Source organism: Ostrea edulis, chromosome 4, assembly GCF_947568905.1.
Source record: "Ostrea edulis chromosome 4, xbOstEdul1.1, whole genome shotgun sequence".
In the NCBI taxonomy this organism is placed as follows: domain Eukaryota; kingdom Metazoa; phylum Mollusca; class Bivalvia; order Ostreida; family Ostreidae; genus Ostrea; species Ostrea edulis.
In genome coordinates, this window is record NC_079167.1 from 75040336 (window position 1) to 75162231 (window position 121896).

Below are 121896 nucleotides of genomic sequence, written 5' to 3' on the forward strand. Positions count from 1 at the left end.
TTTTATCGTTTACATTTTTCTAAGCAAGAAACCAAGATTTACTTTCTTTCACAAATAACTGGCTTAAGGAAAATGCAGCGCTACCCTGTAGTGAAATTTTTAAAATTCATTTTACTTTCATACATCTCAAACTTACTTTTACAAATTTCTTTAAATCGATTTATTTTAGCTCTCCACAAAATACCTTCTACAAAATTCTCGATCGGCTTACGCACATCACGCCTCAGCTAAAAATAACCACGAACATTCGGGAATCATCGGGATTATGATGTGTTAACATACCTTTACCTGGATGAACACAGAACCAAGCATCTCGCATTATCTAGAATTTTCCATAATAGAATATATATCAGCAGCTCTGAATCTACAATGTCAGACAAACGCAGAAATCAACGACAGCTATCAAAGACAATAAAGCGTACCAAGGAGGATTCACAAGAAACAGTGAGTGATTATATATATCCGACAGCTACTTTCACTTTCGTGTTTACAAACAATCATGGCTAGTAAAACTCCAGCGATCGGCATTGATCTCGGAACAACGTTTTCCTGTGTCGGTGTTTTTCAACATGGGAAAGTGGAAATCATTGCTAACGATCAGGGAAACAGAACAACGCCCAGTTATGTGGCATTCACGGACACCGAGAGACTCATCGGAGATCCAGCTAAAAACCAGGTAGCAATGAACGCCACCAATACAATATTTGACGCTAAAAGGCTGATTGGACGCAAATTCACCGACGAAAATGTGCAGTCCGACATGAAGCACTGGCCTTTTACTGTCTTCAACGATGGAGGAAAACCTAAACTTCAAGTGGAACACAAAGGTGAGAGAAAGAGATTTACACCTGAGGAAATCAGTTCTATGGTACTGACAAAAATGAAGGAGACAGCAGAAGCCTACCTAGGGCAGTCTATTCGGGACGCCGTCATTACAGTTCCCGCCTATTTCAATAACGCTCAGAGAGAGGCCACCAAGGATGCCGGAGTGATAGCCGGTCTCAATGTTCTCCGAATCGTGAATGAGCCCACGGCCGCCGCTTTGGCTTATGGACTAGATAAAAACATTTCTGGTGAGAAAAATGTCCTCATCTTTGACCTAGGCGGTGGGACTTTTGATGTGTCTATCCTCACAATAGACGAGGGATCCATATTTGAGGTTCTTTCAACCGCAGGGGACACTCATCTGGGAGGTGAAGATTTTGACAATCGAATGGTGAATCACTTCGTTCAAGAATTTAAACGCAAGTACAGTAAAGACATTTCCAAGAACAACCGTTCCCTGAGACGACTCAGAACGGCCTGTGAACGTGCCAAGAGAACTCTGTCCAGCAGCTCTGAAGCCAACATAGAGATCGACTCTCTCTTCGAGGGAATTGATTTTTACAGTAAAATTACTCGAGCCCGATTCGAGGAATTATGCTCAGATTTGTTCCGTGCCACCCTGGAGCCGGTAGAAAAAGCTCTGAGAGATGCCAAGTTGGACAAATCCAAAATTCATGAAGTAGTTCTGGTAGGAGGATCCACAAGAATTCCCAAGATCCAAAAACTGCTACAAGATTTCATGGGTGGCAAAGAATTGAACAAGTCCATTAATCCAGACGAAGCCGTGGCATACGGTGCTGCTGTTCAGGCCGCCATTTTAAAGGGAGACAGAAGTGATGCCATTAAAGATGTTCTCCTGGTGGATGTCACTCCCCTATCTCTGGGTATTGAAACTGCCGGAGGTGTCATGACCAAAATCATCGAACGAAATGCTAAAATTCCAACCAAGGCATCCCAGACGTTTACCACCTATTCTGATAACCAGCCTGGAGTGTCCATTCAGGTATTTGAGGGTGAACGAGCAATGACCAAAGACAATAACAAACTGGGTACATTTGAACTGAACGGAATTCCTCCAGCACCTCGAGGTGTCCCACAGATCGAAGTGGAATTTGACATTGATGCCAACGGAATCCTGAATGTCTCAGCCAAAGACAAGAGCACTGGCAAATCCAACCAAATCACTATCACCAACGACAAAGGTCGCCTTAGTAAGGCTGACATCGAGAGAATGGTGAGCGATGCCGAGAGGTACAAAGAGGAGGATGATAAACAACGACAGAGGATAGGAGGACGGAATCAGCTGGAGTCCTACGTCTTCTCCGTCAAGCAAGCAACAGAGGAAAATGGCGACAAACTCCAGTCTGAAGACAAAGAGACCATTTCCAGTGTGTGCAGTGAAACTCTGTCCTGGCTCGACAACAACGCCTTAGCAGAAATCGACGAGTACGAATTCAAACTGAAGGAGGTTCAGAAAGTGTGTTCTCCCATCATGGCCAAACTCCATCAAAATGGTTCCTCTGAAAATCCGGGTCATTCAGGCTCAGGTCAAGGACCCACGGTAGAGGAGGTGGACTAATCCAGAAATTTTAGACTGATTCTTTAGTATTCGATATGTATTTAACGTTGATACAGTACTTTCCATGAAAGACTATATACGTATATGTCCATGTAAATCATTGTCTCAAAACATTCAATTTGTTGGAAGATATGTTGTGATCGAGAATTAAATTGAAGGAATGCGTATGTAATTTATAATTTACATGTATACACATGTTTAACTTTATATTTGTTCTAATAAATCTATTTAAATAGAATTTTGTCTCTTTCTTCGAAAAAAAAGAAGAGTTTGATAATTGATTACATTTCTTATTTGGGTGGGGGTATACCGGGCATGGGGCTTGTTTGTTCACTAAATATGAAATGAAAACACAGCGCCATTGAGTCCTGTGTTACACGGCTACTATAGATGTCTTGTCTGTGAGAAAATAAAGTACGAAGATTGACACAATATAATTTATTTTTGAGAAACCATGGATCCTCAACATTCATTAATGAACCATAATTATTATTGCAAGTTGAGATGATATGAAATCGTATTCAAGATTCACCGTACTGCCAATCGTAAATTATATTTGAAGGTTGTAAAACGCAGCTCCACAGAAATGTATAGAATTCGGAGACTATGAGTTGGGCGTTTTTGTGACGTCAAGAGGTGTATTATACCACCAGAAACTGAAACAAATGATAAATTATTAAACAATGTCAATATCAGACTATTTAGTACATGGCAACAGAATGAATATATCGAAAAAAAATATATATCGCAACGGAGAAAAAAAGAAAGACAATTATGTTGTTAATTAAACAAGTAAAAAAAAATCAACCGATTTAACTGCAAGTATTCAAGAACTGATCAGGGCGTATAAAGTATACAGGAAAGATATTTTGCTATTCATCCATTCACATTTACATGCATGAAGAGGATACCGCAATATCCTTCATTCGCGTTACAAACCACCCCTCCTCCGCCACAGGTCCGTGGTCCTCGTGGGTGGGGATCATTTTACCTGCATTAATTCATTTTCGGGTTCATTTTAACAATCGTCAACATTTCTCGACTTCATCCATGAAAATAGCCAACATCACGAGAGAGAGAGAGAGAGAGAGAGAGAGAGAGCATTAAACGATTAAAAAAAATTTGTAATATTTTTTATGAAATAAACATATTTACTCCACTAATACAAAATTGAATGATGAAACAGAATAAATAAATTGAAACATAGTCTGTTTGAAACGTATTGGAGTGGACAAGCAGTTTGTTCATTTTCCAGGGGTAAACATTTCGAAGGTTTTGGGACTTCCTATATATCAGGGAGCCAAATCAGGCTGGCTCTCTCTCTCTCTCTCTCATGTTATATCAAATGATCTCTTTTCATCCGTTAAAATATCAACTTTGAATTTGATTTTTGATTTTCAAACTCAAGGCATCAGTTCAGATTGTGTTATCCTAGATCCACCACTCCATGTTGAGGCAGATCCAGGCCAGGATTGTGTTATCCTAGATCCACCACTCCATGTTGAGGCAGATCCAGAAAAGGCGGAAATACTACATCTTTGATTACGCTTTTTGTGCTCCAGAAATCACTGTCATGATCGTGTGCAGGATCGGACAAAACAAGATGGCAGACGGTATTTCCAAACAAAGGTAGGTTCTTAAAACTCTTCATTTTACCGACTTATTAGACGACGAATTTATTAATTTAAAACACTGCTTGGCCAGGGATGCATCATTAAGTTGATTGGTTGTTGGAATTCTTACTCATGTACACGTACAACTCTAAATTCATTGATCGAAGTTGATGATGCTTTCTCGATAGAACTCGAAGCGGGCGAAGATGTTTCTAATCATGTTTTCATGCATTTTAAGAAAGATACTTTCGGTAAAATAGACTCTGCACATATCTTTTGACGAAAACTTGAACCAGTGTATGCGATTTGTCCCTTAAATTGCCTTGGTTAGATAGATATCTTGACTTGAACATTTGCTAATGTGCAGGATTGGACTATGGTCGTTTCCACGATAATCGTGCCGGATTGGACCTCAATTTTGGTTCAGGATTGGACCCTCTTTTTATTTTTATTTTCAAAATCCTTTATATTTTCGAATCTCGACTTCACTTTATCATATTTTAGTTTGAATAATGTAGCTTATTAGATTCTCAGACATTTCCAACATGACCATGGTGTATTTTGAATTTTGTTTTTACTGTTATCAAATTACATCGTCATTTAAGTTCCCAACGATGACAATTGCTACTGTAAAAATATCCATTCGCTATCTCCTTCAAATTGAACCAATATAGCAGATCTATACATGAATCATCAATCTGCTTACGACAGATGTAACGTTGACTGTTCGTATCCAGGATATATAAGATCATTTTGACCTATAAAACACGTGAGAAATTATCATCATTTTATAATCCTTTGTAACAATATAAATTCGTCGTTTCCTGAACAATTAACCCGATTACATATTCCCTAATTCCAAACTCTGTTATATAGATTTTCTCCTTTGTTTCAGGTATCAAGCCTTAGAACTTCATTCCATGAGATGGGTACACTTTGAATGTGCGAAATTTGTGGTAAGGAATTCAAGACCAATTCTGAATTGCGTAGGCATGTAAAAAGGAAACATCAACAGAGAAATTGTCTTCGTTTGTGACCAGTGCAACACACGCTTTTGCACATTATAAAAGAAACATGAAGTAAAAAAAAATTACATTGTTTTCTGAATGCACAAGGTGCATATATATACCATGGCAGCCGTTTTATATATCCGTTTATGTACATTATGAAACGATTATTTTTACGGTATTATGCTTTGTTTTAAAGAGATACTACTAATCTTTTACATTGCATTTTACACATGTTGATTTGTTATTTCATTGAACCAGAAGTGTTCTTAATTTTTACTTGTTATTAAATATATTTCAATGTCATTGCGTTTGTATTGAACTGATAACAACTACATTGTAGTGAAAAAATTGTATTGAAGAGTAACCTCTCATCTGAGCAGCAAATATAGAAGAAGAAAAAACACCATGGACGAAACTGCTTTTCATTTAGGTTCATATTTCAGCTACAGGAGTGATATTGCGAATTTCTGAGAAAATATCCTTTTTATTTTCTTTCATCAGTATATGCACTATAAGGTTGAATTTAATGTAATTACAAGAAACGAAAGGTTTTAAAATACAAAAATGCTGATATTTACTACATTCCAACAAAGACCTTTACCTTAAGTAATTATCCTTGTAAGTGAGTTGGCCTCGATATTTTGCATGACATATGCACTCTAGATTATTAGAATTAAAATGATAGGGAAATTTTTCAAAAGATAATAAATCTCGCTTTAACAATCAAACCTGGTGCATGTGGACAGATGATTTAGTATTGAAAACATGAACATCTCAACATCTTATAGTCTTTATTGTCATTGAACAGCTTTGTAAAATGTAAACCATGGTGCCTAAAGAGATTATTATACGTCAAACCATGCTCAGTTGTAATAATTCCATGCAGATATCACAAATGTTAAGTGGTTGGGAATCGAACATGGTCTACATGTGTATATACAATATAAATGTATTTGCTTCTGCAAAATGAAGACTTTTCAACGTGTTGATCTTCGAGAACAAGGCTCCTTCTAACGTGTGGCAGAACTTTAGATTCATGTGCGCGGTGAAATTCTCAAACACTTGAAGATTTTCGAGCTGGCTCTTCCGGCTTACTGATAGTTCCTTTCTCCACGTGCTCTTTTAGGTTTGTCAAAACCATGGTTTTAGTAGGAGACATAAAATATAACTCACTTCATTCACTTGCAACTTTTAAGCTAAAGGAAGTCCGCTCCTGACTGGATCTGTAAGAAAAAAATGCATGTACAATGTATCCAATCCTGAACCAAAATCGAGGTCCAATCCGGCACGTTTATCGTAGAAACGACCATAGTCCAATCCTGCACATTAGCAAATGTTCAAGTCAAGATATTTATTAAACCAAGGTGATTTTAAAAGGGACAAGTCGCATACACTGGTTCAAATTTTCATCAAAAGATATGTGCAGAGTCTATTTTACCGAAATTATCTTTCTTAAAATGCATGAAAACATGATTAGAAACATCTTCGCCCGCTTCGAATTCTATCTAGGCAACATCGTCAACTTCGATCAATGAATTTAGAGTTGTACGTGTACATGAGTAAGAATTCCAACAACCAATCAACTTAATGACGCCTCCCTGGCCATGCAGTGTTTTAAATTCATAAATTCGTCGTCTAATAAGTCGGTAAAATGAAGAGTTTTAAGAGCCTACCTTTGTTTGGAAATACCGTCTGCCATCTTGTTTTGTCCAATCCTGCACACGATCATGACAGTGGAAATGATTACAGACTAGGTGCACATGATGGCACATGATGGCACTGAAATTTATTTCCTTTGAAATCCTGCTCGAAAAAGTGGATCGGTGCAACACCCGCAGTCATATCAGATCGCACACTGTATTGTGTCTCCTGCATAGTCAAATGGAATTTAAAAGACATGGAATTTTTGATGAGATGATGGTCTTAGAAAACAAATACTAGTCATCCGATCATCCGGATCGCCCCATCCCATGTTTATATCTTTTCCGCCACGAGTGACCAAGATTTTGTATTTAGGAATTTAAACTGCATAAAACAGGCGAATATATGAAATTCTATTTCCCAGCTTGAGGGGGAGATCCGGATTCCCGGTTTCCGTCCGTACCCGCGTCTGGGAGCTCTATCAGTGAACTTGAGAATTTTTTGAGAAACGCGCAGGTGTTTTACAAACTCAGAACCATGCCGCCGTAATATGCGAGAAAGTGAACTACCGCAATAAAAGGAAATCCATTATCTTGAGTGGGTGATGATTAACGAAAATGTGGAGTCTATCTCTTTAGTATAATTGGATAAAAATGGAGTGTTTCAAATTGAATGGTTATGTGACTATAGACCATGGATATGTATTGAAAGTGGCTCACAAATATCCCATAATAATGTAACGTATTTACATTCAATTCTGGGATCGTACCTGGTCAATTCCAGGGTTTGGGGTATTCAACAATAACTAATTTAAACTAATTGGTATGATTTTAGTGGACTGCCAAAATATACAAATATGTCCTAACCTTATCTAGGTTAATTATCATCAAACAGAGAATCACTATATCAATCAGAGGCAAGCAACGATAAACTGGTAGTGCTAACTTAACAAAATGCAGATCTAGAGCCCAGTCGCCCTCGGATTACCCCATATACTGTAGGACGCCTTATTCAGGACGGACAGTATATGTGGTAGCCCTTCAACCACTACACTCACTGTAGGATGCCTTATTCAGGACGGACAATGTGTATAGCGGCCTGGACGACGGTCTGTTCAGCCAATGCGGACGACACAAAAAACGAACTATGGCTAGCCTCTTTACTGGAGGTCAACCTCTTCGTGGCAGGCCAGACTTCTGATGGCCTTCCAAATTCACTCTCTAACTGTAAGAACAGGCGAGGAATTGTTTATCATGAATACTTTATTAGTACACATAATCTCGTCCTCTCAACTTGGCTGGGTCTTCTATCTGAACGATACTGACGACTGGGGAGTCTCGGTATTTATACACAAATGAGATCACGTGATCTAAAGTGACTAATTGAGAACTCCGCATGGTCGTACCTCAAATATCCGGAATCATTACAATAAACTGCTTATACTCAAAATTTCGAACTTGAAATCACAGAATTTTCCCCAAATCAATAGCATTAAAACCTATGACTTTTCAACACTATACACGACCATTCCTCACGATAAATTAAAGACTAGACTTTTTGACATCATAGACAGTTGCTTCTTCAACAAAAACGGAAAACGGAAATATTCATATCTAGTGATCAGTCATTCAAAAACTTACTTTGTTAAACACCACTCTGATTCCACGCACAAGTACTCTGAAGTTGAAATAAAAAATATGCTAGAGTTCCTCATTGACAATATCTTCGTGGTCTTTGGTGATCAGGTCTTCCAACAGTCTGTTGGAATTCCCATGGGCACGAATTGTGCTCCTTTGTTAGCTGACCTGTCTTAATATTCATATGAAGCAGAATTTATTCAAAAACTTCTACGTGAGAAGAAAAAATCTCTCGCTGTGACCTTCAATTCGACTTTTAGATATATCGATGACGTTTTGTCTATTAACAATGATAGCTTTCATTCATATGTCGATTTGATATATCCCTGTGAGCTCGAAATAAAGGACACCACAGAGTCGTCCACTTCTGCTTCATACTTAGATATTTTATTGAAAGTAGACATTAACGGCAAACTGACAACTCAACTGTATGACAAACGGGATGATTTCGGCTTCTCCATCGTCAACTTCCCACATTTATGTAGCAATATTCCATTATCACCTGCATATGGTGTTTATATATCTCAACTGATTCGATATGCAAGAGCTTGTTCTGGGTATAGTCAGTTTTTAAATCGAGGTAAGCTACTGACAAACAAGTTGATGGTACAGGGATTTCAACAGTCTCGATGGAAGTCAGCATTTCGCAAATTCTATGGTCGTTATAACGATCTAGTTCGTCAATACAACCTCGCATTGGGTCAAATGCTGTCTGACGTGTTTCATACCGATTGTTAAGCCGTTCTTGGCACACTGATTTGACTGCGGATAACTCCGTTTACCTGATCAGGATATGGGGCTCACGGCGGGTGTGACCGGTCAACAGGGGATGCTTACTCCTCCTAGGCACCTGATCCCACCTCTGGTGTGTCCAGGGGTCCGCGTTTGCCCAACTATCTATTTTGTATTGCTTGTGGGAGTTATGAGATTGATCACTGTTCGTTATCTTCACCTTGCATTAATCTGTTGACTGTTGTTCTACATTGAATACAGGAAGAATGTTGTCCAGACAGATAGCAGACGTTGAAACATCCTAGAGCACCGTCCCTACATATTTTCTGTTCATCAGCAAAATATCAGTATACTTGTTAACTAACTAATAATAAACAGCTCAGATGTAATGCTCCATAGCTTTCTCAGTGAAAAGGAGGTAATTCAACTTATACATGTTGATGTGGCTTTGAACACGTAATCGCTTTTGAGATGACCACTTGTGAGATACTAATACGTAATCGCTTTTGAGATGACCACTTGTGAGATACTAATATGATATATTTGCATCTCACAAGTGTTTGCAGACAGTAGAAACTGACTATTCAGAACAGCCTCTGACGGTGATTGGCGGACAAATCACGTATTTTGGATAAATCATTGGTTCTATTTTTTTCATTGGGTCTATAGAGTGGAGGGGGGGGGGGGGGGATACAGAAGATCTATGTACACTATCCACACTTCATGTGTCTGTGCTTTTATTTTGTCCTCTTGTACGTTTAACAAATCAAGCTTGTTTTATTTCTGTTATGCCATCAGTGGGACAATGATTGGCAAATGAAAAAAAAAAAAAAATATAGCCGTGCTCTACGAGTACAGAAACAAATTCATAGTGTAATGATCCGCATCAATTGGTGGATGTAAATACAAAGTTACAACTGTCATTCTGAAAGTTTTAGCGTTGAAACTCACCCACCTGAAACCTGCACGATAAATTCCAGTACTGATTTGTACATCCACTTAAGGTACTGTGATGTAAATTGCCTCCGGATCTAACCTACACAGGGAGTCCCATTATTTTAGAACATTATGTTGAAAACGTCATTTCAAGGATTCTTTATAGAAGCCATTGCATAGTTTATGTTTTTTTAAAAACTAGTTTTAAAAGACAAAGTATTACGTTAAAGCGCTGGTACATGGGGTTTTCTGGTCTCAGACCTGTCACTGAGATATTGCGCTGGTACAGACGGGGAGGGGTTTTCTGGTCTCAGATCTGTCACTCAGATATTGCGCTGGTACAGACGGGGAGGAGTTTTCTGATCTCAGACCTGTCACTCAGATAAAGCGCTGGTACAGACGGGGAGGAGTTTTCTGATCTCAGACCTGTCACTCAGATAATGCGCTGGTACAGACGGGGAGGGGTTTTCTGGTCTCAGACCTGTCACTCAGGTAATGCGCTGGTACAGACGGGGAGGGGTTTTCTGGTATCAGACCTGTCACTCAGATATTGCGCTGGTACAGACAGGGAGGGGTTTTCTGGTCTCAGACCTACCTACCTACCTACCTACCTATCCTCTTCGTGCCCGGTGTCACATAAGGCTGAAGGTGGTCTCAGACCTGTCACTCAGATAATACGCTGGTACAGATGGGGAGGGGTTTTCTGGTCTTAGACCTGTCACTCAGATATTGCGCTGGTACAGGCGGGAAGGGGTTTTCTGGTCTCAGACCTGTCACTCAGATAGTGATCAAAATGGCATATTTTGCTTTTTATGTACATGTAGTTTCACTATGCTAGACTCTTCATTTGCTGTTCAAACTATCAATTTAAAGTACTTGAGTGGGTGGTCAAATGAAAACAAAATATACGGGTGTTTCTAAATTGGACTTCGATACATATACAGTAAAACTCTGATATAGCGAATTTCTGGGGACCCTCTATAAAAATTCGCTATAAGTGTAATTCGCTATACGTTTATAGCGAATTCATAATTCAAATATAACGAATTCTTTATAAAACTGATTTGTTCTACATGTATATCAGTTCTATTAGAAAGCACCAATCGATATACTTGCGTTTGTATTGTCTTTAAAAGAAATGAAGTCTATATATTTTCGAGAAGAAATATTTTTATACAAGAAAGTTTTGGAAAAAAATGCAAACATAAATTTTGTAATAAGTGTGGAACCTTTCTGTCAATGGAAAACGATTGTTAAAAATCACAAAGAGTTTAAAATGAAAAAAATAAATTCGTTATAAAAGGTGATTTTTACGTTCATTTTTAATTCAAGGGGAATAGGAATTTATTTCGTTATATCCGTAAATTCGCTATATCCGTGTTCGTTATAGACGCAGATTTTTATATAGAATATATAAAGAATTTGCCGGGGAAATCGTTTTCACTTCGCTATAGCCGTAATTTCGCTATACCCGTGTTCGCTATATTCGAGTTTTACTGTATATATATATATATATATATATATATATATATATATATATATATATATACATGCACTGGTTTGACAATCTTGCTAGGCGGTGGGTGCCGTACGTCGCTGGTTCGACCCCGGGTTGGGGCGAAAATTTTCAGAACCTAGTTGTGATTAATTAGTGCTTTATATATTAATTAATTGATTATCACATGTATCGTTTAGATCCTAGGGGTAAACGTAAGGTTGGGTGTTATAATTGTTTGTTTGTGCTTTATATTAAATATTCTATACAATTGCATCGAGAGATCCACTCTCCTTATAAAATATCTTAAACACTGAATGACACAGCGACTGTGTGAGATTGCATCAGTGTGTATAAGTAGTGCTTTAGGAGCATAACAAAACTTCCTTTTTTAGGGAAGTGGCCGAGTGGACTTACGCACTGGTTTGACAATCTTGCTAGGCGGTGGGTGCCGTACGTCGCTGGTTCGACCCCGGGCTGGGGCGAAAATTTTCAGTACCTAGTTGTGATTATTTAGTGCTTTATACATGTGTGTGTGTGTGTGTATATATATATATATATATATATATATATATATATATATGTGTGTGTGTGTGTGTGTGTGTGTGTGTGCTTTTCACTAAGATCTTGGATGACTATTTTCCTCCAGTATTTTTATGTTAATCATATAGGCCTACTAAGTACATGCTTTATTATGGGACATTGTGAATGTTACAAATTTATTCAACTTAAAAAATGATAGATATGTATGATAGTTATTAAAAAAAAGATGTAGAAATTCACTACATTTTAGATCAAGTCTGCAATCCGGAGCTTTGGTATAGGGTTGGGTCCACCGTAGAACAATTGCCAGGGAAGGACCCTCCCCCCTTCCTGGAAAATTCTAGATCCGCCCATGACATTGACGGACATTTTATTGCGTTTCAAAACGATTGTTGGTTGAAGAGATTTCAGTAAATATTCTTTATAAATGCAGAATAAATAGGAAGAGGTACAACTATGGCAAGCCTTTTTACTATTTATTCGAAAAATAAGATATCTCTTTAGATTTTGCGTTTACTGCATGTGAAGTGTATTACAGGTAACAAAAAACAAAGACAATAAATTGATAAAATATGTGAGCTAGGCTGGATTTAACCTCTCGGTAACTTGACAATGTTATCCAACCACCACTTCAACCTTTCCCGCCATTTTTACACTAGAAGTATTTTGATTGGTTAAAAAATTGGGTTACATCATATTAATGTACCCTGGTTCCCGAGGCCTTCCGATGTGCAAGCAGGCCTCGTGAACCAGGCTACATATTAATGGCGAGGCAACAGGAAGAAGTCATTATGATCACCGGGGGAAAATTTAAAGAGATATCTCTCTAACTTAATTAAAGAGATATCTCTTTTTACATTGATAAAGATATTTCTCTTAACGCTAGAGAGATATATCTTTCTCTTTGAGAGATATCTCTCTAGGTTTAAGAAATATCTCTCAAAAGAGAAAGACATCTCTCTAGTGTAAAGATATATCTCTTTTGTTTAAAGAAGTATCTCTTTAAACAAAAGAGATATCTCTTTAAACAAAAGAGATACCTCCATAGCTTAAAAAGATATAACTCTAACTTTCAGAGATATCTCTACAACCAATAGATATATCTCTCTAGTGTAAAGAGATATCTCTTTTATATAAAGATATATCTTATTTTACGAATAAATAGTAAAAGGGCTTGCCATAGAAATCTCTTAATTTTAAGAGATATCTCTAAAAAAGATATATCTCTTTCATTTAGAGCGATATCTCCTTTAATTTCAGGGATATCTCTTACACTTAGAGAGATATCTCTTTCACTTTGAGAGATATTTCTTTCACTTAGAGAGATATATCTTTCAATTAGAGAGATATCTCTTTCACTTAAAAATATATCTCTTTTACTCTGAGAGATATATCTTTTACTTTGAGAGATATCTCCTTCACTTATTTAAGAGATATATCTCTCTAAGAATTCCTAGAGCGATATCTCTCAAAGTATAAGAGCTATATCTTTAATCGTTGAAAAAGGGATATCTCTCAAACAGAAAGAGATATCTCTTTCCAATATTTTTTATTAGTTTGAATACTTGAGGAATTCTCCCTAAACCGGACGCTCACCAAAGCAAATCTTAGCATGATGGCTGCAATCCCGGGGGGGGGGGGGGGGGGAGGGGGGGGGGAGATTTTGCGTTTACTGCATGTGAAGTGTATACAGGTAACAAAAAAACAAAAAACCAAAGACAATAAATTGATAAAATATGTGAGCTAGGCTGGATTTAACCTCTCGGTAACTTAATAATGTTACCCCAACCACCTCTTTAACCTTTTCCGCAATTTTTACACTAGAAGTATGTTGATTGGTTAAAAAATAGGGTTACATCATATTAATGGCGATGCAACAGGGACAAGTCATTATGAGGTTATGACTAGATGGTATCCCTCAAAAGCAGGTGACCCACGAGTTACTTGCCCCTGATCATAGATAGAAAGATAAGTCGTACGTCGAATAATTTCGTAAAGAAATGTGTTTACGATAAAGAAGGCAAAGAAAATTGTTGGGATTTTTTTTAATAATTAAGATTACTAATTAAACCCTAATTAGCTGAACTATTAAAAATGTAAGAAATAAATAAAGCAATGAACGCAATATGGAGAGAAATACGATTTGATAGAAAGTATACAGAGTATTATTTAATTAACATAATTAATCAAACCCTAATTCTCTCAGATGTTAAAAACAGTAAGAAATTTGATATAAAAAACTGTAAGGGGCGAGATCAACAGATTGATTTCGGATAAAAATCTAAATTCAAATAGTTAGGGGGAGGAGGGGGGGGTGTTAAAACTTCTGTAAGTTTCTCTCATCCGACATCGATTACACATTAGTCGAAAAAGGAGAAAGACAAGTGACTGTTAAAACTACATGACGATATTACATTTTAATGAACATTTGATAGTTTTAATCTACACTTTCATTTGTGAATAAACAGAAGATAGGGTATACAGAGTTATTTATACTCGTTTGTTCTTACTTGTTAATCGATTATAGTTTAAACACTCATCATATCTAGTTTAGGGGGTCGTTGTGGGGGCGGATAGGGGGGGGGGACGTAAAAACTATGTGAATTTAGTTTTTTTGTCAGACATTGAACTTTCGATCTCGCCCCTAGGAAGTAGATAAAACAGCGAATGCAACATGGAAAAAAATAATATTTAATAAGAAGTCTTATTAAAAGCAAAACTGATGATATCTAGCGGTGGTCAAAGTAACATATCTTTAGAAATTATTTTTGAAAGTACAGAAGGGTATTTTTGATCAAAAGTTAATCATAGAAATTATTTTAATTACCCCCCTCCCCCCCTCATTCAGTACACAAAATCAACTCAAAACTTTCATTCAACATTATAACTCACTAAAAAGACCATTCCTCAAAACCTGCTTTTGGATATCGAGTTAATTATTAAGACCAAACTAACTCAAGATCCAGGGCGATATAAACACCTACTTTTGAGGGATATCAGATAAGCTTTGCCACCCAGCGAGGCCTATGCTAGCCCTGCCTTTCAGGGATACCAAGTTACTTAATAAGGCTCAACTAGCCCAGGTTCCCGGGAGATCTAAACACCTACTTTTGAGGGATACCAGATAAGCTTTACCACCCAGCGAGCCCTATGCTAGACCTGCCTTTCAGGGATACCAAGTTAATTATCAAGGCTCAACTAGCCCGGGTAACCGGGCGATCTAAACACCTACTTTTGAGGGATACCAGATAAGCTTTACCACCCAGCGAGCCCTATGCTAGACCTGCCTTTCAGGGATACCAAGTTAATTATCAAGGCTCAACTAGCCCGGGTAACCGGGCGATCTAAACACCTACTTTTGAGGGATACCAGATAAGCTTTACCACCCAGCGAGACCTATGCTAGACCTGCCTTTCAGGGATACCAAGTTAATTATCAAGACTCAACTAGCCCGGGTAACTGGGCGATCTAAACACTTACTTTTGAGGGATACCAGATAAGCTTTACCACCCAGCGAGACCTATGCTAGACCTGCCTTTCAGGGATACTAAGTTATCAAGGCTCAACTAGCCCGGGTTCCTGAGCCCTAAAATCACCTACTTTTGAGGGATACCAGATAAGCTTTACCACCCAGCGAGCCCTATCCCAGACCTGCCTTTCAGGGATACTAAGTTCATTAATAGGGCTCAACTAGCCCGGGTTCCCGGGCGATCTAAACACCTACACCCAGCGAGCCCTATGCTAGACCTGCCTTTCAGGGATACCAAGTTTATTAATAGGGCTCAACTAGCCCGGGTTCCCGGGCGATCTAAACACCTACTTTTGAGGGATACCAGATAAGCTTTACCACCCTGCGAGCCCTATGCTAGACCTGCCTTTCAAGGATACCAAGTTAATTATCAAGGCTCAACTAGCCCGGGTTCCTGGGCCCTAAAATCACCTACTTTTGAGGGATACCAGATAAGCTTTACCACCCAGCGAGCCCTATGCTAGACCTGCCTTTCAGGGATTCCGAGTTAATTATCAAGACTCAACTAGCCCAGGTTCCTGAGCCCTAAAGTCACCTACTTTTGAGGGATACCAGATAAGCTTTACCACTCAGCGAGCCCTATCCCAGACCTGCCTTTCAGGGATACTAAGTTCATTAATAGGGCTCAACTAGCCCGGGTTCCCGGGAGATCTAAACACCTACTTTTGAGGGATACCAGATAAGCTTTACCACCCTGTGAGCCCTATGCTAGACCTGCCTTTCAAGGATACCAAGTTAATTATCAAGGCTCAACTAGCCCGGGTTCCTGGGCCCTAAAATCACCTACTTTTGAGGGATACCAGATAAGCTTTACCATCCAGCGAGCCCTATGCTAGACCTGCCTTTCAGGGATACCAAGTTAATTATCAAGGCTCAACTAGCCCGGTTTCCCGGGCGATCTAAAAACTACTTTTGAGGGATACCAGATAAGTTTTACCACCCAGCGAGCCCTATGCTAGACCTGCCTTTCAGGGATACCAAGTTTATTAATAGGGCTCAACTAGCCCGGGTTCCCGGGCGATCTAATCACCTACTTTTGAGGGATACCAGATAAGCTTTACCACCCAGCGAGCCCTATCCCAGACCTGCCTTTCAGGGATACTAAGTTCATTAATAGGGCTCAACTAGCCCGGGTTCCCGGGCGATCTAAACACCTACACCCAGCGAGCCCTATGCTAGACCTGCCTTTCAGGGATACCAAGTTTATTAATAGGGCTCAACTAGCCCGGGTTCCCGGGCGATCTAAACACCTACTTTTGAGGGATACCAGATAAGCTTTACCACCCAGCGACCCCTATGCTAGACCTGCCTTTCAGGGATACCGAGTTAATTATCAAGGCTCAACTAGCCCAGGTTCCCGGGCCCTAAAGTCACCTACTTTTGAGGGATTCCAAATCAGCTTTACCACCCAGCGAGCCCTATGCTAGACCTGCCTTTCAGGGATACCAAGTTTATTAATAGGGCTCAACTAGCCCGGGTTCCCGGGCGATCTAATCACCTACTTTTGAGGGATACCAGATAAGCTTTACCACCCAGCGAGCCCTATCCCAGACCTGCCTTTCAGGGATACTAAGTTCATTAATAGGGCTCAACTAGCCCGGGTTCCCGGGCGATCTAAACACCTACTTTTGAGGGATAACAGATAAACTTTACCACCCTGCGAGCCCTATGCTAGACCTGCCTTTCAGGGATACTAAGTTCATTAATAGGGCTCAACTAGCCCGGGTTCCCGGGCGATCTAAACACCTACTTTTGAGGGATACCAGATAAGCTTTACCACTCAGCGAGCCCTATCCCAGACCTGCCTTTCAGGGATACTAAGTTCATTAATAGGGCTCAACTAGCCCGGGTTCCCGGGAGATCTAAACACCTACTTTTGAGGGATACAAGATAAGCTTTACCACCCTGCGAGCCCTATGCTAGACCTGCCTTTCAAGGATACCAAGTTAATTATCAAGGCTCAACTAGCCCGGGTTCCTGGGCCCTAAAATCACCTACTTTTGAGGGATACCAGATAAGCTTTACCACCCAGCGAGACCTATGCTAGACCTGCCTTTCAGGGATTCCAAGTTAATTATCAAGACTCAACTAGCCCGGGTTCCTGAGCCCTAAAATCACCTACTTTTGAGGGATACCAGATAAGCTTTACCACCCAGCGAGACCTATGCTAGACCTGCCTTTCAGGGATACCAAGTTAATTATCAAGGCTCAACTAGCCCGGGTAACTGGGCGATCTAAACACTTACTTTTGAGGGATACCAGATAAGCTTTACCACCCAGCGAGACCTATGCTAGACCTGCCTTTCAGGGATACCAAGTTATCAAGGATCAACTAGCCCGGGTTCCTGAGCCCTAAAATCACCTACTTTTGAGGGATACCAGATAAGCTTTACCACCCAGCGAGCCCTATGCTAGACCTGCCTTTCAGGGATACTAAGTTCATTAATAGGGCTCAACTAGCCCGGGTTCCCGGGCGATCTAAACACCTACTTTTGAGGGATAACAGATAAACTTTACCACCCTGCGAGCCCTATGCTAGACCTGCCTTTCAAGGATACCAAGTTAATTATCAAGGCTCAACTAGCCCGGGTTCCTGGGCCCTAAAATCACCTACTTTTGAGGGATACCAGATAAGCTTTACCACCCAGCGAGCCCTATGCTAGACCTGCCTTTCAGGGATACTAAGTTCATTAATAGGGCTCAACTAGCCCGGGTTCCCGGGAGATCTAACCACCTACTTTTGAGGGATACCAGATAAGCTTTACCACCCTGCGAGCCCTATGCTAGACCTGCCTTTCAAGGATACCAAGTTAATTATCAAGGCTCAACTAGCCCGGGTTCCTGGGCCCTAAAATCACCTACTTTTGAGGGATATCAGATAAGCTTTACCACCCAGCGAGCCCTATGCTAGACCTGCCTTTCAGGGATACTAAGTTCATTAATAGGGCTCAACTAGCCCGGGTTCCCGGGAGATCTAACCACCTACTTTTGAGGGATACCAGATAAGCTTTACCACTCAGCGAGCCCTATCCCAGACCTGCCTTTCAGGGATACTAAGTTCATTAATAGGGCTCAACTAGCCCGGGTTCCCGGGCGATCTAAACACCTACTTTTGAGGGATACCAGATAAGCTTTACCACCCAGCGAGCCCTATCCCAGACCTGCCTTTCAGGGATACTAAGTTCATTAATAGGGCTCAACTAGCCCGGGTTCCCGGGAGATCTAAACACCTACTTTTGAGGGATACCAGATAAGCTTTACCACCCTGTGAGCCCTATGCTAGACCTGCCTTTCAAGGATACCAAGTTAATTATCAAGGCTCAACTAGCCCGGGTTCCTGGGCCCTAAAATCACCTACTTTTGAGGGATACCAGATAAGCTTTACCACCCAGCGAGCCCTATGCTAGACCTGCCTTTCAGGGATACCGAGTTAATTATCAAGGCTCAACTAGCCCGGGTTCCCGGGCCCTAAAGTCACCTACTTTTGAGGGATACCAGATAAGCTTTACCACCCAGCGAGCCCTATGCTAGACCTGCCTTTCAGGGATACCGAGTTAATTATCAAGGCTCAACTAGCCCGGTTTCCCGGGCGATCTAAAAACTACTTTTGAGGGATACCAGATAAGCTTTACCCTAATTATGGTGTTCTTAAACCTAACCCTAGTTGCCCGCCTAATTAAAATATCAAGTCCCGTGGGTAGAGTAATTAAGGTGTGGGCACGGCGTGGGTGTTAGATCCTGCGGAAATCGCCAAGTTTTAACGTGCCCCAACCCCCGGGACGCTAGGGGTTTTTTTGGACAAAGTTATGGCAAAATCCCTAAAAAGGCGAAAAATGCCCTTAAACTCTGATTTCCCATAAAGGATTAGATAAAACTAACTAGGGGTTGAATAGGGGGTCAAAATTAAGTGCTAACCCTGTGGGAAGGGATAGCCCAGCACCCCTAGAAATATGGCTCCAAGGGACCCAGGAACAAGGATGGTCTGAGGGGTATAACCAACTTACCCTATAATAATGTCTAAGTACAAAAGTACTTCATTTTTTGGGGTTAATAGTATGTTTTTCTTTTTCCTTGGATTTTTACTTGGATTTTTACCCTGGTCCGAGGGACAATGGTTGAAAACCTACCCTCCCAAAATTGCAGCCCGATCCCCAACTTGGGGGCTGGGGATGGACTTTGAAGTTTTTTTTTTGAAGCCAAGACTGGCCCTAACATCTCATATCGGTGGCCAGTTCGAGCCTTTTTTCAACCCTCACCCCGGGTGCTAAGCGCCCCCTCAGAGATTTTTTCTGGGTGGGGTAATAAAGAGTGGACCCTGCCCTACGGATCTGGCAAGTTTCGCGCCTGAAATCAGCCTGGAAAGGGGATAGGATGATGTTTTACTAAGGTAGCCACTTGGCCTTAAAGTGCAGGGTTCGCTCTAAAAGGGTTTTTTCAGGGTTGTGCCCCTTTAGAAAAGGGGGTTAGACCCCTTCCTTCGACCCCAAAGGACCCCCAACATTTCAGATCGGCTCCTAAAAGGATATTACAGAAGAAGTCAAAGGCGACGGGTGACACTCCAGTTACTTCCCGGAGGCCTTGGGGAGTGGTCTTGGCCCCTAGCCCCTATTTTCAACCATGGGGCAATAGAGTGGGGCCAGGTCATGTTTGGGTGCTAAGGGGTCTTCGGTAGCCCCAAAGACTTGGGCTCAGTGAAGAATCAAAGTCGCCGACTCGCCCCAAAAGGGTGGGGCTAGGGTGGGGGTCAGACAGATCCTTTGCCCTTGACCCAGGCACCTGATTTTTGGGTCCCGAATTGCACAATCCTTTCTATGTTGGCCCTGTAAAGGGCAACAAGATCCCTCAACGGATCTTGGAGATAGCGTCTTTCAAAAATTGCCCATTTTCACCAGTTTGGCCATTGGGGGACTTCAGTCCTGACCCCATATCTCCGCTACCCTGTACGACGCTGTTGTTTTGGGATCTCATAGGGGAGGTTTGGGGTCCCATCTCACGTGAATGTCGATTCCCTAGCACTAAGGCTTCTAGGACTTCCGGCCCTTCAAAAAAGTAGAAAAAAGTGAAAAAATCGACTTGGGCCCCACTTGACCCCTGATTTCAAGGGGCTAAATTTCCCCCGTGGGAGTCGAGGGCTGTCCCTTAAGAGGTTCCTCGCGAAAATTGGAACCCTCCAACCCCCTCGACCTTAGGGCAACGACTCTTAGAAAAAAGGTCGAAAATGGAAACATGGGGTCCATTGGGGAGTTGTTGTCAACAAACCTATTGAGGATAGACAATGCCTCTCTAGGATTGGGTAAAACATAGATGGGGCTCAAACGCACTCAAAAATGACCCAAAATTCGAAGGTTACCATATGGGCCCTTCGACCCCAAGGGGCAACAGACCCCATGAGGGGCGACTACCATCCCTATTAAGGGTCCTCCGGTAATTTGAGCTCTCTAGCCCCATCAGTTCCGGACCCGCGAAAAAATGATTTTGAGGTGATGACCGGGAAGGGACAAAATTCCGACTTTTCAAAAAAAGGGGGCTCACTGGCCCCGGACCTGTTGGGGTCGCGTCCCCGAAGGGCCCTTCAGCTCATACTAGACCCGGAAGCCCAAACACCCCCAAAAAGTTATTCAAAAAGGAATATCACTCGTGCGAACAATGCTTGCATGGGGCAAATTGGCCCCATGGGGTCCGAGAGGCACCCCATGGAAGGGGCCTCGAACCGATTGGGGGCCCATTGCCCCATCCGTTCCAGAGCACCAAACCTTAAAAGAAAAGGAGTACTCCCCATGGGATTCCCGATGACCGGAGGGGCCATGTCACCCCATGAGGATTTCGGATCGCCCCCTTCCGAGGGTCCCTGTGTCGAATTGGGGACCCTTTGCCTCACTTCTGTCAGGTAGCCATTTTGGCCCTAAAACACTTAGACAATTTTCCAGGACCCAGTAGCCATTTCTGCCCTCCAAGTAGCCAAGTAGCCCTATAAAAATCACCCCTCTTTCCAGCAAGCACGGTTACCATACCTCGGGACCTAGGGACCCCATTTTCCGCACAGGAACTCCCAGAAAGGGGCTCTGTTGACCCCTAGAAGGGCAACTCCCAACAAGGGTCGAAAGTGGATTGGGGTCACCCCTTTAGAAGGGTGTGGTCAGGGTGGGTATTTAGCCCTCTAGCCCCAATACGGCCCCATGGGGCCACAGAGTGTGACCCCAACATTTCTCGCACAGAAAGGGGTCTGGTTTGGCCCCATCCAGTAGGTCTCAGTCCTGACTATAAAAATGTTGGCCCCATCCCTGATGGCCCCTGACCCCACTGGGGCTCTGGGACCCCACAGGGATCGAGATCGCCCCCTTCCAAGGACCCTTTTCCAAATTGGGGTATCCTAGCCTCATCGACCCCGGACCTACAGGTCTTGCACTAGAGGGTGATCACTCAGGAAAATCCTGCCCCAGGGGGCAAACTGGACCCATGGGGCATCAAGGGGGCCCCATCCAAGGTCCTTGTCCCAATTTCAGTTCCGTAGCCCCTTCCACTCCGGAGCTACAAAATTTGCAAAAAGGGTCCAAAAGAGAAAAAGGGGCTATTTCGGAGGGTTCATATCTCGGTACCCGAAGTACTTGGAGACCCTATTTTTTGCCCCCCCCCCCCGACCCCTCGAGGGGTTCTCTTACGATCCCTGGAAAGGCAGGTCCCTAAAGGGACCCACAATAGTTTGGGGCCACCCTCTTAAAAGGGTCATGTCAGGTAACATTTATGGCCCTTAGCCCCAAATGGATCCCACGTGGGCACAGAGTTGGGCCCCACTAATCTTCAAAACAAATAGGGTTAGGTCTGACCCAATCATGAGGGGCTTGACCAGTGGTTAAAAAATTCTAGCCCCACCCAGGGGGACTGATGACCCCAAGGGGACCCATTTGCCCCACAGGGACCGAGAACGGACGTCTCTTAAGCCCCATCCTAAATTGGGGCCCGCTAGCCCATCGATCCCAGCGCTACACGTCTACCAGTGAAGGGTGACCCATTTTTCAACCCAGGCCACAAGGGGCAAACTGGCCCCAGAACCCTCGAAGGTGACCCCTCTCAAGGTCTCTCCCGAACTTTGAGTCTTCTGGCCCCACAAGTTTGGCAGTGACCCCTCTTTTAAAAAGGCTGTTATTCAGGTAGCGAAAATGGCCCTAAAAGGTAGTCAAAATGGCACTTAAACAAAAACGTAAACAATCCCAGAAGTTTGAGAGTGAGCCATTTTTTCAGATTGCGGATCTTCCGGTAGCCAAAACGGCTATTAAAAAACGTTTAAAATCCCCAACTTTCGATTGGTCATATCTCAGGACCGAAAGTACCTAGGAACCCCATTTTTTGGCCCTGGATCCCTCGAAGGGTTCTTGGTTGATCCCCGGAAGAATAGATCCCTAAAGGGGCCGGCAATAGTTTGGGGCCACCCTCTTCAAAGGGTCATGCCGGGATAAGGTTTTTAGCTCTTTGCCCAAACTCAACCCCATGGGGCCATACAGTTGGGCCCAATAATATTAGCCCCTTAAAAAATATGGGGCTGACCCCATCAAGTGGGGCTCAGTCAGCAGTCTAAAAATTCTTAACCACCCTTTGGTGACCCCTGACCCCAAGGGGGCAAATTTGCCCCACAAGATTAGGGAACGGACCCCTCTTATCCCCCAGTCCCAAATGGGGTCCTCTAGCCCCATCGACCCAGAGCTACAAGTCCTCGAGTAAAGGGTGTCACCCTGAAACACTTGGGTCCCAAGGGGGCAAATGAGCCCCATGGGGCTCCAAGCCGCTCTCCTTGAATGCCCCTGCCCAAATTTGGATCCCCTAGCTCCACCCACTCTCGAGCCCCATAACTTGCAAAGAGGGTCGAAATCGGCAAAGTGGGGCTCTGTTGGAGGGTTTATATCTCGGGACAGGAAGTAGCTAGGGATCCCATTTTTTGGCCCTGAACCCCATGAAGGGGTTCTGTCGACACCCTGAAGAACAGGTCCTTTGAGGGGCCGGCAAAAGTTTGGAGTCACCCTCTTAAAAGGGTCATGTCGGGCTAGGGTTTTTAGCCCTTTGCCCCAAATCGACCTCATGGGGCAATGCAGTGGGGCCCCATGATATTAGCCACTCAAAAAATTGGGGGCTGACTCCATCAAATGGGGCTCAGTCGGCAGTCTAAAAGTTCTTAACCCCCCTTTGGGGACCCCTGACCCGAAGGGGAAAAATTTGCCCCCACGTGTGCCTAGACCGAACCCCTCTTAGGCCCCATCCCAAATTAGGGTCCCCTAGCCCAATCAACTTTAGAGCTAGAAGTCCTCCAGTAAAGGGTGTCACTAAAAAAAATTGGCCTTAAGGGGGCAAATGAACCCATGGGGGCTCGAAGACGTTCCCTTTGAAGGCCCCTGCCTAAATTTGGGTCCCCTACCCCCATCCAATCTCGAGCCCCAACACTTCGAAATCGGCAAAAGGGGGCAAATTTCTAGTCTCATATCTCGGGACCGGAAGTACCTAGGGACTCAATTTTTTAGCCCTGGACCCCTCGAAGGACTTTCTGTCGACACCCGGAAGGGCAGGACCAAAAGGGGGCTTTACAATAGTTTGAGGTCACCCTCTTCAAAGGGTCATGCTGGGGTAGGGTTTTTAGCCCTTTGCCCCAAATCGACCCCAAGTGGACACAAAGTGGGGCCCCACTAGTTCTGGAAACGAATAGGGTTAGGTCTGGCCCCATCATGAGGGGCTCGACCAGTGGTTAAAAAATTCTGGGAACTGCTGACCCCAAGGGGGCCAATTTACCCAACAGGGGCCGAGAACGGACCCTTCTTACGCCCCATTCCAAATTGGGGTGCTCTAGCCCCATCGACCCCAGAGCTACACGTTTTCCAGTAAAGGGTGACCTTTCTAAAACTTCTGCCTCGTTGGGGCAAACTGGCCCCAGGGGGCTCGAGAGAGACAACACGGAAGCCCCCTCCCTAATCTTGAGTCCTCTGGCCCCACCCATTTGGCAGTGACGGGTCTTTGAATAAAGCCATAATTCCGGTAGCCAAACCTGCCCTTAAAAGTAACCAAAATTGCCCTTAAAATGTAAAATTCTCCATTTCTCCAATGGGCCATAATTCGGTACCGGAAGTACCTAGGGACCCCATCTTCTCAAAAACTGACCCCAAATGGGGCCCTCTGATGACTCAGCGAAGGCCAGGCCTCATGAGGGGGCCAGAGTGGATTGGCATGACAACTTTAGAAAGGTAGGGTCGTGATAGGTGTTTTGCCCCTTAGGACCCCATGGGGCAACAGAGTGGGGCCAGTCCTTTTGCCACTCGGGAAAAGTCCGGTCTGGCCCCATCAACTTCGGCCCAGTCGGAATTCAAAAAATGTTGGCCCCACTTTTAAGGACCCCTGACCCCAAAAGGGCCGATTTGTCCCAAAGCGACCGAGAACGGACCCCTTTTAGGCCCCATCCCAAATTGGGGTCCTCTAGCCCCATCGACCCCAGACCTACAAGTCCTCCAGTAAAGGGTGTCACCCACTTTGGCCCCACTGGGGCAAATAAGTTCCATGGGGCTCCAAGGCGCTCATCACGAAGGCCCCTCCCCAAATTTGGGTCCCCTAGCCCCACCCATTCTCGAGCCCCAAAACTTGCAAAAAGGGTCGAAATCGGCCAAGGGGGCTCTCTTTGAGGGCTCATATCTCGGTACCGGAAATACCTAGGGACCCCAGTTTTTAATCCTGGACCCCACGAAGGGTCTTCGGACGACCCCTATAAGGGCAGGTTCTTAAATGGTCTCACAATAGTTTGGGGTCACCCTCTTAAAAGGGTCATGTCGGAGTAGGGTTTTTCTTATGTATAGCAACCATTGGTGTAGCACCAATCATCGGGGAACCAGTTTAGGTTGAGACCCAATCGGAATTCCTTGAATGTCTCGCGCACTATCATTCTCTCAACAAAGGGGGCGTTACGCAAGCTTCTCTTACCAGAGGTGGCGTTACGCAAGCGTCGCTTATACCTCTGTCAACGTTTGGAATCACGTGATAATATAATCACATGATATAAACAATTATTCTCGTTTCCTTTCCCTTTAAAAGTAGCGCACAGAACACTGGGTAGAGAATGGCGCACTATGTCGAGTGCACGAGACATTCGAGGCGTTCCGATTGGGTTGGGACCTAGGTAAACTGGTACCCTGTTGATCTCGCTTCTCTCGTGTGAAGCACCAATCAGTAGGGAACCAGTTTAGGACCTATGGTAGTCTCGTGCAACCAGACGCTCGGCTGTCTCCAGAAATCTCCGACGAGCAGAGATTTTCGTTGCAGATTTGCCGAGACAGCCGAGTGTCTGGTTGAACGAGACTAGACCTAGGTCGGGTATGACGTAACAATGGAAGCCGGGAGCGGTATGACGTAGGAATGCAAAAGCGTACAAACTCCCCGTCGAGGCCTCACTGCGTCACCTATGTATAGACATCTCCTATGTGACGCAGTACAATATACAGATTTGTATATTGTGAGTCCGCGATTATCACACGGGCAAATAACACTAAAGAAGTAGTTCGTAGTTAAAGCTTGAAAATATTGACATTAAGAGCATATATATAAAAGTATGGATTTTATTTTAAATATAAAATGATCAAAAGATCATTAAAGAGAAGGGAGACTGTTCAAATTATAGTGTAAAGTAATAAACTTGTTGTTTACGTTCTTGATTTGAACTATTTACGTTTGACATTATGGTTCTTTTTTCGTCATTCTACAGTGACGTCACACAGTATACAATCGCTATCCCATAATGCCTAACTGGAAGAATTTGGTTTGTGAGCAAACGAACTCTGGCGGAAGTTTGAAGAGCGATATGACGTTAAGTCGAGCATGACGTAACAATGGGAGTTATTAGCTTTACGTCGGGAAAATAACGTTAAAAAAATTGAAATAGCAGAGAACACAATGACGTAACAATTGCAGTAATATGTGATATAGGTGTAATGGTATTTTGTAGTATGGGTGGTGGTATGTGGAGTATGGGCAGTGTAATAGTATGTGGTGTATAGGTTGTAGTTGATAGTGTATGGGTGGTATACACCACATACCACCACCCATACAATCACCTATATCACCTCCTATACATACATGGTACCACTGGCACACTTATTATTAACACCTTTAAATACTACGCCGACTTGATCGATTTTTCCCTTGTCATTGCTACGTTATAGCGCTCTTGGCTTTCTCAATTTTTTCTGCGTTATCATTACAACATAGCGCTCCCAACTTCTATTGTTACGTCATATCCGACTTGACGTCACAGGTCTCTTGTATTTTTATATCATACCCTAAACTGGTTCCCCGCTGATTTGCAAGAGAAGCGAGGTCAACAGGGTACCATTTCATATCATACCCGACCTAGTTCATCCCAATCGTAACTACTCGGCTATTTCCGCAACCGCAAATGAACCTCATATGTGGATCGACGCCATCATAGTCTATTACAATGTGTACAGAAATGCAACTATGACGTCACGGGCGTACGTTACAATATGAAACGCGAGCTTTCAAATGCATTTAAGATATCATACATGTCTAAGGTATTCTACCACTATTATTTTTTACTTTTATGTTTATGTATTGGAGTGAGTAAGACGTTAATGATACCAAAACTGAATCTCTGGTGAAAATATAAATAATACATTATACAAGGATTCGGTTTTGGCCTTTTAACCTAATCCACAGGCGCGCTTCCGGCGAAGAAATGCATCAATTTGATGCAATTCTTGCGCCGATCCACGTCCGAGTCTTTTTACCGGTTACGGAAAAAGGCGAGCGCGTGATCCGATTGAGTCCATCCTAATCCTACGTCATTGACATTTTACGTTATAGCGCTAATGGCTTATATTGTTACATCATCACTTGACCTTTGACCCACCTATCAATGCTGTTTATACTTACAAGGAATGTGATATTGCAGAAAAGAAGGATCAATTATACGCGTAACTCTCAATTAGATTTTTCACCCAAGATTTATAATAAATCATTTCTTTTTATGGTAATGTTGGTATATCAGTAACAATTCTGATTACATATACATGTAGTTGCAATGTCTCAAGCTCTCTCAATGCAATGATACATGCTTTTGCCCAAAATATGATGATATATCTTGAGTATATATTTGAATACAGATAAAAATATTATTATCTTACCTTCACTCAGTGGACTTATTGATTAAACTGCAAAATCAAAATAAATGAGGAGCCTTTCTTTTATACTGCAGTCGGAGAGAGAGGGGGAGAAAAAGAAAGGGAGAGAGAGAGAGGGATGAATAGAGAGATAAAGAGGTGAGAATGAGAGAGAGAGATAAAGAGGAGAGGGTAGAGAGTGAAGGGAGAGAGGGGAAGGGTGGTACAGAGAGAGGAGGAAGAAGACAGGAGACATGGAGAGAGAGGAGGAGGAAGGGTGGGGAGAGAGAGGGGCAAGAGAGAAAGGGAAAGACAGGCATGGAGGCATTGAGTAGGGAGAGATAGATTAGACCGAGAGTGAGTGAGAGGAAAGGTGGGAGGAGGTAGACAGACAAGAGAGCGAGAGAAAGAAAGACAAGAGAGCGAGAGAAAGAAAAACAGTAACAACTAACACCCAATATAATATGTGCACACATTCATTTACAAACTATCATAGCTGATGAGCTTAATCAGTCTATCAAAAATTAAAATTCCGTACTAAATGTTGTTTTAATTTGATCTAGTCAATGCAACATGGTGATTATTTCATAACGTTTAAGGATGTCCATGGAGATTTTTTTATCATTACAGTGTAGCGTCATTTCCATTACAGTACGAAGTGTTTCTCATTTACTAGTATTATACATCTTAGTTCCATAGTAATAACTATGCTAGGCGCGAAATACGTTATTGTAATAGCTTCATTTGTGCACAATAGTCCCCAAAGGCAGCTTAGCAAAACACCATAGGAATTGGCTTAGCTGTCCAAGGATTACTAACTCCGTATCTCTAAAAGGCAGATCTTATGAATCGATCTTTGTATAGGAAATCAAAAATACTATCCTTAAAAGGCAGATTAGTACCGTAGCCTACAAATCGTACTACACTCGTCGTTATGCGTTGCTGATTAACTCAGTATCCCTGAAAGGCAGGTTTGCCATAGGGCTCGCTGGGTGGCAAAGCTTATCTGGTATCCCTCAAAAGTAGGTGTTTAGATCGCCCGGGAACCCGGGCTAGTTAAGCCCTATTAATAAACTTGGTATCCCTGAAAGGCAGGTCTAGCATAGGGCTCGCTGGGTGGTAAAGCTTATCTGGTATCCCTCAAAAGTAGGTGACTGTAGCGCCTGGGAACTTGGGCTAGTTGAGCGTCGATAATTAACTTGGTATCCCTAAATGGCAGGTCTGATATAGGGCTCGTTGGGCGACAAAGCTTATCTGATATCCCTCAAAAGTAGGTGACTATAGCGCCTGGGAACTTGGGCTAGTTGAGCGTCGATAATTAAATCGGTATCCCTGAAAGGCAGGTCTGATAAAGGGCTCGTTGGGTGGCAAAGCTTATCTGATATCCCTCAAAGGTAGGTAACTTTAGCGCCTGGGAACTTGGGCTAGTTGAGCATCGATAATTTAGTCGGTATCCCTGAAAGGCAAGTCTGATATAGGGCTCGCTGGGTGGTAAAGCTTATCTGGTATCCCTCAAAAGTAGGTAACTTTAGCGCCTGGGAACTTGGGCTAGTTGAGCGTCGATAATTAACTCGGTATCTCTGAAAGGCAGGTCAGATATAGGGCTCGCTGAGTGACAAAGCTTATCTGGTATCCCTCAAAAGTAGGTGACTTTAGCGCCCGGGAAATTGGGCTAGTTGAGCATCGATAATTAAGTCGGTATCCCTGAAAGGCAGGTCTGATATAGGGCTCGCTGGGTGGTAAAGCTTATCTGGTATACCTCAAAAGTAGGTGTTTAGATCGCCCGGTTACCCGGGCTAGTTGAGCCTTGATAATTAACTTGGTATCCCTGAAAGGCAGGTCTAGCATAGGGCTTGCTGGGTGGTAAAGCTTATTTGGTATCCCTCAAAAGTAGGTGACTTTAGGGCCCGGGAACCCGGGCTAGTTGAGCCTTGATAATTAACTCGGTATCCCTGAAAGGCAGGTCTAGCATAGGGCTCGCTGGGTGGTAAAGCTTATCTGGTATCCCTCAAAAGTAGGTGATTTTAGGGCTCAGGAACCAGGGCTAGTTGAGTCTTGATAATTAACTCGGAATCCCTGAAAGGCAGGTCTAGCATAGGGCTCGCAGGGTGGTAAAGCTTATCTGGTATCCCTCAAAAGTAGGTGACTTTAGGGCCCGGGAACCCGGGCTAGTTGAGCCTTGATAATTAACTCGGTATCCCTGAAAGGCAGGTCTAGCATAGGGCTCGCTGGGTGGTAAAGCTTATCTGGTATCCCTCAAAAGTAGGTGACTTTAGGGCCCGGGAACCCGGGCTAGTTGAGCCTTGATAATTAACTCGGTATCCCTGAAAGGCAGGTCTAGCATAGGGCTCGCTGGGTGGTAAAGCTTATCTGGTATCCCTCAAAAGTAGGTGATTTTAGGGCTCAGGAACCAGGGCTAGTTGAGTCTTGATAATTAACTCGGAATCCCTGAAAGGCAGGTCTAGCATAGGGCTCGCAGGGTGGTAAAGCTTATCTGGTATCCCTCAAAAGTAGGTGTTTAGATCGCCCGGGAACCCGGGCTAGTTGAGCCCTATTAATGAACTTAGTATCCCTGAAAGGCAGGTCTGGGATAGGGCTCGCTGGGTGGTAAAGCTTATCTGGTATCCCTCAAAAGTAGGTGTTTAGATCGCCCGGGAACCCGGGCTAGTTGAGCCCTATTAATGAACTTAGTATCCCTGAAAGGCAGGTCTGGGATAGGGCTCGCTGGCTGGTAAAGCTTATCTGGTATCCCTCAAAAGTAGGTGTTTAGATCGCCCGGGAACCCGGGCTAGTTGAGCCCTATTAATAAACTTGGTATCCCTGAAAGGCAGGTCTAGCATAGGGCTCGCTGGGTGTAGGTGTTTAGATCGCCCGGGAACCCGGGCTAGTTGAGCCCTATTAATGAACTTAGTATCCCTGAAAGGCAGGTCTGGGATAGGGCTCGCTGGGTGGTAAAGCTTATCTGGTATCCCTCAAAAGTAGGTGATTAGATCGCCCGGGAACCCGGGCTAGTTGAGCCCTATTAATAAACTTGGTATCCCTGAAAGGCAGGTCTAGCATAGGGCTCGCTGGGTGGTAAAACTTATCTGGTATCCCTCAAAAGTAGTTTTTAGATCGCCCGGGAAACCGGGCTAGTTGAGCCTTGATAATTAACTTGGTATCCCTGAAAGGCAGGTCTAGCATAGGGCTCGCTGGATGGTAAAGCTTATCTGGTATCCCTCAAAAGTAGGTGATTTTAGGGCCCAGGAACCCGGGCTAGTTGAGCCTTGATAATTAACTTGGTATCCTTGAAAGGCAGGTCTAGCATAGGGCTCACAGGGTGGTAAAGCTTATCTGGTATCCCTCAAAAGTAGGTGTTTAGATCGCCCGGGAACCCGGGCTAGTTGAGCCCTATTAATGAACTTAGTATCCCTGAAAGGCAGGTCTGGGATAGGGCTCGCTGAGTGGTAAAGCTTATCTGGTATCCCTCAAAAGTAGGTGGTTAGATCTCCCGGGAACCCGGGCTAGTTGAGCCCTATTAATGAACTTAGTATCCCTGAAAGGCAGGTCTAGCATAGGGCTCGCTGGGTGGTAAAGCTTATCTGGTATCCCTCAAAAGTAGGTGATTTTAGGGCCCAGGAACCCGGGCTAGTTGAGCCTTGATAATTAACTTGGTATCCTTGAAAGGCAGGTCTAGCATAGGGCTCGCAGGGTGGTAAAGCTTATCTGGTATCCCTCAAAAGTAGGTGGTTAGATCTCCCGGGAACCCGGGCTAGTTGAGCCCTATTAATGAACTTAGTATCCCTGAAAGGCAGGTCTAGCATAGGGCTCGCTGGGTGGTAAAGCTTATCTGGTATCCCTCAAAAGTAGGTGATTTTAGGGCCCAGGAACCCGGGCTAGTTGAGCCTTGATAATTAACTTGGTATCCTTGAAAGGCAGGTCTAGCATAGGGCTCGCAGGGTGGTAAAGTTTATCTGTTATCCCTCAAAAGTAGGTGTTTAGATCGCCCGGGAACCCGGGCTAGTTGAGCCCTATTAATGAACTTAGTATCCCTGAAAGGCAGGTCTAGCATAGGGCTCGCTGGGTGGTAAAGCTTATCTGGTATCCCTCAAAAGTAGGTGATTTTAGGGCTCAGGAACCCGGGCTAGTTGAGCCCTATTAATGAACTTAGTATCCCTGAAAGGCAGGTCTGGGATAGGGCTCGCTGAGTGGTAAAGCTTATCTGGTATCCCTCAAAAGTAGGTGACTTTAGGGCTCAGGAACCTGGGCTAGTTGAGTCTTGATAATTAACTCGGTATCCCTGAAAGGCAGGTCTAGCATAGGGCTCGCTGGCTGGTAAAGCTTATCTGGTATCCCTCAAAAGTAGGTGACTTTAGGGCCCGGGAACCCGGGCTAGTTGAGCCTTGATAATTAACTCGGTATCCCTGAAAGGCAGGTCTAGCATAGGGCTCGCTGGGTGGTAAAGCTTATCTGGTATCCCTTAAAAGTAGGTGATTTTAGGGCTCAGGAACCCGGGCTAGTTGAGTCTTGATAATTAACTCGGAATCCCTGAAAGGCAGGTCTAGCATAGGGCTCGCAGGGTGGTAAAGCTTATCTGGTATCCCTCAAAAGTAGGTGTTTAGATCGCCCGGGAACCCGGGCTAGTTGAGCCCTATTAATGAACTTAGTATCCCTGAAAGGCAGGTCTGGGATAGGGCTCGCTGGGTGGTAAAGCTTATCTGGTATCCCTCAAAAGTAGGTGTTTAAATCGCCCGGGAACCCGGGCTAGTTGAGCCCTATTAATGAACTTAGTATCCCTGAAAGGCAGGTCTGGGATAGGGCTCGCTGGGTGGTAAAGCTTATCTGGTGTCCCTCAAAAGTAGGTGTTTAGATCGCCCGGGAACCCGGGCTAGTTGAGCCCTATTAATAAACTTGGTATCCCTGAAAGGCAGGTCTAGCATAGGTCTCGCTGGGTGGTAAAGCTTATCTGGTATCCCTGAAAAGTAGTTTTTAGATCGCCCGGGAACCCGGGCTAGTTGAGCCTTGATAATTAACTTGGTATCCTTGAAAGGCAGGTCTAGCATAGGGCTCACAGGGTGGTAAAGCTTATCTGGTATCCCTCAAAAGTAGGTGTTTAGATCTCCCGGGAACCCGGGCTAGTTGAGCCCTATTAATGAACTTAGTATCCCTGAAAGGCAGGTCTGGGATAGGGCTCGCTGGGTGGTAAAGCTTATCTGGTATCCCTCAAAAGTAGGTGTTTAGATCGCCCGGGAACCCGGGCTAGTTGAGCCCTATTAATGAACTTAGTATCCCTGAAAGGCAGGTCTGGGATAGGGCTCGCTGAGTGGTAAAGCTTATCTGGTATCCCTCAAAAGTAGGTGGTTAGATCTCCCGGGAACCCGGGCTAGTTGAGCCCTATTAATGACCTTAGTATCCCTGAAAGGCAGGTCTAGCATAGGGCTCGCTGGGTGGTAAAGCTTATCTGGTATCCCTCAAAAGTAGGTGATTTTAGGGCCCAGGAACCCGGGCTAGTTGAGCCTTGATAATTAACTTGGTATCCTTGAAAGGCAGGTCTAGCATAGGGCTCGCAGGGTGGTAAAGTTTATCTGTTATCCCTCAAAAGTAGGTGTTTAGATCGCCCGGGAACCCGGGCTAGTTGAGCCCTATTAATGAACTTAGTATCCCTGAAAGGCAGGTCTAGCATAGGGCTCGCTGGGTGGTAAAGCTTATCTGGTATCCCTCAAAAGTAGGTGATTTTAGGGCTCAGGAACCCGGGCTAGTTGATCCTTGATAACTTGGTATCCCTGAAAGGCAGGTCTAGCATAGGTCTCGCTGGGTGGTAAAGCTTATCTGGTATCCCTCAAAAGTAAGTGTTTAGATCGCCCAGTTACCCGGGCTAGTTGAGCCTTGATAATTAACTTGGTATCCCTGAAAGGCAGGTCTAGCATAGGTCTCGCTGGGTGGTAAAGCTTATCTGGTATCCCTCAAAAGTAGGTGATTTTAGGGCTCAGGAACCCGGGCTAGTTGAGTCTTGATAATTAACTTGGAATCCCTGAAAGGCAGGTCTAGCATAGGTCTCGCTGGGTGGTAAAGCTTATCTGGTATCCCTCAAAAGTAGGTGATTTTAGGGCCCAGGAACCCGGGCTAGTTGAGCCTTGATAATTAACTTGGTATCCTTGAAAGGCAGGTCTAGCATAGGGCTCGCAGGGTGGTAAAGCTTATCTGGTATCCCTCAAAAGTAGGTGTTTAGATCTCCCGGGAACCCGGGCTAGTTGAGCCCTATTAATGAACTTAGTATCCCTGAAAGGCAGGTCTGGGATAGCGCTCGCTGAGTGGTAAAGCTTATCTGGTATCCCTCAAAAGTAGGTGACTTTAGGGCTCAGGAACCTGGGCTAGTTGAGTCTTGATAATTAACTCGGAATCCCTGAAAGGCAGGTCTAGCATAGGGCTCGCTGGGTGGTAAAGCTTATCTGGTATCCCTCAAAAGTAGGTGATTTTAGGGCCCAGGAACCCGGGCTAGTTGAGCCTTGATAATTAACTTGGTATCCTTGAAAGGCAGGTCTAGCATAGGGCTCGCAGGGTGGTAAAGCTTATCTGGTATCCCTCAAAAGTAGGTGTTTAGATCGCCCGGGAACCCGGGCTAGTTGAGCCCTATTAATGAACTTAGTATCCCTGAAAGGCAGGTCTGGGATAGGGCTCGCTTGGTGGTAAAGCTTATCTGGTATCCCTCAAAAGTAGGTGATTTTAGGGCTCAGGAACCCGGGCTAGTTGAGCCTTGATAACTTGGTATCCCTGAAAGGCAGGTCTAGCATAGGTCTCGCTGGGTGGTAAAGCTTATCTGGTATCCCTCAAAAGTAAGTGTTTAGATCGCCCAGTTACCCGGGCTAGTTGAGCCTTGATAATTAACTTGGTATCCCTGAAAGGCAGGTCTAGCATAGGTCTCGCTGGGTGGTAAAGCTTATCTGGTATCCCTCAAAAGTAGGTGTTTAGATCGCCCGGTTACCCGGGCTAGTTGAGCCTTGATAATTAACTTGGTATCCCTGAAAGGCAGGTCTAGCATAGGGCTCGCTGGGTGGTAAAGCTTATCTGGTATCCCTCAAAAGTAGGTGTTTAGATCGCCCGGTTACCCGGGCTAGTTGAGCCTTGATAATTAACTTGGTATCCCTGAAAGGCAGGTCTAGCATAGGGCTCGCTGGGTGGTAAAGCTTATCTGGTATCCCTCAAAAGTAGGTGTTTAGATCTCCCGGGAACCTGGGCTAGTTGAGCCTTATTAAGTAACTTGGTATCCCTGAAAGGCAGGGCTAGCATAGGCCTCGCTGGGTGGCAAAGCTTATCTGATATCCCTCAAAAGTAGGTGTTTATATCGCCCTGGATCTTGAGTTAGTGTGGTCTTAATAATTAACTCGATATCCAAAAGCAGGTTTTGAGGAATGGTCTTTTTAGTGAGTTATAATGTTGAATGAAAGTTTTGAGTTGATTTTGTGTACTGAATGAGGGGGGGAGGGGGGTAATTAAAATAATTTCTATGATTAACTTTTGATCAAAAATACCCTTCTGTACTTTCAAAAATAATTTCTAAAGATATGTTACTTTGACCACCGCTAGATATCATCAGTTTTGCTTTTAATAAGACTTCTTATTAAATATTATTTTTTTCCATGTTGCATTCGCTGTTTTATCTACTTCCTAGGGGCGAGATCGAAAGTTCAATGTCTGACAAAAAAACTAAATTCACATAGTTTTTACGTCCCCCCCCCTATCCGCCCCCACAACGACCCCCTAAACTAGATATGATGAGTGTTTAAACTATAATCGATTAACAAGTAAGAACAAACGAGTATAAATAACTCTGTATACCCTATCTTCTGTTTATTCACAAATGAAAGTGTAGATTAAAACTATCAAATGTTCATTAAAATGTAATATCGTCATGTAGTTTTAACAGTCACTTGTCTTTCTCCTTTTTCGACTAATGTGTAATCGATGTCGGATGAGAGAAACTTACAGAAGTTTTAACACCCCCCCTCCTCCCCCTAACTATTTGAATTTAGATTTTTATCCGAAATCAATCTGTTGATCTCGCCCCTTACAGTTTTTTATATCAAATTTCTTACTGTTTTTAACATCTGAGAGAATTAGGGTTTGATTAATTATGTTAATTAAATAATACTCTGTATACTTTCTATCAAATCGTATTTCTCTCCATATTGCGTTCATTGCTTTATTTATTTCTTACATTTTTAATAGTTCAGCTAATTAGGGTTTAATTAGTAATCTTAATTATTAAAAAAAATCCCAACAATTTTCTTTGCCTTCTTTATCGTAAACACATTTCTTTACGAAATTATTCGACGTACGACTTATCTTTCTATCTATGATCAGGGGCAAGTAACTCGTGGGTCACCTGCTTTTGAGGGATACCATCTAGTCATAACCTCATTATGATCACCGGGAGGAGGATTTAAAGAGATATCTCTTTAACTTAAAGAGATATCTCTTTTTGAAAATTGAAAGAGATGTCTAACTTAAATAGATACCTCTTTTTTTTTTCTTTTTACATTGATGAGATATCTCTTTACGCTAGAGATATATCTCTTTTTTCAAGAGAAAGAGATATCTCTCTAGCGTATTGAGATATCTTTTTTGTCGAAAGAGATAAAGTTTTCTCTTTTTTTAAAAGAGATATCTATTTTGGTTAAAGAGATATCTCCCTAACGTAAAAAGATATATCTAACTTTCAGAGATATCTCTACAACCAATAGATATCTCTCTAGAGTAAAGAGATGTCTCTTTTATTTTTAAGAGATATCTTATTTTACGAATAAATAGTAAAATGGCTTGTCAGATACAATTAGTGTATATAATAGCGGCATTAAGATTAATTATATATTTAAATAATATTAATAATAAATTACAAAAAATAAAAGCAACAGAAAAAAACCCATAAAATAAATTTTAAAAAAAGGAAACAAACAGAAAAAAAGCCACCTCCATTTCAAGTTGTACATAGTAACACCTTCAAGATACTTTTTGTTTTCTATTCCGAGATGCAGATATAATAAATAAATTTACCCACTTAGTTAATGATTTAATTATATAGCTTTAAATACTAGCCTATGAGAAGAAAAGAGTAGTTTTTCATTTATCGAAGTAAAAAAAAAAAATTAAAAAAAACAAAAACAAAACAACAAAAAATACAAAAAAAAAACAAAAAAACACCCCCACCAAAAAACCCACTAATATTTAAATATCTTTCTTTCAAAAATTACTTTCTTGAAAGTTCTCGATAGACTAATTCCCCAGCTAAATATACGTTGACTGTAACTCAGAACGTTCGGGAATCATCGGGATAATGACTTGCCCCGTTCAGAGCCAAGAATCTCGTAGTATCCAGAACTTTCCATAACAGTATATATATAAGCAGCTCTGAATCTACCATGTCAAACAAACGCAGAAATCAACGACAGCTATCAAAGAGAAGAAAGCGTACCAAGGAGGATTCACAAGAAACAGTGAGTGATTATATATATCTGACAGCTACTTTCACTTTCGTGTTTACAAACAATCATGGCTAGTAAAGCTCCAGCGATCGGCATTGATCTCGGAACAACGTTTTCCTGTGTCGGTGTTTTTCAACATGGGAAAGTGGAAATCATTGCTAACGATCAGGGAAACAGAACAACGCCCAGTTATGTGGCATTCACGGACACCGAGAGACTCATCGGAGATCCAGCCAAAAACCAGGTTGCTATGAACGCCACCAATACAATATTTGACGCTAAAAGGCTGATTGGACGTAAATTCACCGACGAAAATGTGCAGTCCGACATGAAGCACTGGCCTTTTACTGTCTTCAACGATGGAGGAAAACCTAAACTTCAAGTGGAACACAAAGGTGAGAGAAAGAGATTTACACCTGAGGAAATCAGTTCTATGGTACTGACAAAAATGAAGGAGACAGCAGAAGCCTACCTAGGGCAGTCCATTCGGGACGCCGTCATTACAGTTCCCGCCTATTTCAATAACGCTCAGAGAGAGGCCACCAAGGATGCCGGAGTGATAGCCGGTCTCAATGTTCTCCGAATCGTGAATGAGCCCACGGCCGCCGCTTTGGCTTATGGACTAGATAAAAACATTTCCGGTGAGAAAAATGTCCTCATCTTTGACCTAGGCGGTGGGACTTTTGATGTGTCTATCCTCACAATAGACGAGGGATCCATATTTGAGGTTCTTTCAACCGCAGGGGACACTCATCTGGGAGGTGAAGATTTTGACAATCGAATGGTGAATCACTTCGTTCAAGAATTTAAACGCAAGTACAGTAAAGACATTTCCAAGAACAACCGTTCCCTGAGACGACTCAGAACGGCCTGTGAACGTGCCAAGAGAACTCTGTCCAGCAGCTCAGAAGGCAACATAGAGATCGACTCTCTCTTCGAGGGAATTGATTTTTACAGTAAAATTACTCGAGCCCGATTCGAGGAATTATGTTCAGATTTGTTCCGTGCCACCTTAGAGCCGGTAGAAAAAGCTCTGAGAGATGCCAAGTTGGACAAATCCAAAATTCATGAAGTAGTTCTGGTAGGAGGATCCACAAGAATTCCTAAGATCCAAAAACTGCTACAAGATTTCATGGGTGGCAAAGAATTGAACAAGTCCATTAATCCAGACGAAGCCGTGGCCTACGGTGCTGCTGTTCAGGCTGCCATTTTAAAGGGAGACAGAAGTGATGCCATTAAAGATGTTCTCCTGGTGGATGTCACTCCCCTATCTCTGGGTATTGAAACTGCCGGAGGTGTCATGACCAAAATCATCGAACGAAATGCTAAAATTCCAACCAAGGCATCCCAGACGTTTTCCACCTATTCTGATAACCAGCCTGGAGTGTCCATTCAGGTATTTGAGGGTGAACGAGCAATGACCAAAGACAATAACAAACTGGGTACATTTGAACTGAACGGAATTCCTCCAGCACCTCGAGGTGTCCCACAGATCGAAGTGGAATTTGACATTGATGCCAACGGAATCCTGAATGTCTCAGCCAAAGACAAGAGCACTGGCAAATCCAACCACATCACCATCACCAACGACAAAGGTCGCCTTAGTAAGGCTGACATCGAGAGAATGGTGAGCGATGCCGAGAGGTACAAAGAGGAGGATGATAAACAACGACAGAGGATAGGAGGGCGGAATCAGCTGGAGTCCTACGTCTTCTCTGTCAAGCAAGTAACAGAGGAAAATGGCGACAAACTCCAGTCTGAAGACAAAGAGACCATTTCCAGTGTGTGCAGTGAAACTCTGTCCTGGCTCGACAACAACGCCTTAGCAGAAATTGACGAGTATGAATTCAAACTGAAGGAGGTTCAGAAAGTGTGTTCTCCCATCATGGCCAAACTTCATCAAAATGGTTGCTCAGAAAATCCAAATTTTGGGGACTCTAATCAGGGACCCACTGTAGAGGAAGTGGACTAAACCGAGATTTTATTTAAGTTGATACAGCAGTTTCAATGAAAGACTATTTATGTATGCCCATTATAAATCAGTGTCAACAGCATTGACTTTGTAAGGTTTGTTGTGATTGTGTGATTGAGAATTCGAGGAAATGAACATGTTATTTAAAATGTATTTTTTGTTAAAATAAATTTTATATGAAAATTGAAATTGGTCATTTTTCATATCACACTGATTGTTGTCATTTCATCAATATTAAAGGATTCTGCTTGAAGCAATCTAATTAAAATTAGAATTTGGCTCTTCTCCTCGCATATTTACTGTATAATCAATTTGTTTGATAACAAAGAGACAAAAAGATCTTTTAAGGAAAATATTTTCACAATATGAGCCATCAGAACTCCTGACACAGGGGCCATAAATTTCACATTTTTTGGAGGAAGTATCATTTGTCATCTTGTGTAGTGTAGACTCAAGTTTGTTCAAATCAAGACCAGTAAGTCCCATAGTAGGACTGCATTAGGAAATGAAAAGTTTTGCATATCAATAATTAATATAGCATCTAAACGGTGCAAAACTACACGTTTTGAGGTTCCTGCTTTCTGAGCTAAGGGGCAGGACTAAAACTTTTCATTTTTAAATCATCCTCTAAAAGACAAACTGCGTAACATTATGAGGAACACAAGAGTCTTCTAAAGTTGTGAAATTCATGGCCCCTGGGTCAAGGATTCTTAGTATTTGGACAGGGTTCTATGCATCATAGAAAATGTGTGACTTCTTCTCCGACTCCTGTACATCATACCAAGTGAATAGTAATATCAACCAGAAAAGTGAAATCAATCGCCCTTGTGTCGGGTTCAAGCCACAGGGTGTGTCTGTTTAGTGAAAATGCATAAAATCTTTACACCTGAAGATTTAGCACATGAACAGGCTGCAGAGTTAGATTGAACAGGCTGTACCAAATTTGTAAAAATCATGGCCCTTGGGTCACGAGTTCAGGCTCCCGGGTCATGAGTTCAGGCCTCAGTGTATCTTGACTTTGGATGCCATATTGAGGTCACCGAAGTTTTTTCTGTTAGAAATATCTGATCGAAGCTGCAATGAGAGGATGGTGGTATTTTACATGAAGGATTATGATAACCTGACAACCTATTTAGACTCTGAATAATAATGAAGGATTATGATAACCTGACAACCTATTTAGACTCTGAATAATAATGAAGGATTATGATAACCTGACAACCTATTTAGACTCTGAATAATAATGGATTATGATAACCTGACAACCTATTTAGACTCTGAATAATAATGAAGGATTATGATAACCTGACAACCTATTTAGACTCTGAATAATAATGAAGGATTATGACAATCTAATTGAAATTAGATGTTAGATCCGCTTGCATACTCGCTACACAAACGTCTAACAACATCCCGTAGAGGGTCACGTCAGAGGTCAAATTCGATTGACCAATGAAATCACCGCTGACAAAATCATTGAATGTTTGTTGAAGCGATAAGTCTAGAGTGATACCGAATTTGATCTCTGACGTGACCCTCTATGGGATGTTTTTAGATGTTTGTGTAGCAAGTATGCGAGCGGATCCAACATCTTATTTTAATTAGATTGGGATTACGATAACCTGACAACCTATTTGGACTTTGAACCAGTCATTTGGTTAAGGGAAATTATTGATGAAAAAGATAGTTATCCAGGACATGATTTTGCCTTAGAGAAATTTGAAAGGAATTGAACATCAATTTAAAAAAACAACCAAAATACAAATCTGACAATGTTCAGTAATCAAAGTTATAATAAATAACAATAATCTTGAAACAATTTATTGTAAGCATATTTGCAATGGAACAACAAAAAAATTTAAAATAACAGCAATCCATATATAAAATGAGAGTATAGATATGTGTATTCCGGTTAATGAACACTGAAAAGAAAATGCAAAAATCCGCTGCCATAAAATCACATCTGAATCAATCAATACATATAATTTTATCCTCATCACTCAACAACTGCTTATAGCATTTATAATTTCATTGTCAGCCACTTCTTTGGGTTTTCCTTCAGAATTTTATCAAGGGAGGACTGGGAAACCCCTCTGTTTATCAGGTGAGGAATCACATTAATAAGGATGTGAGAGTAGCCATGGCCTCCGTATTTCATCTGTAAAACATTAGATAAAGAAATTACACAAAGTAAACTAACCCTAACCCTAACCCTGACGTATACCGTAAAAGAACAATTGTTAGTGAGGATTTAATTTTAGCATTATTAGTAAGGGTGTTGAGATTACTTAAATTGAATATTCCATACTGGAGGTAATAATCTTCTTGGAATTATAAAGTTGCTAAAATTAGCTCTAGCTAAATTTGTATACCCATTTTTAGGGAAAATTTGCCAAATTTGTGTCTCACTAAAAATTTCACTTGTATGGTATATTATGACTGATAGTGCCTTGATCTGAAGTATTGGATCATGTCTTGTTTACAGGTGCTGATCATTAGATCCGATTCATGTCTCGTTTAATCTGATGATCCGCACCTGTAATTTCAACTCTTCGGATCAAGTTATTATAGTAAAGGAAGTCATGGTGCACCAATCCAGCTGGAATGCAGACTGAAGTTGCATTCCTCCGAGAGGAGGTTGTGACTAAATTTCAAAGCAAAATCTGTATCTGTAACAAAAACAAGGTTTTTCTACTAAATGATACTCGACCTTTAACCTTGAGAAACCATAGACATCCTCCGCTTTGCATAGGGTGTATGTGTCGGTCCTAGCCCCAATGGTGCAATCTGTATCCTGCTTACAAGGTTTTCCTTCTAAATGCTACTACAACCTTGACCTTTGAGAACAAAATGTGAACTCCACCTGGCATAAGGAGTATATGTACCAAGTTTGACTGTCCTAGCCCTAATAGTTCAGCTTGTATTATGTTTACAAGGTTTTCCTCATAACTGGTACTACGACCTTGACTTTTGACATTGAAAAACAATAATTATAGGTATCTTCATGGTGATCAAATGCACCAAGTTGTAAGATTCTGAGCTTATGGTTCATTTTGCATTTTGCCTACAAGTTCTGGACAGACAGATGATGCCATACCATAATACGTCTCATCTTTGACAGGCTTATAAAAATGATGGGCATAAAATACAAGAGTACATGGGCGACATCACTCACCTGAATCACCTTGGCCCAGATACAAAGATTTTCCCTATATATTTGCATGTAAAACTTTGATCCCTATCGTGGCTTGACCTATCCCAGGGGACTATAATTTTTACAAACTTGAATCTTCACTATGTCAGAAAGCTTTCGTGCAAATGTAATGTAAAACATTGATCCCCTATTGTGGCCCCACCTGTCTCCCCAAAGGAGGGGGGGGGGGGGGCATGATTTTGACAAACTTGAATATGCTTTATGTAGGGAAGCTTTCATGTAAATGTAAACTTTTCTGGCCAAGTGGGCTTGAGAAGAGTTTTGAAGATTTTCCCTGTATATTTGTACATATAATTAAAACTTTCATTCCCATTGTGGCCCCATCCTACCGCCTGGGGCCATGCTTTTAACAAATTTGAATATGCACTATGTTAGAAAGCTTTCATGTAAATTTGTACTTTCCTGGCCCAGTGGTTCTTGAGAGGAAGATTTTCCAAGATTTTCCATATATTTGTATGTAAAACTTTGATCTTCTTTTGTGGTCCCATCCTACCCCTGGGGTCATGATTTTAACAAACTTGAATCTGAACTATGTCAGGAAGCTTTCATGTTATTTGCACTTTCCTGGCCCAGTGGTTCTGGAGAGAAAGATTTTTAAAATTCGTTAATGTATTTTCACTATTTTGCTCTTATCTCCGCTTGGAGAAGGGCTTAGCCCTGCATTGGTACACACTTGAATCCCCTTCACCCATAGATGCTTTGTGCCAAGTTTGATTGAAAATGGCCCAGTGGTTCTGGAGAAGAAGATGAAAATGTGAAAAGTTTACGACGGACAACGGACAAGTTTCGATCAAAAAAGCTCACTTGAGCCTTCTGCTCAGGTGAGCTAAAAAGCTTGAATCTACATAATATTTTGCTATATATATATCTCTAAAACTGTTTAACCTGACCCCCATGTAATCTGTTTCACTGAGAATGACAACCCAAATAAGCTGACAACACAACATTTGTCTCCTAAGTCTGTCATATTAGACAAGTTTTCCTGGATTCAATCTTCATGTACATAAACTAGGAAGTTAGTGAAGGTTCAAGGTTGTTCCTTGTGGAAGAACTGTCATTCTTTGATAAAATTTGAGGTCAGGAATAAATGTACTGGTTTAACTATTGCTGCAGATTTATTACTAGCAAGTATTTGCAGCATTAAAACTGCCCTAAAAACAGATGCTTGAGATCAAATTTAAGAGCAATATCTGCATTTGTAACAAAAAAAGTCTGGGAAATTTTTGGACCTACTTTTAGGCCTAAAGTAGGTCACAGTTCATCAATCCAGCTTAAATACAAACTCACTCATGCTTTTTGAAGAAGAAATTGTGACCAAATTTCAACACTGTAGATGCACCCGTTATGGAAAAAAGTCAGTAAAACATGACCTTGAACTGACACACAGATGGACCAATCCAGCTGAAATGCAAACTGCACTTGTATACCTCTTAGAGGAAGCTTGTGACTAAATTTCAGGGCAATATCTGTATCCATGCTGAAAAAAAGTCCAGAAAACTGTTTGACCAACTTTTAGCTCTAAGTAGGTCACCAACAGACAGATTAATCCAGCTGAAATGCATACTGAACTTGTCTTCCTCCGAGAGGAAGTTTGTGACTAAATTTCAGGGCAATATCTGTAAGAGTAACGAAAACAGTTTGGAAACAGTTTGACCTACTATTAGCCAAAAAGTATGTCAAGGGCCAGCTGAAAAGCAAACTCCCTTTTGCGCTTCTTGAAGGAGATATTATGACCAAATTTAAAAGTTGTACATCCCTTGTTACGGAAAAAAGTCCAGAAAACATTACTTTGAACAACTAGCCAGACAGATGAACACACACATGTACAGTGCCACAACATACTGTAAACGTATTATATTTGGCGTGTACGATATTTGGCGGAAATCGTTTTTTCAACAAGTAGCGTAGATTTGATTTAGCGCATTCCTGAATTACTTTAAACATCTAGATTTACGGATGGCATTTAGCGATGTACTTGATTTAGCGGAAGCTGCGTTCCGCCAAAGGCGCTAAATAGAATACACAGCCAAATGTAATACATTTACAGTAATACGTCCCATCTCATGACGGGTGTATAAAAAAAACCATGAAAAACGTGTGTGTCAAGCAACATGGGTACATCTCTTACAGCTACTGAGTTCTAGAGTGTGACAGACAGACAGACAGATGACCAACGCTATGCTTCATAGCTGACACATAAACTTACCAGCCTGTGTTTGGTGTGTATATCATGAGCGATAAGAATTTTGTCCTCGTAGCCTTGTTCTATCAGGAACTTAATCCTCTGAATTCTTTGAGCATCGCTTGGCATGTCCACTTTCAGATTTTGGGTATACATAGAGGTCTCGATGCCAAACAAATCATATTCACAGTAACTGCCAAGTGCAGCGAATTCTGCCAGCTCCTCCTCATCATGAAATGTTCCTATTGATAGAAGCTTCTGATTAAGATCATTTGTTATACTATAAAATGTCCCAGAACAAAAATTCATGGATACTGTTATGACTCATAAATATCACAAGAGTAAAGAAAGTAACACAGTCGATTCCTTATTTTACGTGAAAACTCACTGGGGCGAAATGTTTCGAGTCAAATTGCGTGAATGTGAATTCGGTTGTGGTCTGTTGATTAGGAGTTCTTAAATGTATTTTAACAGAAAAATAAAAGCAAATAATTTTATTTCACGAGTGATGCCTCTTACGAAATAACATGATAACAAGCAAAGCTCGTGTCGCTTTGTGACACGACAAGCTCGCTCCAATGATTACACAATTGAATCCCGTAATTTGCTCTTCATCAGCTGAAAATTGATGGGGACTACCCATAATGCTTCCGAAAAATTTTTGCCGTCACTGCGGAATACTTCATTGCCAACCCCATGATAGATAAAACAAATAAAAATAGTTTGTAAAGTACCATAAATGTTTTAAATTCAAGACAAGCTTTCCAATACCTTTGTACATTTTGTTGTGGATAACATTGCTTGGTTTGAAAGAAAAACAATTGCAGCTAATAATGACCTCACAATGAACTGTTACATCAACAGTGTTATATTTCCCGCATTAAATGAATAGACACATTTTAGAAATGCCCGAAGTCGTGTTGCAAGATCTTATTGGTCTTTGCTCGTCTCAACGGTCACACCGTAAAACACATTAAATTCCTTGTGTATATTTCGGAATCTACAGTAAAAGAGGACAAGGTTTGCATGTTTCATGAACTTACGATTTATTTATTTATCATCCCACAATACAATATAACTGTACGGTCATTTAATCTACATTACATGAGAATACCGACATATTAACATTTTTGATATGTTGTACTCATGTGGTTCTTGGGAAGAAGAACTAAAACAAATTTCATATACAATCCTGTGTGAAACTTTTAACCCCTAACATATTCATTCGATGTGTGAACATATAAACTAAAACTTTAACCCCTAACTTATTCATTTCATGTGTGGACATATAAACTAAAACTTTTAACCCCTAATTTATTCATTTCATGTGTGGACATATAGACTAGCTTGAATCTTATCATACAATGTGTTTCCCTCTAAGAATCTTGCCCTATTTATTACTTATTTTGCCTTAAAAATGGGCATGACCCTTCAATTGAATCCCCTTTACCCAAAGATTCTTTGTGACAAGTTTGATCAAAATTGACTTCGTGATTTTTGAGATGTTGAAAAAGTAAAAAAAATGTGAAAACTTAACAGACAGAATATCAAGATTCATATGCGTTGTTTACAACTGCATTGCATTCATGAGGAAATGGCTATCATTGTAAATGGTACAGATATTGAAGAGAAAAACATTGGAAATGTAGATATTTTCCATTAGGGCTGTTCCATTAAAACATATGAGGTACCCGGGGACGGCAATTAAAAAAAAATCTATGGGTGCTTGTCATTGGTAGAAAATTTCATCTATGGTGGGTACCTACTGCCAGAAAACTGCATCTGTGGGTGGTTGTTTTGATAAAATCTTTTATTTTTTTTTTACTGAAACTGAGAGGAATGCAACAAGAGAAGGGAAGGGTTGAAAGTAGAATGTGAAACAAACGCCGTTTTTTGTCTTCGTTTTATCTCGGTCGATGAGGTTCCGCGATCCGGTTATCGTTTCCGGTTTGACTCTAAAATTATAGCGACCGGAAATTAGGATTATCTCCCTTGTCCAAAATGGAAAACGAAACCTGCTTGTGGTCCATTGAAACGGTTTTTGATTTTTTTCTAGCTGCAATAATGTAGCCCTATCCAATTTTTTTTATTCTGACGTTTTTGGAATGAGGCTACAATTCCATAGGATCTCCGTAATGGTGCAAAATAATTTTATGAATAACCGATAATAAACTCTGTGTATTAGATCTCGTCCCAAATGTTGTTTACACCAAAAGGAGTACCAACTTTGTGCTCGGGCATGTCTAATAAAGGTGTTTTTCATTAATTATAATGCACAGTATGCAAAATTCTTCGTCTGCTCCGCCATGCTTGTTATCACGAAATCTCGTAGGTGGATCTAATGAAAAAGCTAAACATTGACAATCGGCGCGAAAATGTAGTTACTTGAGCCACTTCGACAAAGAAAGGAAAATCATATTGTTGCAGTCTGCTGTTCGGTTTTTAACTTGATATTAAATTCAAACCTTTTCAATACCGACGAAATAGCTTTCGCCTCCATACTTGTCCATTGATGTAAATACTACTTTATATGGCATATGCAAATGACTTGACAATCGGAAGTTGAAAGTATTTGATGGAGAGTGACCCAGATATATTGTCAAGCTCAGATCTTGCACCTATCAGTAATGTTATAGGAGTAAAAGAAGACAGAATAGTGAAGATGTCAAAGAAAAGGAACGAAATAAACTAGAGCAGAAGAAATTGTTAGATAATATTGTTACTAACAATTGCTGAGTTAAAGGTATTGCACACACACTTTCAAAAGCCAACACACACTGGAAGAAAATCTAAGGCAGACTTTTTAGTTGCTGTGGACAAGGAAATCAAAAGTAGAAATATATCTGATACTTCTTTATATGAGACACTGGAAAAACTTTTCCCTCAAAAGTATAGGAAGTCAAAATCGTGACATTGAATTTCAGAGATTTGCAGCTAGTTTTACCTATTATTTTATAGACATGGTTTTGAATTCTAGGCATTTGTTACCGATGTATACACAAGTCAGTGACTTTTTTAAAGCAATATGCAATGGCCTTTCTTGAACAGTCATATTACAATTAAATTTGACAAATGCTTTATCCAATTTTTGAATAGCCATTTTTATAGAATTTGTCTTTGTCAAATTGGCAACTTATTTGGATTGGCATTATCATTTTCAATTTTGTGTCCACCCTGGGTGATTTGGTATGTAAAAAAGTCGGTGATTGTTGTGTAGCATGCCAATTCAAATAATTGACTTAATGTTGGAGTATAAAGTGCCAAAGTTAGAGTTTGGACAATCTATATAGTTTTGGTTGTGCACTGTTTTTTGTATAAAGATTAGAACTGTATTTTGTGTTGATATTTGTTATATATTTTGTGTTGAAGTTTAAAGAATATTTTTCCAATCATTAAAACTTGTTCTACCTGTTCATATTAGTATTTGTCATCTTATGTTGAACTATGACTACAGAATTATAGATTTTAATGGGGTTAGTTACCCAACACCATTACTAGCATAAATTTCACTCATTTAATTTTCTTTAAATTTTGTTTTATACTCATCTACTTTGACCAATGAAGGAAAATTTATATTAATTTCAAGAAATTTCAACCACACATTTTCATTTGAATAATTTCAATAGATATATATTCTATGTTATTTGAATGGTGATGAGACCCAAGATACTCTTCTCTTTACTATCATGCTTGGGAACATCTGAAAATAGACCTCTATTCAGGGGTTATAAATAGTCATTCATACATGTTGAATTTAAAGAAAAAGTGTATTTCATATTTATTTCACTTCTATGGGTGGTGCCGCACTATCTAAAATTGCTTCTGTGAGTGGTCCCTCATTACATTTTTATGCTTCTATGGGTGGTTACCCAAATTTTAAAATGCCTTCCCTGGGTACCTCATATGTTTTAATGGAACAGCCCTTATTTCCAACTATAACGGTATTCTATTTCTGTATTGGGAGAACAGGGAGAAAAGTAAGTACACTATGTTTTTGTAATGGAATGGGCAGATATTTTATTGATGGTTAATAACTGTCTAAATGAGCCATGACAGACATTTTATAGCTGGTTACTAACTGTCTAAATGAAACATGACAGATATTTTATAGTTTGTTACTGACTGTCTAAATGAGACATGACAGATATTTTATAGTTTGTTACTAACTGTCTAAATGAGCCATGACAAGTTTGTCGACATCTCCCCCGGCTTCCTGGTAAATCCGGACAATTTCAAACGGAGCCTTGGAGTTCCTGCCTGGGTGTATCATGACTGGACACTGAAGTTCACTCTGAACACTGGCTGAGGCTTGGATGGCTATCTTCTCACTTTCTGGATCATAAAAAAACACCCCAAAACAGTCAGTTTACAGAATCAATGTAGAACTATATAACAGCTACATGTCAGTGTACAGAATCAACTGTAGAACTATATAACAGCTACATGTCAGTCAGTTTACAGAATCAACTGTAGAACTATATAACAGCTACATGTCAATCAGTGTACAGAATCAACTGTAGAACTATATAACAGCTACATGTCAATCAGTGTACAGAATCAACTGTAGAACTATATAACAGCTACATGTCAGTCAGTGTACAGAATCAACTGTAGAACTATATAACAGCTACATGTCAGTCTACAGAATCAACTGTAGAACTATATAACAGCTACATGTCAGTGTACAGAATCAACTGTAGAACTATATAACAGCTACATGTCAATCAGTGTACAGAATCAACTGTAGAACTATATAACAGCTACATGTCAGTCAGTGTACAGAATCAACTGTAGAACTATATAACAGCTACATGTCAGTGTACAGAATCAACTGTAGAACTATATAACAGCTACATGTCAGTGTACAGAATCAACTGTAGAACTATTTAACAGCTACATGTCAGTCAGTCTACAGAATCAACTGTAGAACTATATAACAGCTACATGTCAGTTTACAGAATCAACTGTAGAACTATATAACAGCTACATGTCAGTCAGTGTACAGAATCAACTGTAGAACTATATAACAGCTACATGTCAGTCAGTGTACAGAATCAACTGTAGAACTATATAACAGCTACATGTCAGTCAGTTTACAGAATCAACTGTAGAACTATATAACAGCTACATGTCAGTCAGTGTACAGAATCAACTGTAGAACTATATAACAGCTACATGTCAGTCAGTGTACAGAATCAACTGTAGAACTATATAACAGCTACATGTCAGTGTACAGAATCAACTGTAGAACTATATAACAGCTACATGTCAATCAGTGTACAGAATCAACTGTAGAACTATATAACAGTTACATGTCAGTCAGTGTACAGAATCAACTGTAGAACTCTATAACAGCTACATGTCAGTGTACAGAATCAACTGTAGAACTATTTAACAGCTACATGTCAGTCAGTGTACAGAATCAACTGTAGAACTATATAACAGTTACATGTCAGTCAGTGTACAGAATCAACTGTAGAACTATATAACAGCTACATGTCAGTGTACAGAATCAACTGTAGAACTATATAACAGCTACATGTCAATCAGTGTACAGAATCAACTGTAGAACTTTATAACAGCTACATGTCAGTGTACAGAATCAACTGTAGAACTATTTAACAGCTACATGTCAGTCAGTTTACAGAATCAACTGTAGAACTATATAACAGCTACATGTCAGTCAGTGTACAGAATCAACTGTAGAACTATATAACAGCTACATGTCAGTCAGTGTACAGAATCAACTGTAGAACTATATAACAGCTACATGTCAGTGTACAGAATCAACTGTAGAACTATATAACAGCTACATGTCAGTTTACAGAATCAACTGTAGAATTATTTAACAGCTACATGTCAATCAGTGTACAGAATCAACTGTAGAATTATTTAACAGCTACATGTCAGTCAGTGTACAGAATCAACTGTAGAACTATATAACAGCTACATGTCAGTCTACAGAATCAACTGTAGAACTATATAACAGCTACATGTCAGTCAGTGTACAGAATCAACTGTAGAACTATATAACAGTTACATGTCAGTCAGTTTACAGAATCAACTGTAGAATTATTTAACAGCTACATGTCAATCAGTGTACAGAATCAACTGTAGAATTATTTAACAGCTACATGTCAGTCAGTGTACAGAATCAACTGTAGAACAATATAACAGCTACATGTCAGTCTACAGAATCAACTGTAGAACTATATAACAGCCACATGTCAGTTTACAGAATCAACTGTAGAACTATATAACAGCTACATGTCAGTCTACAGAATCAACTGTAGAACTATATAACAGCTACATGTCAATCAGTGTACAGAATCAACTGTAGAATTATTTAACAGCTACATGTCAGTGTACAGAATCAACTGTAGAACTATATAACAGTTACATGTCAGTCAGTCTACAGAATCAACTGTAGAACAATATAACAGCTACATGTCAGTCTACAGAATCAACTGTAGAACTATATAACAGCTACATGTCAGTCAGTGTACAGAATCAACTGTAGAACTCTATAACAGCTACATGTCAGTGTACAGAATCAACTGTAGAACTCTATAACAGCTACATGTCAGTCAGTGTACAGAATCAACTGTAGAACTCTATAACAGCTACATGTCAGTCAGTCTACAGAATCAACTGTAGAACTCTATAACAGCTACATGTCAATGCTTTCGCTCCATTATGATCTCTACACCTAGCAGCTGTGTCTCTGAGACTATAGACACAATTGCTTTGTCTGTGACCAAAATTGCCTCTGACAGAATTTTTATAATACTCATTAAGCATCCTCCTTGAATGTTAAAGTCTGAAATATTGTATGGTGATGCACAGCCAGCATAATCACAGTATCATGCAATCCTCCAAATATTTTGTAAGAAAAAAATTGCCAGGCTACATCACCGGGTGATAGCTTACTCCCAAGTGGCCAGCTACACCCCTCACCCCCCCAGTGATAACTTACTCCCAAGTGGCCAGCTACCTCCCCCCCACGGCCGGTGATAACTTACTCCCAAGTGGCCAGCTACACCCCCCCTCCCACACGACCGGTGATAACTTACTCCCAAGTGGCCAGCTACATCCCCCCTCCCCCGGTGATAGCTTACTCCCAAGTGGCCAGCTACCCCCCCCCCACGACCGGTGATAACTTACTCCCAAGTGGCCAGCTACATTCACCCCCAGTGATAACTTACTCCCAAGTGGCCAGCTACATTCACCCCCAGTGATAACTTACTCCCAAGTGGCCAGCTACACCCCCCCACACCCCGGTGATAACTTACTCCCAAGTGGCCAGCTATTCCCCCCTTCCCTCCCACGACCGGTGATAACTTCCTCCCAAGTGGCCAGCTACACCCCCCCACCCCCCGGTGATAACTTACTCCCAAGTGGCCAGCTACCTCCCCCCCACGGCCGGTGATAACTTACTCCCAAGTGGCCAGCTACACACACCCCCCCCTGTGATAACTTACTCCCAAGTGGCCAGCTATATCCCCCCAGTGATAACTTACTCCCAAGCTTCCAAGTGGCCAACTACACCCCCCCCCCACCCCCCGGTGATGACTTACTCCCAAGTGGCCAGCTACATCCGACTTCTCCAATGATGCCACATCTGATGCCCCCGCCCTCTGCTCCGTGGAGAAGGTCGGTCTTCATGACCTCCTCCATTTCTTCTGACGTCATTTTCAGTGTCTCTGGTCGAGATGACTCTACATAAAATCCTGTAAAAACAAAATCCTCTCCAACATTACTTTTTCATTGTGTTCTTTTAACAGACTAAGAATGTATTTCAGAAAATTTCAGGTTATTTGCATGTGTTGTAAATCCAGCACTATTTAGTCAATAAATGTGTATGCATTAAATCAGTATTAGATATCATGTTCCGTTTTTAAATATGTATATTATATCTTAAAATTTATAATTCAGTTTCCATTATCATTGAATATTCTTTGATGAAACTGATATTTTTAAAAAATCACTGCAGTAACTTCAAAGATCAAACTAGAAAGAGTCATAGAATGAGCCTGTTTGTTCAGTTTAGTAGTTTTGTTTGACATATCCTCAATCCCATGGGGATCCAGGTTAGAATATGTCCTCAGTACCCATTGCTTGTTGTAAGAAGTGACTAAATGGGACCCCTAAAGGCACTCTAAATCGTCCCATGGGGATCTGGGTTAGAATATGTCCTCAGTACCCATTGCTTGTTGTAAGAGGCGACTAAATGGGGTGGTCCTTTGGATGAGACAAAAACTGAGGCGGTATAGCACGATAAAGATCCCTCCTTCCTCATAGGCCATAAGTGCCGAGCATAGGCATAAATTTTGCAGCCCTTCACCAGCAATGATGACATAGATCTCCATAAGAGTGAAAGATTCTCAAGTGGAATGTTAAACAATATACGACTAACCCACTACATACTTGACAGGAATAGCTTAGCAAGGCGACCTCAAAATATCTGCTGACCCATTCTTGACTATATATGGTATTAAAGATTTGAGTCGGCAAGTACACAAAAGCTATTTTTCTATTCTGAAAATGTTACAGTTTAAATTCTCCCTCCATATGGTCTCTAAATGAAGAACACGACTAGTTTACTTGAGAACAAGGAAACTAGACACAGATATACCAACAAAATATAGAGCTGAAAGTTGAGTAATGACAAAAAATAATTTTAGCCCAACATCCATATTTTTGTAATCCCCGGTACTTATTCTCATTGATGGTTCCTAATCTAAGTTGATGATGAAATTTCAGTTGACTTGTGTAATTTACATGAATTGGGCTTATTCATGCCGTAGATGCATGCAAGTTGAACTGACTTTGGTAAACCTTAAATACTAATGATTGCACATGTGTAGTGACTATATTTACCTGTGTATTAATGACTACACATGTGTATTGACTATATTTACCTGTGTATTAATGACTGCACATGTGTAGTGACTATATTTACCTATGTATTAAAGACTACACATGTGTAGTGACTATATTTACTTGTGTATTAATGACTACACATGTGTATTGACTATATTTACCTGTGTATTAATGACTGCACATGTGTAGTGACTATATTTACCTATGTATTAAAGACTACACATGTGTAGTGACTATATTTACTTGTGTATTAATGACTACACATGTGTAGTGACTATATTTACCTGTGTATTAATGACTGTACATGTGTAGTGACTATATTTACCTGTGTATTAATGACTGCACACGTGTAGTGGCTATATTTACCTGTGTATTAATGACTGCACACATGTAGTGACTATATTTACCTGTGTACTAATGACTACACACGTGTAGTGACTATATTTACCTGTGTATTAATGACTACACATATGTAGTGACTATATTTACCTGTGTACTAATGACTGTACATGCAGTGACTATATTTACCTGTGTACTAATGACTGTACACGTGTAGTGACTATATTTACCTGTGTACTAATGACTATACATGTGTAGAGACTATATTTACCTGTGTACTAATGACTGTACATGTGTAGTGACTATATTTACCTGTGTATTAATGACTGTACATGTGTATTGACTATATTTACCTGTGTACTAATGACTGCACATGTGTAGTGACTATATTTACCTGTGTATTAATGACTGTACATGTGTATTGACTATATTTACCTGTGTATTAATGACTGTACATGTGTATTGACTATATTTACCTGTGTATTAATGACTGTACACGTGTAGTGACGATATTTACCTGTGTACTAATGACTGTACATGTGTATTGACTACAGTCACCTGTGTACTAATGACTGTACATGTGTAGTGACTATATTTACTTGTGTATTAATGACTACACATGTGTAGTGACTATATTTACCTGTATTAATGACTGCACACATGTAGTGACTATATTTACCTGTGTACTAATGACTGTACATGTGTAGTGACTATATTTACCTGTGTATTAAAGACTACACATGTGTAGTGACTATATTTACCTGTGTACTAATGATTGCACATGTGTAGTGACTATATTTACCTGTGTACTAATGACTACACCTGTGTAGTGACTATATTTACCTGTGTATTAATGACTGTACACGTGTAGTGACTACAGTCACCTGTGTACTAATGACTACACATGTGTAGTGACTATATTTACCTGTGTACTAATGACTGTACACGTGTAGTGACTATATTTACCTGTGTATTAATGATTGCACCTGTGTAGTGACTATATTTACCTGTGTATTAATGACTGTACACGTGTAGTGACTATATTTATCTGTGTATTAATGATCGCACCTGTGTAGTGACTATATTTACCTGTGTATTAATGACTGTACACGTGTAGTGACTATATTTATCTGTGTATTAATAACTACACATGTGTAGTGACTATATTTACCTGTGTACTAATGACTGTACATGTGTAGTGACTATATTTACCTGTTCCTGCTATTATATTAACTCCCGTTTCCTTCGCGATATACTGGTAGAATTTGATGTCTCGTTTAATTCCCAATGTTGTGTTCTCCACAACAGTCCCGCCTCCATTTTTCTACAAGTTTAAACAAAGGGACATAACTATTCATATAAATTGAGTAGCCATATACTGCAATCTCCAATTCTCAACATTTTTGCTGTGGATCAAGACCACTAAAATCAAGAGAAGAAAAATAATTTAAGGTATTGGTAATTGTTCACAAATTTACGTACCAACGTTGAACAATAGTATGCTTCGACAAAACCAAAAATTTGATGACCTTGAAAATTTGGAAAACAAAGAAATGCATCATTTTTTGACGAATAATTAATTATTGGTGCAGACAAACCTTGTAAAAATCCATTTCCCCCACAACAGCAGCATTTTCTCCTTCTATGCTCAAGTTGTCCCTGTTTGAGTACCTGGGGAAAATTTGTAAAGCAATAAGATATGCATCATCTGATGCTACAAAACACTGAAAATATTCCAATTACATCATCAAACTTAACATAACTCTAATAAGCCATACTGATACTGAGAATTGTCTTGTGAATGAAGCTGTGATTGATAAATGATCACATTTCTAATGTTTTGAAGCTATGATTGATAAATGATTACATTTCTAATGTTTTGAAGCTATGATTGATAAATGATTACATTTCTAATGTTTTGAAGCTATGATTGTTAAATGATTACATTTCTAATGTTTTGAAGCTATGATTGATAAATGATCACATTTCTAATGTTTTGAAGCTATGATTGATAAATGATTACATTTCTAATGTTTTGAAGCTATGATTGTTAAATGATTACATTTCTAATGTTTTGAAGCTATGATTGATAAATGATCACATTTCTAATGTTTTGAAGCTATGATTGTTAAATGATTACATTTCTAATGTTTTGAAGCTATGATTGATAAATGATCACATTTCTAATGTTTTGAAGCTATGATTGATAAATGATTACATTTCTAATGTTTTGAAGCTATGATTGTTAAATGATTACATTTCTAATGTTTTGAAGCTATGATTGATAAATGATCACATTTCTAATGTTTTGAAGCTATGATTGATGAATGATTACATTTCTAATGTTTTGAAGTTGTGATTGATAAATGATTACATTTCTAATGTTTTTGCCTTTGATATCTTTACCAATTGCAATGAGAGCCAATTCCTCATAAATGTGAACAACTTGCACATGAATCTCGATAAATATAGTACATGTATGTGTATGTATGTAATGCTACTGACACTTACGGATACTGTCGGATGTATCTAATACTACTGACACTTACGGATACTGTCTGATGTATCTAATACTACTGACACTTACGGATCCTGTCGGATGTATGTAATATTACTGATACTTACAGATACTGTCGGATGTATCTAATGTTACTGACACTTATGGATACTGTCGGATGTATCTAATGTTACTGACACTTACAGATACTGTCGGATGTATCTAATGTTACTGACACTTATGGATACTGTCGGATGTATCTAATGTTACTGATACTTACAGATAGTCGGATGTATGTAATATTACTGATACTTACAGATACTGTCGGATGTACCTAATGCTACTGACACTTATGGATACTGTCGGCTGTATCTAATGTTACTGACACAGATACTGTCGGATGTATCTAATGTTACTGACACGTACGGATACTGTCGGATGTATGCAATGTTACTGATACTTACAGATACTGTCGGATGTATCTAATACTACTGACACAGATACTGTCGGATGTATCTAATACTACTGACACTTATGGATACTGTCGGATGTATCTAATACTACTGACACTTACGGATCCTGTCGGATGTATGTAATATTACTGATACTTACAGATACTGTCGGATGTATCTAATACTACTGACACTTACGGATACTGTCGGATGTATCTAATACTACTGACACTTACGGATACTGTCGGATGTATCTAATGTTACTGACACTTATGGATACTGTCGGATGTATCTAATGTTACTGACACTTATGGATACTGTGTATCTAATACTACTGACACTTATGGATACTGTCGGATGTATCTAATACTACTGACACTTATGGATACTGTCGGATGTATGTAATGTTACTGATACTTACAGATACTGTCGGATGTATCTAATGTTACTGACACGGATACTGTCGGATGTATCTAATACTACTGACACGTACGGATACTGTCGGATGTATGCAATGTTACTGATACTTACAGATACTGTCGGATGTATCTAATACTACTGACACAGATACTGTCGGATGTATCTAATACTACTGACACTTATGGATACTGTTGGATGTATCTAATACTACTGACACAGATACTGTCGGATGTACCTAATGCTACTGACACTTACGGATACTGTCGAATGTATGTAATGTTACTGACACTTACGGATACTGTCGGATGTACCACAAGGTGTCTAATGCTACTGGAGCCTCTTCCAGATACTTGTACTTTGGATCAATAGGAACACCAAGTGGACGAGAATCTATAGATAGATGTTCATGGGTCAAGGTCACACCCAAGGTTGCAGGGTCTACAGCACCAAGAACTGTTCAAACAAAAATCAGGAAAGTCAATATTCATTATTCTCCAAATGATCTATATAGAACTTTTCTAATAAAAATGCAATGCAAAGAATTAAATATATCGTGGACTCTATTTGTCAATTGAAATAGACATCTGTGCTGTTCTTTAAAATTTAAAAGTATTTTGTGAAAAAATTATGAAGCAAGGCGTTTGTTATTTAATGATGTAGAAATGGAATTCCAACATCACAAAAATGTTGTAAATTTGCCTCCATTTTTGGTATTTTGACGTAAAATTGCTATCCTCCATAGATTTTTTCCTCAAGAAACCACTGAGTGGATCAAGGTTTGGACAAACTCTATATCTATACCACATATCAATCTTTCCAGTACTCATGATGTGTGATAGTAAAATTTTGTTTGTCCAAAGCTGCACTCCACATTTCCTGAAAGAACAACATTCAATAAAAGAAAGCATTTTTAATAACTTTTGGGTAAATTGAGAAATTGCATGCAATAAACTCCAAATGTTTGTGAATATTATAGACAAATTATGTGAAATTTTGCTTATTGTACTTACTTCATTTGTACTGAATATATATGTACATTATGAAATAAAAGAACGTCAATAGTCTTTCTTTTATGCTTTGAAACTTTCAGTTTCACAATAAAAGTGCAAATACAAAATTTTATGAAACATGGAAAAAATAAAGATACTAGTAAAATTAAAAAAACATAATGAAACAAGCTAAATATTCTGCACAGTGCTCCTATTGTGAATAACATGTTGCAATTATCATCTGATATTTAGGATGGTCCATAATAAAAGCATGTTGTAATCATTATCTGATTATATCGGATTGTCCACAAGCCTTGCTCCCAACATGTCAAATTATGTTATCAATGATAGGTGAAGAATACAAACAGTTATCAATCTCATATCTCCTATAAGGAATACAATACAGAGAGATGGGCAAACACAGACCCCCAATCTAATTAAAATCAGATCCTAAGATACACTCACAATCGATACAATAGGATCTGACATAGCCCCATAGGGAGTCACGTCAGCATGACCTTTTGCTTGGAATATACACGAGACCTATCAGCCAGTCAGATTGTGCCATACAGACAATGATGGCTATTTAGGCGGTTCCTGACAATTTGTAAACAGGCTGCATTTCATAGGTGATGTGCTGATTGGCTAACATAAAGTTCACATGAACATGACCCATAGTCAGGTTATGTCAGATCTTCTTACATAAAGTTTGTGGTGCGGGTCTAAGAAGTTTTATTTTAATTGGATTGCACAGACCCCTGGATATACTCTGGGTGGGATCATGTACCTAGGAGGAGTAAGTATCCCGTCAACTGGTCACACCTGCCGTGAGCCCTATATCTTCATCAGGTAAACGGAGTAATCTGTAGCCAAAATAAGCGTGCCAAGAACTACCTAACAATTGGCATGAAACATGTCAGACAGCATTTCACCTAAAAATAGGTTGTATTGGCAATCTAGATCATTATAACGACCATACAATTTGTGAAGTGCTGACTTTGAATGAGACTGTTGAAACCCCTGTAACATCAACTTGTTTGTCAGTAGCCTGCCTCGATTTAAAAACTGATCTAATGTAGAATAAGCTTTTGCATATCAAATCAGTTGATACACAAAACTGACACAATACAAAACACATTGAATATTAAGTTTTAGATGTATTGTGCACAATAAAAATTGAGAGAAAATGCCAAAAATACAAATTCATTTTCGTAATTTCTAAAGGTATACACTGTATACTGACAAAAAAAAAAGTGAAAAATTTAAACGTATGGGTATCATGTTTTCATGGTCAGGGTCCTTTTATAAAGCAAAACTTCTAGAGGAATACCCCCTGCATCTACCATTTTCAATATTTAATTTGAAGAAATGCACATTTTAGCATTATTCGAGTTCCCCGACCTTGTGTTTGTTTCTTCAATTGCCAGTTATTTAGAAACTCTTGCCTCACTGCTCCATTATTGGATTTTATTAAGTTTTAAATTTATTTCAACTGGATTTGAACAGATTTAATCCACACAACTCAGAATTTTTCCAAAACCACAGTTGAGCTATGATATCTTTAACATTTATATCTTGAATACCATGGACATAATTACATGTCAAAGTGAGTTGGAAGTCCCATGAACTACATTTTCTTTATGTATTTTAACCTCAATATCGCGGACCCTCAGATATCTTGAAGTTTTTTATCTGCCCCCTTCCAGTTTGAGATAACAAGGTTTGACTCTACTTCTATAGATCCCAACTAATAGCTTTTTTTCATGGTGAGAAGTTTGGTTGTTTTTTGGGTTTTTTTTTTAGATGTGGCATGTATATGCTTCCCTACATAGTGTTAAGGTAAAATTTAAATTTTCTGTATCTAGTTGAAACCAGTAATTATAATCATTGCTCTAACAGAATGTTCCCAATACGCAACTTCCGAGATATCAGCTCTTCTGTGATGGAGGTGCATTAAGTGTTCTGTTGAACGCTTGGGTGGGTACAAGATGTATACATATACTATAGACTAGCTATGTAAATACAGATAAAAGTAATGAAAGAGTAAATTTTGTTTATATCAGCCGTTGGTATACATTAAACTGACCATATCAAGATGAATATTTGTTTGAATTAGGCCATTAAATTAAATATGAAATTATTTTTTATTTCCTACTCTGCACGAGTGTAATTTCAATCAAAGAAAAATGGTGCTTATCGATTTTTGTTTGAGCTAATTTATTATTAAATACTAATAAACTTACTAATATTGTGTGTCCCTGCAGATTGGGTGGTTGCACGATGTCTGATAATCGGCCTTAAGGCAATATACGACGGCAGCGATAAGCATTTGTACCCACCGTGCGTGAACGATAGTATGTTTTGCGTCTCACTGTGCGTAAGAGTTCCACAAAGGGAAAGAACTATTGGGCAACTTGGAAATTGTGTATTGAATCAGATACGACTGAAAAATTTGTAACCTTGAACCCTAAGGACTCAATCTAATTAAAATTAGATCCTATGATCTGCTCATCTGCTACACTAGTATCGATAGTAGATGAGCGGATCATTAGGATCTAATTTTAATTAGATTGCCTAAGGACTTTACGGTGTAACAACTAATGTTTCACATGCATGTCGGGAGCAAGACTCAGTATTTAGATTGTAAAAATACTATGTATTTTACCAGTCTGAACTTTTTCCGTCATTACTGAAATCCCTGCAAAATAAAACGAACAATCTACTCTAGTCAAGTGTAGATAATTGTCACCAGAAGCTAAAATGTGAAATAACATTAGTAGAACATTTGTCAAATACGCGTGGATTGGAAATTTGTGATTTGGGTTTTAAATAATAGGCCTATTAGGCTATACTATATAGCTGATTGTGGATAACGCGTAAAACACATATTATGTTTTCTTTAGAATTTGGCTATAAACGTAGACTAGTATTGTCCATTGTGGTGAACAAGTAACACACGTGTCATATGTACGAGACTGAAGCCTAAGAAATCGAATCAGAAACACAATATTGATTATCACCTTTACAAAAAAATCACAATTGTTGTCGCGTTGCAGGATTTCTTCAAGAATGTTTGGGGAGCAGTCTGAAAATGGCTCGCTCTAATTTACGTTCGGGATCTCTTTGATGTTATCAGAAATGGAAAGTAGAGGTTACCATTCGGAACTGTTAACGTTTGATTAGGTAGGTGGGTTTTTTCCCCCCCAGTTATTTTACAAGTGAAAATTGTATGAAGAAAAATAAAGTCGGCATTCAGTAATCAATCCAGCATTACATAAAATTGTGGCGTAAAACTGAGAGACCCTGATTTCCGTCACAGGAGTTCAGGCCGGGTATATAGCCGGGTACTTGACCCCCGCCCCCACCTGATGTCCCTCCGTGAGGTTGTTCGACTTTCGTTTTCTTGAAGACTTGTTAACTATGAACGTTACATTTGCAAAATTACCGTTAGGATATTCACTCTGGGAACAGTCGTTTGCTAGTTTCGTTGTATGTTGATTTGAGTAATTATCTGTAATAGCTATGATCTTTCTGATTTTAATTGTATATGGGCCTAATGGTACATCAGATTTTATAATAAACCATGATTAGGAGTAACAGAGATGTGGAAAACCTTTTTTAAGAGCTATGTATTCAGACTGAGGCAAAGTAAGCCGAAGAACTAAAATACGTCACAAAATACAAATAAAACTATTGTTTGAAATATATAACTCGATTGATCATTCTCCATTTCCATCTCTTTCTCGAATCGTCTCTTTCCGTTGAGAAATTTTATCAGATTCTAGTTTGCATACGCACTATGGGATATATAGTTATTTTCAGAAATTGTAATACGAACTCGGCTAAATGTGGAGAATCAAATTCTCTATAAAGAAGTGCATGGACAGATACATGCATGCATGCAGGCCTGTTCACTTCTTAAAAAAGAGAATGCCTTGACAAAGTTGGATTTTTAACCTTTCATATGTGATACTACTTCTTCCTTCACTGTGTGTGAAATGTGATACTACTTCTTCCTTCACTGTGTGTGAAATTAACTCTAATATTTGTTGTGTATTGTCCCTTGTTTACAATCCCTTTACCTCATTATAAGATATATAGGAACTCCGACAGTAGTAGACACCATCTGAATGATAATAGATTGTTATTAATATGTAATGTTGGTAATACTGTAATTACTAGTCTATTGTTTTAAAAATGTAAATCCCCCCCCCCCCCCTCCCCCAGCCCTTAATTGGTGAATAATTATTCGATATAGAGCTGAGGACAATTCTGTTTAATTAAGGCATGTATGTCTCAAAATTCAGCCTCACCAACGATCGTACTAACAGATTGATTCATTGTTATTATTTATTGGTCATGGACTGCCGGTTTGCTTCAGCATCATTTTTAGTCCCTGCATTTACTCAGTAAGTTTGTACTGTGCAGTAACACTCTGATTTTCCCATCTTCTCATCTATAAGATGATTTCCATGGTAATTAAGTCATATAAATATTTGTAAGTCCAGCTATGGATCCAGATGGCAAACCTGAGGGGTTTTAAAGCCGGAAGGGCAAAAGTAGGAGGGTGCCCACTCCAGATATGGAGTTCATGGGCCCTCCTCCCAGACTTTTATAGATTATTCTGATGATACTTCAGGATTTGTCATACTAAAGGCCTGAATGAAAATTTACATACCAGTAATACATTAAACAGATTTCACATCCTATAGCCTTCTATTTATGTATCGTGAATACGGTACTCGGAAATTTCTGCATACATTAAACATATGACATTCAGTGAGTTCTGTACAAGGTCAGTCAAATTGGATTTTAAAATCTGCCTTTGTTTATTGCACACAATGGGCAATTATCTTTGAAGTATCAGTGAATTTTAACTGCTTTGACATTTCACAGACAAATTGGAGACACATACTATAATTTCAAGACAATAGAACTAAACTTTTTATATAACTTTGATGTTAGAAGAAATTTTTGCAAATATATTTTGCATGTGAAACAGAACTTAAAAAGAAAATAATGTAAAGTATATGTCCATGGTCCTCCACCCTAGGGTTCATTACAAAAGGCCAGAGGTTTGAACTAACTCTCTCTCTCTCTCTCTCTCTCTCTCTCTCTCTCTCATAGATTTAATTCAGGATTGCAAATAAGTTTTTAGCTCTTATGAGCCTAATTCAAAATTCGTCCGTTCTCTGTCGTCGGTGTCGCCGTAAACTTTTCACATTTCCATTGTTCTCCAGAACCACTGCGTTTATTTCAACCAAACTTGCCACAAAGCATCCTTGGTGCAGGGCTTTTCAGTTTGTTCAAATGAAGGCCCATGCCCCTTTCAAAGGGGAGATAATCTCAAAAATAGGATGGAGTGATTTAAAATTCTTCTCTGATTAAAGAACCACTGGGCCAGAAGAGCTGAAATTTACATGAAAGCTTCCTGACATAGTGCAGATTCAAGTTTGTTCAAATCATGGTTCCCAGGAGTAGGTTGGGGCCACAATAGGGAATCAAAGTTTTACATGGGAATAAATAGGGAAAATCTTTTAAAATCTTCTTCTCAAGAACCAATGGGCCAGAAGAGCTGAAATTTACATGAAAGCTTCCTGACATAGTGCAGATTCAAGTTTCTTCAAATCATGGCTCCCAGGGGTAGGTTAGGGCCACAATAGGGGATTAAAGTTTTACATGGGAATAAATAGGGAAAATTTTAAATCTTCTTCTGAAGAACCAATGGGCCAGAAGAGCTGAGATTTACATGAAAGCTTCCTGACATAGTGCAGATTGAAGTTTGTAAAAATCATCACCCCCAGGGGTAGGTTGGGGCCACAATAGGGACCAAGTTTTACATGCAAATATATATGGAAAATCTTTAGATAAGGGCCAAGGTGACACAGGTGAGCGATGTGGCCCATGGGCCTCTAGTTGATTTTGGAATACAAGAACGTGTACATCACAGATCTGTGTGTTACAAGCCAGGTTATGGTGAATGAAGTGTCTGCCTTTTGAAAGTGATTAAATCTGTGTAGTTAAGTAAATAGAAGTGTTAGCAGACTGCAACTTACTAACTAAATCTTATTGAAAGTTGTGTGTCTGGGAAAAGTATGTACATTATCAGATTATGGTTTAAATATGGTTGTAGACCTGTTGTTTTAACCACTAAAATTTATATGAAAGACAAATGACATTTAGAATTTAATAGCAAAAACAGGCAATCAGTGGTAATAAAATTATTAAACAAAGAATTCAATTAGTTAAATGATAAATAAATTATTAAATAAAAAAACTACACACTGCACTGACAGACATCAAACAAGTAACACATCAGGTAGTAATCATTTGTCTGATATATGTGCATTTGGAATATTTGTACTTGTCAGAAGATTTATAGAATCACTTTATCAGATTTTTTTTTTTACAACATAACACTCATTTTACCTAATGAAATCTACTTGTCCTTTGTCACGAATATGTACCTTCTTTATTGGACAGAACAAGCAGGAAGTAATGACAAAAAATTAAGGTGCATCTCTTCATTGGTTAAACAACATATAGAATGATTGAGTCCCAAAAGCATTGAATTTAAGATTTATTGATTTTACTGTGATTTATGCAATTTTCAACACCAAGTAAACACACGTCCAGTCACATGCGAGATAAAGTTGATATATATAGAATACCCAACATTAACATGATACCTAAGTCCTCTGATGAACCTATGGAACGATTTAGAAGATTTTATCTCGCCCATTGCCATTCTTGTGGAAAGTCTAAAGGAACTAGAGTCTCCTGTTGCCTGAGGTTTGCATCTGGAGAGAGAAAGAAAGTTAAGGTTTGCTTCTGGAGTTAATATAGCTTGGAGAGAGAGAAAGAGAGAGAGAGAGAGAGAGAGCGTTAAGGTTGCTTTTGGAATTAATATAGCTTGGATAGAAAGAGAGCTGGAATGTTAAGATATAGCTTAGAGAGAGAGAGATATGGAATGTTGAGATATATCTTGGAGAGATAGAGATGGCCAGCGCTGTGTATGTCACATCCACTACATCAGTCGTGTCTAAGTAGATATATTCTATCAATAGAAGGTGGACAATGCAGTGTGTTTTGTCATGAATCTCATTTTATCTGTAGGCCTAAAACTATTGATATGAAACTTGTGATTTGGAATGTATTAAGCCTCTGTACAGAAATGAGAATGGTCCTCCCAGCTTGGACATCTATTGTTGGTTTTACTGTGACAATGGAACAACCCTGACAGTTTGTGTTATTGGACTAATTTGGAAATATTGATACATGACCAGGTAATTGTTCATTGCTGCATCTCTGGTTTTTTTGCAGAATGAACAAGAAATATGTGCCTTGAAAACTTCCATCTGCACAGATCACCATGGCAGCTGACTTGCTGGAAGAAGAAGGTAAGGAAAGTTTTATGAATTGGTTTTTTTTTTTATATAGTTTTATAAATAAGACAGCCTCTCTAACCTTTTTTTTTTTACTTGAGCAATATGATACGTTTTTGTATGTTCTCAGTATTGAACAGTGTTTATTTGCACCTTGTTTAGAATTGTAAGAGGCCCAGTTAGGAGGGTGAATCCCGAGCTGGTGCATTAGAAGGCAGAGTGTTGCGTTTTTAGATTTCTGACGGGGAGAATTTACTTAGAGCATTATTGTGGTTAATTAAAGTAAATTGTATCATAATAGAATATTATCAAAACTTAAAGGTTAAGTACAGTGATTTTCTAAAACTTGAGTTTTATACATAAAAATGTCTGTTGGTCACTTACGATTTAATTTCCATGGCCATTTTGCCTAAAATCACTGGGTACGATTAAACATTAAATATAGAAATTTCAAAAACTTAATGAGAGCAGTTTTCAAGAAGAACTAAACACTATTGACTGGAGTCCCATATATGAAATGGTGGATATTGATACTATGTGGCAATTCTTTTATTCCAAATTTTTTGAAATGGTGGATAAACACATTCTTCTAAAAGAAAGAAGAATTAACTCGCATTCAGAAAAATGGATAAACGATGACATACTTACAGACTTTTACTTCATGTCACATGTTTTGGTGGTTAATTAATGCAACATGTACTTTAAAAAATAACTATCTATTATAAATTAAAATCTACTCACATACATAGTGTAACATTATGTATGCAAGTATGCGAGCAGGTCTAACATCTAAATTAATTATAAATTGAAAACATAAAACCAATTAAAGGACAGAACTATTACTGAATTAGGAAAGTTAAATAATCACTTTGTAAAATTGCCAAGAGATACGAAGTGTAAGATATATAACATCCGTGATGCTTAACAACCATTAATTACTGCAGAACCCAATGTACAGTTTCAACTGGGATAAGATGTTATGTTTCTCATGCAGTTTACTTACTGATAATCTATGAACATGTTGCCAGGATATAGCAGAAAATTGTGTACTTATATTTGAACGTTTATTTAACATCTGTTACCTTTCTTTGGTTTTTTCTCTGGTTTTTAGCTCAACTGAGCTTTCCTGATCGCCTGTTGTCCGTCGTCTGTCTGTCTGTAAACTTTTTACATTTTTGACTTCTTCTCCAGAACCACTGGGCCAATTTCAACCAAAGTTGGCCAACAGCATCCTTGGATGAAGGGCTTTCAAGTTTGTTCAAATGAAGGGCCATGTCCCTTTCAAAGGGGTGATAATTACAAAAATGCAAAAATAGGGAGGGTTCATTTAAAAATCTTCTTCTCAAGAACCACTGGGCCAGAAAAGCTGAAATTTACATGAAAGCTTCTCGACATATTGCAGATTCAAGTTTGTTAAAATCATGGCCCCCGGGGTTGGATGGGGCCGGGGATCAAAGTTTTACATACAAATATATAGGGAAAATCTTCTTCTCAAGAACCACTGGGCCAGAAAAGCTGAAATTTACATGAAAGCTTCTCGACATATTGCAGATTCAAGTTTGTTAAAATCATGGCCCCCGGGGTTGGATGGGGCCGGGGATCAAAGTTTTACATACAAATATATAGGGAAAATCTTCTTCTCAAGAACCACTGAGCCAGAAAAGCTGATATTCACATGAAAGCTTCCTAACATAGTGCAGATTTAAGTTTGTTCAAATCATGGCCTCCGGGGGTAGGATGGGGCCACAAGGGGGGATCAAAGTTTTGCATACAAATATATAGGGAAAATCTTAAAAATCTTCTCAAAAACTATGCTGGGCCAGGAATATAGGGAAAATCTTTAAAAATCTTCTCAAAAACTACTGGGCCAGGAAAGTGGAAATTTACATGAAAACTTCCTAACACAGTGTAGATTCAAGTTTGTAAAAACCATGGCCCCTGGGGGCAGGATGGGGCCATAAGGGGGGGTCAAAGTTTTACATACAGATATATAGGGAAAATCTTCTTCTCAAAAACTACGGGCCAAGAAAGTTGAAATTTACATGAAAGCTTCCTAACATAGTGCAGATTCAAATTTGTTAAAATCATGGCCCCGGAGGATAGGATGGGGCCACAATAGGGGATAGGAAAAATCTTTTGAAATCTTCTTCTCAAAAACTACTGTCTGAGTCAGAAAAGTTGAAATTTACATGAAAACTTTCCTGACATAGTGCAGATTCAAGTTTGTTAAAATCATGGCCCCCGGGGGTAAGATGAGGCGACAATAGGGGATCAAAGTTTTACATACAAATATATAGGGAAAATCATTAAAAATCACTGGGCCAGAAAAGTTTACATTCACATTAAAGCATCCTGACATAGTCCAGATTCAATTTTGAAAAAATCATTGTCCTCAGGAGTAGGTTGGGGCCACAATAGGGGATCAAAGTTTTACATGGGAATATATAGGAAAAAACTTTAAATATGAACCAAGGTGACTCAGGTGAGCGATGTGGCCCATGGGCCTCTTGTTATTTATAATTCATATGATGTCTTTAATTGACATTTTATCTATTGTTAAGTACTTGATGATATGAACACAAGTCATTTTTACTCTGTAATACGATATCAATTAAAATCAATATAAATTGAATGAAATGTACTTATCGTGGATTATAACACTTGTTACCTTCTGTAGTCTGTAAGTATTGTCCCTTATGATGCGTAATTTACATCAGGTTTTTTCTCTGTATAATTTAGCTACGGTATCGGTTTTCTTGCCTGCTGAACGATTTCATTTATACTTAATTTTAATATTTATTAATTATGGTTATCTAATAATTCTCTGTGGGCGAATAATTTTAGCCGAGTCAGCTTCACAATCTGGTGGATTTGAAACAGGTGCAGGCTCCAACATATAAGGTTGAAGTCTAGCTGTCCGGTATTTCACTATCACTGTTAATGGTGTTGCTAAAATTGGCCATTTGTTACAAAAATGAAAACAAAAATATAATAGTGTAATATATGTGTAAATGCAAAGTACAATTGCTTTAGATGACATAATAAGAAGGGGCAATATATATATATATATATATAATATATATATATATATATATATATACAAAGCACTAAAATGACCAACGACACGAACAACCAGATTGTCAAATTTTCGGGACGACCCGTCCCTTCTTCAGGACAAACGAAAAGAATTACATAATGTGGCAATAATAATTATATATATATATAATTATATATTTATATATATATATATATATATATATATATATATATATATGTAAGATATGTAAGACTCCAAAGTGCGATGGGACTCCAAAGTGCGATGGTCACGCCAAATCCCGATGGTCTGTGCCAAACCCCGATGGTGTGACACGCCAAAGTGCAATGGTCCACACTCATGCGCCAAAGTGCGATGGTCTGACACGCCAAAGTGTGATGGTGTGACACGCCGAAATCCATTGGTTTGTAAACGACACGGTGTTTTTGGTATAGACTGAATCAACCATGTTTTGTTTTACCAAAATATTAGTGCAAAATCCATGCATAAAAAGTAAGAAGATCAACTTATTTCATTACCATGTAGTTGTGTTATTAAACACAAAATTTTCCAACACGAAATCGTGTAGAATGTTTTGCATTATAGCATGTTTCCAGGATTTTATTATATGTACGTCACAAGTAATAAATGATCATGAATGAAAGAATGTTTGGGCAAAGTAGATAGTTCAACAACAAATGTACTTTGCCGTTCTCACTATCCTCAACCTTGTATACCTTGCTGTTGCTGTCGTCCATGTTGCATTTCTTCGGTTTTATTTTGAAAGACGTTAAGCATGATGTCACAAACGTTACTGAACTCCGCACCATCGGACTTTGGCGTGACCATCGCACTTTGGTGTCCGTAACGTTAACAAACCATTACACTTTGACGCAGACCATCACACTTTGGAGCGATCATCGCACATGAAAAGATTTACATAATGTGGCCAATATCAACAGAGAATAATAACAAAAACTGCATATAGATACATCTAGCACTACAACTACACTAATCTACAAACGTATTTACAATGCAGACTACATGTTTTTTTGGTCTTTAGGCTTGCCAATCAATGTTAAAAGTGGAGCGAATTAGGACATGCCTTATTCGTCCAAAGAGCTGATCTAAAATGTACGAAGTGATAAAAATAGACTTAATTAATCTCAAGTGGAACGACTTAACTATGTATTTATATTGAATTGGTATTTTGTGTACCGGGTATTTATCAGGATTTCTAGTAAAGAGAAACACAGCAGTAAACTTTTGAAATGGTTTTTATAACGAGCTGTAAACTTTATTCTCTTTACTTTTGTAACCCTAACCCTGTACTTGACCTTTAATCACGTGTATACTGTGAAACTCGTATATTACAGTAGAATCACTCAGTACTTTCAGTACTTATAAAGTTCCATGGTTTGAGTAGAAGAAATGTATAAATAGTATATTCAAGAACATACAGCATCTACCTTACTAAATAATCATTTGTTATTATGTTCATACCACAAAAAGGATTGATTTTAAATTTGCAGCATTACGTTTTAAACTTACTGGTAAAGAAACACGATCTCTATATTATATTCTTACCTCAGAAAGTGGGAAAGTTAAGGCCCAGTGTACACCACAGGCAATCATATAGCTTGGATGCTAATTTACTATTCATTAATTGTTAATTCAAACCCAGGTGATATAATTACCTGTGGTGTACTCTGATGAATTCCTGTAGTTTTGTAGCAGAGTTAGTACTTTTTACCCATAGTTCAATACATGTATTGAATTTGCATTTTGTCATATTTTGGATGAGAAACCCAAGTAAGTGAATTCGACTAGTATACGAAAACTTGAAATGAAAACGATGTAAATTATTAATGATTTTATTTTCTATCATGATGATAATTCAATATTTATACCCCCCAAAAAATTGATAGTAGAATGTGGTAGGATGAATTCTATTTATTTCTGAAGAGAAAAAAGCCCGTAATAAATAACTTTTGAATTTCTCAATGAAATTAATAATTAGGACTTGAGATGAGTCAATTTAATGAAAAAGGTCAGCTTTGGCTACTTCCAAATTAGCTTGTATCAAGGTGTGACAAAGATCCCAGTCTCTAATGTGTTTGAACAAAGCAGAAGAATTTAATGCAATTTACTACCAACACAGTAAACATAATTCTTTTACTTCAAAAGACTAAATGGTGTTCCCAGGTGCATTATGCATACTAATCGGTAATAAATATCATTACGTCAGTTGTTTAGCTGTTCATAGCAACATAATATATGGTAATGTCAAAATGAATAATAAACTGGTCATGTAATTAGAAAAACTCCTTTAATTCACATACTTGCGTACTGTACACCATAGACATAATTCTCATTTACGTTTCTTTGTACACCTATAGTGCTGTACATGCATGCTAATTCTTTCTATTAGTCGATGTTTGTGAGGTTAGATTTATTCTCTAATTAATGTAGTGTAAAGATTGATTACCAGAAACCTGGCATCTGCTAATGTAAACACAAGTTGATTTTCTTTAAGATGGAAATCAATTTGAAGCAAGAGTATAAACCTGGCCAATACAGTCACTATACTGTAGTAACAGATTTAGAGGGGGGGGGGGGGGGGGGGGGACTTTCACCACAAATTTACAACACGTTGCTGGCATATATAATCATATATAATATATTATCAATATATATATGTAAGATTTAAAACTTTGAAACCATGAGCCATAGAACATATTGAAATCAGAAATAATGTGAGTAAAACTCCAGATTTGGCACCCAAAATGGCAGAGTATTTTGGCTAATATTTGCAAGACTTTTACATGTGCCCACCCCCCCCCCCCCTCTCTCTCTCTCTCTCTCTTTTAAAAAAAAAATTCTGGATCCGCCACTGGAATATGATGAAGAAGCCATTTTAACTTTACCAGAGATTTGTTATAACATCATTCTATTGTACAGCATTGACTAACACTGTGCTGTTTATATCAATGAGAAAATCAAAACCTACAATGTAATTACCAGTGGAAATATGTTTTAATGAAATTTTAACACAGATTAAAGATATTTATATAATGCACTGTATAGTGCATTCATATTGATATCTTTATTCTGTGTTAAAATTTCATTAAAACATATTCCTCCTGGTAATTAGGAAACTCATTTGCCGAGAATTCATTCAGGAAATTCAAAAATTGATGTGTATACAAACCTCATGCAGGAAAATTCAAATTACATGTATCTTAATTATCAGAATTTCATTACTTGGGTTTTTCATGGGGGAATTAAACTTTCCATGATCTTAAAAATGTTATGGTGATTGGTATGGGAATGGTAAGACATTTTCTTTGGTTTTTAATTCTTAAGATGAGAATTTATTTTCTGAGGAAAGAAATGAATTATCATGCAAAATTGTGCAAATTGAGTCACTGTAAAAAAAAAGATAAATGTTTTTTTACTATAATTTTAAATTTTTAATCATACAAAAAGATCTTGTTCTGCTTCCTAATATGACTATAAAACAATATTATACAAAAACTTCTAGATATTTAAGGTATGCAAAGAAAGAGTTTATAAAGGGCATAAATGAGGATCTGGTTAAAATTGAATTAAACATGGTCACTAATAGATTCTAAAAGAAGCAAGTTTTTTTTTTCTTTTTTGAAAATATTCCTATGAAGTAAAATGAAGGTGACCCACATGCAGGTATACTGTTTCAGAGTGCTGATGCTGCCACATCAAAGCTTCTTTTTCTGCATGTTTTAGTTTGTGAACGTGGCCGTTTGCATGTTCATCATAGCTGACTGCACCTGTGACAGTTTTGTGTAAAAAATTGACAAGAAGAAATAAATTTATTAAATTTATGTTTATTTCATGTGAAATGTACTTAGGCATCTGGATATGAAAGTCAAATCTTGTCATTCTAAATCACTTCACCTTTTTTTGCAAATTGGCCACAACTGACATTAATTGAAAGAAAGACAACAAGATTTGTCTGCTAATATTGTTGGAGTCCCATGTATGTTTGTCTCCGATTGTATCCACTTAGAGTCCTGAAGCAATTTGTAGATATATATACCCTGTATTTTGATATTCACGGTTGGATAAAGATCTTGACTTCGACTGTGGTCATTGAAGTATGAAGTGAAATGATAGGAGAAATGTGCTACATCTTTGAAGGGCAACACATCACAAGTAGTTTTCCTTGTTCAACCTGACATTTTGCACACTTAAGTGACCCCTGAAAAGCAGCCAAAATTTAATTACATCAGATGAATTTCAAGCAGACTTTTGAGATGTGGTTAGGAAATATTTGACATTTATACAAGAACTGTACTTAAAGAGGGACATGCTTTTTCTTCACCACGATGTGTGAGACGAGGATTAATTTTCCTGATTTAGTGGATTCTGATAATGAACTTGAATTTTCTAGTGATTCAGGTACAGATATCTATTTTTATGTTGATTATTACTTATAAATTGAATTGTGAAAAGAAACTTGAGGAGTAATACTAAAGTGATACAAATTTGGTTGGGGAGATTTGAGTGCAGACGTGTCGCAGGTATACACGATATTAAATGGACGGTTTTGAAAACTCCCATGGTCAGCTTTTTAAGTGGTGATTGGTTTTACTGTATCAGCTGCCTTTGCTAATATTTTGACAGTGAAATTTAAACATGCGTTTATTAAAGAGCAGCTTGTAACAAATAAGATAATCACATTTTTATTAAAATTCTTTTTTGAATGAACAAAGTATATTTAAGCCAGGAAGTTCAAATAAAAAAAGAGAGAAGAAAATGCTCCACGTCGCCATATAGGGAAGGTGAAGGCATCAGCTGCCATCTAACCTGAGATAAAGTTGTGAGCTTGAGCACTCACTATAGTAATTCATCTATTTGAGTAAAGTATGGGACATTATGTTCATAAGATCAGGAAATCAGATGGAGCACCTTGTTATTTGATGTGTTGGTCCGTTTGTCTGATGTAACATTGAACTACTAGTATTTAACATAAAGACATTGAGAGACCAAAGTGATGTCTCATATATAAAGGTCAAAGGTTATAGACTTGGCCATGGTCAAGAGCATAATGCTCCACATTTTCAGTCACATGGTATAAATGCAATGATTCTAAACCTTTTGGAGACTAATGTGCGGTGAATTTTGTGGTGTTCTGTGTATTATGCAATTTCTCCATTGTTCATAAATTCAAATGAAAAAAAATCTGTTTTGAAATGAAACTCAATAGAAATTTATTTCTTGAAATACGATCAATATAAAAATAATTGCATTTCAGTATCACCTCCCAAGGGCCTGCTAAAGTATTCTCAAAGCTAACAAACTTTACAACCAAGCAACAGCTCTCAAACAAGTTGCTCATCATTAAACATGTAATTGCTTGTTCTTGCAGAAGTTCTTCTTAGCAATGTTTCATTCCCAGTCAACTCTGATTCTGAGGATGACAGTGCCGTAAAGTCCACAAAAATTGAACTACAGGAATGTCATCTTCGTAATGCTCCGGTGGAGGAGGATGGGATACTACACAGGTCAGCATGTGGCTCCATCTATGTGGTGTGCGCCTCCATCATGGCTTCTTTGGGAGGCGTGTTGTTTGGATATGACATAGGTAGGGTGTGTCAATGCATTTTTAAATAGAATTCATTGCATACATTTTAAATACATTACATTCATACATATCATTTTCGATTATGTAGAATTAGTCAGAAATATTAATGTGACCAAAAATTGACATATGATTGACATTTCTCTTAAGCTTGATTGACATTTTGTCTTGAAAAGGTTTACTACTGATCAGAATGATAGAGATTCAAGGTCAAGCAATGCTATCACATTTAATTTCTCTCTCCCTCTCAAGTTTCTATTCATTTGGTCTTAATCCGTGTTTTGATACTGTGGATTTCACAGAGTGTTTTCCGGATCACCACACTGTGATTTTCTGATTCTGTATCAGTATCCTCTGATTCAGAAACTGATGACGTCACCATGCATCAACGCAACGTTTTTTGTGGAAAATGTTGACTGTGTCACAAACAAAACTAATAATATCACTGTATTGTTTGTTTTTAATGATTTGGAAGACATTTACTTATAAACGTGGATTTAAAAAATGCATGAAGTACTAATATATAAAAAAAAATGTACCATTGCTACAGTAACTTGATCCGAAGAGTTGGATCACGTCTTGTTGACAGGCACTTCACGTTGCGTGTGATCTGATGATCCACGCCTGCCAACTCGATGTGATCCGACTCTTCGGATCAAGTTACTGTAGTAATAATATATATTTATGATATCTACTGTACTTTTATCTAACTTTTCCCTCATGGACAGGTATTATATCAGGAGCAGTCCTACAGCTGAGGGATGAATTTTGTCTCTCCTGTTCCTTCCAGGAAATGGTGATCAGTGCCATGCTGATGGGGGCAATAGCAGGATCCCTTATTGGAGGTTAACTCAGAACAGACCATATTTTCTTTTATTAAACATTTCAAGATGTTTGCTAAGATAATGAGCACTATTAATTCTTCATGACCTATGATTGCTTACATTGTATTTGTAGTAAATGCTTGTGATGATGAATGAATTCTAATCGAATAATTTTAGTAAATCTGTTATTGATATAATTTCTATTGTTTTTATGACAAATTTGATCTCCACCTTTCTAGACTTGTCTCACTTTTGGCCAACATTTCTATTTTTAACTATTCAGGATTTTTGATTGACAAGTTTGGCAGACGACTGACCATCATAGTCAATACTGCTGTGTTTCTGGTGGGGGCTCTTGTTTTGGGATTTTCACCTAACTACGCTGCATTGGTAAGCAGGATTTAGCTGAGAATGGAGGTTTTAATCCATCTGAGTAACAGCTGTTCATGTCGGGATTACAGCATAAGAGGTTCAATGTTTTGGTAGATCTACACAAAACCAGCAATACAAAACAATGCATAGCAGTTTTAAACATCAAAATCAATTTATGACAAAATGGAATAGTATAAATTAAAGAAATGTGATTTGGCAGGGTGTGAACAATGAGTATTCCTTTATTCGAATATTTTTTGATGTTACTGAATGAAAACAGCTGATCACCAACACGTCATGAGAATGCATGATAAGTTTATTTCAATGGTTGATCGGTTTCGACCTTAGGGTGGTTGTCATAAGAAAATCATGAGAATGCATGATAAGTTCACTTGGTTGACCGGTTTCGACCTTAGAGTGGTCATCATCAGGACAGGTTCTGATGATAATCACCCTAAAGTTGAAACCGGTCAACCAAACAAATTTATTGTGCATTCTCATGATGTGTTGGTGATTTGTTTTATTTCTTTCTGAATACCCCGACATTTCTTTAAGTTTATACTTTGGATCCAGACCCTATTGAATACCACATGGTATCCAGTCGCGAGAATCTTCCACAATTAAACCTCAGGGTGTTGGTCTCCATCTTTGACTCTGTTGCTACTGATATTGGAATAAAAAAACATATTTGATTTTTCAATGAAATTACAGTTATATAGGATCTCCCACGGTTTGTAGTTTGATATGATTTATATTCAATGAGTTGTGTGTTTTCTATCCCCGAGCCTTGGCGAAGGGATAGAAAACATACGAGTTGGATATAAATCATGTTAAACCACAAATCAAGGGAGATTCTTTATATCACATGTGAACTCCCCTCCTCTGGTTATTCATTTATGTGACTGTATCATTGGAAATTTTACCTGACATTTTGTAAACAAACTATGTAAAATTGACATTTGTTTGTGACGTCACAAATGACATAAGAAAACATAGTGTAATAATTAAAATTTACACAATAGATGATATCCACTAGATGAAAGAGTAAACATGTGATAAAGCAGGGTTATTTTATTCCGTTCTCTTTCAGATGAACCATACTTCAGAACTTTATATGCCAAAAAAAAAACAAAACAAAGCTTTTGTGCGATTTTTCAATAGACTTTGGAGCAGAGAGACAGTAATGCATTGTTCTATATTTTGTAAACGGATCCTTGGTCCGTCTTCTGCTAGAGAGATAGTAATGCATTGTTCTATATTTTATAAACAGATCATTGGTCGTCTTCTGCTAGGCTTCGCAGTTTCCTTGTCGGCAACAGGAGAGTGTATCTACATCTCAGAAATAGCCCCTCCTGTAAGTGAGATCTTAATAATGATCTTCTGTGATTTCATTGATAGTGTATCTATATCTCAGAAATAGCCCCTCCTGTAAGTGAGATCTTAATAATGATGATCTTCTGTGATTTCATTGATAGTGTATCATGGTCCCTCCTGTAATTGAGATCTTAATAATGATCTTCTGTGATTTCATTGATAATATGTTGTAGGTTACCTGTCCCTTCCCCCTCCACAAAAAAAGGCTATTGGAAAATTTTAATTTTATTGATTTCTTTTTTTTAATGCCCCCTCTCCTTCCATTGAAAAGAAGGGGGCATATTGGTTTGCACCTGTTAGTTGGTTAGTCAGGAGACCAAATCAAAACTGTTTGCTTGACAGATGTCAACCTTGTTATACTGGTTTCTCCTAAAGAGTAGGTGACTACAAAGTCAAAGGTCAGGGGTCATACTACTCTGGACAGAGTAATTAAGATATTGTCTGCTCAATATCTTGAAAACATTTTGCTTATCAGACATCAAACTTGATTTTCTCTGGTTCCCTTAAAAAAGTAGATGACCCCTATTGATTTTCAGGTCAGAAGGTCAAAGAAAGGTAAAAGGTCAAACTGGACATGGTAAAACATTGTTTGCTATGTATGTATGTTGAGAATGTTGTGCTTGACAGACATCAAACTTGTATACTTGTTCTACTGAAGGATTAGATGACCCCTGTTGATTTTTTAAAGGTCACAAGATCAAGTGTCAAACTACGAGTGCATAGTCTGCTCAATATTTTGAAAATCCTTTGCTTGACAGACATCAAACTTGGTACAGTGTTTCCCCAAAAGAGTAGCAGATTCACAGACACCAAACTTTTGCTCCCACCTCTCTTTTGTTAATTTGTGAGCTTGTCTTAACATAAATGTTGGGGTGTCATGAATAATTTTGTGTACATACATAATGATTGACAATTTCTTGCTTATAATAATTATAGACATGAACTTTGTCAAAATATAAAAGCAATGATATCTTACACTGATACACACATATCCACAAATTTTTTTATTATTTGGAAATCCTGATATTGATTTTGACACCAATAAAAAACTTTTTGAATTTTTGCATAAATTTATTGCACTTGCCAAAAGATTTAAGTAATCTTCAAATGTATTATTATTAAATTCATACTATATTAAGGATGTATATAACCGGTACCAATACTATATATTTACTCGTATAATACTCTGAATTGTACAATGTGCAAATGTTATACAGTTGTCAATCTTTTTTCTTATATACATGTAAACCCTAAATTAATTACATGTACATATGTTGTACAATTTTATACATGTACATATCCTGTTCGATCATTAAGGACAGGGCTCATATAGACTAAGCCTGCTGCCTAATCTCATCAAATTGAATAAATATTGTTCAAACAAAAACAATTTCTTGCTCATAAAAACTTGTTAAATTAGGCAAGGCAAGATTCTGGAGGAAGTTAAATCTCATGAAATTTATATGATCTACTGCAGTGTGTTAATTGTACAGATATCTAGTAAAGTCAACCTCGCGTGATGTACTTGTAAAAGAAATGCTTTATATGAACATTTTATCTGCTTTCAGAAAAGGCGAGGCCAGCTGGTGTCTCTGAATGAACTTGGGATCACTCTTGGTCTTCTAATGGCGTATCTAGTCAATTATTTATTTATTGATGTCCCAGAAGGATGGTAAGTTCAGCAAAAAGTCTTGTTCTTCTTTGCTCTTAATATTTCTTTTATTTCTATATATATCAAATAAACATGTAAAATACTTCGAGGAATTTATGAGTCAGTATACTCATTTAAGCAAAATGCTGCATGGTATTGTGTGTTGCCTGCATGTTGGATATAAGGGGTAATACTGTAAATGGGGAAATTATTGTAGTGGTTTTAATTTCGTTATGTTCGCGGTCGGGGATTTTTCCGCGAAATTAAAACAACCGCAATCATTTTGCAAGTGTGACACAATATGTTTTGAACAGTTACCAGTAATCAAAATAAAATTTGAATTCCGCGAAAATAGAACCACCGCAATTAGACCAATATGAAAAACCACAAACTTTTAGCACCACGAAATTAAAACCACTTACAGTAATTTAGTATAGCGCCTACTTGTCCATCTGCTTGAAGTTACACCTTTGTGGTACTCTAAGAAAATATGCATAACTGAAAGTTCAGCAACACTGGAATTTAAGGTCACATCCAAGGTCAAGGTCATAATGGGATACATGTCCCTAACTGATATTGCAAACTTTTTGAAATTACAAGTGAAAATGTCTTTCAAAATTTATGTTTATTGAATCTGTACAAGTTATAAAATATCTTTCTATTTATGAAGGCGATACATGTTTAGTCTGTCGGCCATTCCTGCAGCAATACAAGGTGTGGGAATGTTCTTCCTCCCTAAAAGTCCCCGATACCTCGTTCTGATGGGCAGAGATGCAGAGGCAAGACTGTCATAAACTGCATTATTAAGAGCAGAAAGAAATTTTCTGAAATGAAAGATAATTTTATAAGTAAAAGGGTTTTTAATATCCATGTAATTTTCTTTTGACAAGTTTGTGATCATCATTGACAGTAAATTTAATGTAGAAAGAACTTACTGTGAATTATTACAATTCATTCCTGTATTATTTTTTTTTAGATGAATATTTGTTGTTTTTGACAGGCTGAAGATGTGTTATTAAAACTGAGAGATAGAAAGAAGATACAAGCACACCGAGAACTAGAAAAGATAAAATCCTCCATAAGCACGGAAAAGGTATACTACAATGGTGAAAGATTTTTATCACACCTGTACTGATCAATACACGATGTACTGTTAGATTTACCTGTAAAAGTTTCTGATTTAATCTTGTTGTTAAAATTTAATTTGTATATGAGCTACATCAGCATTATGTATCTTGTAAGGATTTTGCACCAACTTACAATTGAAATTGAAAATACGAATGATTTAGATATCTGGTAATTCATGATTGCCCATATACATTCATTATCAGTATTTGAAATTCGAGACCAACAAATGTTTACCAGGCGATAGGTAGCTCATGTCTGAAACCTTTTAATGGCAGGAACACACATGTTTAGACCTCTTCAGCTCCAGCGACAACATGGCAGGTCGAATGTTTATTGGAGCAGGGCTGGTATTCTTTCAACAGGTACTGAAGGGGATATAGTATAACTTATATAAACTGCTCAGCTTATTGCTTTTTAGCTCACCTGAGATTAAAACTCAAGTGAGCTTTCTTGATCTAACTTTTGTTCATTGTCTGTTTCTCTGGTGTCAGTGAATTTCTCATATTTTTGACTTCTCAAAAAAACCCACAGTGGTCAACCCGAGTTGGCACAAAGTATCCTTGGGTCCTTGGGTAAAGGTGATTTACCTTCCAATGGTTAATTATTCAGAAATAGGGGAGGATGTGTAAAAAGTTTCTCCTCGGGAACCACTGAACCAGAAAAGCCAAAAATTACAACAAAGTTTCTTTGTATAGAGAAGATTCAAGTTTGCTTAAACATTGACACCTGGAGTCATATTGGGGCTACAATAGGATTTTATTTAAACATTGACACCTGAAGTCATATTGGGGCTACAATAGGATTTTATTTAAATATTGACACCTGAAGTCATATTGGGGCTACAATAGGATTTTATTTAAACATTGACACCTGGAGTCATATTGGGGCTACAATAGGATTTTATTTAAACATTGACACCTGAAGTCATATTGGGGCTACAATAGGATTTTATTTAAACATTGACACCTGAAGTCATATTGGGGCTACAATAGGATTTTATTTAAACATTGACACCTGAAGTCATATTGGGGCTACAATAGGATTTTATTTAAACATTGACACCTGGAGTCATATTGGGGCTACAATAGGATTTTATTTAAACATTGACACCTGAAGTCATATTGGGGCTACAATAGGATTTTATTATGCCCCCCTTCAAAGAAGAGGGGCATATTGGTTTGCACCTGTCGGTCGGTCGGTTGGTCGGTAGACCACATGTTGTCCGCTCAATATCTTGAGAACCATTCACTTAATCATAATGATATTTCACATGTGGGTTGGTTATGAAAAGAAGAGGACCTCTATTGTTTTTCAGGTCAAAAGGATAAAGGTCAAGCTACTCTGGACATAGGAATATACTGTCCGCTCAATATCTTGAGAACCCTTTGCTTGACAGACATCAAACTTGGTACACTGGTACATCTTTAGGAGTAGATGACCCCTATTGATTTTGAGGTCACATGGTCAAAGGTCAAGGGTCAAACTGGACATAGGAATATATTGACCACTCAATGTCTCAATAATCCTTTGCTTGACAGACATATATCTTTAGAAGAAGATGACCCTTATTGATTTTGAGGTCACATGGTCAAGGGTTAAACTGGACATTGGAATATACTCAATATCTTGAGAACCCTTGCTTGACGGACATCAAACTTGGTACACTGGTACATCTTCAGGAGAAGATGACCCCTATTGAATTTGAGGTCACATGGTCAATGGTCAAGGGTCAAACTGGACATAGGAATACACTGTCTGTTCAATATCTTGAGAACCCTTTGCTTGACAGACATCAAACTTGGTACACTGGTACATCATCGGGAGAAGATGACACCTGTTGATTTTGAGGTCACATAGTCAAAGGTCAAGGGTCGAACTGGACATAGGAATATACTGTCCGCTCAATATCTTAAAAACCCTTTGCTTGACAGACATCAAACTTGGTACACTGGTACATCTTTAGGAGTTGATGACCCCTATTGATTTTTAGGTCACATGGTCAATCCACTCTTGACATAGGAAGATATTGTCTGCTCAATATTTTGAATTGATGATACTACTCTCAATTAAATGATGTGTGTGTATAACCCTTTTCAATTTTGCACCATGGGGGGCATATGTGTTTTACAAACATCTCTTGTTTAAAGGTTGCTTAAGAATATGTAGAAAAATTATTTTAGAAATTTCTTCACAAGAACCACAAGGTTAGTTGTCAAATTGATTTGAAAGCATCACCATATTTTGTGAGGTCAGTTTGTTTGCACCATGATAGGCCTCAGGTGAACTATGTGGCCCAAGAAGTTCTTGTTTTAACATTGTGCAAAGAAGTAAAAGAAAAGTCAAGTTGATAATTTTGTTAGAATCATTTTGATTTTGGTAATATACACATTACACAAAGTAAGTACATATGAATGCAAAATATTTTTTTCAAATTTTGCAGTGCACAGGACAGCCCAATGTTTTATACTATGCCCCCACCTTATTTGAAGGAATTGGGTTTGAGTCTGACTCTGCAGCGACCTTAGCCACAGTAGGACTGGGATGTGTCAAGGTCAGTACTGAAAACGTGAAAAATGTAAGTGGCAATCTCTATAGCCATGTTGATATTCTGATGACTAAATATTTCAGATTGATAATTATCAAAATAATATTGATTTGTTATTGGCTAAATATTTTGGATTGATATCAGGTTTTTGAAGGTCTTGGTTTCAAGGGCCTGGGCCTTTCCTGTTGGGAAAAATAGTGACATTTGCAGGAAATTGGGAAAATATTCATTGGATAAAAGTAGAAGGGAGAAAACCAAACCTGTGCATTCAGGAAAAATTGGACTCCTGACTTACATTTTGGTCAAAGCTTACCTCATTGAAGTAAGCAGAGGCCAAAAATGTTGGGTTTACTTAACAATTTTGAAGCAAAAATTGTACTCTGTGGGCTTTGATGATTTATGAACAATAAGACTACCTTGCTTTGATTTGTTTTCATTGTTTGGGAAATTTAAAGCAAAAATTGAGGAAAGTACCTGCTTTTTAGCATTGGGATGGGGCCTTATTTCAGCCCCTAATAGATCCTTAAAAAAATCCCTGGATAATTATAAAATTATTGTTTCATGTGCGTCATACAGTGCTCTGAACCACGCCCAAGGACAAAAGATAGCACATGTAATGATGAGGTCACAAATGATAGCACATGTAATGATGAGGTCACAAATAATAGCACATGTAATGATGAGGTCACAAATGATAGCACATGTAATGATGAGGTCACAAATGATATCATGTGTTATGATGAGGTCACAAATGATAACACGTGTTATGATGAGATGGTCACAAATAATAGCATGTACACAAAAAAACCCTCTGAGCTGACCGTAGTATTTCCTCCACAGGTGGTGATGACTGTGATAACCATATGCTGTGTTGATAAGTGGGGCCGGAGGCGGTTCCTTCTGACTGGTGCCTCACTGATGGGCGTGTCTCTTCTTCTCCTGGGAATCATCTCCCATCTAAACGACCATGTTTACGGTTCTAATCCATGCCAGGAAAGTGTTCGATGTTCTGAAGCTTTAACCAATGCCAATTTTAACTTAACCATGCCTTACACTACAACACCACAAATGTTCGACATGAATGAATCATATACATTATCAGAATTAGAATGGATGGCTTACATAATGGACAATTACACGATTACGACAACAGAAGAACCCCATGTACATATCCACGGATCGACTCTGGGGAAAATCGCGGCCTTCACGTCTCTGATGCTTTATGTGGCTGCTTTTGGATTTAGTTTTGGTCCAGGTAATACACGTGTCACTGTTATTTATATACAGTTGTAAGTCTATGGAGGTACAGATAAACTTCGATATCTCAAACACCAATATCTCGAATACAATGGATATGTCAAAGTGATTCAGAAGTCCCAACCACTTATTCTGTAAGTATTTTACCCTTGATATCTGAAATCCTAAGATATCTAAACATTTTTTTTCTCAGTCCCATCAAGTTTCAGATAATGAGGTTTGACTGTATTTTAAACAGAAGACTTATTAGAATGAAATTTCAATTCGTATGCACAAACACTGGATACATTAAGTGCTTATGTTTGTCTATACAGTATATGAATGTGTAAATATATGTTTTTACAATCTGTAGTAAACCTAAGCTTATAATGTAACTGAATCATGTAGTAAACCTAAGCTTATAATGTAACTGAATCATGTAATAAACCTAAGCTTTTAATGTAACTGAATCATGTAGTAAACCTAAGCTTATAATGTAACTGAATCATGTAGTAAACCTAAGCTTATAATGTAACTGAATCATGTAGTAAACCTAAGCTTATAATGTAACTGAATCATGTAGTAAACCTAAGCTTATAATGTAACTGAATCATGTAGTAAACCTAAGCTTATAATGTAACTGAATCTTTAGTAAACCTAAGCTTATAATGTAACTGAATCTGTAGTAAACCTAAGCTTATAATGTAACTGAATCATGTAGTAAACCTAAGCTTACAATGTAACTGAATCATGTAGTAAACCTAAGCTTACAATGTAACTGAATCATGCTATTATGAATGTATTATAACTGTAGATTTAAAAACATTTTAAATTTGCTGTGCTTGTTTAGCTGTTTGACTTTGTTACATATATATTCAGTATTCACAATGGTACTTGAAATTTTCCAGTGTCTTGGCTGATTTTGAGTGAAATCTTCCCAGCTTCAGTACGAGGACGGGCCATTTCTCTTGCCACAGTGCTTAACTGGGGAACCAATCTGATTGTATCGCTGACATTTCTTGACATCATTGGTAGGTTATCTGTGTGTACTTCTGTGTGTAATCGATTCCTTGTCTGACAGTGCTTTCTCTCAGTGAACATGTCATATACTTGCAGTATTTATTCTTCTTTCTGTAGAAAAGATTGGTGTGTCGTGGACATTTGTGATGTTTAGTGCTGTGTGTGGTGCTTCTGTCATCTTCATCTTTGTTTGTGTCCCAGAAACTCGTGGGAAATCTTTGGAACAGATCTCTAAAGAACTCAACAACAGGTACCTGCACTCCAGGATAATAAGGCATCCAAGAGAATACTCTGCTTTCATAAAGGGAACGATTTTTGTTTTGAACTATGAAAACCTCAACATTAATTAATATCACTCTCTGAAGTTTTAGAATTGCTGGTTAAAGGGAGATAACTTGAGCTTTGGTGTTTTTACAGATCTCTGAAATCTCGAATCGCAGCCTACTGTAGAAGACTCCACTGTTGTGTACAGCCATTCAGTGGTTCCCCTGCCAAATTACCTAATTACCACCGAGTGCAGAGCAGCGAGTCCTTCAATGACATCTCCTGATCGAGTCCTTCCATGACATCTCCTGATTGAGTCCTTCCATGACATTTCCTGATTGATTTCTTCAATGACATCTCCTGATTGAGTCCTTCAATGACATCTCCTGATGGAGTCCTTCAAATACATCTCCTGATCGAGTGAAATGTCATTCAGAAGTGATGGATGCCAAAATAAACTAACATAAACAATAACTAAACAAATCCTATGTTACGTTATCAGTTGTTTTCCTTAGTTTTCATTGAACAATATGCTACACTAAAAAGTAAAATATTTATTTAAATGTCATGTGCCATATTACTTAGTTATATACACGTAACTACAATAAAACTGTACGACGTGGTTTATTTATATATATCACAAGATTAGAGTTGTGATCAGCTTTACAGATAGAATGGATGTCACTTTTAAAAAAGAATTTTCATGTCAGATATGTATACCAGTAGGTAATGTATGTATGAAACAGGATAAAGTTTTTGTTCTTTTTCTCTGTCCAGTAGATATTTATAATTTGTTTTTCCAAGAGTTAATTTCATGGTATGCTTAGTTCACTTATTTTAAACTGTATCCCGATTTGTGTCAATACTCTTGTCTTGATCTCCTTCTGCTTACAGTTATACCCATTATGTTTTTGTTTCACTGAGATTGTCTTTGATCAGCAATAATCTTGCATAATAGGTGATATAAATGTACATGACGTAGCAGTGCTTATTACATACACGTGTAATTGTGATCGGATGAGAATTGTGATAAAAATATTGTATCCCGTACATTTTTGTTGTATACATGTACTTTTCAGTGTTTACAGTACTGAATATGTAAGATGTTGTGTTTGAAAAGATGTCATTTGTTACTGATGAGAGAGGATTAAATGCAGCTGAAATGCTCTACATATTGAATTATTGATCAACTTTTTGTTACTTCAAACCTAGCATGACCATTTGTAAAGCAGACATTTTTAATTTTTTTATTTATGCATGTCATCTTCGTGTTCTTGGCTGCTTTATATTATCCTCTGAAATGTGTTCACTAGATGATCAATTCTACAAATTTTTTATTAATAATAAATCTACATTATACAATGTAGTCAATATTTGTTGTTACGTGTAACTTTCATTTATTGGCGTGTCTACCACAGACTTCCATCCTGTACCTTTGTTGATACCCTAATGTGGTTACAAATATTTCATTTTAATATCATATATTGACAAAACTCATTATTTTTAATGTAAATTGCTTTGGAATTTTACAATGCTTTGTATTTGACAATGTTCATCATGATTTACTTTTATTAAACATTGTTACAAGTATTGCAATTTTTAAAATGTACTTAAAATTAAAGCATTCTTTTACACTTTATCATAGTCTTTGTTGTTTTTTTTAAATTTTTTTTTTGCTCAGCTGGTCAAAGTCCAATGTGAGCTTCCACTGCCACTCGTTGTCTATTAATATCATCAGTTGTCTGTCTGTCATTGATGTTTGTCTACAAACTCTGTCACTGTACTTAGAGAAAGTTTTCTCAACTAGTGGTCTTGGAGAAGCCATTACCTTTTGGAGCAATGCATATACTAATATGGCTGTGATGATTCTATTGGCAAAGACAAAATCAACTTTTCCAGAAAGGCTGCATCCCCAATCACTGCTTATATTTAAATTTTTCAGAAGTGATCCTGCAAATGTGGTAGTTTTCGGATCATAGGTCTTGATTGAGACAAATTTGTGGGGGTGATAGTGAAAAGTCTTTAGATGTTTATAGCATTAATAATCTCAAGTAGTTTATAATGTAACAGGGAGGGAAAAAGTGCACGGCCCAGACCGACCCCAACTGATCACTACATTCCTCCCTCCTTAAATGTCTTTACACTTCAAGACATCAACCCAGGATCTTAATCCCCTGGCAGGCATTTTCACCTGTCATTTCCAGGGGCTGGTCTACGGCACCAAATGTAACCGGAAGGGAGAATAATGCCGGGATTTGAACCCGGGCCCCCTGATTCTCCAGTCAGGCACTCTACCAACAAAGCTATCTGGCCACTGGCAATAGAAACTGGCTGACCGCCACAGAAGCATTCCCATGTAGTGTGGAATCAAGTTTGGTAAAATCATAACTTGAAAGGGTTAGTTGGGGGCATAATTTGGGATCAAAAGTCAAGGAACTTCTGAAGAATAGCCAGGTCAACGTGACTCAGGTGAGCATTGTGGGGCCCATGAGCCTCTTGTTTATTAATATTAAGTTATTGAACTCAAATAAGAGAACATTTAGTTGTGAATCCTGCTGACAAGTAAAACATTAGAAATCACCTTAAAAATCTATCAGTATTATAAAACTGTTCATTGACAGTCTTAAATCTGTTTATCATGCACAAGGTCGGGGTTTGAATCCCGGCCATGACAGACCTAAGTCGTTAAAACAAGTAGCAACAGTTCAATCGCCAAACACTCCGCATCAGGTGCGAATGTAACGGGTCCTCGGAGATTACCTTAAAAATGGAAGTCCCGTGGCACACTAAAGAACCCTCACTGCTCAATGGCCGCAAGCGCCAAGCATAGGCCTAAATTTGAAGCCCTTCACCAGTCTTGGTGACGTCTCCATATGTATTGAGTGAAAAATTCTTGGAGAGACGTTAATCAAGATACAATCAATCAATCATAAATGTGTTTATCAATATAATAAATGTGTTTATCAGTATCATAAATGTGTTTATCAGTAGTCACACCATGAACCTTTTCCTTCTGTAGTAGTTAGGGCTATACGGACCACGGATATCAGCCTGGGTAGCTCAGTGGTTAGAGCACCCGACTAGTAGTGCAGTGGTCCTGGATAGCTCAGTGGTTAGAGCACCCGACTAGTAATGCAGGGGTCCTGGATAGGTCAGTGGTTAGAGCACCCGACTAGTAATGCAGGGGTCCTGGGTAACTCAGTGGTTAGAGCACCTGACTAGTAATGCAGGGGTCCTGGATAGCTCAGTGGGTAGAGCACCTGACTAGTAATGCAGGGGTCCTGGATAGCTCAGTGGTTAGAGCACCCGACTAGTAATGCAGGGGTCCTGGATAGCTCAGTGGGTAGAGCACCCGACTAGTAATGCAGAGGACCTGGGTAGCTCAGTGGGTAGAGCACCCGACTAGTAATGCAGAGGACCTGGGTAGCTCAGTGGGTAGAGTACCCGACTAGTAATGCAGAGGACCTGGGTAGCTCAGTGGTTAGAGCACCTGACTAGTAATGTAGAGGACCTGGGTTTGATTCCCGGTCCAGCCACAAGCTTTATCCTCTCCTATACTACACCTTCATACCTCCTGCATCATTATCTATAATATGAACGAAACACAATGACAGATATACATGTATTATATATCCTTCTGAGTGGTCAACACATACTGTGTCAAGCCAACAAAAATACTCAAGGAAACACCTCATTTTGTATTTCATGGAAGAACATCACAAACAAACTGCAGTTTTAATTTTGTTTATAGCACAGTTCATAGCGGTAACAAATATTCACTCAGAACAATATCAAGCATGTGTAATATCAAGATTGGATAAAATAAATAGTGTAAAATACATGTACATGTGTGTATATTTCAATAAAATAAATAGAGACAGCACAATTTTAACGACAACCCAGAGTAGTTTGATCTACATCTAATCCCTGCAGAGCAATAATGGCCCACAGTATAACCTACAATCTGAAGAACCTGCTAATTTGTTGCTGGCCTTTGATTTGGGGGCAGCACTTTCACATTATAACCTACAATCTGAAGAACCTGTTAATTTGTTGCTGGCCTTTGATTTGGGGCAGAAGTTTCCTGCGACAAGTTTTCCCCTGGGTTTGTGTCTTCGTTTTCTTTGGCTCCTTTTCACTCGGTTCTGCTAACCTTTTCTTCCCTTTACCCCCAACTTCAACATGATTTTCTACATCGTCTTTCGTTTTTGAGATGGACTCCTCCTGTCGGGATTCCTGACCGAGAGGCTTTTCCTTGAGATCACTTGAGGTGTCCTTCTTATTGTCCTCATTAAGTTGCTGTGAGGTTCTCTCTTTCAGACCTGGGAGTGCTATCTGTTTCGAAGCACTTGCTGGCTGCACCAGTGTTTTGCTGTTCAAATATTAGATAATTATCTTAAACTCCTGTTACTTTCCTTATAATCTATGTGTTAAATATAGATACATGTAAACTGAATTTGAAACCTCAAAACAATTTTTGTTTTTGCATTTTACATTTCTCCAGAGGATATCCATGATCCTAATACATTTGGTTCTAAGAGACCTTTAAAACATCTTAATACATACTTTGTAGAATACCCCAGTTTTACAGTATTCCTGAAACTGAGAGTGTGTTCGAGATCACCGTTCCCGTTGTTCTTGTGCTCCATTCTTAGAGTTGCGAACAATTAGAACATGTGCACATGAACGTGTTTTTCGACCACTTTACCTACAGAGGTAGTGTGAGTTCTTGCACCTCGAACCCATTCTTGGGTTGCGTACTCGGCATTCAGGATCGACAGGAATTTGTACTCGTGCAAAGAACGGTGATCTCTAACACTCTGACTGTAGAGGGCGTGTCCTTACCTTGGTAAGACATACACAGACTTCTGACACTGGAAGGACTGGGCGTCGTCTGTCATCTGGACATCGTGTACAGGAGCAGCCCAGTCCATGGTGGCCTTGTATCTCTTGGCATGCACAGGAGTCTGGACAAAAAGGGATATTGCTTGAGCATACTAAACCAACAATTAAAATACCTAAGGGACCATACATGTATGTAAGTTTGTAAAATGAGCTGAAATTTTATTGTATGTGTACTTCTTCAAGCAGGATTCATATTTCAGTGCCTTTGGTACTGAAAAAAGAGCTCTACTTCATGGTTGCTCTAAAATGTGCATTTCCCTTGATATCCATTAATATTTACATTTCCAATTTTTTACCTTTGATATCTTTACAAATTGTATTGATAGCCATTGCCTCATATTAAATTCAGTGCAGTTTGTAAATAAAACGCATGTATGAATCATGATAAATATAGTATGTCTACTTTAACGCCCTGATATTCTGACAGAAATGAAACTAGCTATAATAAACTCATGTATTATTTATCTTTCATATTTACATTCTAAACCATATGAACTACAATGCCTCACGCCAGCATAATTTTCACAAAGCACTAACACACTTCATGAAGTTTGCCGGTGTGAAGTGCCGCAGTTCATAACCTCATGTACTTTCTAAACTGAAACTTATTTCTTAATCAAACGACAAAAGCACTCATTCATGGTCACACCGAGCAGCACATCAGCTCCCGTACCACTAAGTTTGAAACATGCTAAAATTAGTAAGCCTCCTGTAACTCCTCAAACTCATGGTTCACCTGTAATTTGACGACAGAAGAAAACATTGTACCTCTTTCTTCTGCTTCTCTAAAAGTCTCTCAGCCAATGACTTGTTCAATTCTGGGCTGTCTGTATCATCACAAGGAGTTCTATCAAAAAACAACATTTTATTGACTTTACCATTGAATTTCCTTTATGTTTTAGGAAAGTTTTGTTGCATTTTCCAATATACAAGTATAAATTACGGGATTGGCTTGTGTCTAGCAAGTTGCTGTCATCTTGTAAATTGTAAAAAGCCAATACATGCTGCATGCCCTCTAAACAAGGTCTTTGTAGAATACACTCAAATAGTGTGTGTGCTTACAGTACAGGTTCTATTGCAAATTATGCGCGAAAGAATTACAGATTTAATTAACCCCTCATTTGCAAAATATCTCAATATGTAAATAAATAACGTTCAGAAATCATGCATAACAGTAAATTTAGCAAGTTTCTTGTCCTCCCACTCCACTGTTTATGAGTTACTACTGCTGTTAAATCAGAAAGATGGAAATTAGAAGAGAAAACCAATATATTCCATATATTGCTGGCCCGTGAATACAATTATAAAACTACTATGCACAGATTTATCATGCATTTAAACATATCATTTCTTTGAATGTTTTATATACTTCACTGAATGTTTCATCCTTATTGCAAAACATGTTTAACTGTAAAGTAAATAAGTTAGAAACCTGGTAGGAGCATGCTGGTCTTTAAGTCAGATGTCACACCGATATAAATGGTGACAGCAGACCGGAGTGCCTTTATTGGAGAACCTGTCACACCTACATGTGACAGCAATCAGAAGTGTACTTTTAGAAGAAATGTCAGACATACCTAAATTGTGACAACAGAGTGAACAGACTAAAGTGTGTAAATTAGAAACTAGAACCGTCAGACAAACCTAAATTATGATAACAGACTCAAGTGTGTTAATTAGAAACTTGGTTTGTCAATGCAACACATATTCCCCCACTGACATTCAAGTTTGAAATGTTCGCAAGTCCAAAGATGTGAAAAGATAAAATATCAAGACTGGGATTTTTGTAAGTCCAAGGGAAATAACTCTGATGAATATCGGAAAGTGAAACTTGATCTGTAAGTTTTATCAATATAACAGTATACATTTAATTTTAAAAAATCTGCTCATCACCAAAAAAAAAAACCCACCTGAAAAAATTGTCCATACTTTAGTTAATAATAATAAGTTTTCAAGGTTTAAGGGCAATAACTTTAGGGAAAATTTGTCTACATGTAAACTTGATCTGAAAGTAACCAAATATTAGCAACAAAAAAAAAAAATCCAGAACACTGACAATTACAGATGGAAAAAAATAACACTATTTAAATGCAGGGGCATAAAATGACTTGAAAGTTCACACCTACCTAAACTGTGAAGCACACAGGTTGTGTAATGTAGAGAAAGTTTCACACCTACCAAAGATGTGACAGTTTCCTGTAACTTAGAGAAAGTTTCACACCTACTAAAGATGTGACAGGTTCCTGTAACTTAGAGAAAGTTTCACACCTACCAAAGATGTGACAGGTTCCTGTCACTTACAGAAAGTTTCACACCTACCAAAGATGTGACAGATTCCTGTAACTTAGAGAAAGTTTCACACCTACCAAAGATGTGACAGGTTCCTGTAACTTAGAGAAAGTTTCACACCTACCAAAGATGTGACAGGTTCCTGTAACTTAGAAAAAGTTTCACACCTACCAAAGATGTGACAGGTTCCTGTAACTTAGAGAAAGTTTCACACCTACCAAAGATGTGACAGGTTCCTGTAACAGAGAAAGTTTTACACCTACCAAAGATGTGACAGGTTCCTGTAACAGAGAAAGTTTTACACCTACCAAAGATGTGACAGGTTCCTGTAACTTAGAGAAAGTTTCACACCTACCAAAGATGTGACAGGTTCCTGTAACTTAGAGAAAGTTTTACACCTACTTAATCTGTGTGTGTAACGTAGTAAGAGAGAGAAAATTTCACTCATTACATGACCATAGACAGGGGCGTGTAACTGAGAGAATCTGTTATACCAACCTAAACTGTGACAACAGACAGGGAAACCTGACTGGAGTGTGCTGATTGGAGAAGCTGTCACACAGAACATCCAGGGAGTTTGTTTTGAGAATGTCTGCACTGGTAACCAGTTTATCCACTAAATGATGGATTGCTCTCAGAGTCTTGTAACCCAGAGGTCTTCCTCCAGATGATGGCTTCTAGAAATCAGATGTCACACAGTAAAAATCAACAATTTTATTTTGGAGTATGTACATACCTACAAAATGAAGGTGGAAGGAAGAAAAGTAAAACTGTATGATTAACAGTAAAACAAAATCTATAATTCAGTTTCTATCATATTTCATACTATAGAAATAAATTATCAACCATTTAATAATGATAATGATAACAGGCACATATATATGAAATATTTTTATAAACTTTCTTCTTTTATCTTTCCAAGTTAACCATGTATTCCCTGAACCTGACCGACCGAATTTCACGGTTGACAAAATATGTTTAGTCAACATATCATTTAATTCGGTCAACTGCTGAAAGCAGAGTATAGAAATATTCTATCTGCATGCACCTAATTTAAAATAATCGGAAAAGGAAAGAAATGCATTGATTACACAATTAAAAGACATGTTGGCTATTGCAATGTGTTTTGCAGTGAGTCACAGGTTCAGAGCATTCAAGGGCGATCCTGTAATCATTTTATAATGGTACCTTGCCCGGACTGTTCATTTGCACACTCTGGATGACCTGAGTAGCACTCTTCTGAAGATCCTCACAAATTTTCTCAACAGTGGAGGTCTGAATTCTTTTATCTTGAGTTTTGATAATTTCTTTCTTCAGGGCATTTAGAATCTTTCTACATGCAACTCTGCAAACCATCATTGAAAATAAATATTCTGAATTTGATAAATATCTGAAATGTAAATACTTCAAAATATTATCATATCCTTAAGAATGCTCAAAAGAAGTCTGCCTTCAGCATGTTCAAATGATAGATATATATTTTTTCTCTCTCTCTCGAAAATGTGTGCTCAGCAAGATTTGAGGTATTTTTGATAAAAATTGAATCATACTTGAGATTATTGAAAATTATGAGTGTTTACCTGCAGTTCTCCTCTTCCTCTAGGATGGTTTGCAGTTTATGTGTAAAGGTGATGAAGTCACTGAGTCCTTTGATGTGCTGGGTAATTGGTAAAGTGGAATCTGGTTGGTAACCTTTGCCCCCCAGCCTCACTTTCATGATGAATGAAGTGGCTGTCTGAAATTCAAGATCAATAATAAAAATTTAAAGAATTTTAAATTATCTCATTAGCAGTCATCTTGGTATCAGTCACATATAGGCATACTGTAGAAAAATAAAGTTCTGAGCAAAATAAACAAGACATTATCTGTTCAGTTGAACATTAATTTCATATCCCTTCTTGTATGAAAAAGACCCCTTACTTGGTACATGGGCATGTTTTTTTTCTGGGCCTCATGTTTCAGGTCTGTGAAAGCAGAGAGTTCAAGTTCTCTCTCTGGCACATTAAAGGACCTGGCCAGGGCAAGCTCAGATCTAGAGTTCACTAACAGTTCCAGATAGGCCATGTACACCAGCTGCACATAGAACTTTAAAACAAAGCAAAAAAAATTATGACAAAGCAAAGCCTTGGTGAAGAATTGTGAAACATAACTGTTAAATTTAAGCACATGTTTATCTACAACCTACACGTTCTGATGCCAGTATCTTTAACCTACACAAAGAGTACCTAAACATTCAGAGTGTGTTTGAAATCACCGTTCCCGTTGTTCTCGTGCTCCGTTCTTAGAGTCGCGAACGGCGACAACATGTGCTCACGAACGTGTTCTTCGACTACACTACCTACAGAGGTGGTGTGAGTTAGTGCATCTCAAACCCGTTCTCGGGTTGCGTACTCAGCATTCGGGATCAGCAGGAATTTATACTTGTACGAAGAACGGCGATCTCAAACGCACTCTCAGCTAAGTGTCCTTTGATATTAATTATCTATATATATAGAATTCTGCCTAACAATTTCACAGACCTGGTTTATGGACGCAGCAGACTGTGAAGGACCAGGGGTGCTGTTGCCCCTCCACTTTGTCCTCTGTGACAGCAGACTGTCGAGGGATGAGGCTGTAATACAAACATCCACCTTTTCTTCCTCACCACCACCCTCCACAGACACATCAATATCCTCACCCCCCTCCAAAGACACCTCAACACTGACTTTATGGACCGCTCTGTCTTTACACAGCATCGTGACCATGGAAATCTGACATAATGGGCACAAGAAATTTCAGAATTAAAAAAAATTTGCTTTATAAATTTTAAAGTTATGACTGTTACTGAACAAAGTAGTCACTAGTTTGTTTCTCTATGTGTATTGATTTCTGAAAATGTCCATGCCTGGAGGTCATAAAACTTTTTTGAGCATGTTTTCATACTAAAACTCAAAACTCTGTGCTCTAAATCATACCTATATTCAAAAGTGAAGGTTATGAAACTTTTATAAAATCATCCTCATCCTCAAATGGAGTAGGGGCTCAAGATTTTTCGAGTATGTTTCGAAGCTTGCTCAGAGTTGTACTCAAAACAAACATGGCTGAGTTTGAGTTCAGTAAAAGTTTCATAACCTTCAGCCCAGATGCATGATATAGTGTTTGTAATTACCTCTGCAGGATCATTGGGAAGACCCAAAAATACATAGAGGTTACTAGACATATCTTCCCTGAGATCACAGTTTTCAGAATATGCTTTTTGGACTAGATTGAAAATGTCACAGGAGTCCACATTGTTGCAATGCTTCAAAAACTGATGATAGTTTTTTGAAAACTCTGGAGGGTCTGCATTAGATGCAGACTGAAGTGAAATCTTCGGGGGCTCTGCATTAGCCGCAAACTGGAGCTTAGTCTTGATGATTTCTTTATTACATTCAAAAACCGTGCTTGTTTCTATGTCAAATTCACCCCTTTCCTGTAAGAAAGATCACTCATTTTTTATAAATACATGAATGACTTATTGGACAAGTTGACTAACATCCTACAATTTGCGTGAATTATAGATGAACAAGTAGACAGCACTATCATGCTTGCGTGACCCACTCTTCAAACGGAAGCCATGAATTTTTAAAAGAAACGGAAGGTTTCTGAATCATTGACTACAAAAATTCCGATTAATTGTTTACCTCCTTGTTCTTTTCTGCCAGGCAGAGCTGCACTGCAATCAGCTGATCCATAGGAGAAAGCAGAGTACTTCTTTCATTGGGTAAAAGCTGATAATTTCGACACAGATATATAAAGTACTCCGATATGTTATAAGCATCTTCACAAACTGTATCTTGACAATTAATAAATGTTATCTTCTTCACACCTGTGTCTAGGGAAAAAAAGTACATACATGAATTATGTTGTTATTTGTAAAATAGTAAATGGCTTTCTGTGATAAGTGATACTAAGTAAGGTGTAAAATAATCAATGCTATTGATATCTCTTTGCAGACACTATTTAGTGCAAGTCAAGCGTATATACATTTATATGAATGAAACAGGGTTTTTTCTGTTTGATCTTTTGAAGATGTTGTTCAGGGTTGGCAAAAAAGTGGTCAATATGAGTATTGACCGGGCCGGTGGTCAATACTGGTCAATTGAAAATTGTTTGGTCATTATAGTCTGTGTTGTTGGTTATTTTAAATGTTTCAGTGGCCATTATGGTAATTACTGTAATTCATAACATGCACTATCAGTTTATAATATACTTGCAAGTCATAATATTAAATAAATAATGTAAATGACTCAATTAAATAGGGGAAGATGTAAAAAAATTATTGTAAAAATTAACAAGAGGCCCAGGGGCCTTGTAGGTCACCTGAGTATCATGTTACAACCTTCCAATGTTTGAATTAGGTTTGTGTTTAAATATAAGAATTTTACTTTTGGATGGAAGAAACATTGAATAGCTATGTGGTCAGCCCTGCCTTTGCACCAGAACCCCTGACCCAGGGGCCATAAATTTCAGTTTTGAAAGAAGCATCCTTGATCATCATTATCATACTATTAGTTTGTCTACTTAATACCCAGCAGCAGAGGAGAAGATTTTCAAAGAAATAAAATGCATTTTCACTATATGATCAATAGGGCCCCACCCTAATACCAGAACCCCTGACCCAGGGGCCATGAATTTCACAATTTTGAAAGAGGCATCCTTGCTCATCATAACCATGCTATTGGTTTGTCTACTTAATACCCAAGGACAGAGAAGAAGATTTTCAAAGAAATAATGCATTTTCACTATATGACTTATAGAGCCCCTTCCTAGCACCAGAACCCCTGATCCAGGGGCCATGAATTTCACAATTTTTAACAAGAGGTACTGTGAGCAATGCTCACTAAGAATACCCCCCGCTTACCCCAATCTCCCAAAGGGTGTTGGTAATGGGTATAAACTAACTCTTTTCTGAGTGTTGCTACTTCGATGTCCAGTGCGCATGACCTTTGACCCCAAAATTGATAGGGAACATCTTCATCCCATGGGTAGTCCATATGTATGATATGGTGACTGTAGGTGGAAAGGATAACGCTTTAGAGCTCGGAAACCATATTGCTACTTCAATGTCCAGTGCGCTTGACCTTTGACCTTTTGACCCCAAAATCGATAGGGAACATCTTCATCCCATGGGTAGTCCATATGTATGATATGGTGACTGTAGGTGGAAAGGATAACACTTTAGAGCCCGGAAACCATATTGCTACTTCGATGTCCAGTGTGCTTGACCTTTGACCTTTTGACCCCAAAATCGATAGGGAACATCTTCATCCCATGGGTAGTCCATATATATGATATGGTGACGGTAGGTGGAAAGGATAATGCTTTAGAGCCTGGAAACCATTACGTCTACAGATGGACGGACGGACAGACGGACAACCCGATTCCAGTATACCCCCCCCCCCAACTTGTTGCGGGGGGTATAAAGAGGCATCCTTGCTCATCATTACCATGCTATTAGTTTGTCTACTTCATACCCAGAGACAGAGAAGAAGATTTTCAAAGAATTTCTACACTTTCACTATATGACCAATAGAGCCCCACCCTAACACAAGAACCCCTGCCCCAGGGGCTATGAATTTCACACTTTTGGTAGAGGGCTCAACACTCATTATAATTATGCCCACAGTTTGGCTTCTTGATGTCCAGGAGTAAAGAAGAAGATTTTTTAAAATTACACTCATTTTGATGGTTTTTGCCCCACCCCTCAGGCCCCAAGGGGGCAGGGACCACGAATTTCACAATTTTTGTTCCCCTCCACCCACAGATGCTATATGCCAAAATTGGTTCAGGGGTTTCAGAGAAGAAGCTGAAAATGTTCAAATGTTAACGCACGACACACGTCGCACCACGACGGACAAAAACAGATAGCAATAGGTCACCTGAATGAATTCAGGTGACCTAAAAACTGTTTCATGGCCATATTACTTTGGCACTGACAACAGCATTGCAGTCTTTACATCTTGCCGTGGTCTTGTGGTTGTCCTCAACAATATCATAGAAATTCCAAAATGTTTTGTTGAAGCCATAGATAGTATGATGGGGGAAGTGTTTTCTATTTCTGTTCAAATTCTTTAGTTTATCAAGAACTACCTATTGTTTCAAATCTTCATTTAACTGTTAAATAAACATTTGAGGGGGTGTGTTGGTGATGTTTTCATAACAATAACATTACACTGGTCCTCTCTGGTCCCAGAGTATGCTAATTAACACATGTCAACTCTGTTTCCTGTGCTCAGGTACATCTCCTGCTCTGTACATTGCAACACATTGTTTATCTACAGCATCTGTCACCCAATTCATATTAAATCACTGTGTTTATTTAATGTCCAGCTACCTGTTATTCTTAATCTGTCCAGGTACATGTACAAGCAGATCCTATTGTCTAGTTATGCTATATGTGACCCTCTTTTATAGTTCTGAAGATATTATGGTTACAGTTTCAGCAAACCAAATATATTAAACTTATGAAATTACATCTAATTATATAATGAAAATTATTGATAACCAATTGATCCATATATCATAATGAAAAGGCTTAATTTATCTTTGCAAAAAATATACAAAAATAGGAAAACAGTTTAAATCTCAATTGACCAGTATTGACCACTTAGGGAGTATTGACCGGGACGGTTAAAACCGGGGGCGGTTTTAACCGCCCAACCCTGTGTTGTGTCCCTGTATCTTGCTTGTTCACGTATGTATACCTGGTGAAGGGCTACCATTTTCAGATCCATGGCTCTGTAATTTGTCTTGGATGGATTTTTTGTGCTTGTTGATGACTTCTCTTTCACATGAACTTAAAACAAAACATGGAGCCTTGTTACAAACCATCCTGAAATTTAAAGATTGTAATAATGATACTTATGTAATAGTTAGGGCTATACGGACTGTGGACATCGGCCTAAATAGCTCAGTGGTTAGAGCACCTGAATAGTGATGCAGGGGTCCTAGGTTCGATTCCTGGTCCAATTAAAAAATCTCCTCCTCTCCTATTCTACAGTTGGTGTCATTGACCACCTCTACACAGCAGATTGTCCTGCCAGGGGTGAAAAGAATCTGGGTTGTGTGTCTTCAAGAGTGAAGACAAAATTAAGGAGTGAGGAATGTAATAGGGCTATACAGACCGTAAACATCGATTTGGATAGCTCAGTGATTAGAGAACCTGACTAACGATCCAGGGGTCCCATGTTCCATTCCTGGTCCAGCCAGATTTTCTTCACTCCTATACTACACATATCATATCATTTTTGGCCGGGTTGCACAACGAGCTTATAGAATGGTGAATAGAGGGTGGGCAGAGCTTATAAAATGGTGAATGGTGGGTGGGCAGATGTCCCTGCAGTGGGTTAACTACTTTGTGTAATCAACTCCTCTCACACCTATAACTTGATGTTCCTCAACCTTTGCATAGTTGTTGTGGATACATTGAAGATGTGCATATACCTTTTTAAAAGTGATCACTCATTTTTTTTTTTAAATTTACGTGTAATTGGACTTAGTCATTTTTTAAGCATGTCTTGAATAGACGGTACCTATTTTAGTAATCAACTCCTCTTACAGCCTTCAGACCTTGTACAGCTGTTATAGAAGCATTGAAGATGTGCATGTGTCTTTTTGAAAATGATCGGACCTCCTTCACGTTCTTTGAAAAATTTTACATGTACATGATTTAGTTGAACTTTTGTCATTTTTAAGCATGTAGATCTACCTACTTCACTCACAGCTTTTACTTAAAAATTTTCAGACCTGTTAACTTGAACTCACTTTTGTTGAACAAAAGTAATTTTTTGTCCACACGAAATTGGATTTTGAGTACAAAATCACAAGAGTCCCATTTGGCGCCCCGTAGCAAGAGCATCAACTTTAGATTCAACTGTATGAAACAAAAACAAGAAAACCAGTAACACGGTAAAAAATAATACAATTCCAGAGGTTAAAACAGACAGTAGACTCCAGCTGTTATACAGTAGATCTAGCTAATTCATATAAATGAAAAATGTATTGAATTATTCACTATATAGAACAAATTCTTCACCTGATAGTCCTTTGTTTACGAATCCGTTTGAAATACGCGCACCTCTAATCAGCTGACCCTTCCTTCGGAAATGTCGATATTTTCTCATGTTATAATGTATATAAGCGAGATGTTTCGAATGAAAGATAAAGTATGTGGTAAAGCTAGCTCCTGTTACCTGGAAATGCAGTTGTATATGAATTAGATTCATGCCTTGGTAACTGTTGTAAAAAAGAAAACCAAAATAATAGGATTTCTGCAATTGTTAAGATATTCAAAGGATGGGTATCCGATATCGTACAAATATTTTAGACCAGGTCAACTTATTTTGGCGGGAAAACTCGAAATTCTCGGATTGATGCTTATTTATATGACTTTCTTGTACCGTGTCATATGTACATATTTACGAGCATTGAAAGTGTGTAAAAGTGTTTGCTTATAATGTAAACATTATCAATATCTTAAAGCAAAACTTGTGTAAAGGTGATTTCTTCCTCATTCGGCGCCATTATTATAGATGTAATGACGATTAACCTTATAAATACAGTGCAGTGTCAACGAGGCAGGAACATATTGCTTCCTTTGGCCAGTATTTATTTCACGGTTAAATGTAACTTAAAGTGGTTATTTATTGGTCCTAAAAGTGGCACATTATGTCGTAATTAGTCTTTCTATTTCAAGATTAAACTCATATTTACTACTGATTAACAGGCCTATAGTCCTTACCAAGATGAGTTGGCAAAACGATCATATTTCAAATCTAGTAAGGGTGGTGGAATTTTTGTAATAATGGTATTATTTTGAAGGGTTCATCAAATAACATAATCCACCATAGAAATTTTCAAAATTTTGTATTTTTACCAAGGGCGGATAACTTTTTTTTTTAAAAAGTGCAAAAGTCATTTACTAGTCATGTGATTTAATACTAGCTAGGCTAGTCATGTGAATTTGATGTACTTCACTTTTCATAATCATTAAATAATAAACATTATTTTGATTTACTAGTGAATCATTCCAAATTGCTCATTATCCATTCGTTATACATTGGATACCTTTTAAGGACGATTGATTATTAAGTAACACTAGGCCTATTACATGCAAGATCCTAAAATGACAGAACATTATAACTTGATGTTATGATTCTCAACATTCATATTTATTTCTGGAACCAAAGGAACACGAAACTGACTTGGATCCTAGAGGGAAACATATTTTCTCAATTTCAGTAGAAATTTGCAACAAGAGCAACATCTAGCTGAAAATGAAAAATGAATACAAATATAATTAGTAATATGAATTTCATAAATATAAATATAAATTATATGGTGATAATTTTCTTACTTCAAATATCTTTTTTAAATGGTCATTTACTTGGACAAGAAAGATGATAATGTACAATGTTGCGCATGCCCTATAAAGCACATTAGCGAAATTTTATGGCATACTATTATTTGCAAAAGAAAGGTAATTTTGATGCAGTCTGAGACTGAAGGAAATGGTGAATTACATGGAATTACTTAATCAAGCTAATTTTAAGTCCAGTACCGGTAACGGCCTCTAAGGAATAAAGATATGTGGTGGCTGTTAAGTCCCTAATTAACGAATATTTGCAGATTCATGATTTGGATCAGTAAAGATTGATTATTTGTAACTCCGTTTTTGGAGCCTGAACATAAAACTTCCATAATGGATGATCCAAAAAAGCAGTAAAAGCTTGCATGTTTTATATGGAATGCTACAAAGTTTAGTATTGATTACTGAGAGTTGCCGTTTATGTGGCCATGCTTAGTCTACAGATTCTGATCTTCCACAGGGGGATCTGGGCTTAATTGATGCCTCAGCCTGCATTTCCCAGGAGAAGAGGACTTTGAAAAAACAGAGACAATATTTTCAGGTACAATTTTTTTTAATTGCGTACCTCTTTTAAGAGAAGATATTGTTTCAAAGAAATGCAAAAGTAAAGTGAATCAATTCGTTTTTCTTTGTGAATTGATTTATATATTATCTTCCATCTTTAGAAGTACAAAAATAATTTAGTGAGTACTGATGAAAAAACTCATATCAAAGAGAAAGTGATGAAACTTTAAGCTTTTGTCCAGAGTTTTTTTGGTGTTTTTTTTCAATCACAGTGCTTAGTCAAAATAAGACACGCTAAGGATAAATGCCTCAGGAAAATGCTTCTGTTGAAATAGTACGTATAGGCCTATATTGTACACACTTTAGCTATGAGTTATATATTTAAATTGTAAAGCAAAATATTGAGTGAAAAGATCAAAGACCCACAGTAAAATTAGCATCTTTTGGTGATTTTAATTGGAAGTACTCCTCGGCCCTATCGATTATTTTGGATCAGTGTACCGGCATATCAAATTATGTTTAAAAGTTAAAAATGACAGACTAGTACTTCTTGATATGGAATGCAGTATTTGGAATTGCTATTAATTTGACTTTTAATTATTTTAACTATCAGTATTAGGCCTAATTAAGATATGGTCCTCATTGCCTGTAGTCTTGGTCTTTCATCAAAGACTCTTTAAACAATGAGACAGATTTGATGGATTAATACATCATGGAGTAAGATTTATATCTTGGCCTGCAATTATTTCTCTGTTGATGGTCAGTATAGGGTTATTGGCATAGCTCCCTACATGACCCGTTGACCCCAAATTGAGCCATCAAGATGGAAATTAGATTAGAAGAGGTTATACTTAAAATGAAAAACATTCACACAAGACTATTCATTGAATAAAAAGGATAGTGCTGGAATAATCTTTTTCATATTCATGTATACTTATTTTGAATTTTAGAAATTTCCTGACCAGAGGTTCTTGTGATGATGAATGTTTTAACAGTTTGGAAGTCCAAAGATTAAGGTCTTCTCTGTGCAACACTTTTCCTCAGTGTATTCATCTGGTTTGGTCTTCAATCATACAATGATTCACATTCAAAAGCGTCAAGATTCTTGAAATAGGTGGGGGAAAGGACATACCAGAGACTGAATAGGGTCAGTTTGTCTTTGTTTATCATTACCAAAAACCATACAGTTCATAGGGTTAACATCAATATATATTCATAAAATGATTTGTACAAATAAGTTTAACTAAAAGTGGGACACAATAAATAAGACTATGCCAGATAGTATCATTGTAACATTATTACAATTTTCTATTATATGAAAGCGTGAATAATACATGTTATAGAGGGCAACGCGTACATATACATGTTTAAAAGGAAAATATAGAAAACTAATGAAAAATTAAACCATACCTATGGAACTTGAAAATTTTTGTCCAAATGGCATCGATTAGAATACAAGCGCAGGGACATGTTTCTCCATTTTTAATCTCGTGTACTCAAGTTTAGTCGTTCTGAGATGTTACATAAAATCCATAAAAGCATGTAAATCTTATTTTCTTAATCATATATACAATCACTCCTCGATTAACGCGATTGTACCATGTCTCCTATGTTTGTGAATTTACTAAACACGGATGCTGAATATATAAAAATTATATTTATGAAACGTTGAAAAGTTCACCAAACATCAATAATTACAAATACATGTACAAGAAATCTGAGCAAGAATCAAGGCTTCTGTCCACTGTTTTATAGATGTAGCGGTCAGTCGGGTTCAATCGTCGGTGGCCAGATAGCTCAGTTGGTAGAACACCCGATAAGAGATTCAGGGGCCAGGGTTTGAATCCTGGTCTGGTCCGTTGCATTTTCTCCCTTCCTATTACATTTGGTGCCGTAGACTAGCCCCTGGAACTGACAGGTGAAAATGCCTGCCAGGGGATAAAGATCCTGGGTTGATGTCTTCAGGTGTGAAGACATTTAAGTAGGGAGGAGTGTAGTGGTCAGCTGAGTTTGATTGCTGGTGGCCAGTTAGCTCAGATGGTAGAGCACCTGATAAGAGATTCAGGGGCCCGGGTTCGAATTCCAGTCTGGTCCGTTGTATTTTTTCCTTTCCTGGCAGGACAAAATAGATGGGAGTGAGCTTCCATACACAACCTAGAAGATTCCATACAACACCCTAAATATCATAGTGAACCTCAATGCAAGTAGACTGAAAATTTCCTAAAGCCCTATTTATTATACAGGGGACAAGGCAATTAATTTATCAAAAATAACGTTATAAAGGCCTAAAAATACTAAAGGAATATCTAATTCATCCTTGAACCAATGTGACTCTAGCTAGGGACTAAGTTACATTTGACAGAATTTAGAGCATTTCCTAAACACGAAAAAACAAGGCTACATGTGCAGTCCGGGATTTAACCCCAAGAAGAGCGAGCTCAAACCTGTGTGTCCTTTAGCCCTAGCAAAGTGATAATCCACCTATGACTCTTAGGGGTGAATCAATATATCGATATATCGAAATGTACTGGTATACATCTGTCCTGCAATATATGATACGGTGTTTCGACGATACGATATAATGTCGAGTTTAAAAACAGCTCTTTTAATAGCCGGAATCGAAGTTCATAATTTAAAAATGGTTTCTAACAGGAACACGATTCCTTGGACTTTAATACCCGCTTTTACATTGTGACATCAGAGATTCCTCAGACTTTAATCCCCGCTTTTTCACTGTGACATTGGAGTTTCATCAGACTTTAATTGTCATTGTTTGTTTTGTTATGAAATAAAAGATATTAAACCACTTCATTTTTTTTTATTTTGATATTTTACTTCAGAAAATGCTTAACTACATTGTAAATCCAATATATCGGATATCGCATCAGAAAATATTGTATCGTATCGTAAAATCTTGAGCAATACACACCCCTAATGACTCTGTATTTTGGGAGAGGGCCTACATAGGCTCTGCCTGTTGCCCAATTCTGTTGAGTTTCTCAATAAAATATGTTTAAATTAAATTGACTCTGTATTGAACGGTATCATGATCTGGGATAAATAAGTATTTATTATTATTATTATTATTATTATTTTATTCATTTATAAAGCGCAAAATTACAAATAGTTTCCATGCGCTGTACAATGTTTGTGCTAATAGTCATTGATAATATACTTAAAAGACCTGCAAGAGCTATTAAGGAAATGATAAAAAATAGAAAGAATTTAAATAAAACATGGTAGTAAAATGACAAAGTGGTCGACTTTGACTTGACAAGATACAATTGGCATACAGGTATTCGTATGCTGGATCAAAATTTAGTTTGCAAGAGCTTGCACATGGAATCCTTGATATTACACTGAATTTTACATTCACAGGCCATATTCACGCTTGAACAAGTGTTTTTAGGTTCTTGCAGAATGCTCGATGTGCTTCAAGCTCTCAAAGTTCGAATGGCAGTTTATTCCACAGTTGTGCACCTAGTGTTTTTATGGCTCTTGCACCGTATTTGTTTGATGATTTCTTCACTACCAGTTTCCATTGGTCGGATGATGATCTCAAGGTCCTATGTGGAAGGTAAACAGGACATAGCTCTCTCATGTATGCTGGTGCTGAGAAAGAGTGTAGTGACTTATGTATGGTTGTCAGCAATTTAAACACAATGCGTTGCTTTACAGGCAGTCAATGTAGTTGTTCAAGTACCGGCGAAATATGTTGTCTGTAGCATGTTCTTGTAAGACAACGTGCAGCGTTGTTCTGAGCCACTTGTAGTCGGTGCATGGGGCGATTGGTCATGCCAAGCAGGAGGGCATTGTGATAGTCAAGGTGGGATATGACTGTTGCATTGATGACCTTTGCACACACTTCCTGGGTGAGATGTGTTTCACCTTGGATATTCTCCTGATGTTGAAGTACATCTTCCTTACCACGGAGCTGACTTGTATTTCCATTGATAAGGTGGCGTCCAGGGCAGCACCGAGGTTTTTAGGTGTCAATATTGCTTCACCAATCTTCAGACGGATATCCTTCACAAGGCACTGGTTGTGGGCACTAGCAACCACCATTATCTCAGTTTTTCCATCATTTAGTTTAAGTTTGTTCACAGTCATCCAGGTTCGGACACTTGCTATGCATTCCTCCATAATGTTGACTTGATAGGTCCGCATGGCAGTGTTTTTTACACTCAAACGGCTGTAAAGTGGAGTGTCATCTGCGAACCCATGACGGTTTATGGCATATTGGTTGATAACTCTCCTGAGTGGGAGAAGGTACACCAGAAAGAGAAGGAGGCCGAGAACAGACCATTGGGACACTCCGGTGGACAGTGGTACATCTGAGGACACACTGGTGTCGATTATCATGTGAGATCTGTAGATTGTGAGGTTTAACTTAGTCAATTATCGTGCGAGGCAGGTAATCTGTAGATCGTGAGGTTTAACTTAGTCGATTATCATGTGAGATCTGTAGATTGTGAGGTTTAACTTAGTCGATTATCATGTGAGATCTGTAGATCGTGAGGTTTAACTTAGTCGATTATCATGTGAGATCTGTAGATTGTGAGGTTAACTTAGTCGATTATCATGTGAGATCTGTAGATTGTGAGGTTTAACTTAGTCAATTATCGTGTGAGATCTGTAGATCGTGAGGTTTAACTTAGTCGATTATCATGTGAGATCTGTAGATTGTGAGGTTAACTTAGTCGATTATCATGTGAGATCTGTAGATTGTGAGGTTTAACTTAGTCAATTATCGTGTGAGATCTGTAGATTGTGAGGTTAACTTAGTCGATTATCATGTGAGATCTGTAGATTGTGAGGTTTAACTTAGTCAATTATCGTGTGAGGCAGGTAATCTGTAGATCGTGAGGTTTAACTTAGTCGATTATCATGTGAGATCTGTAGATTGTGAGGTTTAACTTAGTCGATTATCATGTGAGATCTGTAGATCGTGAGGGTTAACTTAGTCGATTATCATGTGAGATCTGTAGATCGTGAGGGTTAACTTAGTCGATTATCATGTGAGATCTGTAGATCGTGAGGGTTAACTTAGTCGATTATCATGTGAGATCTGTAGATCGTGAGGGTTAACTTAGTTGATTATCGTGTGAGATCTGTAGATTGTGAGGTTTAACTTAGTCGATTATCATGTGAGATCTGTAGATTGTGAGGTTTAACTTAGTCGATTATCTTGTGAGATCTGTAGATTGTGAGGTTTAACTTAGTCGATTATCGTGTGAGATCTGTAGATCGTGAGGTTTAACTTAGTCGATTATCATGTGAGATCTGTAGATTGTGAGGATTAACTTAGTCGATTATCATGTGAGATCTGTAGATTGTGAGGTTTAACTTAGTCGATTATCGTGTGAGGCAGGTAATCTGTAGATTGTGAGGTTTAACTTAGTCAATTATCATGTGAGATCTGTAGATTGTGCGGTTTAACTTAGTCGATTATCATGTGAGATCTGTAGATTGTGAGGTTTAACTTAGTCGATTATCGTGTGAGGCAGGTGATCTGTAGATTGTGTGGTTTAACTTAGTCGATTATCATGTGAGATCTGTAGATTGTGAGGGTTAACTTAGTCGATTATCATGTGAGATCTGTAGATCGTGAGGTTTAACTTAGTCGATTATCATGTGAGATCTGTAGATTGTGAGGTTTAACCTAGTCGATTATCATGTGAGATCTGTAGATTGTGCGGTTTAACTTAGTCGATTATCATGTGAGATCTGTAGATTGTGAGGTTTAACTTAGTCGATTATCGTGTGAGGCAGGTGATCTGTAGATCGTGAGGTTTAACTTAGTCGATTATCATGTGAGATCTGTAGATTGTGAGGTTTAACTTAGTCGATTATCATGTGAGATCTGTAGATCGTGAGGTTTAACTTAGTCAATTATCATGCGAGGTAGGAGGCAGAATGCAGTCCATTTGGAATTCTTTCTTGATTAACCACCAGTGTTTCATTCTCTGAATCAGATGGTGAAGTTGTGTCTGAGGACTTATCCTTCATCTCCTTAGCTTGTCCTTGACATTCTTTTCTATTTATGTGCAGTGTTGGCGAACCCAATGAAACCCAGGAACTGGTGGAGCAATTTGACTTTGGTAGGCGCTGGCCATTCTCTTACTGCTGACATACCTTTTCCGGATTTGTTTCTATTCCCTTCACTGAAATGGTGTATCCTATATATGTTACAGATTGTTTGAGGTGTATCCTAGATATGTTACAGACTGTTTGAGGTGTATCCTATATATGTTACAGACTGTTTGAGGTGTATCCTAGATATGTTACAGACTGTTTGAGGTGTATCCTAGATATGTTACAGACTGTTTGAGGTGTATCCTAGATATGTTACGGACTGTTTGAGGTGTATCCTAGATATGTTACAGACTGTTTGAGGTGTATCCTAGATATGTTACAGACTGTTAGAGGTGTATCCTAGATATGTTACAGACTGTTTGAGGTGTATCCTAGATATGTTATGGACTGTTTGAGGTGTATCCTAGATATGTTACGGACTGTTTGAGGTGTATCCTAGATATGTTACAGACTGTTTGAGGTGTATCCTAGATATGTTACAGACTGTTTGAGGTGTATCCTAGATATGTTACAGACTGTTTGAGGTGTATCCTAGATATGTTACAGACTGTTTGAGGTGTATCCTAGATGTGTTACAGACTGTTTGAGGTGTATCCTAGATATGTTACAGACTGTTTGAGGTGTATCCTAGATATGTTACAGACTGTTTGAGGTGTATCCTATATATGTTACAGACTGTTTGAGGTGTATCCTATATATGTTACAGACTGTTTGAGGTGTATCCTAGATATGTTACGGACTGTTTGAGGTGTATCCTAGATGTGTTACAGACTGTTTGAGGTGTATCCTAGATATGTTACAGACTGTTTGAGGTGTATCCTAGATATGTTACAGACTGTTTGAGGTGTATCCTAGATATGTTACAGACTGTTTGAGGTGTATCCTAGATATGTTATGGACTGTTTGAGGTGTATCCTAGATATGTTACAGACTGTTTGAGGTGTATCCTAGATATGTTACAGACTGTTTGAATAATTCACATTTGGGGGGGCTTTAATTCAATTCATATATTCGGCTACTTTCATAAAAACTTTCTTTAACTTTGTGCAATGTTCTTCAAGAGTATTTGAACAAATAAAAACATCATCCAGAAAAATAAGACATTTTCTCAAACTCATATCTCCCATGAGTTTCTGGTCCATTAGTGAGACCAAAGTTCATTCTGTTACATTAATTAAAACTGAAGTTACATCCAATTGTGCTTCTCTTTCATCTATTTCAACTTGCCATTACCATATAATGTGTCAATCATATCATCAAATTGTGGTGACATATAGCAATCTTTCCAGGTCTTTTAATTCAATTGTAGTAGTTGGGGCTAAACAGACTGTGGATATCAGCTTGGATAGCTCAGTGGTTAGAGGACCTGACTAGTAGTAAAAGGGTCCCTGGTTCAATTCTTGGTCCAGCCTTGAATTTTCTCCTTTTCTATACTACACAATAATCACATGTCAAGACAAAATTGCAATGACTTGTGCAATCGATATTGGAAGTCACAAGATTGGATTTTACCGATATTCAATGGGCCTGTAGAAAACTTCAAAAGTTAACACATGAACAAACTGTTACAAGAGAGTTTTTACAGAATCATACTGTTCTGAACTCTTGAGTCTCGACTCGCTAGAATTAACTTTGATTCCTAGTTTAATATTTCTGTGTTTTAACCTGCACGGAAGGCTTTGCAGTAGATGAAGACCACTACTCTAAGACAAATGAACTTTTAAAACAGTTGATCAGAATTTTCAGTCGCCATTGTCATATTTTCTTTTATAGATAACATCTTGGGTATGCCCCTTAATGACAATTATTAATTTGGTCAACAATAAGTGTTTTCTGATATATTGGTTTTACACTGTAAGTTTGACACTTAATATTGTCTAAAGCCACTTTCCAAGCATTGGACATGATTTTAATACCATCACTAAATACCTCTCTACAAATTGTAAGTACATTAATTGGTACCACTGAATGACAGGGCAATTTTCGTTGAACTCCATGTCTTGTACTATCAATACAGGGACATTTTATACACAGAACTAGCAAAGTACATTCAATATATCCCCTTGTACCCTAGTAACAATTGTCTGCAACAGTCACCTCTGAACCTTTGTTTGTTAACTCTTTCAAGTCAGACTTGTTTTGCAAACAATGTTATAACATGATATAGACATTGCATTTACCATTGATCCACTGTCAATTAGGACTTTGAACTGTTTATTTTGTACAACAACTTCAAGCAACAACCTGTCATGATTCTGAAAAGAATCATATTTGTGTCTGGTTTGCCTTAATTAAGAAGTTCAAAACTTGTTTCTAAGCTAATCATTTTGGATACTTGATAACCACTGTCAATATCATTTTGTAACATTGTTTAATTGATTACCAGGTCACTGACATGTTAAATACTGAAATATTTTTGCATGATTATGCCATTGGTCGGAATTTTACTAAACTTAATTTTGACTGTATTTTCTGAACATTAATTAGCTTTTGCACCTGTCAGTATCAGCATTGTTTTCTTTGTACTTAGGTATCAATAAATTATCTTTATAATGTCAAGGTCACCAAGCAGTGGCTGTACCTCATAATATCACTCCTTGTATGAAACATCTACCATTTTAGGAGGATCATTCCCTTAGGAACATTTTAACTGAATTCATACATATGTTTCCTTGGTTACTATTGAGGGAAGTACAAAGTTTACTAGTCTCACCAAATTCAGGTTGTGATTACAGTCTTTTGATTTTGACCTGCTTGCTAAAAAGGTAATTTATATCAAATTTAGGCTTGGATGGTAAAGCATAGCTTTTGCTTCACTGGATCACCTGTTGTGTAGACTTTTAGTGTGTACTAGCTGGATCACCTGTTTAGACTTTTAGTGTGTACTAGCTGGGTCACCTGTTGTGTAGACTTTTAGTGTGTACTAGCTGGATCACCGGTTGTGTAGACTTTTAGTGTGTATTAGCTGGATCACCTGTTGTGTAGACTTTTAATGTGTACTAGCTGGATCACCTGTTGTGTAGACTTTTAGTGTGTACTAGCTGGATCACCTGTTGTGTAGACTTTTAGTGTGTACTAGCTGGATCACCTGTTGTGTAGACTTTTAGTGTGTACTAGCTGAGTCACCTGTTGTTTAGACTTTTAGTGTGTATTAGCTGGATCACCTGTTGTTTAGACTTTTAGTGTGTACTAGCTGGGTCACCTGTTGTGTAGACTTTTAGTGTGTACTAGCTGGATCACCTGTTGTGTAGACTTTTAGTGTGTATTAGCTGGATCACCTGTTGTGTAGACTTTTAATGTGTACTAGCTGGATCACCTGTTGTGTAGACTTTTAGTGTGTACTAGCTGGATCACCTGTTGTGTAGACTTTTAGTGTGTACTAGCTGGATCACCTGTTGTGTAGACTTTTAATGTGTACTAGCTGGATCACCTGTTGTGTAGACTTTTAGTGTGTACTAGCTGGATCACCTGTTGTGTAGACTTTTAGTGTGTATTAGCTGGATCACCTGTTGTTTAGACTTTTAGTGTGTATTAGCTGGATCACCTGTTGTGTAGACTTTTAGTGTGTACTAGCTGGATCACCTGTTGTGTAGACTTTTAGTGTGTATTAGCTGGATCACCTGTTGTTTAGACTTTTAGTGTGTACTAGCTGGATCACCTGTTGTGTAGACTTTTAGTGTGTACTAGCTGGATCACCTGTTGTGTAGACTTTTAGTGTGTAATAGCTGGATCACCTGTTGTTTAGACTTTTAGTGTGTACTAGCTGAGTCACCTGTTGTTTAGACTTTTAGTGTGTACTAGCTGGATCACCTGTTGTGTAGACTTTTAGTGTGTACTAGCTGGATCACCTGTTGTGTAGACTTTTAGTGTGTACTAGCTGGATCACCTGTTGTTTAGACTTTTAGTGTGTACTAGCTGGATCACCTGTTGTGTAGACTTTTAGTGTTTACTAGCTGGATCACCTGTTGTTTAGACTTTTAGTGTGTACTAGCTGGGTCACCTGTTGTGTAGACTTTTAGTGTGTACTAGCTGAGTCACCTGTTGTTTAGACTTTTAGTGTGTACTAGGTGGGTCACCTGTTGTGTAGACTTTTAGTGTGTACTAGGTGGGTCACCTGTTGTGTAGACTTTTAGTGTGTACTAGCTGGATCACCGGTTGTGTAGACTTTTAGTGTGTACTAGCTGGGTCACCTGTTGTGTAGACTTTTAGTGTGTACTAGCTGGGTCACCTGTTGTTTAAACTTTAAGGGTGTACTAGAAATGGATAAATAAGCTGCACTGTATTGAGGAGAACCCCTTTTCCCTTTCTTTGTTTTCAACCAATATTTTAATTTGATCAGCAATAGAAGTGGTTATTAACCTACTAGATGGACACCTCCACTTAAAATCAACCAAATAAACAACTGATTCCACTACTGAGCGCTTACCTGGAGTACACATAATTGAAAACACTTCAGAACATAATGTGATAAACAACATCTCAACTAATATATTTGTTATCTGTGTGTTTTCTACATTTTCAAAAATATGAACGAAAATTTTTTCATTTACATATATTTGATGAAAAATACACATTCACATCACTTTCTCACGGAATCAGATGCCTTATATGTCCTTATCAAGAAGTCTCGGCTTTACTACAAGGAAAAGTGCTAGCTAGTTATTACAGATCGTCGACCCATAAGCATATGCAACCCATACCTCCAAAGTGTTCCATTTCGTTCTTTGCAAAGTCTGCAAACCATTCTTTGTTTCCTGTAGACCATATTCATCGTTCCATGCAAACCATTCATTTTCTGTACTGCAAACTGTCAAGTATTTTATGCAAACCATTTCGTGCAAGAATAGTTCCGTGCAAGATCAGACCACACCCGTTGAAACATGCAGACATTAGAGAATCTGGAAAAGGTGGGCATAGATGGAAATCCAGCATTATTCTAAATTTATACAAAGGTGGAGTATAAAAAGTGAAAAGTCTGCAAATCTCGAAACAAATTATATCAAAACCACCAGGCAGAGCGAAACCCAATACATTTATAGCCCTCAAAGCAATTTTAATATATATTTTTTCACAATGTCTAGGAATATCTTATCTTGTTCGACTTGTTTAATCACATTTCATTATTCAATAAAGATTTTTTCATCAAAATTGTGTATCAGAACTGTCTGGAATCAGGATATTGCAATGACCTGTGTATACCTTAATGTAGATTCAATGCAAATCCCATTGTGTTTTTACCACAACAGATCGGCTAATACAGGTATTTGAAATTAACAGATTAAAGTGTTTGACTCCTTGAAAAGTCTGAAAATGGGCTGGGCCAATTAAAACATAATAAAAGAGGTGTTTATAATTTAAAAAACAACAAATCTTTAGCTTAATGAGACAATTACAACCATAACAAAAAAATAATACGCTCAAAATCATTTGAACACATTCTAAATAGATTACATGTAATGTGAGCGAAATTGCTTCAAGAAATAGAATCACAATTAATATTTTTATTTTATGTCTCTAATATCAGAGTGCAGTTGTAATTCTAAATGAAATATTGAGTCAAAATATTTAAAATCTGTTCGGTTATTCCCCATATTAAATGAATTAATAAAAAAGACACACTGAAACAGTATACACATAGGTAAATGTACATCTACCTGGCAGGTAGTCTGATTGTACACATAGGTAAATGTACATCTACCTGGCAGGTAGTCTGATTGTACACATAGGTAAATGTACACCTACCTGGCAGGTAGTCTGATTGTACACATAGGTAAATGTACATCTACCTGGCAGGTAGTCTGTACACATAGGTAAATGTACATCTACCTGACAGGTAGTCTGATTGTACACATAGGTAAATGTACATCTACCTGACAGGTAGTCTGATTGTACACATAGGTAAATGTACATCTACCTGGCAGGTAGTCTGATTGTACACATAGGTAAATGTACATCTACCTGGCAGATAGTCTGATTTGCTTTCAATTACTGATTGGTTTGCTTTCACTGTTATTAATTATTTTCATTTTACCTGAATTATTATCATTTTCTGTTTGTTCCTTTTAATGTTCAGGGTGACGTCGACTGGCTTGCACGAAATCTCTGCGTAAATGTATGTCTAATGGAACAACAAATCAAATTTATTTAGTTATTATCAATAATTTACTTCACTGGTAAATCAATAACTTTTTAAATCATGTATTCAATTACTGGGTATATGCACATTCAACACATTGAGTGATAAAATATTGGTGATGTTTTATATGATAGAATTTGCTACTGCATCGGTGTAAGTGCCTATCAAAGGCACTGTGACTCTTCTGAAGTTATCATTGTTCAAATATTACACAGCTTTCTCTGTTATTCATTGATAACTTCTCTTCAGTTTTAATGTGTATAATATATTTTTTGAATCAAGTAAGAATTTTCTTCTGAATGTTTTACAGACATTTTGACTAATTGTTTTCCCTACGTATCTAGTTTTGGTTTTGTAAATTTGGCTTTCCTCCTGCCTGTCAGCTTTGACAACTTCCACCATCAGAACATCACAAAAGGAAGAAAAAACATTAATAAACTGAAGAGATGAGTCACTTGTCAAAAGAAGTCTAAAATCTTATAACCGTCCATGTTTCTCTGGGTTCTTGACGTCTTTTTGGCTCAAGGTTGCATAATTCACTTCCTCCGCTTTTCTCCCATCCTGCGATCAATACTCCTGACCATATTTGGAGTATGATTGGAGATAATATTCAGTATTATCAGTTGAGGCCTGACTTAAGCCCATTTTCACCACCCTGAGAGAAATGGCAGATTCCAGGCTTGACGGCAGAAATTGATTTTTAAGCCGAAGAGACCATGACTCATCCTGGTGGAGATGGTTAACGTTTTAGCCATCATGACATTTAAGTATTGTCAACCAATTTTCACAAAAATGCCGATTCCTAGAATCACCTGGAATGAAGTCCCCCCCCCCCCCCCCCCCCCCTTTTAAAATAAGATTGTAATTAAGAGAATTAATTTGTGTGATTAATCGCATTCAAATTGTCATTGTTTTCGTCTTTGCACTTCTTAGATGTCTCTCTTTAGTGTGACTGGTAGAAACTTTGTTAGTTTGTGGCATTAAATTCTCTCATGAAGCAAAAATGATCTCCTAAGTTGATTATCACAGAGTGATTGAAAATTTCCCTGCGGATAAAAACAAACCATTGTTATTTGCTCCAGACACTCATCTCCCTTGGTTTGTCCTGAAGGGAGCAATATGTTGGGTCTTCTCTCAGATGCTGAATTTAACATGCAATTTGACACTTGAGTAGTGAAGCTGCATATGGTGATTCTACAATAGGTTATTAAGTTTCCAAATTCATATGCACAGTTTATATACATTGTATGTGCATGGCTGGTTAAAATGTACAATTGACCAGGTCACCCATCTACATGTATTGTTTTATCCCCCCCCCCCCCCCCCCCCAACAATATAACTTGGAGCATTTATATTATGACACATGATGTATACACAATATGATTAAGTGGATTTAAGTGGTGGAAACTGTTTTCTGCCATATGAGCATGCCTCCATCCAGACTGCCACCTATCAGGACAATCAATAAAAAGGTAGTTCATGAATTCATCATAACGTCCAGCAATTTGACAGCCATAGCTGTAGAGAATCTGGTGGAGCCTGTACACTGCCTGAGACCTGCAGTTCCCAGACTAATGATAACACAGGGAGATTAAGATGAAATTATCTTCCCTGTTTAGTACAAAAGAATATCAAATTGATGAATAATGAATTAAATAATTGAATTATTCCATACATACTGTACAGATAAAAATGTATGTGGTTTTCATTGAGTAACCTTTTGCCTCATCATTTGATTCCCTTCAGCATTAGGGAGTAATTAAGTTCACATCCAGATAGATTTAGAAGACTGGTGGGGGACACAGTTTGCCAACAGTAACAAACCCCTAGCAGCCCATCCCACTATACCAGCCAGATAAAAGTTCAGAATTCTCACTATACCAGCCAGATAAAAGTTCAGAAGCGACACTTATTCTATGTTATCTTGTTTATTTATATACATAATTCAAAAAGTTGATATCACACAGTCAAAATTAGCTGCAATAATGTAGCCCTCTCTGATTTTTTTTTTTTTTTTTTTTTTTTTTTTTTTTTTTTTTTTTTTTAGGGAGAATTTAAGAAAAAATGGATAGGGCTACATTATTGCAGCTAAGTCAAAATAGCTGTATATTTCCCTGCTTCTTTATCTTTCATATATATATATATATATATATATATATATATATATATATATATCCAAAATTGAAATAGTCTCAGTAATCGGATACTAATATTTAAAAAATATGAAAAGAAAACATAGAAATCCTCCGTAAAGCTTTAGCGCTTTCATTACATCTTCAGAAGCTTTACAAAAATGTATACATAGCAGTATCATAGTAACAGTGATTATGACGTCAAAGTAAGCGGAACGTTAAATGTCTATATTGTGACGTCATGGATAATGTACAACAATGATCTGGAAAAAGTACGGGAAAATCATAGGCAATTATAAAAGACTATTAAGTTTTGGCTTTAGAATACCGATAAAATGTTTTTCTTTTTCCCGTCTCTGAATAGCACTGGCACATCTGAGTTTATAAATTGGGAAAATGTTAAATCGTTTTTTACCACACGTTTCCAGGTGTGCACTTAACTGGATTTGTCTGTATTCAGGTGTACTGATGTGCTGCTTATGTACACGTACACGGGCACGGAGAGTGTTGCCAGTTTCACCAATGTAATATTCCTTGCATCCAGGACATGTGATGGCATATATGACATCCTTTGTATCGCATGACATGTTAGCATTAACTTTAAATTCTCGTCCGTTAAAATTATAACCGGTCGCTTCTGTAATGTAGTCACATGTACCGCATCGAGGGTCTGTACACTTTGACACTGTATAAGTACGGTCATCTAATTGGGAGGAACAAAGTATTCTCTTAAGATTTTTGGGCTGGCGTTTACTGCTAATAAAACGACAGTTCTTGTATATGCCTTTTGTTTGTTCATCTTCCCTAAGTAGCTTGTTTAATTCATAAACAATTGAATTGATGTTTTGATTTCTCGGATTATAAGTGTGTACAAATGGTATTATTTCTCCGTCATTAGCACATCGTGTGTTTGAAAGTAGCTGTATCCTATCGCACTCCTTAGCCTTCATAGGGATATCCGCTTGGAGGAATTAAAATTGTATTTATTAAGCCAAAAATACCCAGAACAACTTGTGACGATGGAATAATGAATACATTTTTGTAAAGCTTCTGAAGATGTAATGAAAGCGCTAAAGCTTTACGGAGGATTTCTGTGTTTTCTTTTCATATTTTTTAAATATATATATATATACACACACACATATATACACACACTGATTGTGATGTCATGTTTTATATTACTATACATCCTTTAATATTTGAAATAAACATGTTCTAAAACCAAAGACAATGTAATAAGAAATTTCAACGCTTTGTATAGTTGGATATGGAATTTATTCGTGAGTAAGACAGGTATTTAAAATAATGTTTTCACTCGTGTTACGCACTGGTGAAAATATAAAAAAAGTCCTGTCTTACTTGTGAAATAAATTCCATATTTATCTACAAAGCATATATTGAATACCCTCGATATGTTTATACGTGTACTAAATTAACAGTTATCTCATGACAATGTCTCCTTTAAAACAACTTTGCATGTTTTGTTCGTGATGGATAAAATAACAATATATAAGCTAGTGTCTCCAAGTATGATTCCATAATAAAAATATATTTTGATATTACGTGCACAAGTATATTATTAAAAACACAGCAGGGGGTCTGCCTGCTGCCACTGCTGACCTGGGCCCACTGTATAAATTCTGATGATTGATGTTGATTTAGCATTATCTGTAGATAAAGCCAGAACAGTGATTATTTGACAGGGAGTAAAAGTGTAATTAAGGCTTAGAGAACTAGATGACAATCCACTGATTGTCGATTATCATTGATTCCAGTACCCTATCAATGAAACACGTGTAGAGAGATTGCCTCCGATAAGAGCTATCTCCGTAATGGATGCTGGGAAAGTTGGCATAATTACGACCGAGAAAATATGTAAAAATTGGTCACCATAGATACCTGTATATCATATCAAAATGGCCTTACTAGTCAAATTAAGATGTACTTTTGCTAGCCTTATTTATGTAATGATGTTGCATTCTGCATGCACTATGCTGAAATAGTAAAGGGTTTTGATACATTGTGTACAAGCTGAAGACAAGGACATGGAAGTGTCAAAACCCTGACTTCTGTTTTGGCATAGTGCTTGTGCAAAAGTGACAGTATTATAATTATTATGCTGAGTGTCAATTTTTTTTCCAAAATAGTAGGGTTTCATATATCGTGTTTTAATGGAGCAAAGGTTACCACCCTGAAAACACTTGATTGAGGTGGGTTTTATTGGCGCATAATTATTAAAAATGGATGATAACTTGTCATTTTTGTGTCAATCAAATTTATGGACAAGTTTTCTTTATAGCAGTTTATATTAGTGCATGGTAAACTTTAGTTGATATATGTATATAATTTATCAGTTGTAAGAATACTGACTCTGTGACGGAATGGACATCATGTTTGCTTGTCAAGTGAGTGGCCCTGGGTTCGAACCCACAGATTGCCAACTATTTTCTGAATCAACTGCATTGTTTCAGTTTATTCAATATCAAACATTTGAACAAGACAAAAATGTAAAGACACACAAAAGAAATAGTGATAGTGTACAGGGCTTGAAGCTAACTTTTTATGTCACCAGTCCAGCTGGACTGATGGGGTATAATTTTAACCAGTCCGCAGAAAAAATTACCAGTCCAACAGAGTTTTCCAGAAATAATCAAATATATTTTGTTGATATCATTAAAATGAAATTTAACTCATTATGCCTTAGACAATATTGTAACACTTAAATGTGGAATTTATATTTACGAATCAGATTCGTCCGGTTGATTAAACAGATCGAAGCATGCCAAATGTGTATGAAATTTCATATTAAGTATATTTTCCAAAATGATGCTTTAGAAAATTAACCAGTCCCATCAGACTGACTAAAACAAATGTCAGTCAGTCCGCCAGACTTTTAGCCAGTCACAGACTGACGGACATATGTTAATTTCGAGCCCTGGTGTACATGTATCCTTGCTCTTTGCAAAACAAGTCAGGTATGAAATATAATGAGGAAAAACTAAAAGGAAACCTAATTATTAAGGAGGTATGCTACACCAGAGAAATTTGATATGGATTTAAAGTGGAGGATATGTACAACAATATTTTGAAATTGAAAACTTTCAAATTAACTGTATTTAGTCAAATAATGGCAGTTTTAATAGAAAGTAATCTGAAAAAAAATCTAAAATCCCTGCTGGACTCGAACCCATGATCTACAGTTCAGCAGTTGACATGCTAATCTACTGAGCCACTCAGCTAGGTGATGATTTTTGAAATGAATAGACAAATATTGCTGATATTTATATTTTCATCCATGTTTTAAAAGAAAGTCAGCCTTTGTGATGATGTAGAGTACCTTCTTAAACAAGTAACTCTCAAAAACTCAGTCCGTAGGACTAAAGTAAAATTTTGAGAATTCAAGTTTTCTCTAAGAGTCCAGGACTCTGCACTTTGATCGACTTTTTAGCTCTTCTGAGCCGAAGGCTCAAAGAGCTAATGCTATGGCCATTTGTGCGGTGTTCGTAAACTTTTTAGGAAAAGGGCTATAACTCAAGAACCCCTTGGCCAATTTTTTTCAAATTTGTTACAGGGTATCATTGGCCCAAGGGCTTTCATACATACTAAATAGAGGGATGTGACCCTTTAACAAGGGGAGATAATCAGGAAAATACAAACAAAAGTAGTGGTTGCTAAAAAATCTTCTCAAGAACCACTGGGCAGATTATCACCAAACTTACACATAAGGATGAGGATATGTTGTAGATTAAAAATTGTTCAAAGCATTACCCTGGGGCAAAGGGCGTGGTCTCAAGGTCACTTCAAAGTTGACTTAAATTTATATTTCCTTAAATCTTTGATATTTTAGTCATTATAAGGACTAGGACCATCAAATTTTGACAGTTGATGCATCTTAGGACCTTGTGTCAAGTTGTCTCAAAAGTAGGTCACGGTGACCTACTTTTTGAATTTTGCAGGTATTTATTTTAAAATAAATTTTGATGCATATCTTGGACACTTTGAAGCCTATGATCATCAAAACTTGTCAGTTGGTGGATCATGGGACCTTGAAATGCGTCAACTGAAAAATAGGTCACCGTGACCTACTTTCTGAATTTTATGGCTTATCATTTATAGATATATTTTAAGTTGTTATTTCAAATACCGAGAGGTTTAGAATCATCAAATCTTGTAAGTTGATGCATCTTGAGGCCTTGAAACATATTTATAAAAAAGTAGGTCACAGTGACCTACTTTTTGAATTTTGCAGATATTCAAATTTCACATTTTCAATTTTAGATGCATATTTTGGGCACTGTGAAACCTAGGATCATCAAACTTTGTCAGTTGATGCGTCTTCAGTCTTCGGTTTGTGTCGACCAAAAAGTAGGTCACCGTGACCTACTTTTGGTATTTGACAGCTAAATTACTATATTTCAGACACTATTTGACCTACAATCATCAAACTTTGTCAGTTTATGCATCTTGAGTCTTCGGAGTGTATCGACCAAAAAGTAGGTCACTGTGACCTACTTTTGGCATTTGACAGTTATATTTATATATTTCAGTCACTAATTGACCTACAATCATCAAACTTTGACAGTTGATGCATCTTGAGTCTACGGAGTGTGTCGACCAAAAAGTAGGTCACCTTGACTTACTTTTGGAATTTGACGGCTATATTTATATATTTCAGATACTATTTGACCTACAGTCATCAAACTTTGTCAGTTGATGCGTCTTGCATGTTCAAAGGGTATCGACCAAAAAGTAGGTCACCTTGTCCTACTTTTGGAATTGGACGGCTATATTTATATAATTCAGATACTATTTGACCTACAGTCATCAAACTTTGTCAGTTGTTGGGTCTTGGATGTTTGAAGGGTGTTGATGAAAAAGTAGGTCACCTTGACCTACTTTTGGAATTTGACGGCTATATTTATATATTTCAGATACTATTTGACCTACAGTCATCAAACTTTGTCAGTTGATGGCTAACCAAAAAGTAGGTCACCATAACCTACGATTGGAATTTGACAGCTATATTTCAATATTCAGATACTAATTGGTTTAAAATCATCAAACTTTGTCAGTTGATATTTTTTGGGTTCTCAAAATGTGTAAACCAAAAAGTAGGTCACATTGACCTACTTTTTTTGAATTCTTAGGATTTAACTAAAGATTTAGAATACTAAGAGGCTAAGAATAGAAATGGTGGGGTTGTACAATTTATCAGAAGAGCGATTCTAGGCCCTTGGACCTCTTGTTGTAAGTGGTACACTGTAAGATATACAATATCGTGAGCGTGGTTCACATTTTATAATTTCATTTTCCTCAAGTTATATACTTTATAAATTCACTTCAACTGAAATATGAACATGAAGAATAAAGAAACTATCACCTTACACTATCTAAGTAGCTTCTGCGGTAATTGCAGTCAATCATTTCAAAAATTGATTCCTAGGTAAGTGCAGTACCTGATGAAGAAGCATCGCTAATTACTAACCTTTCGGACCTTTTTTTATTTTCAGAATAATGGTCATCTTACAGGTATGGTCCATTAGGTGCTAATTCAGTCCCATGATCAGTGGCTTGTTTGAGGTATCCGGAGTAGATATTCAAGGGTAAGAAGACTTAAATTTATCTTGAGAATTAGAATTTGAGGTATCCCAAGTAGATATTTAAGTATAATGAGACTTAAATTTAAATAAAGAATTAGCACTTTGAGGTATCCAGAGTAATTTTATAAGGAGACTTGAATTTAACTTTGACAGATCCGGATTTCAAGAGAACAAGAGTATTTTAACTTGTATTAATATATAGGGAAAAAACTTGGAACCATGAGATTGAGAAATTTGAGCTAGAGCTCAAAGTTTGAGATACCGAGAGTCACCTGTATATATTTTTTTTTACTGTGGTATAGGA

The 121896-nt window shown here is 38.1% G+C and overlaps 5 protein-coding genes and 2 long non-coding RNA genes across 14 annotated transcripts; 4 read left to right on the forward strand and 3 right to left on the reverse strand.

The window, feature by feature from the left end:
- Positions 1-41: 41 nt before the first annotated feature.
- LOC125669034 (heat shock protein 70 B2-like) lies at positions 42-2642 on the forward strand. The gene has a single exon (XM_048903479.2). It carries the CDS (start codon positions 500-502, stop codon positions 2402-2404), a length of 1905 nt encoding a protein of 634 aa, XP_048759436.2. The 5' UTR covers positions 42-499; the 3' UTR covers positions 2405-2642.
- A 3162-nt stretch (positions 2643-5804) lies between these two features.
- On the reverse strand, positions 5805-8434 carry LOC125669035 (uncharacterized). Of its 2 annotated transcripts, XR_007367781.2 has the most exons (3): positions 7726-8434; positions 6701-6896; positions 5805-6250 (listed from the first exon to the last, which is right to left on the reverse strand). It is a non-coding gene; the product is annotated as an uncharacterized LOC125669035 (long non-coding RNA). The 2 variants fall into 2 exon arrangements; XR_007367780.2 differs by having other exon boundaries at positions 6701-8434.
- A 28478-nt stretch (positions 8435-36912) lies between these two features.
- Positions 36913-39324, forward strand: LOC130054320 (heat shock protein 70 B2-like). The gene has a single exon (XM_056163787.1). It carries the CDS (start codon positions 37206-37208, stop codon positions 39108-39110), a length of 1905 nt encoding a protein of 634 aa, XP_056019762.1. The 5' UTR covers positions 36913-37205; the 3' UTR covers positions 39111-39324.
- Positions 39325-40915: 1591 nt separating this feature from the next.
- Positions 40916-61210, reverse strand: LOC125669524 (phosphotriesterase-related protein-like). 2 transcript variants are annotated; one of them, XM_048904079.2, is made up of 9 exons: positions 61107-61210; positions 60752-60784; positions 57391-57550; positions 55327-55399; positions 54941-55052; positions 52084-52236; positions 48674-48838; positions 44531-44748; positions 40916-41268 (listed from the first exon to the last, which is right to left on the reverse strand). In XM_048904079.2, the coding sequence occupies exons 2-9, from the start codon at positions 60771-60773 to the stop codon at positions 41131-41133; spliced, it is 1041 nt and encodes a 346-aa protein (XP_048760036.1). In that variant the 5' UTR covers positions 60774-60784; positions 61107-61210; the 3' UTR covers positions 40916-41130. The 2 variants fall into 2 exon arrangements, with proteins under 2 accessions (XP_048760036.1, XP_056019763.1); XM_056163788.1 differs by lacking the exons at positions 57391-57550; positions 60752-60784; positions 61107-61210 and adding an exon at positions 56240-56250.
- LOC125669522 (solute carrier family 2, facilitated glucose transporter member 12-like) lies at positions 61123-86181 on the forward strand. Of its 6 annotated transcripts, none has more exons than XM_048904074.2 (15): positions 61123-61269; positions 65410-65486; positions 73916-74131; positions 74857-74973; positions 75236-75342; positions 76595-76678; positions 78267-78370; positions 79020-79128; positions 79350-79442; positions 79753-79839; positions 81918-82028; positions 82863-83277; positions 84167-84289; positions 84396-84528; positions 84696-86181. In XM_048904074.2, the coding sequence occupies exons 2-15, from the start codon at positions 65459-65461 to the stop codon at positions 84826-84828; spliced, it is 1860 nt and encodes a 619-aa protein (XP_048760031.1). In that variant the 5' UTR covers positions 61123-61269; positions 65410-65458; the 3' UTR covers positions 84829-86181. The 6 variants fall into 6 exon arrangements, with proteins under 6 accessions (XP_048760031.1, XP_056019761.1, XP_048760030.1 ...); XM_056163786.1 differs by lacking the exon at positions 61123-61269 and adding an exon at positions 61272-61469; XM_048904073.2 differs by lacking the exon at positions 61123-61269 and adding an exon at positions 61298-64909.
- A 2089-nt stretch (positions 86182-88270) lies between these two features.
- On the reverse strand, positions 88271-100032 carry LOC125671124 (PCNA-interacting partner-like). The gene is made up of 12 exons (XM_048906604.2): positions 99793-100032; positions 98462-98589; positions 95399-95589; positions 94885-95187; positions 94256-94486; positions 93657-93821; positions 93317-93471; positions 92925-93081; positions 92235-92413; positions 90216-90294; positions 89388-89509; positions 88271-88914 (listed from the first exon to the last, which is right to left on the reverse strand). Exons 2-12 carry the CDS (start codon positions 98586-98588, stop codon positions 88569-88571), a joined length of 2055 nt encoding a protein of 684 aa, XP_048762561.2. The 5' UTR covers position 98589; positions 99793-100032; the 3' UTR covers positions 88271-88568.
- Positions 100033-101432: 1400 nt separating this feature from the next.
- LOC130054321 (uncharacterized) lies at positions 101433-121595 on the forward strand. Its single transcript, XR_008802636.1, has 3 exons — positions 101433-101665; positions 102579-102775; positions 121503-121595. It is a non-coding gene; the product is annotated as an uncharacterized LOC130054321 (long non-coding RNA).
- The last annotated feature ends 301 nt before the right edge of the window (positions 121596-121896 follow it).

Excerpts from the sequence above, each read along its gene's own strand:
- LOC125669034 (XM_048903479.2), top strand. The coding sequence starts at position 500 with ATGGCTAGTAAAACTCCAGCGATCGGCATTGATCTCGGAACAACGTTT.
- LOC130054320 (XM_056163787.1), top strand. The coding sequence starts at position 37,206 with ATGGCTAGTAAAGCTCCAGCGATCGGCATTGATCTCGGAACAACGTTT.
- LOC125669524 (XM_048904079.2), bottom strand. The coding sequence starts at position 60,773 with ATGACGGAAAAAGTTCAGACTG. Across the intron at positions 52,237-54,940 it reads TAATATAATAGCAGGAACAG|GATTTTATGTAGAGTCATCT; the intron begins GTAAATATAGTC and ends TTGTTTTTACAG. Across the intron at positions 48,839-52,083 it reads ATGTAGCTGGCCACTTGGGA|AAAGTGAGAAGATAGCCATC; the intron begins GTAAGTCATCAC and ends TTTATGATCCAG.
- LOC125669522 (XM_048904072.2), top strand. The coding sequence starts at position 72,873 with ATGTGTGAGACGAGGATTAATTTTCCTGATTTAGTGGATTCTGATAAT. Across the intron at positions 78,371-79,019 it reads ATTGATGTCCCAGAAGGATG|GCGATACATGTTTAGTCTGT; the intron begins GTAAGTTCAGCA and ends CTATTTATGAAG. Across the intron at positions 79,129-79,349 it reads TGATGGGCAGAGATGCAGAG|GCTGAAGATGTGTTATTAAA; the intron begins GCAAGACTGTCA and ends TGTTTTTGACAG.
- LOC125671124 (XM_048906604.2), bottom strand. The coding sequence starts at position 98,588 with ATGGTTTGTAACAAGGCTCCATGTTTTGTTTTAAGTTCATGTGAAAGA. Across the intron at positions 95,590-98,461 it reads AAATGGTAGCCCTTCACCAG|ACACAGGTGTGAAGAAGATA; the intron begins GTATACATACGT and ends TTTTTTCCCTAG. Across the intron at positions 95,188-95,398 it reads TGGCAGAAAAGAACAAGGAG|GAAAGGGGTGAATTTGACAT; the intron begins GTAAACAATTAA and ends TCTTTCTTACAG.